This window comes from Nyctereutes procyonoides, unplaced genomic scaffold (genome assembly GCF_905146905.1).
Source record: "Nyctereutes procyonoides isolate TBG_1078 unplaced genomic scaffold, NYPRO_anot_genome, whole genome shotgun sequence".
NCBI lineage: Eukaryota > Metazoa > Chordata > Mammalia > Carnivora > Canidae > Nyctereutes > Nyctereutes procyonoides.
Genome location: NW_026575120.1, coordinates 44,936,052 through 45,080,230, shown reverse-complemented (window position 1 = coordinate 45,080,230; position 144,179 = coordinate 44,936,052).

The window sequence follows — 144,179 nt, the reverse complement described above, 5'->3', positions numbered from 1 at the left end:
TAAGATTGCTAGAAGGATTTTTAGTAACTATTATCCTTGAAAAGTTTGTTTTTTTAAAATGTGTATATAGATATAGATATAGGGTGTATCTATACATGTATCTACACATCCTATATCTATATCTATATATAGAATTCTTTGAGTTCAGAGCTTTCTTTTTGGTTAGTGCCAGGAAATCAACTTAATCCTAAAAATCACTGGGCACCAAGATATAATTATTCTCATTATTGTGAGTTAAAACTTATAAAACGTGTTCATAGCTTGATATTCCATTGACATTCAATATACAAAGGCACTTTACAAAGTTCTGTTTTATTTGTAAAGATTATATAGTTTTTCTCATGATAAATGATAAGCAGTAGATATATAAGGTTAATATATATGTACATTTTAAAGCTCCTTTTAGCAAATATTCCTAAATCACTCTATAAATATGTGGCCATTAAAATTCCAATATGTGTATGTGGAGGTTTGTTCTCTTACACTTTCATCAAAGCTATGTATTATTTTTTAAAATATCTCACTATTAACAGGTATTGTGTATGCAATCAACCTTTGTTTCTTTTGGATTTGGACATGTGATGTATTGTCCTCCTTTATATTGCTGTATTTGATATGCTGATATTGTGTTCAGGGATTTTGCATTTATATATCGTGGGAGAGATTGGTGCCTATATATTTTTAATCCTTGTGAAGGTTGGGTGTCAAGTTCATACTCTCCTCAGATAATCATTCCTCTTTTATGACATCTGGGAACATGGTCATAAAACCACTATTATTTCTTCCTTAAATGCTTGGACGAAGTCACCAGCTACCTCGTCTCTACCAGAAACAGTGTACCAGGATCGTTTTATGATGTGTCTATGTATATAGCTGTTTCTCCTTCCAGCTACCCACTAGTCGGCAGCTTTTAAATCATTTCCACCTAAATAACGAATAGCAGGACAGTCCACTTTACAGTTTTCCACATGCATTATCATTTACTAGAGGTCCATCTCTTTTATGGAAAATATTTATACAAACAAATGTATTTGAGTGCATCACCTGAGGATCAGCAAGCACAAGCACCTGCATAATCTACACATCTGGTAACATATAGAGGACCACCAGCACTCTAGAAAGGTCCCTTGTGGCTCTTCCAGGTAAATATCTGGCTCTCACTCTCCGAAGGCAAGTACGCTTTTGACTTGTTTTTCTGCCACAGATAATGTCTTTGCAGTTCTAGAATGCCAGGTAAATGAGATGATCCTACTGTGTGAGGCTCTCGGCACTAAGCCTGATGTTTTTGAGATTCATCCATGATGTTGCATGTATCACTAGGTCGTGCTGGTGTCGTCGTTGTTCTGCGTAATGTCGTTGCATGAATATTCTGGTGTGTTCATTGGTTCACATGTTGATGGACATCTGGGTTGTTCTTAGGTTTTTGCTTTTGTTTGTGTTTCTATTATGGATAAAAATGACTTTGAATACTGTCAATTCTTCTGAACATGTTTTCATTTCTCTTAGATAAGTCCCTAGGATTGGAATTGCTGGTTTATGGAGCACATCTGTGTAGATAAGAAAGTGCCAGAGCTATTTCTGAGGTGGTTGTACCATTTTACCTGTTCCCTAGTTAGTATGTAAGAGCTCCAGCTGTTGAAATCTTCAACATCCGATGCTCAGTAATAATTCTCTGTAGTGATATTTCAGTGGTTTTAATTTCCATTACATGCTGAATATAATGGGTGCGTTTCCACGTGTTTACGTCTCATTCGAATAGCTCCTTTCTAATTTTTTAATTGGTTTATCTTTTTTGAACATTACACCTCGAGCTCTTTATACATCCTGGATACTTATTATTTTTTTTTTTTGGTCAGAGGCATGATTTATGAATCTTTTCTTCAAGTCTGAGGCTTGTGTAATCATTTTTCATATACTTCTTACACATAAGTTTATCATTTTTATTGTTTTTAAAGTTTTTATTCAAATTCCAGTTAGATGATGTTCATCGTAATATTAGTTTCAGGTATAGAATTTAGCGATTCAACACTCCAGGTGCTCATCACAACTGCCCTCCTTCATCCCCATCCCCTGTTTCCCTCATGCCCCGCCCCCTCCCTCTGGTGGCCATCCTTTTGTTCTTTATAGTTTAGAGTCTGTTTCTTGACTTGCCCCCCTCTCTCTTTCTCTCTCTCTCTCTTATTTTCCTTGCACAATCCTCCATCCTCCACTGTGGTGACTTTTAGTGAGTAATGTTTTAACTTTGTTAAAGTCTCATTAATTCTTTTTCTTTAACTCTTTCTGATTTCCGTGACCTCTCTCAAGAAAGTTTGCTCATCCTCCAGTAATTAAGATATTCTCCTAAGATTCTTCTGGGGTGCCTTTATAAGTTTAGAATTATAATGAGGTTTATATTGTATTAATTTCTGTGTAGGTGTGAAGAAGTAGCAAAAAATTATTTTCTTTAATCCAGATGAAATTCTCATAACACAAAAGTATATTAACAATGGTTTAGGGATCCCTGGGTGGCGCAGCGGTTTAGCGCCTGCCTTTGGCCCAGGGCACGATCCTGGAGACCCGGAATCGAATCCCACATCGGGCTCCCGGTGCATGGAGCCTGCTTCTCCCTCTGCCTGTGTCTCTGCCTCTCTCTCTCTCTCTCTCTCTGTGTGACTATCATAAATAAATAAAAATAAAAAAAATAAAAAAAACAATGGTTTATAACCACCAACTCTATTTAGCATCCAACCATTTTTCATCACCCCAAAAGGACACTCCTATTCATTATTCAGCTGCTTTCTACTATTCTTTCCCCAGCTCCTGGCAACCACCAATCTATATGGCTTTGCTTGCTCTGGATATTTCGGTAAATGGAGTCATATAATATGTGACCTTAAATGCATGACCTCATGCACTTAGCATTACTCTGTGAGGTTTCTCCTAGGTGTAGTCTGTCCCAGTGCTTAGTCATTTTTATGGTTACATAATATTCTGTTGTATGGATAGACCACAATTTATCCATTAGTAGGATTTACCCTTCCCATCTGTTATTTAAAGTTTACCCATCATTGCTTATCAAAAAGACTTCCTTTCCCTGTTGAACTGCTTTGGTGCTTTTGGTAAAAAGCAAATGAACATATAAGTGTAGACCTATCTCTGGACTCTGAGTTTTTCATTCATCTGTATTTAAATCTTCATGCTAGTACCATATGGTCTTTTTAATCCATTTCATTGAGGTATGATCAACATACAAAAAGGCATGCATATTTATTGTATACAGTTTGATTAGTTAAGAATACACATATACCTGTGAAACCCATCACCACAACTGGGGCCATAAATTTATATCCATCACTTCCAGAGTTGACTCCACTCTTGCCATCTTTATTTTTACTACTGCTATTGTTGTTTTTGATGATATTTAATACCTTATCAGCAAAGATTTAAGTATTTAATACAGTATTGCTGGCTATGACACTCCACTGTAGAGTGGATCTCCAGGACTTACCCATCTTGTATAACTGGAACGTCATACCCCTTGACTAATGCCGCTCTGTTTCCCCTTCCAGCTCCTGGCAACCACCATCCCACTTCTGTTTCTAGGAGTGTGATTATTTTAGATTCCGCATATAAATGATAGCATGCTGTATTTGTCTTTGTGTGTCTGGCTTATCTCACTGAGTACAACATTCTCCAGGTTCATTCATGTGGTTGCAAATGTCAGGATTCCTTCTTTTGAAAGGCTGAATAGTATTTCCTTTTGTGTATATACACGCCACACTCTCTTTATCCTTTCTTCTGTTGATGGATACTTAGGTTGTTTCCATATCCTGACTATTGTGAATAATGCTGTAGTGGACATGACAGTGTAGATATCTCCTTGAGATCCTGTTTTCAGTGCCTTTGGATATATATCCAGAAGTGCAATTGCCACATTGTCTTGATTTTATGACTTTATAGTAAGTCTCGAGGTTACATTGATTTTTTTTTTTTCTCCTGTTTTTGGCTATGCGAGGTTCTTGAATTTCTGTGTAAAGTTAAGAATCATCATGCTAATTTCTGCAACAAACCTGCTGATGTTATTGGGATTATATTTAATCTATAAATCAATTTAATCTATAGATCAAATTGAATTCCATTTATGAATTTTAGGTTAACTCCATGGTGGACAGGAAACATTTATAGTATGATTTCAAATATGTTAAGCTGAGAAGTAGGGAATCCTCCAATCATACCTGCTCTGATTATTCACCTCACAGGCACTAAAATTTTGTGAGAAGTGGTTTTTTACTTTTTCTCTGGTGTCACCTTTTTGGCTTTTTGGTTTTGGTTTTGTTTTGCATTGTTGTTGTTATTAGATATTCATTAGTCTTAGTGACAAGAGAACTATGGAAAGCCATTTTTGAGTGACAGTTACCAGTTTTTAACTATTCATTTATTTCCTCAGGTATTGTCTATTTCATATAGAGCTAACAGTAAATTCCACTTATGAGACTCCTCCTTTATTGCCTTGTCTTTATGCACTCATTCATTCTTGAGGACGTGTTTGTAAGAAGAAGTACTGGACGACAGATGTAGAGATGAATCACCTGTGTTTATAAGTATGAAGCATGTGGGGCCAGAATTAGGTTTTCAGTAATTTGGACATGCTGTAGAGAAAATTTTTTTCAGGCACACAGAGTAAGAGTTCTAGAATGTCTTGTAAAAAATGTAACATATAGTATATATAGATATATAAATATTTTTATGTATGTATTAAATACATGCAAAATTTTCCTACATTTGAACAAAATGTTGGTGAAACTGGGCTTTCCATACTATATTACTGCATTCCGAGAAAATGTGTAGTAAATCAAAAGAATCTCAGAGGATTTGAAATATATAGCTAGGAAAAGGAAGACTGAGAGTGAAAGTGGGATGTGCTGTATTATCTCAGGCCACTTGGGCTGCTCTAACAAACCACAGACTGGGTGGCTTATGAAAACCCAGATATTTCTTTCTCACTGTTCTGGGGTCTGGAAGTCCAAGTGCCCCTTTCTGGTTCGTGGCACCTTCTCACTGTGCCCCACACTGTGGAAGAGGCTGGTTGTTCTCTGGGATCTCTTTTCTAAGGGCACTGATCCCATTCCTGAGGGCTCCACCTGCATGACCTGAGCACCCCTCGAAGTCGCCACCTCCTAACACCATCACACTGGGGTTAGAGTTCCAACCTATGAATTTTGGGGGATATAGCGACATAGCGGTTCGGAACCACAGCAGGTTGCTGACACTGATAAGGCCAATGAAAGTGCCTGTCCTAATCCTTCTTTGTTTTGCTAATGGGATTGCCTTCCTTAAGATTAAAAAAAAAAACTTTATTAGTTAAATTAATGGAAATATTTTCTATGCATAACTTTTTACCTTTACCTGCTGCCTGTGACACTCTTGTTTCCTTCCCCATAACTTCTACTATCTATCCCCTTCTATTCTTTTTCTAAATACATGGTTTTATTAGAGAATATCAATAACCAGAACTGACTCAAGAAATAGGAGCCTCAACAGACCAATAATTATAATAGGAATTGGAAAGGTGTTCAAAGGGCTGTGTTCCGCAAACAGCAGCTGGTCCAGGTAGTTTATCTATCTGTCTATCATCTATCTATCTATCTATCTATCTATCTATCTATCTATCTATCTATCTATCTATCTATCTTTAGGTCCAGGTAGTTTAAAAGTGAATCCCACCAAGCCTACATAGACCAGACAATCCCTAGGTGCTAAAACCATTCCAGAGGGTATAAACTTTTCCGACATATCTTACACGGTTATCATAACCCCAATAACAATTCGTGGACCCCAAAGAAAGTAAAACATAGGATTATTTCAGGAGGTGCCAAAGACTGTGGATCTCTATACTATATTTGGAAATCCTTCAACTTGGGAATCTTTGAAGAAGGAGAACCTGCCTCTTGTCACAGAAATGTGCTTCTCCAGACTGTCTGTCCTGTGGCTGGGTCATGGGCCCAAGACCAGTCAGACTCAACTCAGGCTGTGAATCAGGAGTTGGTGTCACAGAGAGGCAGGCATGGGTCCCGATTCTGTCTCTGCAGCAGGAGGCTGTGGTGTCCTTTAAATATCTTTATTCCAGTGACTTGGGCTTCCGCCTTATAGTTCTAGACCTTTTTCCATCGACTCATTCATTTTCATGCTAAAATGTCTCAAATCTTTGTCTCCACCCCAGAGCTCTCTTTCTATATTTATGTCCTATTGTCCATTTATTATATTCACTTAAAATTGACAAGCCCTCGTATTTCTAATTTCTATTACTTTTTGAAGTTTATCGATACATAGTAATATATCAGTATTAGAAAATGTATGTGTATGATTTATCATTATCTTATTCTGGTTTCCTTCAAAATGAATCATTTGGTATGAGAATGTGACCCCAGGGAGCAGAAGTGAGAACAGAGAGGGATGGAAGATGGATGGGGGTATGGGGGGCACATGCTATTTATTTGGTCATTGCCTATAGCTACTGGTTTCTTGACCCTAAAGACCTTCTCAGGAATGTCATGAAATATGTCTCTTGTGCCTTGCCTGTTTAAGGCAAGAAAATGGGCAGTATTTATCATCCGTTCTCATGCTCCATTAATCAAAGGGGTAACTCATGGTCCCAAGTCCCCTGCATTTCTAGGCTGAGCATGCATGAGTATAGATCTGTTCCTACAGGCACCCCAGTGAGAGGGAGGGTGAGGCTTACTGCCCAGGCCCCGGGCAGCCTCTGTCAGCTTCCATTTGTGCAAACCTTAGTGAAGCCTGCCTGCCGCTGGTCCTGGTGGCAGGGATGAGAGCACACGGAGAGGCCAAAGGGATTTTCTGTGCTGCGCTAGAGACATCTAATAGATCTTAGTCACTGATCTAAGGAGAAATACTGAAGGATTACCACCTCTACAGGGGTTAAAAAGGCATTTGAAAATTTTCAAGCTATGTTGTTCTTGATTAAAAAAAAAAACTCTAAAAAAAATCCCACAGTCAATAAAATAGGTAGCAATAGAAATATCTTAAACACACACATCACAGTAAAGCTTTAACATGCTGAAAGGCAAAATGTGGATTTATAATGACCGAAGCCAGAAGCTAGAAAATAGACAGGAGCATCCCCATGACCATTAATATTTTGAACTCTAATGGAAGTATTAACAGACATATTAACCAAGAAGGATAAAATATAGAGGTTGGGAAGGGAACAGGTAAGACTATTACTACTTTTTTTTTTTTAAGAGAAAGCAGGGGTGGGGGGAAGGGCAGTTGCAGAGAGAGAATCTTAAGCAGGTTCCATGCCCAAAGTGAGGCTCCATGCGGGGCTCATTCCCGCAACCCTGACCTGAGCCCAAATCAAGAGTTGGATGCTTAACCGACTATGCCACCCAAGCACCCCTGTTACTACTTTTTAATTATATGATTATATTTGCATCTTTAAGAAGCAATGCAGGTGAGCCTGGCACAGGTGTTCAGGGACACAGACTCCTGTGGAACCTGGGGGTAAGAGGGCTTGGGAGGGACAGGGTGCCAGGGAGGCCAGCCCATGAGAGGCAGACCTGGGATAAAAACAACAACAACATCATCAATCCACCATCAATCTACTATAAACAGTAAAAGAACACAAAATTCTAACAGTCGTATGGAAAACAAGCATGTACACGAGGAAAAGGAAGAGTGGAACCAGAGTCCTAATTCTTAAGATACTAAAATGTACCAGAGTCTCAGGAATTGATGGTTGAGGATGCAGACAGAACAAAGAAACCCAATATTTCCAAACCTACTGAAATAGATTAAAATAAATATAGTATTTCAGAATATGGTATAAGAAATTTCTCAACCAAGGGAGAGGGGAGGGTAACAATATATTTAAAAAGAAAACTTCTATTTTTTAAAATATGTTTATTCATTTGAGAGAGAGAGAGAGAGATCACACCAGTGAGAGCACAAGCAGTGGGAGGGGCAGAGGGAGAGGGAGCAGCAGACACGCTGCTGAGCAGGGAGCCCAACATGGGGCTCAATCCCAGGACCCCAAGATCATGACCTGAGCCAAAGGTAGACACTTAACCTACTGAGCCACCCGAGCAGCCCCCAAAACTATTTTACAATAAATTTAGTTTCACAAAAATATGGCAAAGACACTGTGAGTTTCTGGTGGCATCTCGCCCAGCTTGTCTGCATTGCCATGGAGCCTTAGTTAAATCCAATAGGTCGGGATCCGGGGTGGCTCAGTGGTTTAGCACCTGCCTTCAGCCCAGGGCATGATCCTGGAGTCCCAGGATCGAATCCCATATTGGGCTCCCTGCATGGAGCCTGCTTCTCCCTCTGCCTGTGTCTCTGCCTCTCTCTCTCTCTGTGTCTCTCATGAATAAATAAATAAAATCTTAAAAAAAAAAATCCAATAGGTCAACATTGAAGTCCTGACTCTATTTGAATTTCCCCAGTGTCCCGCTGCTGTCCTGTTCTGTCCAGGATCCCAGCAGGTCCCACACAGCATTTGGTCACCAAACCTCCATGGTCTTCTCTGGTTTGTGAAAGCCTGTGTCTTTCTTTATTCATCCGTCTTTTCTAAGAGCGTTGAGGAATGCAGGTCAGGTGTATAGGAACCCCCTCTTCAGATCTGTCTGCTGTCTTGCTCATGATTAAACTGGAGTTAGGGTTTTGGGGAGGAATACCCCAGAGGTGAGAACTTCCTTTCCCATCACATAGTATTGGGAATCATAGGTAACATTTACCAAATTTCTCACTCCACAGTTTACGTGTTTTTCCTTTCTATACTCAGTAAATTTGGAAGCAAGCCAAGTTAAAAGGAAGAAGATTGAGCACAACCCCCTGGAAGGGTTGTCTCAACAATATTATTTAGAATCCTTTTGTAAGGAAGAGTTATCTCCCCCAACCCCTAACATAAAGTTGAATCAACATGCACACTCCAATTACCTCAAAGATTTAAAAGCAAAAGTGAAAACTGATTGTAAGTTAATATGGGCTATTTTTTTTTAATGTCAAGGTGGCAAAGTTCAAGTATAAATCAAATCCTAGACGATGTTCTCAGAGATCTATATGGTTTGCAACACACAAAAAAGATGAAAAAGCTAGGATTGACAAAAAAGCCATGCATAAAGAAAAAAAATGTGTGACAAAATGGGAAAATATATGCACCATATTGTACAGGAAGATCTCATGTCCTTGATGTGCATGGATATCTTTGAGATATAAAAAGGTAAAGGACCAAAATATCATAGACCAACAGGCAATGGACATAAACAAATATGTCAAAGAGAAAATGTTCTTTAAATGTGTGAAAATGTGCTCATATTCAGTATGACAGAAATTGTAATTAAAACCACTCTGAGTCTGTATTTTCCAATTATCAGATTGATAAAAATCCAAAATTCGATAACATACATTATTAACAAGGGTATGAAGAGGTAAACACTCTCATACATCTTTGAACTGAGTGAAAAATCGTGGATCCCATAGTAAAGAAATCCATCAGTATTAATGAAGATAAAGAATGCATTTACCCTTTGGCACAATGGTCTTTCTTGTAGGGATTGTAGTCCACAGGTTTACTTTACAAACAGAAGCAGAAAAGAAACAGGTTTAGTTTTTCCTGCATTGTTCTTTCAAAAAAAATTAAAGACTGAGAACAATATAAGTTATGCTATATTTATAATTCATACAAAGAAATACAATTTCTATAATACAGATACAATGCAGATTTTATGTTAGGCTGGTTAATATTTCATTTCAGTTTCTATAATTTTACCGATTTTATGTCAACCTTATCTATTGGGAAATGAAAGAGGCAGGTTTAAATCTCTTGCTAAATTAATGGTTTCCATCTCTTGGGAATAGAGACGAAATCAATTTTTTAAATAATTCAATGACCTTGCTAAGTTATCTTATTAATCTAATTACTTTTGAGATATTTTGGAGTTTTTATGTAGTAAGATGTAAAGCTTGTATTCTTTCTTCCGTGATGATTGAATTCGTATGGCAACTTAACTAGGCTATTGATCCCAGCTGCTTGGTGGAAGGCTGGCCTAGATAGTGCTGTGAAGGAGTTTTTTGGATGTGACTAACATTTAAGATCAGTTGACTGTAGGTCAAGAAGATGACCCTTCATAACATAGGGGAACTTTTGGTTCAGGTTCTTAACAAAGGCTGAGGTTTCCTGGGTGTGCGCGGTGGGAGTGGAGAAGGAATCTTACCTTCGCACGGCAACATTGAACCCCCCCCCCCCCGAGTGCCCAGCCTTGGGACCCAGGACCATAGTATCAACGCACCTGCATTTCCAGATTTCCAGACGGCCAGCCTGTCCTGCAGACTGCGCACTTTCTAGCCCCCACAGACACATGAGCTAACGCTTAAAATGAGCTTCTGTCTCTCTTTCTCTGTAGATGCATGTGTGTGTAGGTATACAAAAGGAATATAGTAATATAATTAATACAATATATATTAATGACTGACAAGCCTGTTATAAAATCCACATCGCATGACTTATATGTCTTTGTAAAGAGATCATAATTTGTTTTCAATCCTTTGTTTTTTGATAACAGAGATAGTGCCAACACTAGACTTGCTCTTTTGTCACTTTTATATTTGTGAACGTACATCTGTAGAATAAATTCCTATATGTATGTATGCATTTCCTGCTTTTAAAAGAAATTCTTGAAACCTTTTATCCTTAAAAATTAATTTAGGGGTCGTATCCCTTTGGTCTTTTAGATTTTGGAGTTCTCAAGTATTTCCTCCCTTAGATCATATTTTGTTTCAATATCCCCTTAGGAAGAGTAAATACATAGGTTTTAGTTTTGAGAAAAATGTCAATATATTTGCTGTTATAGCTTTCTATGTGGGATTCAATGTGACAATGATAAATGTCAAAATGATATAATTTGTACTCTTTTTTTTTTCCCCCTGGTTGCTGGTATTATTTTTCTCATAATGTCGCATAAAGTTAAGGGGACTTTCCTGTATATAACAAAGTGATCTCTAGCCTCTTCTGAATGTAGTGGGATTCAGTCAGTAAAGAGATTTAACTGTATCTTTCCTTCAAGCTAAGTACATGATAAAAATGAAAATCACTTGTTTCTAGAAGTTTCCTGATTGCTCATGTTGCTGTAACTTTACAAGTATAAAATTTATTATATTTCATTCTGGCCTTTCTTTATTAAAACATGCCAGAACGTTATAGAAATATCATTAATTAATATTAATTAATTAATCATTAATATCATTAATGGCTTGTTATTTATGACGTCTATCAAAATATAAACTTAAATGATAAGTATAGTAAATTCCCATTATATAGACACCCGTTAAATATATTTAAATATGATTTTATTTGCAAATTTTATTAAATATGATTTATAGTTCCTCATAATGCCAAAGGTGATGTATAGTGAATTCTATAAAAAATACTTTCTAAATCCTTAGAATTTCCCATTTATAATGCACTGGGATTACTCTTTAATTATTCTTATTCTAAATAGTTTGACCTTATGTTATCTTTTGTATTTTGCATTCTACTGCAATAACCTGAATGTGTGGTTACTTATCTTAAAGAAAGTGTCTTCAGAACAATTTTTAAAAAGTAACTAGCATAGGGATTCTTCTTTAATTTGAAATAGTTTTGCAAATATATTTATAATTCTGGAGTGTATCAAAAATATTTTGCTAGTATAATCATTATTCTTATTGTAATCTCAGAAGAAGAAACTGAGGCCCAGAGAATAGATAATTTGTTCAACATTAGAGAGTTAGTAAGTGGTAAGAGAGATTTCAGTCCAGGATTGTGTGATTCCTCGACCTAACTCTTAGCCATTGCATTATGTACCTACCCAAATAGGTATTCCTTGTCCTTGTCCACATCCTCATTAAAACTGTTTTCTTGGTCAAAAAATTCTATAAGCATCCGCCTTGGTTTTTTGTTTGTTTGGTTGTAAACCACTTTGATTTGAAGGGTATGAACTTTATCTTTCCCAGGAACTAGAAATTGGTCATCTTAAACACTGTCAGTGATATATTGTTAAAAATAAACAAAAAACTCACCACAGCAAATGTAGAATAAAACCATGCATAAGCTGAAATGGTGGGAATGAAGCCATGACTGTCAAAGAAATATAGTCTTCAGAGCCTGGAAGAGGCATTGAGGGTAATTTGGAAGGGAGACCAGCAAGCCTGTTAGTGATGGAGGGATTTGCTACAAGTCGGTAGTGACGTGGGACTATACACAGATACACAGGCCTAACTGGTTCCTCGAATGCCCATGGTATTCCTTCAAACAGTTAAACACAGTTAATTTTAATAGTCTTATCTCTACGTTCTATGTCTAGCATATATTATTTCATCTGTATCAAGTATTTCATGATTGAAGATGTGTAGCAGTGTTTCATTGCTGGGTTCCAAAAGTGAAGAATGGGGAGCGGGAGTGACAACAACCATAGAGCAGGTTTACAGACTTGTCCATAAAATACTTACAGCAGAACTAGAAGGAGAGCTGAAGGCACACACTTATGAAGTTGTGCCACTGTCTAACTTCAAAGGTGGAAGGAGCTGTATCTCCTAGCATCCTATCATAGGCTATTCCTTCTCATCATGATAAATGTACCTTTAGTCCCCATCACCTATTTACCCCATCCCCCCAACCTCCTCTTTACTAACCATCTCTATAGACAAGAGTCTGTTTCTTAGTTTATCTCTTCCTATTTTTCTTTCCTTTGCTCATTTGTTTTGTGTCTGAAATTCCACATATGAGTGAAATCCTTATGGTATTTCTCTTTCTCTGACTGCTTTATTTTGCTTAGCATGGTACCCTCTAGCTCTATCCAGGTCATTGCAAATGGCAAGATTTCATTCTTTTTTATGACTGAAGAATATTTGATATACATATATATATGTATATCATATATATATATATATTTGAAATATATACATCACATCTTCTTTATCCATTCAAGTTGATGGACAATTGGGATGTTTCTATAGTTTGGCTATTGCAAATAATGCTGGAATAAACATGGGAGTGCACATATCTGTTTGAATTGGAATTTTTGTATTTTGGAGGTAAATGCCTAGTACAATGATTACTAGATCATAGGGTAGTTGTGCTTTGATTTTTTTAGGCACCTCCATACTGTTTTCTACAATGGCTGCACCAGTTTGCATTCCCACCAACAGTGCAAGAGGTTTCCTTTTTCTCTACACCCTCGTCAACACTTGTTGTTTCTTGTGTTTTTGATTTTAGCCATTCTGACAGGTGTGAGGTTATAGCTCATTGTAGTTTTGATTTGCATTTCCCTGATGATGAGTGATGTTGAGCATCTTTTCATGTGTCTGTTGGCCATCTGGATGTCTTCTGTGGAGAAATGTCTGTTCAGGTCTTCTACCCATTTTTTAATTGGATTACTATTTTTGGAGTATGGAGTTGCATCAGTTCTTTCTATATTTTGGAAACCACTCTTTATCAGACATGTCATTTGCAGGTATCTCCTCCCATTCTGTGGGTTGCCTTTTAGTTTTGTTGGTTACTACCTTCACGGTGCAGAAACTTTTTCTTTCGGTGTAGTCTCAATAGTTTATTTGCTTTTATTTCCCTTGCCTCACATATATAGAAAAATATTGCTGTGGCCAATGTCAGGGAGATTACTACCTGTGCTCTCTTCAAAGATTTTTATGGTTTCAGATCTCACATTTAGTTCTTTAAGCCATTTTGAGTTCAGTTTTGTGTGTGGTGAAAGAAAGTGGTCCAGTTTCATTCTTTTGCAAGTTGTATAATTTTCCCAACATCATTTGTTGAAGAGACTTTTTCCCATTGGATGTTCATTCTTCCTTTGTCAAAGGTTAATTGACCAAAAATTTGTGGGTTTCTTTCTGTTCCATAGATCTCTGTCTCTATTTTTGTGGACAGAGATAAACAGTGCCATACTGTTTTAATTACTGCAAGTAATTTAATTATTTGCCATATAACTTGAAAGCTGGGATTGAGATACCTCCAGTTTTGTTTTTCTTTTTCAAGTTTGCTTTGACTATTTGGGGTCTTTTATGGCTTCATACAAATGTTAGCATTGCTTGTTCTAGCTCTGTGAAAAATGATGTTGGTATTTTGATAAGGATTGCATTAGATGTGTCGATTGCTTTGGGTAGTATAGACGTTTTACCAATATTTGTTCTTCCAATCCATGAGCATGGGATTTCTTTCCATTTCCTTGTGTTGTCTTCATTTTCTTTCATCAGTATTTTATGGTTTTCAGTGTATACATCTTTTCCCTCTTTGTTTAAGTTTATTCCTGGATATTTTATTGCTTTTGGTGCAGCTGTAAATGGGACTGCTTTCTTAACATCACTTTTTGTTGGTTCGTTATTAGTGTATAGAAATGCAACAGATGTCTGTACATTGATTTTGAATCCAGCAACTTTACTGAATTCATTTATCGATTCTAGTAGTTTTTTGGTAGAGTCTTTAGGGTTTTCCATATATGACACAATATTGTGCTGTCCACAAATAGTGAGTTTTACTTCTTCCTAATCAATGTTAAATAGGATTTTGGCCTTGCAATTATTCCCGACCTCTACTCTAGTTCTCTAAGCCCATTTACAGAATAGCTTTTGAAACTTTTATTTGTACTCATTTCACAATTATTTCTCTTAACCTTCCATTTGTATCTTTTTCAATTGTACCTCACATTTCTTCCCAACACTGTTCTGATTTTTGCTATCATCCACAGTGATAACAAAGATAAGTATGTATTTATTATATGAAAACGTTCCACTGAGAAGTCTGAATCAAATACAAACATTCAGAGCACTTCTTTCTTGCTTTAGTAATTGATCAAATAATTTTAATTAATTTACTTTTAAATATCTTTAGGAGCTCAAAATTATTTTCATTTCCTGAGATTCAGTTCTCTCACTTTCAGTGTAAGGAATTTAGGTTATATTAGTTCATGTAAAGTCGGAGTTCTCCAATTGAATTCAGAAATGGAATTTAATATTAGTTTTTTTCAAAAAGCCACACTGATAACTGCAGGTCTGTTTCCCAATAATTGGTTCAAACTGTAACAGATATATAGATTTTGACTATTTTATTAAGGCAAATATATAATTACACATTTATATATGTTAACATAATATCTGATGAACAGCTGCAGGTATTGGATGAATATAAATTTTAAAACCTTGCAATTTATTATTACTTTTTTACTATTTTGGTAGACATATTATTTTATTTTATTTTATTTTTAATTTTTATTTATTTACGACAGTCACAGAGAGAGAGAGAGAGAGGCAGAGACATAGGCAGAGGGAGAAGCAGGCTCCATGCAGGGAGCCCGATGTGGGATTCGATCCGGGTCTCCAGGATCGCGCCCTGGGCCAAAGGCAGGCGCCAAACCGCTGCGCCACCCAGGGATCCCCAAGACATATTATTTTAAAAGCAAAGTATCAGTGTAAAGAAATTTAAAGCTATGTGATATTGAAAAGTTTAAATTAGATCCTGTTCATGGACCTTTCAAGTTATAAGTACTTGAATGGCATTATAAGTACTATAATGCCATCAGTTCTAAAATGAGTTAATGTCACAGTAGGGAATCACAGTTCAAGAAAATTAATAAAGTGCTTTTTGCTTCTCAAAGCCAAGAATAAACTTAAATTTTTCTTCATATTCATTAAAGCATTGCTTTGCTAATCAGAAGTAACATTATAGCAGACATAGATATTTAGGGGAAAACATACATGGGTGAAACTAAAATAATTAGTTATTGATTTTAGTAATATGTTGAATGTCTGATAAAAATGGAATAGGTCTGCATAACAAGAATGACTTGCAATGAAGTCCTGGAGGCATTCCCATCCACCCAGGGACCAAATGATCTATCTCAAACTTTACAGACCATGCCTACTCCAAAAAAGCCTAGAAAAAGTATTTGTTCCTTTAAGTTCACAGACACGAGTATAAGACTCCAGGGATTGTGGAATTACAGCCAACATCATACCACCAAAGGAAACTAATAATGCTCCAGTAACTGACTTCAAAGAAATAGAGATCTACAATTTATCTGTGAAAGAACATGAAATAGTCATCATAAAAAAAGTTAATGAAAGGTGAGAGAGCACAGACAACAAAGAGATCAGGAAAACAATAGATGAACAATGTAAGAACTTTTAGAAAGAAATAGAAATCATAAAGAAAGAACCAAACAAATCCTTAGAGCTGAAGAATATGATAAAAGAATTGAAAAATCCAGTAGGGAATGTCAGCAAAAAACTTGATCATGCAGAAAGACAAATCTGCAAAATCTAATGCAGACTATTTGAAATTAACCGGTGAGAGGAACAAAAAGAAGAAAAGAAGGTAAGAGTGAAGAAAGCCTATGTGAATTATAAGACACCAAGCAAATGAACATTTGCATCATGGAAGTCCCATCACAAAAAGAAAGAAAGAGGCAGAGAACTTATTTCAAGAAATAATTGCTGAAAACTATCCAAGTCTTGGGGAAAGATGGATATTCAGATATAAGAAGTTCAAAAGACCCCAAATCAGTCCAAAGAAGTTTAGTCCAAGAAACATTGAGATCAAAACGTTGAGAGATAATGAGACAGAGTTTTGAGAGCATTAAGAGAAAAACAACTCATCACATACAGGGAAATATTCCCAAGGCAAATAGCAGATTTCTTTACAGAAACCTTAAAGACTAGAATAATGGATCATTTTAAATACTGAAAGAAAATCCTAGATCTAGTAGACTGTCCTTCAGAAATGAGATATAAAGACATTCCTAGAGTAAAAAAAGGCTAAGGACCTCATCCTTACTGGTCTGCCTTAGGAGAAATACTAAAGGGAGTACTTCAGGCTGAAGTGAAAGGACACTGAGTACCAACATGAAAATGTGTAAAAGTATTAAATTCAATGGTAAAGGTAAATACATACCAAACTCAGAATACCCTAATGCTATACTGGTATATGAAAAACACTTTTATATCTACTATAAAACTTGTGAAATAATAATATTAAGAATAACTATAGCTGGGACGCCTGGGTGGTTCAGCGGTTGAGCATCTGCCTTTGGCTCAGTGTGTAATCCCAGTCCCAGGTTCGAGTCCTACATCGGGTTCCCAGCAGGGAACCTGCTTCTCCCTCTGCCTGTGTCTCTGCCTCTCTCTCTCTCTGTCTCTTATGAATAAATAAATATTTTTTTAAAAAAAGAATATAGCTACAATAATTTTTAATGCATGCACAGTATAAAAAACATGTAAGGTATGACATCAGTAACGAAAAAATTGGGGTAGTGGGGGAGAACTAAAAGTGGAGGATTTTTGTATGTGAGTGAAGATAAATTGTCATTAGCTTAAAATAGACTGTTATAAGATGTTTAAGGTAAGCCTCATGGTAACCACAAGGAAACTTAATCTGGGTACCTAAAAGAGAAATTAAATGATGCTACTACAAAATATAAATCACAAAGGAAGAGAGCAAGAGAAGGAAGGAAGGAAGGAATAAAAGAACTAAATGCATATATAGTATATGTATACATTCATACAATATATATCACTCAAACAACAAAATGGCAGTGGTAAAAACTATTGATATATCAAGTTACTTTAAACATAAATGGACTGATATCTCTAGTCAAAAGATGGAGGATGCCTGAATGTTAAACACACACACACACAACACACAGTCCAACAATGTGCTGTCTAAAAGACCCACTTAAGCTTTAAGGACACACATAGGCAGAAATTCAAGAGATGGAAAAAGACATTCCATGAAAATTCTAAGTGACAGGGAGAGGGAGTCCCTGTACCTATATCAGATAAAATAGCCTTCCAGCCAAAAGAGTCACCAGAGAAAAGGATGTCACTATGTAGTGATAAAGGGATCAGTTGACCAAGATGTATAACCCTTGTTAAATATATATGCACTCAACATTTAGGGCATGAATATTTAAAACAAATATTGATAGAATCGGAGGGAGAAGCAGACAGCAGTGCCATAATGGTAGGGCACGTCAGGACCCCACTCTCAACACTGGGTAGATCACCCAGACATAAAGGCAATGAGGCAGCAGCACACCTGATAACTCTAGAAAACACAGTGACTTAATAGACATACAGGTACTTTCCATCCAAGGCACCAGAACACATGTATACTGAAATCCCAAGTAGATTTGTGATCCTGTGGTGTGAAACTAGAAGTCAGCGACAGGAGGAAAACGGAAGAATTCATTCATGAATTTCCATGAAGAAATCCACATGGAGATAAAATTCATCTGTATGGATAGGAATCAAATAGTGTTGCTGCTAAACTGCTGTGATTGGCTGGAAACAGAGATCAGAGAACACCCCGGTGTGCCTTATGGCCCCGTGGGTGAATAGATGTCAAAATTCATTGAAATGTATCCTTGAACTCTGAACATTTTTCTGACCATAAATACATTGTGATGAAATGTTTTAAAAACAGAAATTTTAAAATGAAACCCATGCATTAGCTTCATATCCTAATCACCATCCAAATTAATACGGTCTAATATTTATATGACTTTATGAAAACCAAGAGTGTAAGAAGTCTCAGTCTATATATTTCCATTTCCTCTGTTTTCCTTATTTACTACAGCATGGTTGACCGGTAGTTTCAGGTGTACAGTGTAGTGATCCAGGCAACTCTGTTCAGTATGCTGTGCTCACAGGTGCAGTGACCACATGTCCCCATATGGTACCAATGACTCTATTCCCTATGCTGTACCTTTATTCCATGTATTTCTGTTTTCAATTTAGATTCTGTGTATTTCCATTCTCGTCTTAGTGTTTTTAGTGTGAATGTTTTCAAGCTCTTTTATGAATTAGCACTATTAATGTCTAGTATTCATGTGCAAGTGCACAGGGTAAAAAGGTAGAAAAAAATAGCAAAATTCTTTCTGTTGTTAAAAACCACAACAAATGACTATATATCAGTGGTTTTTTAAAAAAGGATTTTATTTATTTATTCATGAGAGACACAGAAAGAGGTAGAGACATAGGGAGAGGGAGACATAGGGAGAGGGTAGAGACATAGGGAGTCCTGACGGCAGGACTCGCTCCCAGGACCCCAGGGTCATGACCTGAGCCAACAGCAGACTCTCCCCCAAACCACCCGGGTACCTCAACATTTCAGCTTTTAACTGCAAAGTCTTTGCAATCTTCCATTTGCCTACAAACCAAGCAACCACTGATATACTGAACTAAGTGCATCGCCCAATGTTAGCCCTTCTTGCCCCCGACAAAAACATACGCTCTTAATAGCAATTAATGGTAGCCAATGATGATAGCAAGCACATTAGTGCTGGGTTCCTCTCAGTGGCGATAGTGAGTAATCCTCCCTGCTTAGAATACACACTGGTGCCTGCTTGTTAAACTTCTGAAGTCACCTGTCTGCTCACATATAGAGACGAAAGCCGAGCAAGTGGAGTTGATGTACACAGGGCTCTATACCAGGTAGAGGTGAAGGATGCCCGTCCATTGAAGAAAGGGTTCCTATGAGGCAGATAGAAGGTGTGCTCAGCCCGTGTTAGCTCCTCTCTCAGCATGCCTCCAGGGACCATTCAGTTCACTTCAGCAAGCACACAGTCAGCACCTGCTGAATACAGTGTGCATTTGGAACTCAATGAACTGGGAAACAAATAAGGAAGACCTAAATATTGAACTAAATAAAATGCAAATGTTGGACTACTGAAGACAGCAGGGTAACTGCTTCCTGGGGAGTCTGTGAAAGCCTCACAAAAGGAGCAGACCTGACCTGGAGAGGAATGTGGTCCTGATGTTTCCAGATGAGAATGCCCTGCTTCCTGCTCCCTGTTACTCACAAGCTCACAGAAGCTTGATAAACATCTTGTATGTTTGGAAATGCCCATTTTGTTTGCATGGCCATGGTGCATAACAGCGCAAGCTTGAGGATTATTGTAGGTGATGAGGCTGGAGAAAGTAATTTGCAAACTTGCAGACATCCTAAAAGACTGATTTTTTTTTTTTTTTTTTTTTTTTAGTTTCATCTGGTTTCATGGTTATCCTCTAAGTACTTGATCATATTCCCCCACATTAAAAATAGATTTCATATGAGGAAATAGTACTGCTGTTTTCTTTTAGAATAACCTCTTTAAAAATCCTGAGAAATCATCTCTTTTTTAAAATTTTATTTATTTATTTATGAGAAACACAGAAAGAGAGGCAGAGACACAGGCAGAGAGGAAGCAGGCTCCCTGCAGGGAGCCCCATGTGCGACTTGATCCCAGGTCTCTGGGATAACCTGGGGGACTCCAGGATCATGTGCTGGGACCTTGGGATCCCGCCCTGAGCCCAAGGCACATGCTCAACCACTGAGCCACCCAGGCGCCCCTCATTTTTCTTTCTTAGGAGATTTTTCTCCCTGTCATTCACCCCAACCTAGACCACTTAACCTAGCTTGGGCTCCCATGCTCCATATCCAGCCTGGCTTGTTCTGTGAGATCTGACATATCCCCAGATTTACAGGGTCTGTTTTTAATTTCTTTTTCTCCTCAAAACTACTGATCTGTGTCATATACTGATAATACTGTGTTCTGAAAACTAATCTTGAAATGAATTTAATTATTCGACTTGAAGACTGTCAGAAACTTTATTTGCCCTATCCTGATATTGGTATCTCCCTCCCTCGCCTCCAGGATTCCAGAGTATCTCTAGTAACCACAATTTTAATTAGTAAGTGGTAGAAACTATAGGGCTCTCTGGGTAGATGATAAAGAATATATTTTTCATCTCACCTTACATTATCACTCAACAACTATCCCTCAAACAGCTGTCTCTTGGAAATGGAGAAGGTTGCCCCAGCTATTGACCAAGAAAGGTCACTAGCAATCCTGTTGTAATTTGGAATTATTTTTAGATGGCCTGTCTATTTTTGGTCTAGTGGTAGATTTCAATAAAATTAATCTTCAGTATGAAACTTGGAATGTGTTATGTGCCATTTATTATTACAGTCAGGCACTCCAGACAGGGTGAATATGTTGATTAACGACCATGGTGGAACCCATGTCCTGGGCTTTGCTACTTACTTCATGTAGCAGAGACACACCATTCATCAGCAATGACCACATGGCCTGCTGTATTTTATTTCTTAATTACATTTCAGCTTTTGCAAGCTTAGATTGTAAGTCAAGAGAAATTTGAAATTAGAAACTTTCAGAGCATATAAAAAACTCTTTGATTTGTATACAGAATCCATCTGGCCATCTTCTTAAGCTATAAAATGCACTTTAAGATTCAAGAGACCGAAGTAGTTATCTCTCAATTTTTGTTCCTCGCAAATATTAGAATTCAGAGTGTGAAATGTTTTTACTTATAATTATGTCACTAATTTTTCTATGCTTGGGTACTGGAGTCTATTAATTTGAATGATAACCTTAAAAAGGCAGTATTAAACTCAAGCCATTGTGTTCTAAATGACCATTATTAACCTCTGAACTAATTTTCCTTGCAAACCTACAGAGTATGTGCATCACTTCAAATGCTAATTTTGGTTAACCGGTTAAGCAAGTCCTGCCTTTGGGGCTGTATCTGAAGTTGGAAAGATGGAGTTCAGTTACTTTAATTAAAAATATTCAATTAACTCAAACCCAGTTGACTGTGAGTCCAGACAACATTAAGTTTCTGATTAATAATTACTAAGTAAATAAATATTAAATGGAAAATGATTGATTTTTCCCTGGAAACTTGAAGTCAAATAAAATTACCCTTTACATTTTCTTTTGAAGTAATTAGTCAGTTAAGAAAATACCAAATTTAGAGTGTCTCATTTTAGAATTAAAACACAACTGGGAAATACCAGGAGAGGATACAGATACTGGTTTCAAATTTTGTTAAATTAGAACGGGATATTCTCTTAAAATAGATTTGTATTCTATTGCAAAAGGCAAAAACATGAGCAATTTGTGTGTGTATCAAAGAAGTAAGTACTAATGAAAAAAAAAAGAATATTAGTTGATAAAAGTGTTTTTTGCATCCATTCTTATTACTTAGTAAGAAATATGTGATCGTAGAAAAACATCCAGTGCTATGGACTGGAAAATATGGAAAGGTGAAAGGATTTAGTAATAGGAATATTTTTAAAAACTTTCAGACACTGCAGAATTTTGCACCATTTCTGCCACTTTATAATCATGTTCAACCTCCACTTTATAGAAAAATTTCCCATGACTAAGGGATCCGTAATTCCACATTTGCTTCTCCTGAATCTCAGTATTGGTTGGGAAAATTTCATACTGCTGAGATCTGAGATCCCATAACACCCATAATCAGAATGATTTATGCTTGACACATGACATTCTTCCACTTTGAGACATTATTACATTTTTGGAAAGTATGTTCTTTACCCTTAACGTAAGTTAAAATTAAAATAAATTTTCTTAATGAATTTTTTTTTTCCTGGGTATTAGGACCTGATATAAGTACTGGGAGATTTTAAGAGGATAAGAACCTCAGAGACCTGAGGAGCATATCATCATTGAACTTAATTTTGTTTTTTAAATTGAATGATTTGTAATGACAAATGTAGCTCTAATATATGAGAACAAAGAATAATTCAATTTGCAAATTCTTTTAAAGATTTTATTCATTTTTGAGAGTGAGCTAGCTAGCACTTGAGGAGTAAGGGACAGAGGGAGAAGCCATCTCCCCATGGACCAGGGAGCCCCATGCAGGGCTCTGTCCCGGGACCCTGGGATCATGACCTGAACAGAAGGCAGATGCTTAACTGACTGAGCCACCTGGGCACCCCATTGCAAATTCTTTACATATTCATTCACACATTGGCCACTAGATGTCTAGTAGTACTCCTTGTGACAATTTAAAATGCCTCTAGATATTGTTACAAGTCCTCTGCCCACAGGAGCAAGGGAAGGTGAGGGAGAGGGAGAGAGATTATCATCTAATAAATATACTCTCATTGACCAAACACTACTCAACACTCCTGAGCCCTTTTTGAATTAGACCTAACTTTTGGATTTCTGTGTTCATCTTTGCTTTGTCCAATTTTAGCAAGAAACTTGCTAGTCCGTTTAGCCATTCTTCATAGGTGATGCCCCTTGATATGCAATCCGGTTTCTCATCCTCTACCATCCCCCAGATGATGTCTGGTTACTCTGGCTGCCTTCAGCAAGAATCCTGTCAGGTACATTTAGCCAGAATCCTCCCTTACTCTGATATTTCCTTCTAATAGTTTTCCATTTAACAACTTTCACGCTACTCCTTGGCTGAAAATCCTCTCTTGTCCATGTATATTTTTGAGAGTTGAGTCCGATCTCTCTCCTCCATTGCATGATTCCATCACACTATCAGGAAAGGCTTCCCCCCCACCTTGAATGAAGTCTCTCTGATCATGATTTAACAGCTACCCTTGAATGCTTTTTTCTTTAACATTCCCATCCCATGGTTGGGAATCCCAGCTCTGGATGAAAGTACATGTAAAGACCATCTAATTGGATTTTCTGTGATTGTGGATTGCTGTATGTAACATTTCAGTTTCAATAAATCTCCTTGTTGAACATGTGTTATCCTGCCCAACTATTTGTTTTGATTAAATCTTTAGGCCTCTAAAAGTAAAGACATTATTTTACACTAAAATGCTGTTAAATGTAAGGAATAAAATGTTAGGTACTTTGAACTGATGGGAAGAAAATTAAGGGGAACTCTTTTGGTACTTCTTTTATTCTAGATGTAATGTTTCCTATAAAATATGATTACACATCCCATCTTCTTTTAGGTAGACTGTAGATTTTTTAAAACATGAAAAACTTGTCACAGAGAATGATTTGTCTTTGTGCTGACTTTAAAATTTCTTTCTTGAAATGTCCTTATATTGTTTCTACATACTTTTACTAGACCAAATTAAGTGAGACTTGTATAATAGCTTTTGAATTCAATTATTTAACTAGACTTCCCCATTTACTGTGAGAATCTAAGACTTTCTAGTCGGTATGTTTAGTCATGTAGAGCGTCAAATAAAATTTAAAAAGTGGTGCTCAGGAGAATTTTCATTTAATTTAAAACTGTATCACAAAGCCTTTGCCTTGTGTTTATGGTAGGAGTGGGCCTAGAATTAATCTCTCAACATAAACAGCTAGACAACTGCAGGAAAAATCTATGCTCAGATATCGGACCACAGACATAGCTGGGCTGTGATCCCAGAGAGAAAGGAAAGAAAAGAGACAGAGACAGAGAGAGAGAGAGAATGAGAGAGAGAGAGATGAGTAGAGCCCTCATACACACTTTCTACCTGCCTAGAGAGCAGAATAGAGAACAGAAATTTTACTGAGTTGAAGAACCTTAGATCAAACTTCACACGGTCTGAAGTGATTTCATTTGCAGACTAGAGCACCTAAGAAAGGAAGCCTTTTAGAAAAAATTCCGGAAATCTTCATAGGGAGTGGTTGGCTAATTATGAATCTTAAGATCATAAAGTGAAATCCAAAGTGTCTAGGCAAAATAATTTTGGGGAAAGAAAAATTATAAAACAGTTCCCAGAGCTCACGCAGGGCCAGGCATGATTTAAATCCTAATAAGCCTGGTTGGAGAGACTTCTTTAATACAAGAGACATTGAGGAGAGTCCTCATTGGGGATCTACCATAAGAGTGGGGCTAAATGAAGCTATTTTTTAGTAAAGACTGCTTGCTCTACCCTCTCTAAAAATAGTGTAGAACAAGATTTGATTGGATTAGACTTAGCTTCGAGGAACTCAGAGGCCTGCCAGAACAAAGTGCAGTACTCTTGAAAAATACAGCCAAACCTCCCTTGCAAAAACACATAACATTGTCTGGCATTTCTTAAACAATTAATGGAAACATGAAGTAGGAGGAAAAATAAACATATAACCTGGAAGGAAAAAAAATCAGTCCTTAAAAACAGAACCAGAAATAAAAGAGCAGATGGACCTCGTCCATCTAGTAGATAAATAATTAAAAATGTGTATTTTTATGCTCCATATACTCAAGGATGTAAAGGAAAAAATAAGCATAAAAACGAGTGAAAGAGAAGATCTGAAAAAGGACTGAATGGAATTTCAAGAGTTGAAAGCTACACTATATAAAGGAACATATCAGTGGGTGATATCAAGAGCAGATCTGACATTACAGAATAAATACAAATCAGTGATCTTGAAGATGTTAAGATAGAAACTGTTTAAAATGAAGAATGTCAAGAAAAGAGAACAAAAAGGAAAGAAAGAAGAAAGGATTTCAGAGAACTGTGGGAAATATCAAGTATTATAACATATGTGTAACTGGAGTCACAGACTGGGGAGTCAGAAAATCATTTGAAGAAATGATTACCAAACTCTCCAAACTTAATTTAACCAATAAGCCACAGATAGATTTAACAAGCTCAAGGAAACCCATCTAGAGTATATACATATACGACACACAACACACAAGCATCGTAATCTAACATCTGAGAACAGAAAACAATTAAAGAAAAATTCTTAAATGCAGCCACGGAAGAAACACACATTAGTATAAAAGAATAAACATAAGAATTGCTGTAGGCCTTTGCCATAAATTATATAAACCCACTGTGGTGAAATGGCACCTGCTGTGAGGACACACAGAGACACACATACACTCATCCCTGAACGCCTGAATCCCTTTAAAATATCCTTTACAAAGTAGGTGAAATAAATACATTCCAGACAGAAAAGTTGTGATACTATGTCATCAATGAACTAGCACTATAAGAAATGTTAGGGAAGTTCTTCAGGCAAAAGGAAAGTTCTACCTTATGGAAACTTGATGCTAAACCAATGAACAAGAGGTCTAGATATGGTGAATATGTGACATTTACCTAATTTTTAAATTTCTTTTAAAAATAACTTACTATATACAAAGAGCGAAGAGTAGTTATGGTTCCTACATAGTTCTTAGCATACGTGGAAGTAAAAATATGCCAACAATAACACAAAAACTGAGAGTGGAAAATATACGGGTACAGTTGTAGCATCATGCTATTAATAAAGAGGCATAATATTGAAAGGTGAACAGTCATAGGTTAATGTGGAATATTATGAATCCTAGAAGAACCACTAAAAAAGATTATAGTTAGCAAAACACTAGTACAAAGAGAAGGGAAGCATAAAAATTACTAAATCCAAAGAAAGTAGAAAAAAAAAAAGGGAACACAGTTCAGAAAGTATAAACTAAAACAAGTATCAACATGGCCAACTTAAATCCAACCATACCAATAGTAACATAAAATTTAGATAAAATAAACTGTCCTGTTACAAGATAGGCTAGATTAAAAGGGGGAAACAACTGCATACTTGCCAAAAGCAACCTGTTTATATTATATTTCAAATGCAGTTAGATGAATCATTATAGGATGGAAAAGAGATGTACCATGCAAATAGTCCTCATGAGAGAGTTAGGGTGCCTCTGTTAATATCAGAGGGAGGAGATTTCACAACTAAGAATCTATTCCAGTTTGGCAAAGTACGTTCCATAATGATGTAGCAGGCAATTCATCAGAAAGGCATAGCATCCATAATCAAACACCCTCCAAGGAAGTAATTATTCTGAGTGAGAGAAGCTAGACAAAATAAGTGTACATACTGTATGATGCCTTTCATACGAAAGTCTAAAAAATGCAAACTAACTTCTAGTGACAGTGGTAGATCTATGGCTGCCTGAGGGTGGGGATGACAGCAAAGACAGATTACAAAGGACACAAGGAAGCTTGGGGGATGATGGGAATGTTCTTTTAATTATGGTGATGTTTTCCCAAGTATATACATCTGTCAAAACTCATACCATTGTATACTTTAAATGTGTATAGTTTATTTAATGTGAGTTACAACTACCGTGGGACACCATCGCGAGCCCATCAGAATGGTTAAAATTAAAAATACTGAAAAGGTAAAGAATTGTGAAGATGCGAGGAACTAGGAATTTCAGACTGCTGTTGAGTATCTAGGATAGCGTGGGTACTTTGTATAGAAATTCGGCAATTTCTTATGAAAAGAAACATATATTTATTATATGATTCAACAGTTCCTCTTCTAGATATTTTGGTAGCCATGAAAATTGCCTCTCAAATTTCCTACAGTGAGAGTATGACTGACCAATGACCCCAGCTGCTGTGCTCAGAAATCCAGCTCTATGTTTACGTGGACACCATGTTTCCTGTGAGTTGCTCTTGGCCACTGTCCGAGTGTGACAGAGAGATTACGGCAGGCTCATTCCTGAGGACTGTGGAAGAGAAAACCTCTCACGGGTGAATTGGCTCAGAGATTTCCTGTCTACTTTGTCAAAATGATCTTAGACCCCATGACAGACAAGACCTTCTTTGATTCCTTCTTTCTCTCTTGCACAGAGATTTGACCTATATTGTGGTCCCGCTCCTTTCTATATCTTCCTGTATAGTTTCTTCCTTCCTATATATTCCTATATATTCCTTCCTATATATTGCCTTCCTTCCTGTATATTTTCCTTTGTGTGTATTTTCCCCAATTAATGTATTGTATGTCTTGCATCTCGTTTTGTTGCTTACCTCTTAGAGGTCCTCCATTAACACAGGTAATTTCTCAAAACTTGGTTATCAGTGTTTACAGTAGCTTTGTTCATAACAACCTCAAACTGGAAACAACTCAAAATGTCCATCACAGGTAAATGGATAAACAATTTGTGCCAGACTGAGACAATGGAAGACTATTCAGTCATGGAGTCAATGGGAATTAATTGCTGAGAGATGCGATGTCATGGATGGATATCAAAAATGTTATGCGGAGTGAAAGGAACCAGATGCAAAAGAGCAGAATGTATGGTTTCATTGATATGAAACTCTACCAAAGACAAATATTATCTATATGGACTGAAAGGAGGTTGGTGATTGCCTGGGACAATTTTTAGGCCCAGAGAATATTGCTTATACAATCAGTATTTTGATTCTGACAGTGATTACTGGGCAATGTAAATTTGTCAAATTAGTTGAAATATAGAGTCAAAACTGGTATATTTTGTCATATGCAAATTATACTAAATTGATAAAAAAAATCTACACAACAACCATTGTAGATTTTAAATCAACTTTAGGTAAGATATTGAGAAGGATTTTCTTAAATAGTATCACCATCCCCATCCAAATATCTAATGCTTAGTGTATATATATCTATGCACTTAATGCATCTACTTCCAGTATTTCTACGAATCCTACTAATAGATTAGCTATTATTTACCTGGCATCCTTTTCCCTCTCTGAAGAAATGATTCTCTTTCAAATATAACTTAACGTTTCCTGTCGGGTATATCAACTAAAGTACTTCATCTTCTTGCACGTATGGTGATCGTGTCCTTTAGACTAGGTCACTCAGCCTTTTCTCAGGATTTACAAAGTGCAGGTCTCCTGTGAGAGTTCTCCAGTGTCAAATATGAGAATCTGGAATTGCTTCCATAGATCAAGTCCTAAGGTTAAGTCTGCTCTAGAAGGAATAACCCAGGCCTCAGAGAAGAAAATCACGATGCAGAGAAACAAGAGAGGGTTGTGTGCACTCTAGAGTTCTGACGGATGCACCACTAAATCTGTGTCAAGTACTGTCCTAAGTGTATCACATGCACATTGCACTTGCATAAGTTTTGTAGGGATGAATGATCTCCGTCTCCTTTTCTGGATGATGAAAACACAGCCTAGGAGAGCCGGGCATCTTGTGTGTGTCTACAGACAGAGAGTAGGGCGATGGTTTGGACGTGGGTGATGTGCCTCAGAAGTGTGTGAGGTTAATCAGCATGAGCCACTGCCTACCACAGCAGTTGTGGATGAGAATGGGTTAATGAAAAGTGACCTGAATGTGCTTGGAGACGGGAGTGAAGAGCAGGTGTGGCACCTTAAAAAATGGGCTTGGCGTGTATCTTTTCCCTCCATCTCATTTTTCCTAAAAATCGTCTTACTCTTGGTTAATTATTCTGTTAGTTTTACTCGCCTCCTTCAAAGTGGTGTCAGTTCTACTTGTCTACTCCTCTACTTTCTCCTTCTCTATGGACTAATGAGAAAGGTGAAAACCAAAAGAAAAAAAAAAGAGTCAAATAGAAACAGAACTCACAAAATCTGTCCCGTATATTTTCCAACTTCACTTACATTGGGAGAGGAAAATTTTCTTGACACGTTAAGGTTTGTCTGGCTGGTCTAGGAATTAAATTGACATAAGACAGGAGGAAATAAAATTCAATCATGTACACAGGAGGAATTTACATAAATATGAGACATTCCAAAGATGGTCAAAATGAGGTATTTTCATCATCCTGAATTGAGGATAAGGGGGTAGGGATTTGAGACTTGGGAAGGAAGGAAAGCAATTCACAGGAAGACCAAAAAAAACAAAAAAAAAAAGAGCAAGCATTCGGTGAACATATTTGTTGGGGCACGCAGAAGCTGTGGACACAGAGGACCTTGATCAGATTTTGTTAAATGGCTCCCTGTTTGCCACCTCTAGTCCATATTATTCTGGTGGTAGCTCTCTTCCAGAGCAAGTTCTCTGTTTAGATTATTTTTGGTCATTTAGGGGAAAGATCAACGTTTCTTTCTGAGTCTTTTGGGTCTTGATTATTTTCAACTTGAAATAATCCCCATGCCAACATGGCACATCCTGGGGGGACTTGTTTCAGATTCTTACGTTACAACCGAAATGGACTAACCATGGCTTCATACATCAGGCCAGTTCCACCCTCCTGGTATCTGTAGGCTACCACACACTGCTTCTTGAGTAGTTGAGGAAAAGAGTTGCTGCCGACATCAGCCACTGCCAAGGCATGTGGTAGGAAGGGCAGATTTTGGGGTGAGATGTGCAGGGATTTAACCAGAACCAGACGCTGTAATTAGGACAGGGACATCCTATGTGCTAGTCCGTGTGCAAGAATCCTTCCAAGTATGAATTCTTCAACGGAAACACATTTTACTTGGTAATTGTAGAGAATTCACATTTGAAGAAAGTATACATATATGTTATTGGGTCGTTTTATTGTTGTAGGAAGAAAACTTACTGTTATGTCGGTTGTGTTTATAAATTCCAAAATCTGGTTCGTTCATGTAGTGTGCTCAGAAATGCCATAAATTATCAGAGCCGTTTCATAGTCTTTCTTATCATCCTCAGGTGTTTCGATATAGTAGCGGAAGATGCATATTTTATGAATGCTCCAAGCATACTCCTGCTTTTGTACCTATATTACCTCCTGCATAGGATGCTCTTACCCCAGGGCTCACTTCATCTTGGTATTCACTTGTCTGCTTTGATACCTGTCATTAAGGCAGGCATCCTTTATTCTGAAATTTAAATTCATATGCCTCAGTGTGCCTGGGTGGCTCAGTGGTTGAGCGTCTACCTTTGGCTCAGGTCGTGATTCCAGGGACCTGGGACAGAGTCCCACATGGGGCTCCCCGCAGGGAGCCTGCTTCTCCCTCTGCCTGTGTCTCTCATGAATAGATAAAACCTTTAGAAAAAATTAAAAAAATAAAAACATGCTTCCATTTTACCTTCCTTCATTTTTTATTGCCTCATTTTACTTTTTTTCCAGTAGAATTTTTAATGCACTGCATATTACATAAGTAGTATATGTCATAAAATACATTGCATAGGTCCATGTTATATTACAGAAGTGCTTGGGTATCTGCACCTTCCACCAGAATGAGCTCCAAGGGAATGAGAGCTTCCGTTTTGCTCACTGCTGTATCTTTAGTGCCTGGAAAGATGCCTGGAATGTCAAATGTACTTAAAATATTTTTTTTGCTTATTAACATAGTGAATACTTACAAACATTTTGAACATTCATTTCCTTGCATTATCCCAAACTTTTGTAATGATTAAGCTTCCCCAATTGGAGTTTCTCTATAGAGAGGTATGGTTGAAAACAGATGTTTATAATAACAAGACCAGGATTTACTGTGAATTCATTTGTACGTTATCATTGATAAAAGCAATTATGTTAACTATCATTAGTGTTACATCTTATATCAAGTTTGACGACTACCTAAAATGAATCCCATACTGAATTTCTAAAATGTCCATCTTCTCACACTAATTAGTGATATGCCACAGTTTTTGTACTTGTTGCTCATCTTTTTTGTCATCCTGTGTGTGTGTGTGTGTGTGTGACTTTAGCCTCTTAAACACCCAAATCTTTCTCTCCTGTCTAGAATTCTTTTGTGAATTCCAAATGCCCAGCACTGATCGCCTCCAGTTATAACTTCTAAAATGTACAAATACGTATATCATGATATCCTGGGATCCTTACTTCCCTCATGCCGCCATTATCTATCTCATGCCTCCAGTAGGAATCAGAAGTCACTCAAAAATCTTTTATTTCTCATTAGGTACACACATCCTTAATCTCATTAAATATTTTCTTCCTACATATTCTCATAAATCCAATTCATTTTTATTTCCATTCCCATGGTTTTAATATGTCATTATCCCCTTCAAATGTATCATTTCCTCCATTCCAAATCTCTTGAGTGAAAACCTTTTATTTTCTCTCCATCGCCTATCCAAAGTTTCTTCATGGTGAAAGGACCCTTTGGGATCTTGGCCTTTATTTTTCCAGCCTGATTTGACATCTGTGAGCTTTGCTGTAGCAGAGACTTGAGTTCATTCATCTCTGTCACCCCAGTACCTACGATAATACATGATAAATAATAGCTATTAGGAAAGAATACAATGAATGAATAATATATTATCGAATGAATGGACTTTAATGGGATAGTTTAAACACAACTGATTCTTCCTTGGCAGTCTTTATTGCCACCTGTTTAGGGAAAAATCAACAAGCCCATCAGGCAAACAAAAAATAAGCTTCACCTAATGCATGTTTAATAAGATAAATAGATTATCATGGATAATTCTGTAACCCTCTATAAACTCTACCATCACAAGATACTGGATAAAATTATTATATTTACTCTCATAGAAAAACATATCTAAGTATCTTCTGGCCATGAATTTAGGAAAGGGTATGAATTTAACTAATGTCTTTGGTGTTTTGTAAGTAGCTCACATGTAACCATGGAATGCACAGCTCTGAAATCTGGCTTCTTACTTAACTTCATGTTCTCTGCATTCCAAGAAGTGAATATTCATTTTTCTTTGGGAGAAAAGGATTCTGGCCTCAAATGGATGGTTTTCCGTGTCATCGGGCACCTGAAGTCCTCCTTATTTACTGTGAAGAATCAAAGTGTGCAACATTCAGTTATTGCATTTTATGGGCTAATCTAGGCATGTGGTCCCTTTGCTTATTCATCAGAATTAGTAAGTACTTACAGGATATTAATGACCTGATGAATTATGTGGATTAAGAGATGGGTAAGGAATTACGACTTTGTGAAACCTTTGACTTGAGAGGCAGATAAGAGTTTAGCAGTATTGCGCTGGCAGGAAGGTACTGTAGTCAAGCATGTTAGGGGAACGTTGCAAGCAACAGGCTCTTTTTAGAAACTCAAGATTCTCATCTACATAGTAAAATCCTGAGACCATCTCTCCCCGGGTGGCAGACTCCTTTTTAAAAATTCATTTGATGTTAAAGGATTTTTTTGGTCATTTAAAAAAATTTATTTTGTTTTTGGAACTTTTGATAGCCCATAGAGTTAATAGTGTAGAGTAGCCGCTTTAAAGTGCTTTTATAAATAACACAGGATAGTAAACTGTAAGTTACTCCAAAAGAGTAACAAAACTCTATCAATTTGTTCCTGGCGAGTAGGAACAATTCCTCAGTTGTTACAGGTAACTTATTTAATCTCTGAATAAACTGAAGAATCTGATCTAATTGAATCCATAAAACTATAAGTGAATAAGACCAACATATGCATTATATATTTTAGGAGAAATAAGCAAAAACTCACCGTATTTCTTATAAATGATTCCTTTAATAGCATTAATACATTAGATTTATTTCAACGTTCTAATGGATTTGATATTAGATTAGCAGAAAAGCATGAGATGTGAAGTATGGAGAGTGATGGATAACTTTAGTTCTGAAGCTAGAGCCGTGATTTACGGGCTATTTTTTGGATATTGTTAAAAAGTAAAATACTAGTTTTACTTTTTATGTTTTAAGTTTATGCCTTTCATAGCTAATATCTTTTTTTCTCCTTGTTCATTGGAGAAAGGAGCAATTGTTATGCCTATCACAAATACACATTTTCAAATGCATGTTTATGAGATGTGTAGGGTTACACTAGCATATATAATTCTGAATATTGATTTCCATTATAATACTTTATTTTTACCTGCTTATACCTTTCTGAAATATTAGTTCAAAGTAAGGACATCTGTCTTTGACTTCAATATATTCACTGTTAAAAGCAATTTAAGATGATTTTGATGTGCATAGTTCAAAGCTAGTGCACAGTTTCAACTTCAAAATCCTAGGAAGATATCAGGAGGGTGTCATCCACATTTTATTGTGTATTAAGGAAGTTGCATTTTATTCAGAGCTATATATGCGCTTAGACAGAGGTAGGATATTCTCATAGGATGATAAAGTTTAGGCACTGGGTATACTTTAGAAATTCCTCTGAAACCTTTTTTATGTACTGTGTATATTCTTAGAAATTTTTCTGAAACCTTTTTTCACATCAGTTGATAAATTTTGAACTATAGTTGAGGATACATAAACATGAGCTTTTTTTTTTCCCCCTCTTTTTAAAAATTTGGAGAGACAAAAAGTGACAAAGACCAGACAGGATCAGAGACAATCTCCAGAAACAATGATAAAACAAGTAATAAAATGGCAATCAATGCATATCTGTCAATAACCACTTTGAATGTAAAGGGACTAAATTCTCTAGTCAAATAGAGTCAATCTCTATTTAACCATGTTTTCCCCTGTGTGTTAAAAAGGCGTCATATTTTTCACAACTAGGTAATGCTTTTTTTTTTTTTTGTCTTATCTTTGTTTTAATTTCTTCCTCCCTTTCTCCTCTTCTTTCTTTCTGTACTTTTTTCCTTCGTGGTCTTAGGCATTTGACAGATTAATGAAAGAGGTTCAGTTGCAAAATGAGACATTTTCAAGTTAATTCAGTGTTCCCTATGTTAAGGGGCAGTGAAGATGTGCTGGCAAAGTAAAAAACAAACAAACAAACAAACAAACAAACATGAGGCTGACTTTTTATCTTTAGAATGGATTTATATTATTTATTCAAACTATCCATATTTTCAGTAAGCTGGGAGAAGTATAGTACTTATGTAAAAGGATATTCCAAATGGAAAAAAAAAAAAAAAGAATTTAAACCCAGGAAGAAGAGTTTGGAACTGGAGGATACTGAAGATCTGTCCCATGTCTAGAGCTTTGGTCCCTCCCTTTCTCATTGTTCCAAATACAAGGCCTTGCTCATTCGGGGAGATAGATGTTTTCCAATAAAACATAATTTTTTTTCTTTTTTTAAGCCAAGGGAGTAATTTACTTCAACCATTAGAAGCTTAAAGAAAATACCCTAGAATCTAACCAGGGAGATTTGGTAATTCTTGATCTACCTAAATTTATAGGAAAAAAATCTGTTTTAAATTTAGTGCTAGTATGTTAGGGGCGGGGGCGGGGGGGGTCAGGATTTCACACTTGTCTCAGATTCTCCCACAGTTCCAGGGCAGATAAGGGTTAGGGACCATAAAAGCTAATAGAATTTCTATCTGGCCTATTGGGAGAATCGCTTGATGCGGTTTCGGGTGGAAACAGAATGCAAGTCAACATTGACAAAATGTAAGCAAGAAGTTCCAGGCTAATTTCGAGATAACTCTGTTTATTTCCACACGTGAATTGTGTTTTGTTTGCAGTAATGCTTCATAGCAAATATTTGTTTCACAAAGCTGATTGCTTCTTGTTTTCCATGGAACCACTGTTACGGATTTAATTACTTTACAGGCTTGGCCTGCCTTATATTACTTGGAGAGTGTTCAAAGATGCTATTTCCAACTTTTACAAGATCTTCCTAAATGTTCTACCTCACAATTTCAATGTTCTGCATATACACTCCATTTTTTCAATTGAAAACTTTCTCTTCAATGGAGACTCCTAATTGTAGATATTGTGTTTTCTGACATCCTTGGAAAATATCACGCTGAAGATGTACGCCAGAAATATCAACTTAAAAATGTCAGTCCTTCATTTTATTTTATTTTATTATTATTATTTTTTCCGTTCAGTCTTTCATTTTAAACATCGAGACACGGTTTCCTGTGTTCCCTGAGTGGATGGAACTTTGATTCTGTTACCATTGTGGACATCCGGTAACATGTGGCAGTAGCTTCGGTCTAAGGGCTGTTGCCTGTGCATCAAGTGATTCTAGACAGCAGGTGTCTTAGGCCTTTCTTGGGTCATTCACCTGTCTCATGACTTCTTACTTTTTGCTGCTGACATAGCCCTCTTGGCTTTTGATCTGCTCTGTGTAAGAAATGAAGTCAGCAAGATATTTTCATTGCATAAAACAAGACCTAATAGGTACAAAGTGAGAAATTGTGGACTATTGTAAGTAAAATGCATAGAATTTATTATATAATATAATGTCAAGAAATCATAGTTTAACCTCGGCGCTATTTCAGATGTGCTTTCAAATAATGTATACAATCTGTTAATTCTTTCAGGAGACCTTGGATTCACTTATGAAACTATTTAACATTTATGTAAATATTTAGAAATTATCAAAACATTGTATTCTACATTGATAGATCATATATAAAATTATAGATAAGAAGGATACACCTTATCCTCAGGATTTTATCCATCTAAATTGATAGAAGAGAGAGGTCCTGAAGCTTATCTGTAAGATCTTATTTTTTAAAAGCAACACAAAAAAATAGAAAAGCAAACCAAAAAGTATGTAAACAAAAAAAAAAAGATAAAAAACTGTTTCTGGGAGTACATATTTCTTTGAGAACTTTTCCAAATTAATTTTATAATTTTTGCAATTTTTACTTTTCATCGAGTGTGTGTATATGTAGCAGGCAAATACTCATAAAAAGGATATAATGGAAAAAACCTATTAGTCCTAGTCCTCCTCCCCACAACCAAATTCAAAGGTAGTCCCTTTCACCTGTGACTGGGACACACACACAAACATATCCATATTACCATATCCATGTATGTGTGTATACACATCCATATTACCTAATCTGTATATTTATATAAACACATCCATATTACCATATCCGCATATACGTGCACGCTTGTATTACCGTATCTGTGTTCACACGCATACATATCTATATGTACACACACATTCCTATTACTATATTCATATACACACGTCCATATTACCATATGCACAGTTGCATATCGTCATATCCATATACAGTCACACCCGTAGATACACACACACACACACACACACACACATCCAGTTTCTAGAACATAATTATATTGTGATTTATTGGATTTTTTAGTTATATGTATTATCAACTGACTTCCAACAGTGCAAGATACAGATTTTACTTTTTAACACCCTCCCCCCATCAGCATTTTCCATAAAACAGCTACACACATTTTCTTTAGTTTCATCCTTTTCATATTTTCCATTGACTTTGCTAAAAAGTTGTTTTGTTTTTTTACTATTATGGCTATGCAAGTGTCATTCACAACTTATGTCATATACTAAAATTCATTTATTCTGACAAATACTGTTGTGTGTGTAGTACATGATTCTCTCATTCTGTCTCTGTGTGCATGCCTGTACATGTATGTGCATGTATGTGTTTTCTGTGTAGCTATCGATAATTTGTTCTTCATAACAAATCTATATGAAAAGTAGCCCTCCTTGATTTATTTCAACTGCTTGGGTGTTCTCTCAGTTTAGATATGGTTTTAAATAAGCCACTGTTCTGTGATCTTGGATAACTCCATTCTGATTTCAGTTTGGACTTAGTTGTTTTGTGGACCTGCTGGATTTTTGCCATTCTTAAATTTCTTTTCACTCATACCTTGTAGATTCCTTCTGCTGCTGTCCTGCTGTGGATCTCTCAGGTCCTAGATCCTATGACTTATGCTTTGCTGGCTTTCTATCCATTTTGGAGAGGCCAATAGTTTTCTAAAGGGGATATATGAGTGATAAATGTTGTAGGACTGAATGTGTCCTTATTCTACCTTATATTTGATTGATATTTATTTTGATATAAAACTCTGGGTTGCTGTTCAGTTTTTCTTTAGATTGTGAGTTCTGTTTTTCATCTTTTATTTGTCATTTGTTAATTTGTTTTTATATTGATCTCTTTAAAAGGGATGTCATACTTTATTTAGAAAACCCTGTATCATATTATTGATATAGCTAGTTGTAGTCAATAATAGATATTCATCTAATACAACTTCTATAAAGCCTGTTTATCCAGATCATTTGTAAATTCTGGCAAATATAGAAATATGCCATGACATTAAATACTTGGTAATGCTGGGGAAAAAAAAAAAAACCTTACTGCAACCAAACTTCTGATGAAAAAGACAAATTACATCTTTTTTATAGTCATCTCACTATACCAGTTAAGGTTCTGAAATATGTTTCTTGACATCTTTGTATGTTGATGTGCTCATGTCCTAAGTAGAGGTAATTGATAGAACCTACTTTACCAGGTGGTTATTTGGATTAAAAGAGCTAATACGAAAAAAAAAAAAGAGCTAATATGTGCATAATTCTTAGAATAATGCTTTCCATCTAAGAGTCCAAAAGTTTTAGTTATTATTGCTATTTTTATCATTGCTTTTATCAGATAGATCAAGTGAAATAATTTTAATGAAGTTAACAAAAATATCTCTTAGAATATATTAGTAAGATCTTTATTTTACACTATGCTATATATTGAAATTTTAATACTGGATGGACTTTAAAAACTTGCTGAAATAATTTTTTAAATAAATTTTCAATGACTTTATTGAGATAGAATTCACATGCTGTAAAATGCAGCCACTTAAAATGTACAGTTGAAGTTGTTTTCTATAGTCACAAATATGTGCAACCATCAGCACAATTTTAGAACGTTTTATGACCTCCAAAAGAAAACCCTGTACTCTTTATCTGTCACCCACCACCTACTCTCTCACCTCTACATAATTGGAAATCATTTTTGTCTCCCTAGATTTGTCTATTTTGGACATTTTATATAAATAGAATCATATGCTAAATGATCTTTCGTGACTTCCTTTTTTCACTTAGCATCATATTTTCAAGCTTAACGACACTGTATCATGCATAAGTATTTCATTCCTTTTTATGCCCCCGGACTATTCCAATGCATGCTTATAACACTTTTATTCCGTTATATGGATATACACTTTCTGTTTATCCATTTATCAGTTGATGGGCATTTGGGTTGTTTTGAACTTTGAGTTATTATGAATAATACTGCTATTAACACTCACATAAAAGTTGTGTGTGTGTGGTGTGTGTGTGTATTTATGTTTTTATTTATCTTGGGTGTGGATTGAGAAGTGAGATTGCCCAGTCATATGGTAACCCTGGGCTCAAGCATTTGACCCACTGCCAGACTATGCTCCTCAGTGACTACAACATTTTACATTCCTGCCAGTTTTGCATGAGAGTTCTGTTATCTTCATATCTTTGTCTGCACTTGTTATTATCTGCATTTTTTTTTTCTAGTCATGCTAGTGTTACCATTGGGAGAGTCTGTATTGTGTGAATGGGGGTCTCAGTCCTTGGATTCCCCACAAGAAAATTTGTGTGGACTCTGTGCTCTAATAAAGACAGCCAGAAGGGGGATCCTGGGTGGCTCAGCGGTTTGGCGCCTGCCTTCAGCCCAGGGCGTGATCCTGGAGACCCGGGATGGAGCCCCATGTCAGGCTCCCTGCATGGAGCCTGCTTCTCCCTCTACCTGTGTCTCTGTCTCTGCCTCTCTCTCTGTGTCTCTCATGAATAAATAAATAAAATCTTAAAAAAAAAATAAATAAAGACAGCCAGAAGGAAAGTACAAGCATGGAGCAATTTATTAAAAGGAAAAATGTACTCTCAAAGGTGGGAGAGCAGTCAGGTTCTGGGAGAGGGAACCACCCTTAGGTGGTTGTTTTGGGATTGGATATTATTGGGTCTGTCTGGGCTGGGAGGAGCTGTGACATACACTGGGTGGTTTCTGATGGATGCTAATTCCAATCATTTGGGGCATTCCTCTCACAGGTTTAGTGGGGGAGTTTTTGACCCTACAGCCTTTGTACTGGAACTGCCATGGCAGCCTTTCTTGATGGTGGTGGTGGTGGTGGGGCTACAATCTCAATGCAAATGAATTAGAATGAATCTGAGAGTTACCCTGGGGCAGTGGTAGAAGAGAAGAGCACAGTGCTCTGTGCCTATGGCTCTTGGTGATCTGTTAGGCCCAAGGTCCTGGTAGCCATAAGGTCTGGATGTTGTGCCCCCAGGGCTTTTGATATTTTGCTTATTTGTCACCATCCTTGCCTCCAGCTCAAGTCCTGTCATTGTTTCCTCAAGGACTTGGAACTTTACCTTGGGGGGGGGGGGGTATTTTCCTCTGTTTATGTCCAGCTTCTATCTAACACTAGAGCATGCCTGTGAAAGGCCAGTTCATTATGGTTTAGATTGATTTGGATTTCTCTGATGACTAATGATGTCATTCATCTTTTCATATATTTATTGGCAGTTGGCATATCTTTTGTTTGTTTGTTTTTATGATTTTATTTATTATTCATGAGAGACATAGAGAGAGTGTCAGAGACACAGGCAGAGGGAGAAGCAGGCTTCCTGCAGGGCTCCATCCTGGAACTCTGGGATCATGCCCTAAGCCAAAGGCCGACACTCCATCACTGAGCCACCCAGACATCCCTGCACATCTTTTTTTTTTTGAGAAACATGTATTCAAATTTGCCCATTTTTAAATTGGATTGTCTTTTTGAGTTGAAAGTATTCTTTATATATTCTAGATACAATTCCCTTTCAGGTAAATGCAATAAATTATGATTATTTTCTTCCATTCTCCAGGTTGTCTTTCCACTCTCCTAGTAGGTTCTCTGAGTCATAAAAGTTTTTAATTATGAATTCCAAATTATTTTTCTTTTGTGCTTGAACTTTTGTTGTTATATCTAAAAAAATATATGATTTTATTTTTTTTAAAGATTTATTGCTTTATTTGAGAGAGAGAGCACATGCACATGCGTGTGATTTGGGGGAGGGGCAGAGGGAGAGAATCTGCCAGCAGATTACCTGCTGACCACAGAGACATGGTGGGGCTCCTCATGGGACTTGAACACATGACCCCGAAATTATGATGTGAGCTGAAACCAAGAGTCAGATGCTAAACCTACGGTGCCACCCCAGCGCCCCATGCTGATTTTAATTTTAATAATGTTTCTTATGAAGTCATTTAATTAGATGAATGCATATTAACTAAAAATTTAATTTAATCTTCCATATAGAACATTTAATTAGGCTTCACTATTCTCTATGAAGTAATAATAATTGTGGGATATATAAATTAGTGTTCACATGAATAAATCATTTTCCTTGGTATTAATTCTGAAGAATTGCACAAGTTGGACAGGTAGTTTCTGTTCAGTGTAATTGTCTTTAAATCATATTTTCATGGTAATTTTACATTTGCATACTTGCTATTTAGACAGTATTACCCAACCTACAATAGTAGTGAATCATTCCTTGTTTTGTTTTCCATATGGCACATAGGCTGTCTTTGAATATCTATTTTCCTACTTTTCAAAATATTTCATCTTCTTCCTATGCTAAGTAAATATCAAAAACATATAAAAGCCTGTACTTTATATTCCATTTTAAGACTGTTCCTCCTGGAGTACCTGAGTGGCACAGTTGGTTAAGTGCACAGTTCTTGGTTTCCACTCAGGTTGTGATCTGAGGATCATGAGATCGAGCCCTGTGTTGGGCTTTGTGCTCAGTGGGGAGCCTGCTTGGGATTCTCTTTCTCCTTCTCCCTCTGCCCCTCCTCCTTAATATTCATTCTCTCTCCCTCTCCCTCAGATAAATAAATAAATATTTAAGAAAAGTGTTCCTCTTGAGTGAGAGCCTCTCAGTGATCATGTTTTTACTTTTTACTTGTTATCTATCAAATGATCTTTATCTTGATTTTCTAGGATTTGTTTCTTGAGTTTTGCCTGAGAAATACTATTTAGTTATGTTACAATAAATAACGTTTTATATGTCATTTATGGAATTATGGGACCTGATACAAGCAGCTAAAAAATAAAAGTTGGTAAGAATCAGTGATGTAGAAAGATAGAAAACATGCAGGTAAAAAACATGGCTTTGGAGGCTTTAAAAGGAAAGACAAGAAAATCTGAAAGATGACAGAGTCTGACCTCAGATTTAGGGGGATCATGGAAGCAGTCATGGTGTCCAGACAAAAGGGAGATGCTGATTCAAGACAGTTCAATCCAGACAAGAGAATAGCAAAACACAAGCAGGGAGAAGGTAGAAGAAGGAGAGGAATACTCTGTGATTTTCAGGTCATTAATGGAAAGGAAAAGTGTCATAAAAAATAAGATACTGGTGCTAATTAGATTTTTTCAGTGTCATGGTGCAATTCTATCCTGTGTACGGATGGGGAAAATGCAGAGCACATCCAAAGTAGAACCTGATGAAGAATGCAATTTTTGAATTGGAAAAAAGATGATAATATTGGAAAATGTGTGCCTTGTAACAGTGTTACCAGGCCAGATATTCTGTGATGCAGTTCAGTGAGGGTTGGGTTTGCAGCCAACATTCCATACTAGTTCTCTTGATCCCATCATACGCAAGCCATGTGACGTGGGCAGTTACTGTACTCTCTGAGACATGGTTTCCTCAGCTATCAAAGCATGGAGAAAATAACATTTTTTTTTTAAACAAGATTCTTTAGAGATTGAACAAGATGATAATGCCTCAATCTCAAGCCTTGTAGGTGAGGGCTCAATAAACATTTGCTCATTGTGAAATGCCAGCCCTGTGTGCTAAGGGTGTCAGTCACAGAGTAGATACAACTTCAGTAAAAGCTGTGGAGGTTTCTAACATTATAGTCAGATGTGGCCCTAATCATTCTAAGATGGCAAACGTAAAAATGGGAGATGGTATTGAAATTAGGAAAAATGTTCTTTGAGCACATAAAGAGTGTTCTTTTCAGGAAAGGTAATTTAGAAACCAAACTGCCATCAGTACTTGATACTGACTACGCATCTTTATTGGCACCATTTGTTTTTATACGTATTCATTAATAGAGTGACCCAATTTCTACAGAAGCTAGAATTACTGACAAGTCATAGCTATACAGTAACTCTCCCTATCCGTATATCCAAAGTTTACTTAAAGTTGCTATGCAGTGATCCAATTAGTCTGTTGCCGTCTACTTTGATATGGAAATTTAGTCTTTATTCTTCAATCAGGTATAATTTCTGTTATGAATGGAGGAGCCAGAAATCATAGTCACTGATGTCACATGTATTTGTATCTATTGTATCTGACTCTCGAAGTATTTTTCACCTGGTACTTCTCACACAGGGTCTTTTGAAGGCTTTTGGTGAAGGATTGTCTCATCTTAAATGGCTATTTAGAAATGCCAAGGTCATGAAAAGCAAGGAAAGACTTAGGCATTACCTTAGATTGTGGAGCACTAAGGAGATAAGACAACTAAATGCAATGTGATATCCCGGGTTAGATATGGAACAAAGAAAGATACAGTCTGGGAAGGCTGGTGAAATGTGGCCAAAATCTATAGGTAGTTGTATTTTACTATGCTAATTTCTTGGTAGAAATGAGCATATTATGGCTATGTGAGATGTTGATATAAGGAGAGGCTGAGTGAAGGTTATTTAAAAAATTAACAATTATCTCTTTAATAGCATGCCTGTGAGATATGACTGCTGTTGCATAGTACTTAGGACCTAGAATCACTCAATAAAATCTGATTGTTATAAAGAGGGAAAAAAAAGGCAATTCAGAAGTTTTACTCTAATGGATAGGTATTTGTTTCCCATATTAGTCACTGGCATTGATTACTTTATCATGCTTTCTGCTTGTTGAAATTCAATATCTTAGAGATTCTCCTACATCTAGTGTGAGAAATGTTCTCACATACATTATAAGGCATTTTCTTTTTATTTAGTACTCACTCTTTTGGATGCTAGTTTTAAAAATACTTTATTGAATTTTTTTAAAAAGTTACATTTTTATAGAGTAGAAATTATATTCTCCAAATTAGTGTTTTCTCACATCCCTTTTATGACATTTCTAGATCACAAGCGGATTTGTTGATGATAAAGTATATTTTTAAAAAATCCAAGTTTGTATTTATAAGCCATTAGCATTTACTTTGAGTATACTTAAGAAATGAAGTTTTGGTGACAAAAACCTATTCAAATGAACTAAACCCCTATAGTAGTTTTTGTAACCAATCATAGAAATATTGCCATTTTGAGTTGTTCTTTACCTTCTCTCAAAGATCTTATTTATTTAATTGACAGAGAGGGAAAGCGAGCATGAGCCATGGGAGGGACAGAGGGAGAGGGAGAAGCAGATTCCTTGCTGAATAGGGAGCCTGATGCAGGGCTCAACCCCAGGACCCTGGGATCATGACCTGAGCTGAATGCAAATGCTTAACTGACTGATCCACCCAGGCACCCCATGTATCAGTCTTGTGTCTCTCTTAATTTCTGTGTAGGATTCCATCATATGGGTGTACTGCATGTGTTTATCCATCCACTGCTTGATGGACATTGGAGGTGTCTCCACTTTGGGGCTATCTTGAATAGTGCTGTGATGAACACTGAGTGCAGATCTTTGCGTGGATACAAATAGTTATTTGTTTGAACAATTTCTTGCAACTCCTTTTCCTTACCTTAATAATGCCTTAACATTGATTATATAATTTTTGTAGTTATTTTTCTGCTTATTAGTTTTCAGCACTTACCTTCCTTCTCAAAAAAAAAAAAAGGTCATTAACTTCAAAACAGCAAACTGTCATTGCAAATTAAGATGAAATTATTTCCATGAATTCTACTCACATATTAGTGCTCTAAAATATTTGTTTTTCAGTTAACTTTTAAAGAGAACTTCTATTAGTAAACAAGACACTTATGAAAAGGCACATTTTCAGAAAGATGGCAGTAAATCACCTCAGGTTTGAAGTTTTTAAATAATTTAATTATCTGAACATAGCTACAAATATGTATTTTTGAAATGCCATGGGTACTCTAAGGTAATTATATTTGTTTTAGCTTTAAGGATATGGAAGGAAAGCTATCATATTTATGCAAAAATTATGACAAATTTTCCTTAATTTTAAAAAGTAATTATGGATATGCATATTTATTGAGTAATGGGGTTGCAAGGGGAAATTTCATGTAACTATTTCCCTACAATTTTTTAAGGTATTATTTATTTATTTATTTATTTATTTATTTATCTATTTATCTATCTATTTATTTATTTGAGAGAGAGAGAGAGAGAGAGAAACATGTGCACATGAGCAAGGGGAAGGGCAGAGTGAGAGGGAGAGAGAGAATCTCAAGCAGACTCCCTGCTGAGCTCAGAGCCTGATGTCAATGATGTGGAGCTCAGTCCCAGGACCCTGAGATCATGACCAAGGTTCCCTATTTCTCTAGAGACATAGAAGGTCAATACCTTCTTTCATATGTTTCTATTTTTTCAAAGTAGTGCTAATTTGTAAAAACCTCAATCATAGATAGTGACCGTAATTGCCCCCCAAAATATAGCTTATATGTCTTAAGCATATAATTTTGATTTCTCCCTTACCACCACCATTGTTTTTTCTTATTAGTTGACTCCTTCATATATTCTATTATTGTATCTACTCATTTATCTAATAATTTAGGTTTTATAATGAGAAATAATCATGTCTCAGTCCTCACATCCAAGAAGACATAACTGCCAAAAAGAAGTTGCTATTCATAGATCCTGATCTATGAAGTTCTTATGCTATTTGCAATTTTTCTGTATTTTATATTTTTTTCACAAAACGTAGAAAGGGGACCAATTTTGAATGACCACCCTCCATGTTCCATGATCATCAAAACATTACTATAAGGCAGATTTACAAATGAGAAACTCACTGTTCAGAGAATTTAAGAGCACAAGAACACAATCACATAACAGGGGCAGACAGTATTTGAGTACATTTATAACTGAATTCAGAGGCCATGGTCAGGGTATGTTCGCTTAATGATTTGTAGTGAATATTTTGTTTAACATTATGGCATTTTAAAACCAAAAAAAAATATGTTTTATGTCAGGAGAAGAAAATAATAAAATTCTACATCAAGTCAAATCATAGCACTCATTGCTATGGCAGATATTAAGTTATAATCCAGAAAAGTAATCTCAAAAGAGATTTAAAGTATAGTTATTTGCATGGTCTGGATTTTAAAAAGTCATACAAGTCCATGATGATCATAAGCCTCAACAACATGAAATAGGGTTCATTTCTTCCACATTGATTTTATGCCTATTTTATGTTTGATGCTGCTGAGTCAATATACAGGAAGATAAATTTCTGCTGTTAATATGTTTTAAAGAAAATAAATACTGTATTTTCTGACATATGGATTGGTTTTGATTCAAATAAAATGAAAATAAACAGAGATTTCTTGAAAGGTGAATTTTAAAACTATTTGATATTTTTCCTTCAACAATTTGTGTCTCTCTCTCATAAGGGAGGAAAACGGTGGGAGAAAATCATCTCCACATTATTATTATTTGTGATGTGCAGCAAACTAATAAAACCCTCAATTTTCCCCTTTGCAAAAGTGAGGATGATTATCTGTACTCGGTGGATTTTAAGGAGAATTAACTATCATGGAATAATTTCAAATATCCGGTATTTACTGTGGTTAGCTGCAAGTTTTTTCTTTTGTCTTTGTCTTTTCTGGTTTTTTATTTTGTTTTTTTCTTTTCTTTTTTTTTTTTTTTTTTTTTGCCAAGAAACAAAAGGGCTTCTGATTGTGTGTGTGTGTGTGTGTGTTTTCTTTCCTGAACCATAGAGCATAGTTTTTCAAACTATTTATTTTCTTTCATTTCCAAAGGAATCATACCATCCCCCAAATAAATCTAATTAAAATGGCAATCATCTATTAAAATAGCATTAATCTTTTCAATATACTAAACAACATGTTTAATCTTAGGTCACGGGTGAGAGTGTTGGTTGCTGAAGGAAGGCATGTGTGTTCAGGGAACACAAGGCTCCTAGCTCCCTCTGCCTTGTTAGGGATGGCGTACAAATCATGAACATTTTCTTTGTCCCCATCCTCATCCCAGTCCTTAGTTACAGGGGATGTGACAATCCATTGCATGGCCTCACAGTGCCACTCATTCTATCTTACAAAAAATCTGAGATTAAGCAGGGCAATTCTTACTGTCTTATTTCACAGATAAATAAATAGTTGCACAGAATGTTTAAAATCACTTATCCTGTAAGTATAGGGAATAAGCAACTCAATATGTCTAAAGATTTTTTACTTCAAATGCGATGCTTGATTTTAAGCCAAAGCAATCGTCAGAACCAAGATGAAATAACAGTGTGCAGATTAACAAAGGAGATATTTCATATGGACACATAATATGACATGATAGTTTTTAGGCCCTGGATGTCAAGGCATGGACAATGATCACCGACAGACCAGAAAAAAATAAGGTGATTTTCTTCTTTGAAAGAATTTCAGAGTGCAAAGCAGGTGGAAGGCACCAAATGGGGCCTAGCAGTGTCTGTATTGAGAGGATGTAACTGAGGAATAAGGCACCTATGTGGGCAGGACAGAGTAACTCAGGAAGGACAGATCTCCTGGAAATAAGTCCAGATACTAGCGGAAGGTTCCCTTGAGTATCCAGCTGAGGACCAGTCAGCTAATGCCTGTGAGGAAACTACCCAACCAGGAGAAGAGACAGAAATAACGCTGCAGGTCAGAAGACACAACACCGTTGAGATACCAGGTCCTCCCAGATCTGTAGAGTCAACACAATCAAAATCCCAGCCACCAAGTAAAATGTCTTCGGATAACTAAGACAACTTTGAAAAAGAACAAAGTTGAAAGACTGGTTTGACCTGACCTTAAGACTTATCATGAGCCAAATAAAAAATTATAAGCTAATAAAAATGTGATGTTAATGTTAGCATAAAGCCACACAAATTGATAAATGGAACCCATTAAGGACTCCAGAAATAGATCTGTACATGAATAGACAACTTATTTTTATAAAGGTACAAAGGAGAATCAGAGAAAAGATAATGTTTTTTTTAGAAAATAATGCAGGAATAATGGGATATCCACATGGAAAACAGTGAATTTTTATGAGTATTTCACACCAGAGGAAAAAAAATCCAAAATCGATCATAACCTGAAATGTAAAACTTTAACATATAGAACTTTAAAAATATCATGTTTAAAAAAATATTTGTGAACTTATATCAGGAAGATATTTTTAAATATGAGACCCAAAAGTCTACCCATGAAATAATGCATTGGCAATTTGAACTTCATGAAAATTAAATATGTGCGTTCTTTGAAAGACACTGTTGTTAAAATTTAAGCCACAAGGTATAGAGATGTTGAATCACTATGTTGTACACCTGAAACTAATGTACCATTGTGTGTCAACTATACTTTAAAAAAAAAGAGGAAATAAGAAATCGCTTCAGTATGAAATGCAAAGGCAAAAAATTCAAGCCACAAAATGGGAAAATATTTCCAAATTACACATACAATAAAAGATATATAGAGAATGCATAAAGAACTCTCAAACCTCAATGATAAGAAAAAAAGTCCCAATTTTCTAAAAGCCCAAAGATTTGATCTTCTACCAAAGAACATTTATGGATGACAACCCCATGAAAAGACTCTCAGTGTCCTTACTCATTAGAAAAATTCTGGTCTTAATACACTGAGGTGCCACTGCGTACCTATCAGAATACCTGAAATTGGAAAGAACGTTGTCAAGGATGTGAGAGAACTGAAACACACCTGCGTAGCTGATAGGACTATAAATGGTACAAATCTGGAAAATAGGTTGCCAGAAATTTCTTAAAGTCCGAGTTCCTACTACGTGGTCCAAGCAGTCCTTTCCTCATTATTTACCTAAGAGAAAACAAACCTGAACAAACCAATATTTCCACACAAAGATGTACACACCTGAATGTTCACAGCAGCTTTATCTGTAATGACCCCAAACTGGAAAGAGTTCAAGTGTCCCCATTCAACAGGAGACTGGATAAAGAAAGTGGGATGTGTTGGGGGTGGTGGAAGGGGAGGTGGGCCAGGGGTGGGGTGACTGGGTGAGGGGCACTGAGGTGGGCACTTGATGGTATGAGCACTGGGTGTTATTCTATATGTTGGCAAATTGAACACCGATAAAAAATAAATTTATAAAAAGGTGGGATGTGTATGTGTAGGATACGACTCAGCGATGGAGTGAGCTCTTGCTTTTTGGCAACAGCATGAGGGGATGTCGAGATAATTATTCTGAACGAAAGACATCAGACAAAAAAGAATGTGATCTCTGTGACTTCATCAGTATAAAAATTCTAGGAAATGTGAAATAATCCATAGGCATAGAGAGATCAGTAATTATCTAGGGATGGGTAAGAGGAGGAATTTCACTGTCATGAAGGAACTTTTGAGGTGAAGGCTACATTTATTATCTTTAGTTGAAGTCTAGTTTGAAGAGTGCATATAATATGTCAGAGCCTATTTCAAGGTACCCTTTGGATACGTGCAGGTTATTCAATTATACTTAATCGTATATTTAATATTAATGGTACTTAAGCACATAAATGTTTTAAAATATCTCTATCTGAAACCTTGTTTAAGTTCCCCAAATTTTACATCCCTAGAACCGACATTACCATTATATTAAAATGGCTTAAACTGATATTTTAAAGTGGTTTTTAATAGTTATGTGGAGGCCATTTGGTAGTATTGCATATTCATGTCTGAGATATTAAATGTGTGATGATTGTATTTTCAGAGCCCCAAATCAGGGATACATAGTTTTTGATTTTTTTTTCATTTATTTATTCATGAGAGACACAGAGAGGGAGAGACACAGGCAGAGGGAGAAGCAGGCTCCCTGCAGGGAGTCCAAGGCGGGACTCGATCCCCGGACCCCAGGATGATGACCCGAGCCAAAGGCAGACACTCAAGTGCTGAGCCAGCCAGGTACCCTAGGAATACACAGTTTTACAACTCTAAAGTTAATTCATGGCCTGTATGATGTCTCAGGCAATTAGGGCAGTTAAAGAGGAGTCACATAGAAGAAAAAAAAAAAAAAAAAAAAAAGGAAAGCTCCCAAGTGCATCGACTGGAATGGTTTTACTGTTGTAATGCATTTTTTTTCATATACTGTGATCATAGATAAAGCAAATTTAAGAAAGGCTATTGCAGGCAAGTGAGAAAAGCCATTTATTAGCCCCATGATCAGCATAATTTTGCGTGCATTGGCAGTCTGGAACAGATTAAAGCAGTAGGTTAAAAATGAAATCAGGTTTGCTCTCACGCTGAGAACAAATCAGTATGGAATGTTCTGGTCTCACGTTCAGCAACGCTAGGGCTCAGACCAGGAGAACTCTGTTAAGAACATTGAAACAACCTGCTTCAAGTGAGGGTGTGAGAACTGTTTTATCTTTTTATACATGAACAGAACCTTAAAAAATCACATTTGGTCCAGCGATTTCCCGGTTAGAAAAATTGATAAATACACACGAGTCACAGCAAACTGCCAGTTGCTTGTCATTCACCTTCCGTTACTATCCTGAACTGTGCCTTGGATCCCTCTCCCCAATTTTTTTTTTCCTAAGGCACTGATCAATTGGCATAGTAGTTTTTCCAAGAATAGTAAGAGATTTTTTTAAAGAGGTGCAGTTTATGATTCCCCAAGGCATAATAATATCATGTACTTACAGAATTACTCTTCTTAAGGGAGAGTGTAGTATTTAAACCATTCGAATACCCTTGCTACGTGAAAATCAGGGAAAATTGGTTATGTGGAGGAGAAATATATTTGCGGAAACATTTATTTTTGACATGGTTCAAAAAGTAAATTAACCAGATTAATTATTGTTATCTTAGGCACTATACAAGCCATTTTTTTGGGGGGGGATTCCAATATTTCACTGAGAGTCTGGGAAAGTGGATCCTATAGGACTACGTCATATAGGAATCTCTGTTTCTTTTGTTTGATGATACACCCTCCACACTTAAAACTGTGACTGGGACATGTCATGTCATCAAGAAACTTTGGTCGAAGGAGATTTTTTTTGCTCTGCCCTTCGTTGTTTAATTCTAACAACTCTTCTCCTAGACAATGTATTTCCAAAGCAAAGTCCATCTCATGCCTTGATGTTTACATTCGTGTTACCTATATTACATATTGATTACCAGCAAGTTGTTATTTATAAAGATGTGCTTTCAATTACGAAATCAAATCATTCACTCCGAGGCATAAGGAACAATGAAACAGAAAATGTCAGGAGAGGCCCTGGACCCACTAACGTACAAAAGGTGCAGAATAAGATATACTCACGGCCACTGAGAATCGATATGCTTGACAAAACTCGAAATATCAAGTTATTGTTTCTCTAGCGTTTTGCCACATTTGACATTTCAAATTACTTCATTCTGAATCTCCTCAAAATAAGAACATATATAATCAGCTTACCATGGTTACGTCTAAATTAACATTAATTCAATAATATTTTTGTAATTATATAGAGCTCCATATTTAAATTTACCAGTGTGCTCCAAAGATATCTATCTATCTATCTACTTATCATCTATTTATTTTTTTAAGATTTTATTTATTTATTCATGAGAGATATGTAGAGAGAGGCAGAGACACAGGCAGAGGGAGAAGCAGGCTCCCTATGGGGAGCTCGATGCAGGACTCGATCCCAGGACCCTGGGATCATGACCTGAGCTGAAGGCAGATGCTCAACTGCTGAGCCACCCAGGTGCCCCAAGATACATTTTTAAAAATAAAATTGTGCAATTCATGATGCAAGCAAATTCTGTCCATTGTACTGGATATTTGATATGTAGCTCAATCCCTTTTTAAGATTAAAAAACATATTCCTTGAGTTTCCAGAAAGACCCCCAGCAGACAGCATTAGCTTTACAATGTACTAATCTTTTCCAGTTCTTTCGGCCTTCTTCCAGCTTTGGATAATACTGATATTTTTTTCGATAGTTCAAGCTATCCATTTTACAAAATGTCCCACCTGTGGGTTTCACTTCATGAAGAGGTCCAGGGCAAGCATTCCAGACAAGTCCACTGCTGCACACTTGGGAGTGTGCATCCCAAGGTTTTGGGACAGCTGCAGGGGGCACGATGTTGTCACACTGTTGGGTGACTGGTGATACTGAGTTGGCCACTAGGTTAAGATGGGCCAGATGGTGATCTGCAGGTCTTCTCGCTTTAAAATGGGTTGTGGATTGAATGTTTGTGTTTCCCCAATTTCCTGTGGTGAAGTCCTAACTCTCCCGTATGGCTGTGTTTGCGATGGCACCTGAGGAAGGAAAGATAAGTGGGGGCCATGGGTGCCCTTGTATGATAGCTGTAGTGTCCTTATTAGAAGAAGTAACAGAACTAACTCTGTGTCTCTCTATCCCTCCTTCTCTGTCTCCTTCAATGTTGCTATGTACTCGCTGATGAATTTTGTAATTCAATTTATTATAACCACTTACCAAAATTATCATTTTGTTGCTGAAAGTGACTCATGTGTCAGTGTAGGGAACCTTCTGGAGCCATTTACAGTGGCTCTCGGTCATAAGAAGCTCTTCTTTGTAAACCTTCTACGTTGAGCCTGACACCCCGACACCTGCCATTTTTACTGTGAAATTTCATTGCAAATACATGACTTATTTGAGCGTTTTTAGTGAATATTATCTGGAGCTGGAATTCTGTTTAAGACAAAATTCCCTGATTTTATGTACTAGAGGAGTTTACCTAAATTTGAAAAATACACCAATTGAAGGCATTTGGTCTTCGAATGTGCCTTGTGGAAAGGCTTTTCTTTATAAACTTAAATTATTTAGTACTTACAAGCCATTAAGATTTTTAATTTCAAAAAAAAAAGATTTTTAATTTCTTCTTGTATAGGGCTTTGAAAGTTGTTTTTTTTTTTTTCCTGGAAAAATTTCATTTATATCCAAAATTTCAACTTTTAGTAATAATGAATTTAAATTTAAATATTAGCCCTACAATGTCCACAATAGCCAAACTGTGGAAGGAGCCTCGGTGTCCATCGAAAGATGAATGGATAAAGAAGATGTGGTTTATGTATACAATGGAATATTCCTCAGCCATTAGAAACGACAAATACCCACCATTTGCTTCAACGTGGATGGAACTGGAGGGTATTATGCTGAGTGAAGTAAGTCAATCGGAGAAGGACAAACAGTGTATGTTCTCATTCATTTGGGGAATATGAATAATAGTGAAAGGGAATAAAGGGGAAAGGAGAAACAATGAGTGGGAAATATCAGAAAGGGAGACAGAACATAAAAACTCGTAACTCTGGGAAACGAACTAGGGGTGGTGGAAGGGGAGGGCGGGGGGTGGGGGTGAATGGGTGACGGGCACTGAGGGGGGCACTTGACGGGATGAGCACTGGGTGTTATTCTGTATGTTGGCAAATTGAACACCAATAAAAATAAATTTATTATAAAAATAAATAAATATTAGCTCTATTAGCCTACTATCCTTCTACTGTTCATATTATTTACTACTTTGTATATAATATTTATGTATATGGTATTATATACTGATTATATACAGTGCTTCTGTATTATATAAAATGATGCATCATCATTTTCTGGTTTTGTTTTATTAGTTTTTTGGCAATCTTTATGCTTTATAGGTCTTTCTAGATTTGTGTCCTCTTGTCAAAAAACAGTATCTTTATCATTGTTGATAGTCTTTATTAAATATAGTTTTATCTCCTTAATATTTGTTCATATTTTCAATATTTTCTTTCTCTTTATTTTGCATGGATTTAATTTGCTATTCTTTTCTCAAGATTTTCAAATGAATATTTAGAAACAAAGCTGAAAAAAATCAGTGATCTAATACATGCCTTAAAGACTTTAAATTCCCATCTAAGCCAGGTGTTTCTGCGCCACACACAGTTTGATGTATTTTCATTAACATTTGTATCATTATTTATTTAGAAGCCTCACATTTCTATTGTGATTTCCAATTGACCCCTGTAATATTTGCAGATACATTACGTGATCTCGGAACTTTGGGGATTCCTTAGCTATCTTTTCATTACTGGATCTTTAAGTACACTGTGGTCAAAAAATAGATTGTAAATTTTTTTTTTCAAACTTTTGGAATTCGCCGAGAGTTTTTTTGTGACTGAGCATATACTACCTTCTGACACACGTTCATTGTGCTTGAAAACATTTGGATTTTCTTGAGTGTAACGATATACGTAAGACAATTAGTTCAATCTTCCTCTAATAACATTTGTATCTGCTTAGTCTTTCCAGTACTGATTAAAATCCAGTACATGATCACACCACAACGCTGATTTTTTTCTCCTTTATATCTTAATGTTTTGGCTTTAAATATTTTCATTTTATGTTACCAGTACATCCTAGGTTAAAACTGCATTTCATCTTATTGAATTGCTTGCTTCCACAATCAGCTTAAAATACTGATGATGTGTCAGTTAAAACTTCTTGCCTGACGTCCACTTTAGGTTTGAATGGGATCTTTTCCATCATTTTACTTCCAAGATCTTTGTGTCCTCAGGTTTAATGTGTTTCGGTAGCCACCGTTATTTTAAAATCTAATTTGCCCAACTTTATATTTAACTTACATTTTGAGTTTATTTACATTGAATGTAATCTTTAAGAATATATGTGTTCAGCCCTACTCCCTTTCCAGTATGTGTTCTACTTATTGCCTGTATTTGTTTATTTTTCTTTCAACAAACGCATTTAACTTCCATACTTTATTAGCTTGTAGTAATCTGTTCTTTTAGTTCTTTAATGATGACACTAGAGTCAGCACTTGGATTTATTAGTCTGAATTATTACTCATTTTACTTTCCAGAAAATGCCAGGATGCTATGATGGGTAAACTCTTTCAACTGAGTTTACCCAGCATAACCTGTTCATGTGCTACTTCAACTAATATTTTTCAATTTTAATTGAACAGCTATTGAAGTACCAAGGATATTGTCATTATTGTTCTATATTTTCATTGCTTACATAGGTTTACTCCCTGAGCTAATGTTTCCAGTGCTCATCATTTCTCTTACTTCCCCACGCTTCTGATTAGGAGCATTTATTTTTCATGGCTTTGGTACTTCACCTAGGTTCTTTCTGCTTGTGATAAATTCCCCCCCTTTTTTTTCTTTAGCCTTCATTTTCAAAGGAAATTTTCATTGTACATAGAACTCTAGGATGTCCCCCTACACTTAATTTCCCATCCCTTGTCTTCTGGTTTTCACTGTTTCTGGTGAAATGTGAGCTGTCTTTGAGGTAACATGTCTTTTTTCATTTGACTTCTTTTAAAGAAGCTTTTAAAATATGAAGAAGAAACCTGTTAGAGAATTTTCAGATGTGTGTGATGGGAGTCACAAAAGCAGCAGAGAGAGGGAATGTTTAAGAAAGCAGTCTGGGAAGAGATATTACCCAAGATTTTTCCAAACTGAGGAAAGAGAGATTCAAGATGTGATAGACCAAACACAGTAAGGAAAAAAAAATCTTAGTAAATATTATATTTCCTATGTAGCTCATGTCTTGTTTCTGCTACACAGCACGGCCATGAATGCTGTCATCAGCAAATTCTCAGTATGAGAATTAACTGCTACAGCTCAGAATAACCCTGTGAGGCTAATATTATGTCCTGTGACAGAGGCCAGATAAGGGCTGCTGCTGGTTTGGAGAGCAGAGCACCTGGTTCTGCAGCCATTCTGTGGGCCAGCCCCCCTCCGTCCAGTGTCCCAAGTTGTGGCTTTTCTCAGCATCCTGAAGTTGCTCATGTCTTCAGAGAAGTGCACTACCTTAGTCCCAAGGAATGACCATCTCTTTTCCAAGTTCACTGCATTCAGACTTGGTCCTTTCCATCTAGTCATCACACTACAGCTCAGGTGACCTTATCGAATATCTATACAGTTATTTAGGGCGACATCATATGTGTTGATATTTAATGACAAAAGGAAGGCATCAAATGTTGTAATTATTCCCGATGATTTTGTTACGTTAGGACTTCCTGAGGGAAATCACAGTTTAACCAAGGCAAAACCATCTCTGCCTTGTTACTGCTGAATTTCCAGCACCTAGCTTATCCTGTAAAGGGAAGTAGCTTAATATATATTTTGGGATTGGATAAATGAGGACCTAGGGGTAGAGACAATCACCAAGACTCTTTCAATACAGCTTTGTAATTTTTTTTTCTTGTTAATTCTTAGTTTTCAGGGCAAAACCTACATGAAAACTTTGTGCTATTTGCTACGATCTGCACTATATTAGTGTCTGCTGTGATCGGCATAATGCACCTTTCCTTCTAGCCATAGGACTACCTGGGGCAAGATACACCAGCTCTCTCAGCTTACCCCAATTGCACATTACTCATGCCTGCCTGCACCTTATTTATTATACTTTACCTTGACAAAAGCTTTATGACTTCAAACAATTGTTTAGTGGAAGTGGTGTCACAGCGGGACCAATTACTTCTTTGTAAACATTCACAGGTGAAGCAGCTGCTTTACTCACTTCTTTAATCTGAAATTTGTTCCAGTGTAAGGTTTTGCTGCCTCTAAACTTGCAGACACTTTGGACAAAGTTCAATTCAGATGATTTTAAGAATATACTCCTTTCACTGTTGGATGATCATTAATAATGATATTATTGAACTCAGAAATTTGAGGAGAATATTGTCTTATAGACTGGATTCGACTTCCTCAACCTAGGTATTTATAATTAATTCAGAAATAATTTTAATGTAAAATTGCTTGAGAAGCAATTTCATTTAGACTCGCCGTGGAAGTCAGGTTGTGGTAACATCAAAACCTTCCCAATACTAAAGTTTTATGAGTCTAAGTTATATGAATCCCATGGTAATGACAAATCCTTCTTATAAGAAAAGCAGAGCATCCTGTTTCTGTATGGGGTGAAATTTTGATGTTATAACTATCTTGAATCTATCAAAGGTTATGGAGGGACTATAACTTTGACTTTCTTGACTTCTGCAGAATGAAAATCATAGCACAAACCAACCCTAGACAGCACTTCATGATCACATGGGAAGAAAGATTGTTGTAACCCTTATCTAACATCTGATTCTTGGCTGATTATCTAGAGGCACTGCTGCCTTGTAAAAAAAAATAACCATATTTTGGATTCCTTTTTTTTAAGATTTTATTTATTTATTCATGATAGACATAGAGAGAGAGAGAGAGAGAGAGAGAGAGAGAGAGAGAGGCAAAGACACAGGCAGAGAGAGAAGCAGGCTCCATGCAGGGAGCCCAACGTGGGACTCGATCCCGGGTCTCCAGGATCAGGCCCTGGGCTGAAGGCAGGTGCTGAACCGCTGGCCACCCAGGGATCCGCATATTTTAGATTCTTTAAAGATTTTGAGAAAACTTGAGTTATTTTGTGGGAGATTATATTACACATAAATATTTTAATAAGTTACCTATTAATTCATGTACATGCTAATTGAGTATATCATAATATTTATTACTGTAGAAGTCAATTAGAGGAGTGTCAGGTTAAATCTAGGTGGGTGGGTAAGTCACAAATAAAGTACAATCTAATGCACAACCACTCTATTGTTTAAGTAGTACCTCAATTAATTTACACTAAAGCATTTGGATTGTCTTTCTACACTTATAAACCTAATTATGCGGCTCTACATAAAAGTTTAAATAGGGGCATCATAATACTATTTAGTTTCCTGCAGTGTTCCTGTCTGTGGCCTTTCCCTTTCTAGGGGTACAATTTGGGCTGCCTCAGTATATACTGGCTCCAGGTAGTTCATTTTTTTACATGTCAACTGACTTCCAAGAACAAAGTCCATTCTCACAGAATTCCTAAAGCCTGGGCTCCCAAGTCCCAGAGTATCACTTTCATTGCATTCTTTTAGTCAAACCAAGTCACGAGGCTGGGCAAATGCAACAGAACAGGAAACATACTCTGACCCTTCATCTGAGGATTGACATATGGGTCAAAGGAGAGAGAGACTATGGTTGCCATCTTTGGAAATGACCACAGGGCTAAAAACAATGAACAGTTTGAGAGTGAAAAAAATAAATACATTTACTGAATAGGAAGAGAGATTTGGGAGTAAAGAGAATTTGATAACAGAATAGAATCTACTAAGTATGATTTTTAGTTGTAGTGTGCCAACTCCTGTTTCTGGACTGAGATACCCGATGTGTGACTTGTTCAGTTTTAAAGGGCAGTCAGGGCAATCTCTGGCTGGTGGTTGTGCTCTCAGCAGAAAGCCGTCAGCTGTTAGACTTTACATATCTGCTCATCTTCTCCCTCTGCCCAATCCTGCTTCCATGGTGTTAATCCTAAAAGCAACCCTAATCCTCATCATTTGCCTGTATGCTGATCTATAATTCAGGCTATGGCTTTCTAGGAATCATAGCCTGCTACAGTTGGTACCAAAAGTGGTGCAGAAAATAGTTATGTGGATGGGATTTGGAGCCGGCTCACCCACTGATCACCCACCGCCTGGTTGGTAGAGAAGACCCCATATCAGGTGGCAGGTGGGGTACAAAGGACAGTAGTTTCATAAAAAGTCAGTATTGCTTGATGAGTTTCTAAAGAGGTTACATCCCCTGGAGGAAGAAGTATGTAAGGTAACGGCATTCCTGGGTCTTCCCAGTGGTATTCAGCACACTGTAGAAAAGAACTTCCCATATATCTGGAGGATTCTTAGACTCAGTGTCTGAGCTGGCATAGATCCCAGGATAGGGAAAGGGAATCTGGATCCCAGGTAATAGGTGGAATATGGCTCAGATCCCATGATTGGTGATGCTCCATTGGTCATTAACTCAATCTGTTCTAATTCGGATTTGGCATACTTAGTATTCAGCCCAAATATACTCTGGATTCTTAGCTTGGGTGGAGGGTCAAGTGAAAACCTCTGAAATCCTAGCTGAAATAGCAAATCAAAAACACCACTGTCTGGAGTCAATGGTAGAAATTAGTGCACCATAAAAGACCTGATGGATTTGGGGTTGTGATTTACATCCCATCTCCACTTGAATAGACTTAATCATTCCTAAAGGATGAGAGTAGATTACTGGAAACTCAGTCACCTGGTGGTTTGGATCCCAGCTACTCAGCCAGAAGCGTTGTTTTTCCAGACCAGACTAACATATGCTCCTGCTCAAGGCATATGGTCAACAATTTGGAACATTTCCTAATCCTCCATGTTAGAAAAAAGCATAGGAAACTGTTCATATTTATGTCGCATGGGCAATAAAATGCATTTACCGTGTTGCTGGGGGTCAGCCTCCTATAAGTACTGCCTTCATTAAAGAAGTTCCCTTTGTACAAGTTCATTCTGTCCCTGGGTGGCCTCCATCCAGTGACTGATTGAAGTGGGGTTCTATGGACTCAGCACTCTTGTCCCAACCTGAGACATACCTGAAAGATCATCCCAGCTTCAGAAACCTCCCACAGGGTGAATGGAAGCCTGCCCTGAGACTGCCTCTCACTCCAGCTCCTGTCTTGCATAAATCTATTTCTTTTCCTCCCCTTCCATGTCATTAGATACCTCAACTCACCCTTCACACTGATCGCCATTTCACAATATGCTCCTGGAGAAACCTGCGACAGAAATCTAGTTGAAATGTTTAATATGTGTGCTTGCGTGTGTGCCTATGCAGCAGATAGAACACTGTGCTCAGCTCTAGTTGTTACTCAGAGCCCACACATTAGCCAAAGCATTCATTTTTTGTTTATAAGAAGGCGTATGGTCCAAGATTATGTAAATATTACCTCCTGTTAAGTTTGTTGAGTGTCACAGAAGGAAAATGGGATAACCCGTATGAAGGTCTCGACACTATTTGGCACAGTGGAAGACAGAGAAGTGAATTCTTTAAGGGCAATGTTGCAAGAATTCTCCAATCACATCCTAGGCTAATAACTTGGCGAAATCACACATAGGCCAATTTGTGTCTCAAAAGATAGTGTGTGTGGCTATCATATGCTTTGCTACATACTTTTATGCATAATTTATGAACTTAATATACCACTCTTTAGTTACAGATCTTTAGACTACAGAATGCATCATGACACACACTGTGATATAGGTAATCTATTATAATTGATCAAATACGTTGTTTTATGTTTCATTTGTATACATTTAACTACCATGAATATCTTTGTTCATAAAAATTTCTCTAGAGTATGAGGAATTGAACTACTAGAGAAAAGGCATGAATTTTTATAAGACTATTGAAGTAGAATGTCAAGTGAGTTATGTATGACTGTTCCTATTACATCATACGTCATCAGTATCATGTGTTTGAACACACACATATACACGCACACTTTATCAATAGTTATTAATTTGATTTCCCTACATATGATTTAAAGTGGTTTTCATATTATTTTGCACAATTAAGGTGGCAGGCATCATCCATATTTTTAATTAAGAAAATTGCAAGACTGAACATATTTAAATAAATAAATTCTATCTTAAACTGTATTTCTGTGTTTAGTATTCAAAGCTGTATACTGACTTGACACAGTTTCTTTCCTGTTTTTTTTTTTCTTTAGGTGTTAAGATCTTCACATATTTTGCCTTTCATGACTTAGGTTTATCATTCAAGGAAATATATCCCAAAGCCTCGAGTTCAGGTCTTGAGACTGGGATGTCACAGCTTTAGTTTCTCTTCACTATTAATTTTTGGTACTGATAGGCAAGGCACTTCTTGAAATACCTGTTTAGTTCTTCACTTGAAAAATAGGTACCTATTTAATTAGTGGTTTTCCACAAAGCCAACATTTAAGATTTTAAGATTTTTTTTTTATTTGTAAAGGAGATTAAAATGCAGACTAGAATATGGTATGCTATTTAAGTTTTCAGATTCCAGGAAATTTGTACTCTCTCTATGTTCAGATCGTGATTCTTATACTGAATTGCAAATGTGCCGATGTCTGTGAACTGATGCTGGCTGTATAATAAGTAAAATTGTCTCAAGAAACCTATGCACTTCACCCCTCCCAGGGACACAGTTCTAGTCATTTGATCCTTTTATTTTCTTATTGATATAGACCAAAGCATAATGGTCATAAATCCAAACAGCCCATGGAACAACTGTAGGAGGCAGAGACTTAACTATTTTATTTCTCGTGGTACACATCCAAAAGCACACACACACACACACACTCACATGGTGTTACTCCTCTTTGCCCTATTAGAAAATAAGAGTCAAGCTCCTGCAACCAAGGAAACTGATGTAGTTTTGCTTGATGAGTTTTGTCCAAGAGTTCAGATTTCTGTGGATGATCTATGCCGTGTGAATGGGAGGACAGGCTGCTCTATCTCAGTGTGAGCTTTAGTAATGAAATTCGGGTTGGGAAAATACATTTGGGTGCTATCTGCAAACAGATGGTTATTGCAGTCGTAAAAGTGAAAAAGGACATTCGGAGTATAGCGATTGAGATGAGCATAGAGACAGTTGAGGCGGTACTTTGAGTGAGGGTAAAAGAAGGAAGAGTTCATAATCGAGATTATAAAGGAATAGATAGAGAAGAGGAAAGGAAAAATACAAATGTTGTCAGAGATGCCAAAGAGGAGTTTCGGCAAGGAGGTGAGTATCGACAAGAAGTCAATGAAGACAAGGGCTGAAAAGGATCCATTTGCTTTGACAATTAGCAGATATCATCCTTGAGGTTGATTAGTGTCAATGGGAGTTGTAGGCAGAGTCCTATGGCAGCTGACGGCGGAGTGTGGTCCACACCTGGGAGAACAGCCAGAGAAGGTGTGAGGCTGTGGCTATGAGTAAGGCTGTGATCTACTGAAGCATCGAGTTCGTGTTAGAGCTGTCTCGGTCGGGGAGTAGAGACAGAAGAATCTTACTTTAAAGTTGAGAGAAACTCAGCCATATTTGAATGTGATATCAGTGAGCCATCTCTCATTGTCTACCCTGCAACCCCCACCGCCCCACCCCCAACACTCATTGTCTACTCTTCCATATGAATACACCTGCAATTCCAGGTATAGGGAACCACCGTCTACATGTGTCTGCTTATTCTCTTCCTTTGTGTGCAGTTCCCCTTCCTCTTCTGTCTGCCTGGAGCTGGGGTTTGAGCAGTTGTCACTATGAGGAGCCATTATTAATTATTGCCACTGTGGCTCGTCTTTCAGGGCAGCATCTCTTAGCACCCAGTGGATGGCCTTAACGGGACAGACAGTGCCTGTGTGTTGTGATGATTGTTATTTTTATATCTTTAACATAAGTAAGCTTTTATTCTCAACCAGCCAGGATCCTGTCCTTTGCTTTGACGTGACACCTTATCCTTTAATTCTTGTAATGGTGTCTGGTGTATTCTAGTCACCAATGTTTTGCATCATGAGTGAATAAAAGTGTGACTGAAGTAGATGCATGGTTTTCTCTACTAGATCATAAAACTCCGCACCGGGGGGAAGGGATACCGCACCGTTCTACACCCCCATGTACCCAGCACAAAGACAGATGCTTTCTACACAGGAGATATGCCATCTTCTTCTCTTCCCCAATAAACAAATCAGTGCTAAAATGGGCCGGTCACACTTTTCCCCATGTCCTTGGCTTCTGCCGTGGTTGCTGGGGGCCCCATGCTGCTCCTGGTTTCCCACGACTCCACAGGAGTTGAAGTCCTTTTGTTGTTGTAAATAGCTTAATTTCAGCCTGTATTCAGATGACTCCATGGCTTATATCATCCGTTCTGATCTTCCTGAGCTCCAGAGGCATGTATCTGACTCAAACTCATTATATCCAAAAACATACTTACAAGTCTTCCTGGTCTACTAGATCTGGTTGTCTCCTAGTCTTCTTTCCCCAGTAAATATCAATACCATCCATTGAGTTACAATGTCGAGGCGTGATGGCTTTCTTTCTCCAGTCCTCCATATCTCATACATCATAAGAAGCCATTGGCTTGGAATTTCTCAAAATTCAATGCCATTCCCTTTCCCCCTTTTCTACCCTCTACAATTTAACCAGTTTATTATTTCTAATTTGGAGCACTGCACTATCTGGCTTAAGTGGTCAGCCTTTATCCCCTTGGCTCTCCCTCTGCTTCCACACGTTATACAAGTCAGGCCATTTACCCAGTAGGCAGACCCATCTGGCAGATCTATCTTTAGAAAATCATATATCTAACGGAACTTGCTTCCAGGCGTGTTCCTCTTGACTGATCTCCTTAGCTTTGCTTATAGACAAGGGTTTTAATGGTCAGAAAATATCACGGTGGTAACTTTTCAAGAGTATAGCATTTGAACTGAAAGGGAGCATGCTGATTTAGGAACTTGAAGATCCTTGGAGGCAAGTTCTCATAATGGTTTAAAAAAAAAAAAAAGAGCACATTTCGAAGACAGACCTCAATCCACCACTTACCAGCTATGTTATTTGAGGAATCAATGACTAGCCTACAAAAAGAGTTAATTTCTATCTCTTTGGGTTCTGGGAATTTTATGAAAGTAAAATAAATAACATGTGAAATTGCCTAATGTGGTAAATGGCTCTTAATGATTGTTTCGTAAGTGAGTGGTTGTAGGAAGGGGTGGGAATCTGGAAGGTAGGTCTTGTGACACTTTTTGGCCACTTTATAGAAACAAACCATCTCTTTTTCCATATATCTGCATTTCAATGAGTTTAGTTTTGAGGAGACTGGAAAGTGGAAAAAGTGAATTCCAATTGAAGCAAATATTAGAGAAAAGTGAAATTGTTCTAAAAGTTAAGAGGAAAAGAAAACTATCATTGTCCTCTTTTTCTCTGGAGTTTTTTTTTTTTTTTTTAACCTTTGTGGTCATAAGGGAACTCCTATTGTCCTGAAATCATGCATTACTGGACTGACAAAGACCTTGGTTTGAAGACAATTACATACTCTCTCAGGAGTCCATCACTGAGTGATAATGAGGTGTGAACACATTCCTCAGAAACCACAGACATGCCAAAAGGGCAATTTAACACCTCTTCAAAAGATAGATGAGATATGAATTATTCATAATGAGCTCGGCCAGACTCCCTCTGCACCTGCCTGGTTAGGAAGGCTGGCTGGAGTGAGAGGAGCTCTCTTACATGGAATGTGTGTAACTTCTCCCCAGGCAAAGGTCACAATCTTTGGTCTGTTTAGTATTTCTATAGCAGGGGTACTCCCTCCCTCTCCCTCCTTCTCTCTGGATTTTACCATCCCCTTCACCACTTCATCTAGGATGTTTGTGTGTGTGTCTGTGGGTGGACACCCATGTGACCTTTACTTACATGTAGGCTACACTTGAACCCAAAGTTTAGTAACCATTTTCTGTTTTGTCTTTCATACTTCAAGTCTGCCTACTGTATGCTCTCAAGTCAGCGATTTCTATATTTAAGATAATGGTACTAATTTAAAACACAGCTATTCATTCCCAGCGGCATGACTGAGTTATGTCAAAATTCATGCCCAGAACTACAGGTGAAGCAGTGATGTTTGCAAAGCACCTGGTTATTCCAGTCACTCTAAGAATGGGAAATGCGTTCATTCTATTTAGCCAGTGGATGAGGACCTACCCAAACCTACCTGCTGTAAACCAGTGTTTGTCAGACAATTTCAAGGACTCTCAATGGCACCAAATTAAGTGCCTAGAGTTGTTTTGCAAATAAAGATTGGCTTTAGATAATCATGTGAAATAATTCATTTGCTTTTTTGATGACCGCAAAAGGTCTTTATTGACGGGTTAAATTTTACTCTCATATCCCTCTAAATCAGACACTCATTGATCCAATAGTATTTTCCCTTGTGAATATACACTGGGAATATATTAGCATCACTAGGATAAACATTTGGGATATTTCTCTTACTGGGGGATTTGACTTTTATAAGGACTTCTAAAGTACACATCGAACAAAACAGTTTGTCTTCAATAATATATATAATTGAAGCCATATTGTCTTCTTTTAAGGAGGTGCTACTGCTTTTAATGCTGCAACATTATGCCAAATTTATTTTTTTGGTTAATACTCAAATTTAAGCTCTCGTTATTAAATACAGACCAAAAAAAGTATGCAAAGAACAGCTCAGGACCACAATGCAGTAGCCCTGAACTGAGAATTTAAGCATTTGCTGATGTGTCTAGAGTTGCTTTTGACCAAGGGTAGCTATTCTATGAACACCTGTGTCTCTCCTTTTTTCTCCTGTTTTCCATGTATCAGTTTCCTTTCATTAAATCATAATTCCATATGGAGCCTGAGTGAACTCCTTTCTTGAAATTAATCTACTAACCAAACCTTATAATTGTTTCTGTTTTTCTCAGGTTTTGTTTGTATATGCTTTTTCCCCCTTAAATATGGTGACATTTTCATTTAAAGACACCATCAATTTTAAGAACACCATCTTTTAAATAGTAAATTAGAGAGGAGAAAATAAAACATCATCAATAAATAAACATCAATTGCATGGAACCCCAGATTTTTGAAAAAAGAAGTCTTTAGTGAGAACATAAGCTTCTTAGAATTTAGAATATAGAGATCTTGTACTAGAGGTTTGAACATTTTACAGATTTTCAGTTTTAAAACGAATACATTTTTGTGATAACTTTTATATTTTTTATTTTCTAAATAATTTTAAATAAAGTATTTTCCTTTTCAGCTTTCCTAGGCTTGGTTCATTTTTCTTTCTTTCTTTTTCTTTCTTTTTTTTTTTATCTACTTATGTGGACTCTTTAGTAGATTAATTTGCATTAATTGTTATTTCATTATGAAACAGCTAAGGATAAGTGCTTATTTCTGAGTAAACTATTTCCTAGACTTCAAAAGTTGTGTCATGAAATGTCACTATTATTGTTTTTTTTTTAATTTTTATTTATTTATGATAGTCACAGAGAGAGAGAGAGAGAGAGAGAGGCAGAGACACAGGCAGAGGGAGAAGCAGGCTCCATGCACCAGGAGCCTGACGTGGGATTCGATCCTGGGTCTCCAGGATCGCGCCCTGGGCCAAAGGCAGGCGCCAAACCGCTGCGCCACCCAGGGATCCCGTCACTATTATTGTTAAGGTAAATTTATTCACGCTATTATTTAAGAAAAGTGGTCTGCATATTCCACATGGGAGATCGTATACTAGATGCTTAGAATAAAGTGAGGAATGAAAATAAAATTTGACACTCGTATTCTAGTCAGACACACAGCTGTTAAACAAATTGTCACACAAAGATGTAAAACTAAAATACGGCAAGTGTTACAAAGATGAAATACATGGTTCTTGGTACTATTGGTTATTAAAATGTGCACATGGGATTTTAATTTAAAGAAGTGACTGAGGGCTGACAGGGAGCAGCAAAGACCACTGAAGACTAATTTATGACTTCCATTTCCCACGGGGCAAGGAGGGCAGGCAGTTCCTTGTGGGGGACACATAGGCAGCCCCAGTTTTGGTCAGGAGGCAGCAGGAGCCAGGGAAAGCATGCCCCAGACACACAGTGTCCTCTGTCCTCCCTGGGACAGGCAAGGCAGGGAAGAGGGAAGAGTTGAGATTTTGATAATTTGAATGATGTCAGCAGACTTTAGGCTGCAAGAGGTCCATAAATGAATGAATGAATGAATTAATGAATAAATAAATAAATAAAAATAGTGTAAATCTTTAAAAGTTCTTCCACTCCCAATGTGTGAGAATGATTACCATCACTTGTATAGATGCTATTAGAAACCATCTCAATGAATCAATACAGATGGAGGATTAGAAATCATTTCAGATTATACATTTCATTTTAATTAAACTGCAAAGTTTACTTCTGACTCATATTTAAAAGGACAGAAAATGAAACTAAGATAAAACTAAGTTGTTATAGTGAAATATTTTACCTTTTTCTGTCCTTTAGGTCGGTCATTTGGAGTGACTTGTGTGATTGGTAAGTTTGAGAAGAATAACTTGGCGTATTATTCTCAGGTCACGTTTTAATTCTATCCCTTGAATGAGCTGAGGTGTGGATATACGTGTCTTTAATTCTTTCGAGTATATATCCAGGAGTGCAAAGTTTTGGATCATGTGATATGTGAATGGATATTTTTTTTGAGGGAGCTGCACCGTCCCATCTGACATTACAATAAATGAACAAGGATTCCCATTCTCGTATGTTTGTGAACAGATATTAACTGTGTTTTGTTGCTGTTGCCACAATTTTTTTAAAGATTTAATTTTTTTAGAGAAGATATAGGTTTATGAAGAATAAAAAGGAAGGTACAGAGATACCCAGACGTCATAGCCTCCCCATTATAAATCTGTCATTAAAATAGTACTGTTTTTGTTGTTTTTGTTGTTGTTGTTGTTTTGTTTTGTTTTGTTTTTTTGCCAGAGGTGAACCTACATTGACACATCATAATCATTCAAAGTCTACCTTGGAGTTCCTTGTACATCTTATGGGTTTGAACAAAGGTTTAATACATGTATCCGCCACTATTTTATTATATGAGTAGTTTCACTGCTCTCAGAAATCCTTGGTGTTTGGCCTATTGATCTCTGACTTTCCCACCTGGGGCAACCATCTTACTGTCTCCATTGTTTTGCCTTTTCCAGAATAACATATAGTCGGAACCATACAGTATGTGACCTTTTCAGATTGGCTTCTTTCACTTAGAAACACGCACCTGTTAAGGTTCTTTCATGTCTTTTCATGGCTTGACAGTGTATTTCTTTTTGGTGCTGGGTAATATGCCATAGTCTGGATGTGCCACAGCTTATTTATCCATCTGCCAGCTGAAGGTTATCTTGATTTCTTCCAGGTTTAGGCAGTTATAAATAAAGCTTCTATAAATCCCTGTGCAAATTTTTCTGTGGACATAAATATTCAAGTATTCAGTTGCTGGAGCATGTGCTAAGGGGACACTTCTATCTGTAAGAAACTGCCAAAGTGTCTTCAGGAGTGCCAACACCATTTTGCATCCCCATTAGTGGTGTATGAGACCTGTTGCTCCATGTCCTCTTCAGCATCTGCTGTTGTCAACGGTTTGGATTTTGGCTCTTTTAATAGGTATGTCATGGTATCTCATTATTTTAATTTGCATTTCCCTGATGACATGTGATATACTCCATCTTCTCGTATGCTTATTTGCTGCGTATATATATCTTCTTCAGTAAGTGGTGTATCTTCTTTTTGGCCATTTTTTAGTTAGGTTGTTTGTTCTCCTATTGCTGTTTTAAAAGCTCTTTGTATGTTGTGGATAGCAGTCTTTTATCAGATGCATTTTTTGAAAATATCTTCTCCCACTCTGTGTCTTGGCTTCTCATTCTTGTGACATTATCTTTTGCAGATCTGAAGTTTAAAATTTTACTAAGAGCCAAGCTTACCAACTGTTTTCATTTCATGTTTCATTCAAAAGTCATGTCTTTGGGTCATCTCTGAGAAGGCATCACCAGTCCTGAGCTCATCTGGGTTTTCTCCTTTGTTTTTTCTAGGAATTTTATAGGTTTGCATTTTACACTTTGGTCTAAGATCCATATTGAGTTAATTTTTGTGTAGGTTGGAAGCTCAGTGTCTAGATTTCACTGTGCATGTGGATGTCCAGTTGTTCCAGCACCATTTGTTGAGGAGACTTTCTTTGTTTCGTTGTGCTATTTTTGCTTCTTTGGCGAAAATCAATGGATTGTATTCACAAGGGTCTATATCTGATTCTCTATTCTGCTTCACTATTTTTTTTGTCTATATTTTGCCAATATCACACTGACTTGATGTGTAAGGCTTAAGTCTTATAGTAAGTCTTTAATTTCCTCCAATATTTTGTCGTCTGTTCTGTTGTTTTTTTTTTTTCTTTTTACTCTTTATATGAACTTTCGAATCAGTTTGTGAGTATCTGCAAAATAACTTGTTGGGATTTTGACTGAGATTACATTGAATCTGTCAACCATGTTGGTAAGAACTGACATCTTGAAAATATTAACTTTCTTATCAATGAGCAAGTATCTCTTCACTTACTTTGTTCTTAGATTTCATTTACCAGCATTTTGTAGCTTTCCTTATTACATAGATCTTATACTTATTTGGTTAGATTTATGCCTAGGAGTTTCATTTTTGAGGTCTAATCTAAATGATACTGTATATTTAATTTCAAATTCTACCTGTTGATTTTTGGTATATAGAAAAAAATCACTTGATTTTGCATATTGACCTTACATTTTGCCAGTTCTTTATATTACTTATTAGTTCCAGGACTTTGTTGTTGCTGATTCTTTCAGATTTCCTACCTATACGATCATGATATCCTATGTCCAAAAACAGTGTTATATCTTCCTTCCCAAACTTTATACCTTTTCTTGACTTATTGGATCAACTAATACTTCCAGGATAATGTTGAAAAATAGTGAGAGGCGACATCCTCACCTGGTCCCTTATCTTAGTGGGAAAGTTTCAAATTTCTCACAATCAACTATGATGTTAGGTGTAGGTTTTTAGTAGGTATTTTTTACAAGTTAAGAAAGTCATTTGTATTCCTATTTTACTGAGAGTTCTTATTATGAATAGGTTTTGGATTTTGTTCAAATGCTTTTTCTGCACCAGTTGGTATGATCATGTGATTTTTCCTTTTTTGGGCTTTTTTGTGATCGTTTACATAATTAATTTTTGAATGTTGAGCCAGTGTTGCATACCAGAAATAAATCCCACTTAGGTATGTAGTGTAATGTTTTTTATCCTTATTTGGATTTAATTTGCTAATATTTTGTTGATGAATTAAATATCTACATTATTTATTTTCATACTTTGACATGTGACTATCCAGTTGTCCCAGCAATTTTTGTCAGAATAACTATTCTTTACTCATTGAGTTATCTTGATTGGCATCCTTGTTGAAAATCAATAGGTGGACCATTTTGGAGACCACTGTTCTCTTAACACAATCAAGAATTCCAACCGATGAACGTGAAATTTCTTTTTATTTAATTCTTAAGTTTCTATCAAAAATATTGTATAGATTTCAGAGTATAAATTTCATAATTCATTTGTTAAATTTATTACTAATTATTTTACCATTTTGATGCAATTATAGTTAGAATTATTTCTGTAATCTTATTTGAATTGTTCATTGTTGAAATATAGAAATTAAGTTTTATGTAATTTTGTGTATTGATCTTGTATTCTGTATCTCATTGAATTTGTTAGTACCAATCATTTTTAGTGGATTTTTAAAGATTTTCGACAAATCATGTTTTCTGTGAACAGAGATAAGTTTATTTATTTTCCAAACCAGGTGCCTTTTATTTATTTTTCATGGCTAATTGCCCTAGTTAGAACTTCTCATATAATTTTGAATAAGAGTTGTGAGAGCAGATATCCTTTTACTGTTTTTAAGGGAAAATATTCAGTCTTTCGCCATTATGTGTATGATATTTGCTGTTTTTGTTTGCCAGTTTATAGATGCCAGTTTTAAAGTTGAGGAAGTTACTTTTATTTCCAGTCTATTAAGTGTTTTTGGTTAGTTTTCTCTGTTTTTGGTTAAGATGTGTTCAATTTTGTCAGTTTTTTTTTCTTTGTTTATTGAAATAATGTTGGCTTTTTAACCCTTTATTTTGTTGATACAGTATATTGCATTATTTGACTTTTGGATCTTAAGCCAACTGCTATGTGTTGAACCAATTGGCACTTATTGGAAGCTAACAGTTGACTATGACAGCACACCAGCCAAAAGGTAAATGAGGAGATCAGGACAGACAGTTAAAGGTGGAAGTTTCCATTAATATATCATAGCAACACTGGACACGGACCAGGGCTGGTTTTGTTGTTGCTCTTATGTCACTTTTCAGAGGAGAAAGTCTGGGTATAGCCCCATCATCCAGGGGTTACTGTGGTTTCAGCTGCTTTTCTTTAATGGCTCTATTGTTTTAAATAATAGCCTTTATTTTTATTTGTTTGTTTGTTTGTTTATTTATTTATTTATTTATTTATTTATTGTTTTTTATTTATTTATTTGTTTTTGCAGTGTTATACCATCACCAAGTACTGTGGCAGCAGGGACAGCAGTTCACTTCTCTTCCCAGATGTTTTGTCCTCCTTTAAATCCATTTCTTCAAGTCTTTTATTACTCTATGTTATCACTTTTGAACATAATGATGTCCCCTACATCACTGCTTCTTTCCTTTATTTTTATTACATTGTTGCTTCTTCTTTGGGTAAATTATCTAGTTCCTATTTCAGTTTTTGTGTTCATGGTTTGCACACTTTTTTTTTAAATTCATTTTTCTGACAAATATACTTAAAATTATAAATTTCTGGGGCACATGGGTAGCTCAGTGAGTTAAGTGTCAGAGTTTTGATTTCTGTTCAGGTCATGATCTCAGGGCCCTGAGATGGAGCCGTCCTTAGGACTTCACACTGGACAGGGAGTCTGCTTGAGGGTCTCTCTTTCCGTCTCGCCCTGCCCCTCTCCACACCCGCCACCACTGCCAGCTTGCGCTCTCTCTCTCTCTCTCTCTCAAATACATACATACATGCATACATACATACATAAATACATAAAATAAAGTCATAGATTTCCCTTTAAACGCTGTTTTAGTACCACATTTTATGCTCACTTGTAATGTATTCCAGTTTTAAATGTTTTATGAGCTTTTTGAAAAATGACTTTTTTAATCCAAGGGTTAGAAGGCAGTATATAATTTACTTTTAGGCATACACTTTTCAAAGCTCTGCTTTATTTCAATTTATTGAATTTATTTAAATTTAAATTTGTGGGATCCCTGGGTGGCGCAGCGGTTTGGCGCCTGCCTTTGGCCCAGGGCGCGATCCTGGAGACCCGGGATCGAGTCCCACATCGGGCTCCCGGTGCATGGAGCCTGCTTCTCCCTCTGCCTGTGTCTCTGCCTCTCTCTCTCTCTCTCTCTCTGTGTGTGTGTGTGACTATCATAAATTAAAAAAAAAATTTAAAAAAATGTTAAATTTAAATTTGTTAAATTTATTGAAATGCACAATTTCAATTTATTATTGACATTTTTATATGATTTTTAAAAATCTGGGTGACTGCACAGTTTCCAAGAGAATATTTTATAAATCTTGAGCTCTCATTGACGATGGATCTGTGGTTCCCCATCCTGGAAACGAAGCGCCCCTCCTGCTCCGGCCTTTGTCCCGAATCCTGCTGAGTCTGATGGACCCAGGGAGCTCCGTGGCTGCTACAGAGAAGCGAAAGAGGCATCCAGCTGCTTGTACTTATTTACCATCTTTCTGGGAAACAAAAACTAAGTATTCAAATGGCATTTAAAAACAATCTTCCAGACTTCTTATGCTTTCCTGATTTCAGTATTACTGCCAGCCATTTTATAAAACAAAACATTTTAGCGTTTTGATCTTCTACTTTTATTTTTGATGGACTGAAAGGTCTCCATAAGTACTATTTGTAGATGAATGTTGTGTGAGTTGTCTGCGTGTTTGCCTATCTAGCAGTACATTTACCTTGTCTTGACACCAAGGCTTACACACAGAGAGTGAGTTGGAACTCCTTTCCCTTTTTCCTCCATCAATCAAAGGACTTCTCTAAGACTGCTTTTTTTGTTTTCGTTATTGTTCCAGAGACATCTGAAACCATAGGATTTTGTGTTTTTTGTAGGTAGCATTTTGGCTTTTGACTTCATGTTTTGGGTCACTTCTATTTTAAGTCAAATATCATTTGGGTGTCTGATCCATGAACCACTTCCCCCCTGTGTATTATCCCTTAAATGATTTGAAATCATTCCAGGACTGACTTTTCTTTTTCTTCACAATAATAGGGCTGTGAGTTGTCCCCGGTATCCGTGGCAGTGTATACTCTTGCTTGAAATTCCTCAGGACTGCAACTAGCCAGTGGCTTGGTGCACATCAGTTCTTTGGCATGTTTCTTCTGGCAGTGGTGTCCTCATTCCCAGCGTGAGGCTTTACTGATTCCCACTGAGAATCCCTGCTGTTGTACGTCTGCCACAAGCTGTTGGATTTGAGACTTTTGCCATTGCAGTGTATTTACACACATGGGGAAAACAGCCACGAAGATGCTTTACCCCCTTCAAAACCCAGCAGATAGGCAAAGGCAGGTGATCACTGAGCCTTTAGCAGAGTATGGCACCTTGGCTGGATGCCTGCAGTAAGGATCACAGAGCATTGAAAGGTGGAGGTGGAATGTTTTCATCTTGATTTCTCTGAGTATGGCTCCTCTTTTTTGAGTTAACCTCACAGGTTACTTCCTTCTGTGTTTAAATCCTGCAGCTTTGAGAGAAAATAGTCCTGGTGTGGTCTTGAAACAGTTTGTTACTCTGTGTTCAGCCTACTTCCATTCTGTTCTGAATCACACAGACATTTTAATGGACAAGGGAGGGACCACTGGCATTTTGACCCTGAGATATGACAATATTATTTAAATCATCAAACTTTATATGCTATTCGAGGGAAAATAATCCCCAATTTCACATCTCTCTTCTAAACAGGGGTTTTTGGACTATGTTTTAGAGTAGTATTTCTAGAAGTAACTGAATTTGAACAAAAGTCACAATTTTGAATCTTAGTTTTAATGGTAGGCATTGTCAGTATTAGGGCACACTAGAAAACCACCTCGCTGGTGTTATTGCTGAAATATGCGTGTTCTAAATGAGGAGTCTGTCAGTACACTTTGCGGAGGCCACCCTCTTAAGATGTTGTGTCAGTAATTAGCAGCACAGCACTAGTTGACTCCGTACTTTCTGCTTCCTCCTGAAGGATGTAAGACACAGCAAGCACACTTGGAACTTTTTACCCCACCCTTCCATGCTCTCTGGATTTCCTCTCAGGTCCCCAGTGTCTTGTCTTCAAGCCAATGCTTTGTTCCTAAGCATAGGATAAAATATTTATATGAGGAGACTCAGCCTGGAACATGAGTCAATGCAAGAAATCTCAATGGAAGGATCAGCTTTCCTTTGCTTGAAATAGTAGTTTTGCTCCGAACATTACATTCTATTACTGATTTTTTTTTTAACCATAAGGAGAGAATGATACATTCCACTGCATTGCTGCCAGTTCTTCTCTCTCAGCAGACATTCCAAGTCCTCAGGAATAGCCAGGTTGCAATTTAAAGTCCTAATATTAAGAAGTTTGTAATGGGAGGGAATACTCTTTATTTCAGTATTCAAGGCAGGGATGGCCTTAACCTGGTGGAAGAACACATCTGATTCCAGAGTCAATTTTAGTAAATGCTTTAAAAACCTGGTTGCAGACAACTGGGAATCATGTTCAACTCCATTAGAAAACCCCAGAGAAACCTTGTGTATTTGGATTTATGCTGTTTGTGGAGTCACTGTTATTCTCCAAAGCATTTTGGATGTAAACCAAATTGAGAAGATAGTGAGGAAGAAGGCAGAGTGATATTTGGCTTTTTACCATCTAGAAAAATTTACCATGCCTATGCTTTTTAGTCAATCTTTAAGAATCAACTTAGAGTCTACTTTTTAATTTTTCCTTGGGTAACACTTCACAAAAGCCTCATCTAAAATCCAAATCTCTGCTGAGATTAATTTTTGACAAATATCTAACTTTTGGGCAGCCTCAGTAGCTTAGCGGTTTAGCGCCGCCTTCAGCCTGGGGTGTGATCCTGGAGACCAGGGATTGAGTCCCATGTCAGGCTCCCTGCATGGAGCCTGCTTCTCCCTCTGCCTGTGTCTCTGCCTCTCTCTCTCTTTCTCTCTCTCTCCCTCATGAATAAATAAATTTTAAAAAACCCTCAAATATCTAACTTTTTGAAACAAGGATTCACAATTGTTTTTCATTGCAGCTCCTGTACACTCAAGACTGATTATTCTAAATAAAAATGAACTAGTAATGAGTGAATGAATATTACTGTAGGTTCTTGGGGATGACACAGTGCATAGCAAGAAAAGAAGTAAGAGAAATAGAATTTTTCCCCTTCAATTTTTTTTAATTTCAAATATTGCCAAAAAGCTTAATATTATATTATCTAAGGTTATTTTTCTTTTTAGAAATGACATTGGCAAGACTCCAGTTGACTGAAAATGTGAACTCTATCTCATGGCTACCAGAAGGCATGGGGATTAAAATTGCTTTCTGTGTATATGCATTTAAAGAAACCTTTCATGTGGAGTTCTGCTGGAGAATTGAGAGTGTCTTTTAACTAGATGAGTATTGCTTCATTTTTTTTTTACTGTTCTTTCTCTCCAGCAGTTTCAATGTTCCTACCCATCATTTTAGCTCCTACTTAAGTTCTGTAAGAAAGCACACCACCTGTGTTTTATAAAGGAGCCCACTGAGAAAAAGAGTTAATTTGAGTTGATGATCTGTAACATTATTTCTAGTTTTAATATTCTACGAATCTAGTAAACTTCTCAATTTTAAAAGAAAACATGTCATTATATATGCATGTGTCTTTTCAGTACAGATTTTTAAACATTTCATATATATATATTTCATATATATATATATATATATATATATATATATAAGCATATGACGAGTGAATAGATGTCATGCTCATAAAATATGAATAAAGTGACAAACATAATGAGAGGAGCTCCTGTTCTGTGTCCACCGAAGGCACTGGTAGTGCGTTATATCCAGGGACCATTAGCAGTCTTTTGTGGATGAATGGCTCAGCTAACATCACTGAGGGATGTGTTCTACATGTAAAAGTGGAGAACAAAGTGGAAACAGGAAGTGGCACTGGCGAGTCATCAGCAGCCATGTCCTTAAAGCAGATCCAGCTCTAAATAGCTTTTTGAAGTCATCATTCCAGGATTTGATTCCCTCCCATGCAAGATGAGGGAGTTGAATTAGGTCTCTTCTCACTCTGTATTTCTGAGATTCTATTTAATATTCATCAATTCCAAAGTTACTCAACTACAGAGAATGAACAGCTACCTAGCAATGGCTTCAAAGTTCTACTCATGGCACTAAGTGCAATAGAAATTTACCTTAACCTTGATACAAGTTAGAGCAAATGAAATGGAAAACATTAGCCTAAATGCCAAAGCCAGATGAAAATAAAATGGAAACCTAGATTTTACTCGATTAGATGTATTAATTTGACTTTCCTTCTTTACTGCATTCGTTGAAATGATACTTGACATCAGTATCTGGAAGTCATCTTAAAACATCATTAGTTCAAAAAAAAAACATCGTTAGTTCAGCAAAGTGTCAGATTCTTGTTGAAGTCTGAAGAGCTCATGTGACAAGAAAGCGGTGGCTATCATTTCTAGAAGAGCTCTATTTTCAGAATGTGCATTTATGTAAGTAGAGTGTGGCTCGAACAAAAGAGTAATTACCAACTAAATAGTTATTGTGACGCAGTGGAAGGGAGTCTCAGGAAACATGCACAGATTCAGGATTTTGTTAATTTCACAAGCTGTGACAAAGGGTAATGACTCCAGTTAGGAGACTATTACAGTAGTCCACGGCAGCGAGAGATGATAGGACCCTGGACTAAAATTTTGCCGATAATGATAATAAAAGCTAACATTTATGGAGTGTTGATTGTGTGCTAGGCACTATTCTGCGTGTTGTACAACTATTTATTGAATTCTCGCAATGACTTGTGATCATAATGTCAGATGTAAAATGAGGATGCTCTGTAGGACTCCAGAGCCCATGCCTTTAATCATTATTTCACTCTGCCTCTTCAAGTTCAGAAAGGTCAATAAGGAACATATTTGATGAAAGATCTGATTCTGAAAACAAAAAGCAGTGGGGGGGCACTTTGGTGTAACTTGTCATGCAAAGCCACAGGGAGCAAAGTATGAAGTCTTTCTTCCAAAATTCTTCTGACTAGTAAATATATATATATATATATATAGCGTACTTCTGCTTCTAGTAAATACATACATATATATATATATAGTATGCTATAAATATATAAATATATATAAATAATAAATATATAAAATATAAAATATATATATGTATATATATTTCTGCTGTCTGTGTAATTTTACCTCACTGGTAAAATTAAAAATTCTTGTGAAGTGTTTATTAACACTGTGTTTTCAGAAGTTGAGTGTCTGAGATCTGAGGTCAATCATCTGAATTCAAACAGGTTCAAATCTCTCTTTTCCAGTTACAAATCCAGGTTTGTGTTTTTTCCATGATATTACAGATTCATGAGGGTTCAGGAAGAAGAGAAGTGAGGTAGCACCAGCCCTCTTCACTTATTTATTTTGGAAATAACAATCTAGCAGAAAGATTTTCTTGGATTTCCTGTTTGTGAGATTATAGTTCTCAGCCAGGGAAATGCTGGTCTGACTCAGGCTATGATACGAATGGCTCAATTGATATTCATGAGCTTTGATTTTTATTAGCTAATTATTGGAATTCAAAGATGGACTTTTAAAATCCATCCCAGAGTGCCTTAGAAAGGTGCACAGTATTACTTTTTATGTGGCTATTGTGCAAATAGACTTATTTCTCTTGCTATTGAAAGTGGGTCATACTCCCCAGAGTTTTCATACAAATAGGGAATTCAGGATTAGAGATTTGATTGATTCTCCTTGTTTGCCTCTAGAAAGAATAAGATGAAACAGAATCAATCAATCCATTAGACTTCAATAACTGGCTTAAAATGTCCTGTCATGTAGTTAAGTGGGGAAAAAAAAATCTGAAAAAAAAAGAAAAAAGAAATGCATTAAAATTGTTTTATGTATGAGAAAGAACAATTTGAGTCAGTCATCATAGATAAGTGTGCTTTTAGCACTTAAAATGAATTCCAAAGTCCTGGAAGAGCTGAATAATTTAAGCAGACTTTGTTTTTATTTGGCCATGTCTCTTCTAATAATGCAAAAATAGGGTAACTCTTTGGGTCTATACTAATTAGTTAGAAATAAAAAGAAAGACCTACATCCTTCATTTATTTTGATTATTCTCCTTAAAAATAGAGTGTCCCGAATGTCTTCGGATCTCAGCTAGATTGGAGAAATGAAGCACATATATTCAAACCTGAAAGGTGTGCAAGGGACAGCAGTGTGGGGCACTGATGACATCTTAGGTAGGTTTTATTAGCTCACATACGTATGCAGGACACAGCCAGAAAAGTAACAGCAGGGGAAATTAATCTTTAGATTTAAGAATGATTCGAACAGTTTAGTGTGGCACAAATACTCAGCAATTTGACACAGTTTTCATTAAGCAAATTAAGGCAGCTTTGGAAGGAAGTCTCAGTGGGTAGTCGAAGTAATATAGTAAGGAGAACCAGATTAGGGCACAGAGGTGTAAATAAGACTTGGCAATTTGAAGTGGAGAAGAGTATGTCTTGTGTTTTCCCATCTTAATAGTTTTTCCATGAGAGTTTAACTGACTTCATGATTTGCTGTTCACACTTATGGTAGGGGTGCTTATGCAGGTGGGTTGGGAGGAGGGATTTTGTTTCCATCTTTATTAGTCTCTGCCTAAATCGCTTCATAGAATTTACATGGTTGGCTCAAGTATTCATGTTTATATTTTACCTGATTTGCTAAAGTCAAGAATATGAACCATGATGGGGAAGTTGGGGTTCATGCCAACATGTACCTGATTTTGACAATGTTCAGCCCTTTCTTTATGTTGGGTGCTTTTTGGGTTAGGAATGTAGAGTCAGCACTCATATTTTATTTTTGATAGGTAGATCACTAACATGGCAAAGGAATATTTTAGGTTTATATTCAATATCAAGAAAATAATGAATCTTTTCATATTCCTCCAAAAACCTTCTCACTCTTTGTGTGTGTGTGTGTGTGTTGTTGACAAATTAGAAAGAAGTTAAAATCAGGAAATGTATCACTAACGTTTCTAAGTCTTATTTCTTCATTTGTTCAAATCACTTATATTTCCCATGATTATATTGATGGGAATCAGAATTTTACTATGTGTATAAAATATATTGTCTTTAACACTTAAAGCACTTTCTTTAACATAGCTATAAGCATAATACAGTAGGTGATCAACAAACTTATGGTGAATGAAGCCATAGTTAAAGGAATCAATAAACACAAGATGACTCCTTTATTCTTTCAAAACTAATTGGAAAAACCAAGAATGAGAAAGTCAGGCCATTTGCAAAACCATGTTCTTGGAAGCTACTTAAACACTTTGCAGCATTACTTTTTTTCATTTTTTTAAGAGATGCTGGAACTTGGCATTCTAGTGTTTCTGAGCTGTCAGCTTCTGCCATCCACCCATGCATTTCAGTACCACTTGGATCACTTCACCTGATAGCATAATAGGAGGTGGATGTTGGAGTGAATTTCAGACACAGTCTCTCTTCTGATTTCTCTCTCTTTCTCCTCTCTTCCAGACATTCAGAAGTCTGTAAACTTCTTCTACATGTAGGTGAGTAGAAGATTTATTTTCTATGGTTTCTTGGTTGCCAAGCAATAGTATTCATCAATGCCACAGGCCTTTTCCTAATATCCAGCATTTTCCCATGGAACATTCATCAATTGGCATTGGAATTTGGGGAGACTAACATTATTATTGCATCATCCATAATAAGATTTTATGGAATTCATAATTGTTCAGTTAAATGATAGCCAAATTTTTCAGACATTTCATAAAGTTTTGAATGTCTCATTGTGATTTCAGATGTGAAATGCGTGCAGAGCAGACTTACAATCTGAGGGATTATAAATGCTCCATATTTTATCTTATTATTCATTCCCACTATATTGATATAGGGAGGTGATTTTCCAGATGCATAAATGGATGCTTGTAGATTTCTAAGTAGACTTGTTTCAAAGGGAAAGAACATGAGCTGAGACTTCAGAGGTGATGTCAAGACTAAACACATAAATATGAAGACTTTGATGTATACAGGACTAATGTGTTTACCTTCTAAGTGTGTAAAATAAGAGAAAATAAGTCCCAGGAATGAGACTTGAACACTACAATGCATAAGAGTTAGTAAAGAGTCCTCAAAAATAGCCTGAGAAGGAGGGGGAAGTAAGGAGGGAAGAAAATTGAGTACTGTATTGAACAGTGCAGTGTATTCTATAGGCTAAAGAGAATGTGTTTTAAACGGAAGGGAATAATCCACCATGTGAGGGATGTTGAGGCTTACCAAAAAGAGGTCTGAGGAATGTTCATTAGCTTCGCAGTGTGGAGATTGTCAAAGACCCAGGGAGGAGCAAATAAGGGACAAAAGCCTAGTAAGTATAAATTCAAGAGAGGACGAAGGGTGGGGAGAAGTGGAAGTTGACTTCATGGTCATGGACCAAGAGACCTGACACATGGAGTGGTGGGTGAAGCAAGAGGTCTTATTAATAGGCAGTTTTTGAGTCTTTTTACAATTGGGTTTCATATTTGTTGAGATTGGCCTTGCTACATGCTGATTTGCTGATGTCAGTGATCTACTAATGGGGGGAGATGATGCAAGAGATAAGAAGAGAAAATTACTGAAGCACATTGTTCTAGTATGCAAGGAGGAATCTGATCCAGTACACAAAGTGAGGTATTGCTATTAGGTACAATTCCTAGAGTAGTATCCTTGGCATGGAGGGTTGAAATGCTATGCATGAGTGAATTTCCCCAAGAAGTGAAGCTTGCCTATTATTTATAGTGCTTATTTATAAGATTTTGTGGATGAATCCTCTGGAAGTGATTACATACCCGATGTTAAAAAATATTTTAGCTTTAAATCATTCTGGGTCTCTAATATGAACTTAATATGCCATACATTATGCAACAGTTGACTTGTGGACTTTTTCTCTTCAAGTTGTCATTATAAGAATCTTAGCCATTGTTTTAATGTCATATATACCAGAGATTTTCCCACTGTAGGAAATACATCACTTAGAGTAGTCAGGAATTGAAGCACACATTGACTGAAACAGGGAAGTTTACATAAAGGGAAGTTAATATAAAGAATTATTAATATTTATAGGATATTAGGTAGTAAGATGAGATAGGCGGAACACTAAAGAATGTCCTGGGACTGAGAGAGAATGCCTAGGGACAGGACAGGCTTGGAGGGGTCAGCCTCCAGTGCTGGGATTCAAACCTCAATGGGGAAGGTATGCTTGTAGCCCAGTGGACGGAGGAAATTCACTGGGTTGCCTTAAGCCATTGCACACACATTGGTCTGAGCAGGCAGGAAGGACTGGCAAGCTGGAAGTCTTCCACTGCCACACAGGTGGGCTGAAACTGTTGGGTTGCCAATGGGCTCGGCAGGTTGGAGGCTCTAGCAGCACACTAGCAGGCCACATCTGGTGGGAAAGAAATTATGGGACAGATCCGACGAGTGGGAAGGAAACCCTCTCTTAGGACACAGGAAGGCTGAAGGTGCCAGGCAAGCAACCAAAGATACGAAAACTCATATTGTCCTAAGAAATCCAAAATCCAGGACTGGCAGCCTGGAAGAAGAATGCCACGAGGTGTCTCTTAGATGGCAGAAGCAACACAGCAAGCACAGGGGATGCCTTCCTGCTGCGGTGTTCCTCTAGAGGCAAAGGGAGGGATGGGTGTTTATTTCATCCAGTTTTCTCTTCTCTATTTATCTCGATTTTTCCTTATTGTTGTTAAACCTTTCTTAATATCCCAGATGTGGGTTATAGATGATCATATTGCTCTTGAATTTCTTTTTGGTCAAAGACATAAGTTTTTAGAAAGTTTTTACCACATCTTTAAGCAATGGGGAATGGTAACATTTACCATTCTAGAGGCACAGACAGATAATTTAAATCACAGCCTACCACATTAAGCTACCTTAAATTATGAAATGAAGTTTTAATAACTAGGGCATCCTACTATATTTCTCTAGTAAATGAATTTTTCTATGAGGATTTTATTACATGCAAAGTTTTTAAACCAGATCCTGTGTGTAAACAAATAATATAAACCACCTCTTTGGGAAGAGAATATATGGCATGGGTGTTATCTGTTCCATCATGGGCTGATCATTGTGGTGATTAAGAGATCACACAAAATGTTATGTCATCTGCTATACTTCCTATCAGAACATCTTCTGTCTGTCAACTCTGATGATACAGCATCCAACTTGTACATTTAGTTGTAATTTCTAGATGATGTTTCTGAGACACGATCAGCATTACAGAACGTATCAGTATCTCTTCACTAAGCCTCTTAGAAGATACTTTCCTATGAAACCAGATCATGTAAGTGGAGGCCACTCAAATCTGCCAGTAGTAGTACTTCCTACTATGTTGGGAAAGGACATTAGCAGCAGGCCAAAGTCTTTCTTCTCCCTTTACTTGGATAAGTGAAAGGAAAGAAAGAAGATAATGTCATCAGATCTCCTTGAAAATATACAAATAACATAACTAATAGTAAATACACAAATGGTGTTTATCAGCAGGGAAATCTTTATCTATAGAATGCTTTCTGTGATAGATACTTGGGCTTTCTAAGTTTTCTTAGGGGAAGGAAACTGAAATTCATGAATTTGTGGGCCTTGGTTCCATGAAAATGTCATGTAGCCACGAGAATATAAAAAAGGGAGGATATAAGAAAGTATTTCAAGATTGAAATGGCTTCCTCTTGTTTATTAATATAGACCACACTCATCACTTAGAGATCTCACATGTTAAATCTGGACAAGAGCATATTTCATATGGAATATATGATGTGCAATAAGTGATTCGCTGATTTTAGAGAGAAAGAGAGACACTTATGATTGATTGGTGTTTAACTAAGTGCCAATAATTTTGAAATAATAGTAAAAATTGTAGTAGCTTTAGAAGATAGCCTAATCCTAAAGCAAGGACCAGATGGATTTCACAGGTTTTTCTTGGCTCTCTGTAATTACAAAATGGTGAATGAGAAGCACTCAAGCAAAATTATGAACTATCTTATTTGAAAGTAGAAAGAATGACTCTAGATTCATCTAGTAACAATGGATGTGTTTTAAATATATATTTTTAAAAATTGAGGTATCATTGACATACAGAGTTACCTTGGTTTCAGTTCGGGTGCACAATGTAATGATGGGACAACTGTATTTGTTATGCTATATTCACCACAAGTGTGCTATCATCTGTCAATGTAGCTTATTATTTTGTTAGTCTTATTTTTCTTTTTGGTATTTCTTATGGAAAATTGGAATGTTTTGGAGCTCTTCAATGTATATAAGGCATCTCTATCTCAAGATTTTTGTTTTGTTTTTTTATGAAAGACATACTAGAATGAGGGATAGAATGGGTACACCAACACATTTGCCTCAGCTCCTAGGGCCCCAGTGGACAACACAATACCAATTGGCTGAACAAGACCACCATTCAACATAATGACTTGTGGTCAGGACCTAAAACTTTAAATGCCTGGAAATTTTGTTGACTTTTAGTTTATAGAAAACAGCAAAGCGCTTTCAAAGGTATTTCTTTGCTCTAGTCCTCCTTTCCAATTTCTACTTTGTTGTAACTATTCACTTTCCCCTCTAATTTCTAAAGCAAGTGCTTTTGCAAAAAAATAACAATATTGTTTTACAACACTGAAATCTAGAAATAAGAGCATCATTGATCCTCTTTACCAAACCTTGGGACATTTCACAATTATGTAATTAAACATTTGCAATAGAGTTTATGAACCAAAACATCAGCTATTCTCTATCATATCTTGACTGAAGATCTCTGTTAATTTGACCTTCTGTTTTTTTTTTTTTAAAGAAAGCAGTTCTTTTTTTTAATTTTTATTTATTTATGATAGTCACAGAGAGAGAGAGAGAGGCAGAGACACAGGCAGAGGGAGAAGCAGGCTCCATGCACCGGGAGCCCGATGTGGGATTCGATCCCGGGTCTCCAGGATCGCGCCCTGGGCCAAAGGCAGGCGCCAAACCGCTGCACCACCCAGGGATCCCAACCTTCTATGTTTTAAATTAAGATCTTAGTTTTAGTAAAGGTATTGAAACTTTTAAATTCTTTTATTCACCATTTATATTAATTTATTTCAATTTTTGATTTTTAAAAAGATTTTATTTATTCATGAGAGACACACACAGAGACGCAGAAATATAGGCAGAGGGAGAAGCAGGCTCCCTCTAGGGAGCCTGATGTGGAGGTCGATCCCAGGACCCTGGGATCATGCCCTGAGCCAAAGGCAGATGCTCAACTTCTGAGCTGCTCAGGTGCCCCTAAAATTTTGATTTTTTTAAGTAAATAAATTGCATCAAGATCACAATTAAGCTTATGTGTATTTGAAAAGTCTTGAGATTGAACTATGTGTGAAATGCTCTAGAGTGACTTTGAAGGACAAATGCTATTAACATGGGAAATAAGACCATATCTTTCCTTCCCAGAAACATTCAAATTAGGTAAATTTATAGCTAGGTACAGCATCTTAAATAAAACATCTTAAAGATAGTATGACTGAGTTAAGATTTGTACTAGGGAGAGGAAACTACTCATTCAAATGCTGTAAAACAGAAGAGAGTGGGACCCGTTTTAAGTACTGAAACCAGGCAACATAGCTTGGCCAGATATCATGAAGGAGAGTCTGGTATAAGGGGACGATGGACAGAATAAAATAGAAACATCTTGTAGGCTAGGGCATAAATCGATTTAGGGATATGGATTAGGGGACTATTGAACATTATAAGAAAAGAAATTATGGTGTTTCCGATAACATCTCTGTGGCAGAGATGGGCATGTGCTATAAATTTTGAAAGGCTTTATTGGTAAAATGTGAGACACGTTGAGATATCTACAAAGAGATAAAGAAGGCAAACAGGTATATGGGTCAGAAGCTTGGAAGAAAAGTTGGAGATTCTGTGTGAGGGCTGGGAGCTCATGTAATTTGCTTTCTGACAGAGCAGTGTTTAGGGCATAATAAGCGCTTGATATGTAATTCATGGATTAACAAGTGATCAGTTAGTGAGGATTTTGCATCCAGGTGATAATTCTAGCCATGGTACTAATGAGTCTGTTAGGAGAGAGAATATGGTCTGGAGTGGGGAGGTAGGCTAGGACAGAGTCATAGCTGGCAACATTATTGGATCACTGAGATTGAGAATAAGAAACTAGACAGTGAGGCATTGGATGATGATGGTTACTGCTAAAAAGTCCCATGGAATAAAACTTGATGTCGTCCTCAGAATCTGTCTCGATGGTGGAAATGTATAATGATAAGAGAACAAATGTAGGAACCAATTGGGAAAGGCTGGGAATTGTGTTAGTGTGGAAATGGGGAAAGTGAACCACATGGGAAATGTTACTGTGAAGGAGAAGTAGCTGTAGGATGGTAGCCAAGTCACCTGAGATCAGGAGAGAGTTGAGTTAAGGCAAAAAAAATTAGAAATACTTGGGCAGATTAAAAATCTCATGGCAAAACAAAAAACAAACAAACAAACAAACAAACAACTCATGGCAAAAAAAAAAATCTCATGGCAAGAATGGAACTGATACTAAGTTGAGTATTCAAGAAAAAAAACGGGAAATTGATAGTGTAATACTCCAAACTGATAGTATAAATAAGGTAGAAACCTTCCATTATTACTTGGAGATGTGTTCCTTCATAATAATTGCAAGAATCTGGCAAGCCGATGAGATTTATGAATCTACATTTGCTGTTTCACTGTTTTAAATTTCATTCTGTGTGTGTGTGTGTGTAAGAGAGAGAGAGAGAGAGACACAGAGAGACAGAGACAGTGACAGAGACAGAGAGATAGAGAGTATGCCCAGATCATAAGTGCTCATGGGGATGCTCTGAGATCATCATCACATTCCCTGCTGATGAGAGGGTTCTAGTCCTTGCTATTTTCCCTCTGCTGTTTTCTTCCATATCTGCTGTGTTTCTTAAAATTCCTTGAGAAGTCTATTATCTCTTTCTAAACATTAGCATCAAGATATAAAATTTCTGCATTTTCAATTCTGAAAAATCTGCTTAAGTTTGCCAAGCACTGAAGCATTGTATAAACAGCTATTGGCTTACTCAGTTCTCAGATGTTCCCTGGAGGCTTCTTGGAACTTTTCTGTAATTACTTTTGGCTATCAAGAGACCCATAAAAACCACTGAGATTGTTGCTTGTTTCAGGCATTGTCTGGGTGCATTGACATTCTTAGTGGTGTTGAAAATATCCTCCATACTTTTTGCGAAGAAGAATAGCTTGGCTCATATAAGAATTAGACATATGATTTTCCAGAGAATCTAGAATGCCAGAATTAAGCCAATGTTTGCATATGACTAACTGGAAGAAACAGGATGCAGAGTTACCCTGTAGCCCACCTCCACCAATCCTGCATTCTATCCTCCACTCAGTGTCATAATTAGATTAAGGGGTTCATTATGTTGAATTTATAGTGAGATGGATATACGGATTTTTCATGATGAGAAAGAAGATGTCAATAATTAGAGTGTGAATTGGTTGTGAGTTGAAAATTCCATCTAATTGGCAGAGTGAGAAGACAGTATTTGTAAACTTCTTCTTTTGGGTTGCAGTACTGTTTTATAAAAAAAACTATTTTGATTCTGATGCTTCTTCAAAAAATGTAGAATAAGTAACAATTATCAGAATAAAAATCAATTATCTGAGGCCAAAAATAAAAGTTGCCAACTATTTTTTAATGGAACGATGTCTGCCAGACAAAAAGTAAACTGCTTGGTATACATCATACATTTCTGTGATTGACTTTTTTTTGTGATTAACTCTTAAACAACTTTTATCTTGAAATAATTTTAAGCATATAGAAAATTCTGAAAAATAATACAAAGTTTGCATATATCCCTTGTCTAGATTTTTGTTGATGTTAAACATTCCTTCATAACCAGTGATCACAACCAGAACAGTGATCAAAAATCAAAAATTTAAATTGGGACAATTCAGAGTTGTCAGATTTCCTCTAATGTCCTGTTTCTGTTCTGGGATTCAAGTGGGATGTCACATTATCTTTGGTTGTCTAATATCATAGTCTTCAGTTCTTGACAGCCCTTCCTTTTGTGTGTGTGTGTGTGTGTGTGTGTGTGTGTGTGTGTGTGTAGTGATGGTGGTGGTAGGGGAGTCTTTTGTGCCTTTGATATTTTGAAGGTTATTGGTTATCCTATATTAAGTCATTCTATAGATAGTCCCTTAATTTGTATTTTCTGATTCAATTGAGGTTATATATATTTTGACAAGAATATTACAACAGTGATGTACTTGGTGTATCAACTCATGGTACATAATATAAATGTTTTATTACTTATAATAAAGTTATTTCCTCAGTTAAAGTGACGTTACTAAGTGTCTACTGTCAAGTTACTATGTTTTACCTTTTTTAATTTAAATAACTTAGGAGAGATCTTTAGATTTTATAATTATATTCTTTCTCTTTGAACTTTCACCTAATAATTTTGGCATCCATTAGTGGGTCTTGCTTACAGAAACTATTACTATGCAATGCCTATGGTGTTTTCTATTATTCTAACTCTTGAAAAATTTATTCTTTGGAATTATGAATTTATTGACTCCTGTCTGTAAGGATGCATGACTATTTCTTTTGCTTGGTATATTATGATCTGATACTTTTTAAATTTAATATGTTTCTCAAATCGTTCCAGTTCTGGCCATTGAATCTCTTTTACAGTTGTTTCCTTGATTCCATTTCAACATGCATTCACCCTTTCTTGAGCAATTCCTTATTTTATGACATTACATTGTGACACTATTATTATTCCAGACTCATCTGGAGTTATGATTGATTCTTGAGAAACTCATGCTGTTCTTCCATGTTTGCATTAATATCCTGAATACATATTTTAATAGAGTTTGAGAAATGAAAGTTACATTGTTTTCAAATGTTTCCCTCTTCAAACTTAATAATAACTAGACTTTTAGAAACTTACTTTGTCTTGATAATAACTATGGGACTATTATTCCAAGAGTATGGATGTATCTAGGCAGACGGGCCAGGTAGTGATGCTTCTCTATTACACTTAATGAGGAGTAAACAATATAAAGCTGCTAATTGTCCCAGATTTTAGAATGCCTAAAAATCCTTGTGCAGTGAAAGATCAAATAAATCATTCACCCATTCATTCACGCAACTGATTGGCACATTAAAGAGAGGAGGTCAGAGAAAGAAAACAGGTCCCTGATCTCAGCAAGATTGAAGTCTAAAGGCAGAACACATCAATCGAATTTTCATAAAATATAATTACAAGCTCCAAGGGCTAGAAATTAAAATCAGAGATGGAAATTTAAAAGCAATATCATTTATTATAGCATCAAAACATAAAATACTTTGAGATAAATTATTAGGAATTAAAATATTTCAAGGACTCGTAATATGAAAACAACTAAACATTGCTTAAAGAAATCAAAGAAAACCTAAATAAATGGAAAGATATACAGCGTTCATGTGTCAGAAGACTAAATCTAATTAAGAAATCAATTTTTCCCAACTTGACGTATAAATTCAATGTGATCCCAAGCAATTTTATATCAGGTTTTTGTAAAAATTAAAATGATTCTAAAATTTGTATGGAAATTCAGAGGACCCAGAATAGCCTGTAGTTTGAAAAGAAGGAGAAGATGAACATTACTAGATTTTTTAAAAATATTATAAGGCTAATTAATCAAGTAAGTGTGGTGTTCATGAAAGATAATGAAAATAGATCAGTGAAGCAGAAGAATAAGTCCATAAGTAAACTGAAACATAAACGGATGGTTTTTGAAAAAGATTCAATGGCAGCTTCATGGAGGAAATAGCGTCTTTTCTACAAATGATTCTGGGTCTCCATCCATATGCAAAATATGAACTCTGGTCCTTCATACCATATAAAAAATGTTAGCTCAAGTGGATCATAAATCTCAGCACAAAACTTAATACTATAAAACTTCTAGAAGAAAACATAAGAGAATACATTTGTCACCTTAATTTAGTCAAGTATGAAATATAACACCAAAAGCAAGATCCATAAATCCACAATTTGATAAATTGGATTTCATAAGCATTAAGAACTCATGTTCTTCCAAAAACATTGTTTAAAAACATTGTTTAGATAATGGAAGGAAAAGACTCTTATTTGGACAAGCTATTTAAAAATCATTCATTTAACAATACACTTATGTTAAGAAATTATAATGAATTATCAAAGTTTAACAATACAAAAATAACTCATTAAAAATAAACAAATAACTTGAATAGGTATTTCACTACAACGTATATTTGAATGACATGATTTTGAGGGAAACTAATAGCAATTTAATTTCAAATTTCACTTAAAAGTACATTAATAATGGCACCTTTGTGACGGAGTTTGTTAAGCTTCTGACTCTTAATTTCTGCTCAGGTCATAATCTCAGGGTGGTGAAATGAGCCCCACATCCAGCTCTATGCTGAGCATTGAGCCTGCTTGAGATTCTTCTTCTCCCTCTGACCCTCCCAAACTCACTTGTGTGCACCCTCATGTGTGCACTCGCTCTCTCTCTTAAAAAAGTAAAAGCACATTAATACATTTGCAGTTCCTGACCCAACATGTAGAATGTGAAAGTTGTCACTCCTGTCCTCACAACAAGAAAAAAGCCAAACATCAACACCTTTTCTTAGATCCATTAGAGAATTGGGGTCAATTTTTACCTCCCTAAAAATTGACCAAAGAGACAGGTGAGCATGGAGAATCAAAACTTGCTCCAGCAGAATCCACTGTGAGACACAGCATCCAGTAGGGACACTTATAGAATAGTTAACCAAGTGCTGAGAACTGAGTCATGGACCTCTGTGAGAGATAACAACTCCTGGGACCCACCCTTACTGGGGACCCATATTTTCTTGAGTTTTGCCTCTGGGAGCCTCACCAAATACTCAGGGTCAAGATTGGAGAAAACTCCCCTCATACTCATGCCAGGGGGAGGAGAAAACTAGCCATTATGAGATACTATTTTGACTTGTTTTTCCCAGAGCCTAACTGATGGGGAGAAGAAATATCTAATTCTAGTCTGCCTGTAGCCTTTGACATGGAGGAAGGGACATGACCACCACAGCCGCCTTTAACCTGCATGGCTCTCTAAGGGGAGATTGAAGGTGCTGGAAGGAATGGGAAGAACCTGAGGGCATTGCAAAGATCATGCTTCAGGGCGTATTTCACTAAAATACTGATCTCTGATCATAGGATTATGAAACACTTCTCCACCTTTCATCCTTAATGTATTACCACTACATTAACAGGGCTCTTGTGTGATAACAAGAAAATACTAAAAATACAACTAAAAGAACTGCAAAGCTCAGTTAAGTTATTAACTAAGAAAGAACACCTAGGAAAACCCATGTGTAAAAAAAGGAAGGGAGAGAAAGACATAATAGGAAATGTTATTTTCTGAAACTCACAACTATAACAAACAGTAAAATTAGCCTAACTCCTGGTTAGAGAAACAAAACCACACACTAAATGCCTATTTACCTCAGTTTATGAATAAATTATGTCTAGCTTTAAACCAGAACTACGAGGGACTCTGAAAGGCAAAAGAAATGTAGTGTAATAAGACAATAAGACACAACAAATATGAGAACCAAATTCAGAGATGACAGAGATTTTGGAATTATCTGACTTTGGATTTAAAATAACTATGATTAATATGCTAAGAGCTGTAATGGAAAAAGTAGACAATGTGCAAGAACACATGACTAATGTAAGAGTAAGGATACCTTAGGATCTAAAGAAAATGCTAGAATTCAAAAACAATGTAGCAAAGGTGAATGATGTCTATGATAGATTTATCAGCAGGTTATACACATCTCTGGAAAAATCAATGGCCATGAAAATAAACCCAGAGAAATGTCCCACACTTAAAACAACAAACAAGAGAGAATGGAAAACAGTCACACATATGGTAGGTATAAATCCAATTATATCAATAATAACTTTAAATGTAAAGAGTTTAAATATATTAACTAAAAGACAGAGATTGTCAGAATAGATAAGCTGACAACCATATATATAGTCTACAACAAACCCACTTTATATATGAAGGCACAGATACATGAAATTAAAGGTATGGAGAAAAATATAAAATTAATACATAATATTAATAAGATATTTAATAATACATAAAAGTAATATTAATATGATGTTAATAACACATTATATATTAAATAATATACTTTAATCAAAAGACACGGGATTATCTATATTAATTTTAGTCAAAGCAATCTTTAGGGTAAGGAACATTTTTTAAGGATAATGGGAAGATTACATAATGATAAAGGGGTCAATCCTTCAAGAAGGCATACAAACCTTAATGTGTGAGATCCTAACAACAGAACATCACAATACATAAGGCAGAAAACTTGTAAAGCTACACAGAGAAATTGGCAAATCCATTACACATCTTTGAGTTGCGGTGGGGTTACATCCCAATAAACACATGGTGAATTGAAAATATTGTAAGTCAAAAATGTATTTAGTGCACTTCATTTGTTGAACATCGTAGCTTAGTCTAGCCTATCTTGAATATGCTCAGAACATATACAGTAGCCTACAGTTGAGCAAAATCATCTAACACACAGCCTATTTTATAATGAAGTGTTGAATGTCTTCTGTAATTTATTGAATCCTATACTGAAAGTGGCAAACAAAATGGTTGTTTGGGTAGAGAATGGTTGTACATGTATTGTTTGTTTCCTCTTATGGTCATACGACTGACTGGGAGTGATGGTTGCCACAAGAGAGGACTTTCCAGCATATCACTAGCCCAAAAATCCCAATTCAAAATTTGAAGTGCAGTTTCTATTGAATAAGTAGGATGTAGGTGAAGTAAACAACACTATCATTCTAGTTGACATTTATAGAATATTCCATCTAAGAACAACATAATGCACATTCTTCTCAAGATCACATGGAACATTCCCCAAGATAGACTACATTATAGATTATAAAACACACCTTAAAAAATAGCAATCATACAAAATATGCTCTCAGACAAAACTAAATTAAACCAGGCAACAATTTAAACAATTAAATCAATAAGAGCTGAAAAATTCAAGTATATTTAGAGGTTAAGCAATATTCTTCTATATAACACATGAATCAGTAATGAAGTTCCAAGAGAAAATTTAAAAAATACTTTGAACTAAATGGAAACCAAAATATAACTCATTAAAATTTGTGAGATGTAGCAAAACCAGTATTTAGAGGGAAACTCATAGCATTGAAAGAATATATTACAAAAAAGGAAGCTCTACAACCCATTATCTAAGCTCTCATCTAGGAAACTAGAAAAACAAGAGCAAATTAAATTTAAATTAAAAGCAGAAGAAAAAATAACTAAAATTAGAGCCAAGGAACCACTATCTCTCATGAATACCAGTGTAAAATTTCTCAAAAAATACTAGGGAGTCAAGTACAATTACACATAAGAATAATAACACACCACAGCCAAACAAGATGTATTCCAGACATGCTAGTGTGGGTTCAACATTTAGAATTCAATTACTGTAATCCATTATAACAACAAGCTAAGAAAATATCATATGATCATATCAATAAATGCAGAAACAGCATTTGACAAAGTCCAACACCCACTCATGATGAAAATTCCCAGAAGACCAGCAATAGAGAGGAACTTCCTCAACTTGGTAAAGATCATCTACTTCCAGTTCTGCCCTCAGAAGCAGAAACTTTTCTCTTTTAATAGGATTTGTGTGACTAGTTGATCTCCCCTTTTCAATATTAAGGGGTATCCTGACAGGAGTAACAGCAGGATGAAGACTATGGGGCCACCTTAAAATCCTCTCTACTCCAGATACACAGAAAGAGACTTGCCCTTATGTAGGCATGGGGAGGGGGAGAGAAAGTGGCTATTTCACATGAAATTGAAATATTAATAATTATTAATGCTTAATGTGTAAAGTAACAGAGATAAGCATATGGATGACTTTTGTGAATGATTTTCTAAAGTTTAAAATGTTCCCATTGCTAGAAAAAAATCATCACTGTTGCTAAGAACCAAAGATACAAGGGCAACCATGACCCTGTATTGGCCTATAAGTCACCAGGGGAGGCAAGCATGTGAATAGGCACTGTTATGTCTACGCCATGTGAGATCTGCTGCAATAAGGCATAAGCTTAGGAGTTTATAGGGCAGTTTAGAAAGGGGAGGAGGTGCTGAAGAATCTTTCTTCAGGATGTGACATCAAAGCTAATGTAAGTGATATTAATGACTTTCCTTAGAGAGCATTTTAGAGAGCAATATGTGTGCATATAATAATATGTAAATGTGTATTTATAACTTTCTATCCATATATCTACACACACACACACACACACACACACACACACACACAAAAGACCTGGAGGCAAAAGATGTTGGCACATAATTCAAGAAACTCAAGGTAGAACATTTGACTCCACCAGGTGGGTCAATGTTGGGTTCACAGCTGAGGTAAGGGATAAGAGCAGTTTGGAGTGACATGTTCAATTCAGGGATCTGTTAGAGACCTACAGTGAAGGCGCCTGGCAGGTAGTTAGGTGTGCATGTGCAGAGGTCTGCAGTAAGGGATGGGCTGGGAGGACAGATATGAGCTTCGTTGGCACAGGTATGACAGTGGTGATGTTGACCAATCTGTAGGGAGCAGAAAGAGAAGAGGAAGGCAGCGTTCTTGCTGATAGCCAGGAAACGGGGTAGCTCTTCATTTCCTAGTGTACTAAATCCATGAGGCGATATATCTTTGTAAGGCCTGGTCTCCCATGAGGGAAGAAAAAGTTCTGGAGGAAAATTGAACAGAATACCTTTAGGAAGATTTCAATTAAAAGTATATATTATATCCAGAAAATAAAATAAGAGGTTTCTCTGTTGCCACATCAAAGAACACTGCTAGACAGTTTTTCCAGTTTTAAGGATCTAATTTAAAATGCATGCTATATGATGCATCCCAAATCACATCTGGGCCACCCTGGGAAGCTTGATTGGAAAGGATGTGCCTGGCAGCTGTCACTGAGGAACCGTGGAGACCAGTCAACTGGTGAGAGAGGAATGCATGCCATGGGTATGAAGTGGCTCTGAGCAAGGAAATGATCCTCTTATAATATATATATTTTTTTCACATCAGAAGTCACAAATATGAACCATGGAAGTGTGCAGGTACATGGCCTAAGAAGCATCCAGGTGCCAGCAGTGCTTCTCACTTTGGTAAAAACTATGCTCCAGCAAGCAGTAACAGAAATTAGCTGAAGGTTGGCTATCCATCCGAGTGATGCTGGATGAGCCAGCTAGGATTTCTACGGCACAGGAATTCTGCCTAAGTTTCCAGCCTCTGGACTCAAGATTGCCATATTAATTCTTCCCGGTTGGCTTGCCCTACAGATTTCTGCCTCCCATTCTGGAGGTATAATTCTGTACCCCCTCAGGTTAGTAGAGTATAAATGTAGAAACTGGTAGGTTATAAATGTTCATCACATCCACAGATACCTTCACAGCAACATCTAGACTAATATTTGACCAAACAACTGGGTGCCATAGTGTAGCCAAGTTCACAAATACATTTTACCAGGACAAATATCACATACCAACTAGAATTTATAATATTTTCCTGAGCTAGTAAACTCTTAGTTAAAAATATAGCGTGTGGGCAGCCCGGGTGGCTCAGTGGTGTAGTGCCACTTTTGGCCCAAGGCGTGATCTTGGAGACCCAGGATCAAGTCCCACATCGGGCTCCCTGCATGGAACCTGCTTCTCCCTCTGCCTGTGTCTCTGCCTCTCTCTCTCTCTCTCTCTCTCATGAATAAATAAATAAAAATCTTTTTAAAAATGTAGGGTGGGAATGTGAATATAAGTGGCTAGCTTTGTTGAGAACTTTTTTTTTTGAGAACTTTCATACCACTGCCCAACCAGAAACAAGTCTTGCCCATTCCAAAGGAGTTATAGAGATTTCAAAATTATAATAATTATCATAATATTAGTACAATTAAAATAATACTCATCCATCATCCATGGGTATTTTGTGGTTATTTACCCTGTTTTTATATGTAACTTACTGTCATCGAATATAATACAGTATTTGCCTAATATGCAGTTATTTTTAAAAAAAAATTTATTTATTTTTTCATGAGAGACACACACACAGAGAGAGAGAGGCAGAGACACAGGCAGAGGGAGAAGCAGGCTCCCTGCAGGGAGCCCCACGTGGGACTTGATCCCGGGTCTCCAGGATCACACCCTGGGCTGAAGGCGGCGCTAAACTGCTGAGCCACCCAGGCTGCCCTATGCATAGTTATTTAATCGGAATTTCAGAAATGAATAAGATAGACATATAACAACGCTTTTCAGGCCAATCGATATATTTCTGATGATACTTAATATATATGAATTTCAGTCCAGCATGAACTATGGCAGGTGTGTTTTTATACTCAAAGTCTTTATTAGAAACCATGTAGCTTCTCTTTCATGTTAGAAAATTGAACCCTATTTTCATTCTAAGGAGTAGAAGATGGTAGTGGGTATTATAGTTACTGTTATTTTAAGTAATCCGCATGTTTATGAATTTTATGCATTTGCATTATACAATTTTATGTTTGACTCTTTAGTAAAGGCAGTCTGAATAATTTAATTATAAAATAAAAAGAGAAAACATCAGCCTGGTCCAAACATATATGGACACAGTACTGCTTTCCTTCATTCCTTAGTCTAATTAAGGATCTTAGAAAAATTTTGCAGGTAAAAACCTCATTTCAAATGCTGCTTAGTGTGTCATGTAGACACTTCTTTTAAGTCCATGTTATGAGTTGCTATGTGTCCCCCCAAATTCACACATTGCAGGTTAACCACAGAGCCCCAGAATGTGACTATATTTGGAATTAGGACCTTTTAAGAGGTGATTTTGGTAAAATGAGGTTCTTAAGTCAATCCCTAAAATTCAATAGGTCTGGTGTCCTTATAAGAAGAGTAGACAGGGATACAGATACAGAGGGAAGACCATGTGAAGACACAGAAGGGGCCTATCCACTAGCGGCCAGAGAGAGAGACCTCACAAGGGACCAACCCATCTGATGCCTTGACCTTGGACTTCTCGACTTCAGAATTTTATATTGTTTATTTTGTTCTTTCTGTTGTGGTACCTTGTTATGAGAGAATCCAGTACAATCTAATATCTGTGAGTTAGCATGGATTTGTCAACTGATGTCAACTGTTAACTTTCTGAAATTCAACATCTCTGTAATATGATCCTATACTATTTAGATATTAAGTTTTCATCTATATGTTGAAGACAGATCTAGGCAAAACCATAGAAGAAGTATTTGTCATCTATACATACAGAGTGCACTGTTTCTGCAAGAACACTGACATAGGACACTTACTCTTTACTAGCAGGTGGCCCCAGACCATCATTGCTCAATGGAAGCACATGGAATCTTTTTCTTCTTTGCCTTTTCTTTTCTTTCAGGTTTTTTTTTTAAATTTTTATTTATTTATGATAGTCACACACACACACACACAGAGAGAGAGAGAGAGAGAGAGAGAGAGAGAGAGAGAGGCAGAGACACAGACAGAGGGAGAAGCAGGCTCCATGCACCGGGAGCCCGTCGTGGGACTCGATCCCGGGTCTCCAGGATCGCGCCCTGGGCTAAAGGCAGGCGCTAAACCGCTGCGCCACCCAGGGATCCCTTCTTTCACGTTTTTATCTGCATTCTAGTTAGTTAACATACTGTGTAATATTGGTTTCAGGAATAGACTTTAGGAATCCCTGGGTGGCTCAGTGGTTTAGCACCTGCCATTGGCCTAGGGCGCGATCCTGGAGTCCCAGGATTGAGTCCCACGTCGGGCTCCCGGCATGGAGCCTGCTTCTCCCTCCTCCTGTGTCTCTGCCTCTCTCTCTCTCTCTCTATGTCTATCATAAATAAATAAATAAATAAATAAATAAATAAATAAATAAATAAATCTTAAAAAAAAGGAATAGAATTTAGCGATTCATTGCTTACATATAACACCCAGTGCTCATCACAACAAGTGCCCTCCTTAAAGCCCACCCCATGTAGCTCATTCCCCAGTCACTTCCCCCCATCATCCCTCAGTTGGTTTTCTGTCATTAAGAATCTCTTATGGTTTGCTTCCCTCTCTCTTTTTGTTCCCTCTCCCTATGTTCATCTGTTTTATTTCTTAAATTCCACATATGAGTGAAATCACATAGCATTTTTCTTTCTTTGAGTGACTTATTTCACTTAGGATAATACCCTCTGGCTCAATCCACATCATTGCAGATGGCAAGATTTCATTCCTTTTGATGACTGAGTAGTAGTCCATTGTGTATATATACCACATCTTCTTTATCTGCTCATCTGTCAATAGACATTGAAATCTTGCAGACATTTCATTTTTTTTCTTGTTTTTTTTTCTTGTAGACATTTCAATCAATAATGCTGTGTTATAAGGGAAATGACAATATTTTTGACTTTTACAGGCACATCCATTTAAGTAAAAATGACAATAATTCATATCATTTTAGAATTTTATTTTTATTATTTTTATAAATGTATTTATTTTTATTTTTTAAAAAAATATTTTATTTGTTTATTAATGAGACATGCAGGGAGAGAGGCAGAGGGAGAAGCAGGCTCCTCGTGGGGAGTCCAATGTGGGACTCAATCCCCTGAGCCGAAAGGCAGATGCTCCACCACTGAGTCACTAGGCGTCCCTCATTTTAGAATTTTAGAATTATAAGGAAAATCCAGAATACTAAATATCATATATAAGTGCAGAGAAGAGGCCATGATGCTTCTCCATGGATATTCAACTAGCTGGTGACATAAGAGCAGAAAACAGATCTGGAATGGCAACCTAATACTCTAATGCTCTTGGGTCATGACTTAGATCCCCTGCAGGTGGATCTCATTATGCCAGTGACTCTCAAACATCAGTATACACCATAATCACTTGCAGGGCTTATTAAAGATTCAGATTTAGGGGATGTACCCCCAGAGTTTTTGATTAGTATACCTGAGTTGCAACCTGATAAGTTGTGTTCTTCCCAAATCCCAGGGTCTGAGTTCTTCCACAGACCCCACTTGAGGACCACTGTCCTGCGCTATTTTCATTCTATGATACACACCCTTGCTTCCTATTGCTTATTCACCAAGGTCCTCCAACTTACATATTCTCCTCTACCACCCTCACATCCATTCACATTTGCAACTGCAAGTGGACAGGTCTGGTTTGAAGCAGCAGCAGACGTCCATCATAAGACAAACACCGTCAGTAGTGGATACAGTATTTCAATTTTACTCCTGCTGTTCAGTGTGAAATATGCTGAGCTGTTCATCTGTCTGCTGCACAACAATCCATCTGATTCATATTTTACTGTATGTTGGGAGGGACATAGATGCAAAAAAAATAATACAGATACTACAGGATGGTAATTCGGTGTTCTTGTAGGTGATTTAATGGTCACTTGGTCAGGATTCTTGTAGAGCATTGTAGAAGAGGAACTAACTTGCCCTCAGAAAATCAGGAATTCTTATGTGAGCACTAAGTTAGGAAAGAAGAGAGATTATATATCCTAGTTGTCAAATTATTGATTATATTTACAATCAGAGAATGGTAACTAAGGGGGACTAAATTTTTGCAAAAACTAAACAAGGCAAAACAAAACCAACTAACCAAACAAACAAACAAAAAACACAAAGATCCACACAGTTATAGGGGCTTAAACACAAGCTCACATCTATCCTCAGTAGACAATTGGCTCTCTGCATAAGGGGCCAGGCTCCCTCAGTGCTGTAGTTCTGACACCCTCTAGGGTCTTGAAAACACTCACATTCAGTTGGCAGAATGAGAAATAACCCGACATGGCTGTGATTAGGTTCGCACGAGCCTGTCCAGAAATGGCACCAGCCCTTTTACTCCCATTGCATTATCTAGAAATCAGCCCCCCGGCTACATCTGTCAGGAAGAGCAAGAGCTCTGGCCTAGCTGGTCCAGGAAGAAGAACAAATGGAATTTGCTGAGCAGTTAACTGTTTCAGCCACAACAAATTTAAAGGACTTTAAATTTGCCTAGTGAAGTGTGGGTATGAGGGTGGAAGGAGAGGAAAGAATCCATGGTATAATAGTATGTACAGATGCATGGAATCGGAAAGGAGAATCCAAAACAACAATTTTCTTAATTACAAGGCATCAGTTCATTGGGCAAGATGTACAACAATTAAATCACCCAGAATTAGAACTGCAGATAAGTGGAGTGATTTAGGTTATATGTTTCTGATGGATTCTGAACATAAAGAACAATTAGTCAACGCATTGTAGGCTAATGAGTTATTGCTGGCCTTCGTAGAAATCTCAGGAATAAAGTTCTACTTTATAACCAATTACAGGATGGTTGCCATCATCTTCTAGAGCGGAAACCCAGACTCATAAAGTTCAAGTCATTCAGTCTTACGCACTTCATTGCTTTCGTAGGCAAACTGAAAGCAGACACGATCAGTGATGTCCCTAAAGCCACATAGTTAAGTAGTGGCAGATGTGGGATTTGAACTCACAGTCCTTGAGCTCTGATATTTTTCCTCCTAGAATATTAGAAGTTGCAAGATAATAGGCTTTACAGAACCTAAGAAAACTAGACACGTAAATGGGTACTAGCTCTTCATTTTCCACAAAAATTAGCCCAGTTGGTGCTTAGTTTCACTCAAGATCCAGGAGTATCTGATGCTTGAGCAACTTCCCTTAGATAAAGACATAAAAACGATCAGGGGAAGTGACAAAGTAACCCGGTGTATAAAAGACTCTGGGGTAGAAATAGGTTTTTTCCAGATCCACTGAGACTCTATCACCAACTGCAACCATTTGGGTCTGGGGCGATCCAAGCATGGCCACGGGCTGCACGAGCTCTCATCCAGAGATAGTTGAATATTCTTATTCACTTTTGATTTTTTTGACCAATTAGCCTAGATTCAACCTTGTTTGTGGCACATGGAATCTTTATCACAACATATAGCCCATTAGAAATGCTTTACATGCATAGCATACGTAGCTGTTTATTTTTTTTTCAATATTTTCTCTGTGGCTAACGACCCTGGATAAGCAGTGGTAGATAGTACTAATTGTCAATCAACATTTACTTCCATCTTGAATAACAGAACCTACGGTTTACTCACAGAGGGGATGTGGTTATCTTAGAAACACGATTTTGGGATCACATTTTATGTAGATGATTATTTTTTAAAGATTTGATGTATTTATTCATGAGAGACACAGAGAGTGGCAGAGACCCAGGCAGAGGGAGAAGCAGGCTCCATGCAGGGAGCCTGAAGTGGGACTCGATCCCGGGACCCCAGGATAACGCCTTGAGCTGAAAGCAGACCCTCAACCACTGAGCTACCTAGGTGTCCCAATATAGATGGTTTTTAAAAAAAAATTATTTTAATTCCAGTTAGTTAACATACAGTGTTATATCAGGTTCTTTATACAGATTTTTGAGGCACACGGTTACACAGGTCATTGCAAAAAAGATCTTTTCATTGGGATGGATGGTAGGCCTACTGCGTGGGTCTTTAAGGAAAGCAACTGTTCACCTGAACATCAACAATCTGCTCATCTGACATGTGCTTCCTGCCTTTTCCTTTCATCTCTATTCTGTTTTGGACTCTAGGTGGGACTGTAGGAAGCAATTTAATCTTGCGACCGTGAGGATATGAACCTCAGGACGAGGATGTTAGGATGATTTATAATTTATTGATAATAACATTGAACCATTGTGCGGTTCATTACCACTCCCCTGGTGACATCATGTTACTTGGCAAGAGTAAACTCCTATTTGGTGAAATAATACTAGTAGAATCTCTGTCAAAGTCATCACTTGGACAGCGTGATATTTTCTTTTGTCTTCTTATAAAGAAAAAAAAATTGTCTTCTATAAATATAATTAATTAAGGAACACTGGCGATTTGCTTCCTAGACAATTATACTTTGTCATAAATAACATTTATTTTATTTTAGAACAGTTATAGATTTATAGAAAATCTTTAAGGTACGTTGAAGAGTTCCCCTATTTTCTGCACCCAGTTTCTTTTAATGTAACAGCCCTCCTATAACACTTTATATTAGTATCATGCATTTGTGACAATTAATAAACTAATATTAGCACATTATTTTTAGTTAAAGTGCATGATATATTCAGGTTCCTTTTTTAAGATTTTTTATTTATTTATTCATGAGAAAAAGAGAGAGAGAGAGAGAGAGAGAGAGAGAGAGAGAGAGGGAGAGAGGGAGAGAGGCAGAGACACAGGCAGAGGGAGAAGCAGGCTCCATGCAGGGAGCCCGACTCAGGACTCGATCCCGGGTCTCCAGGATCATGCCCCGGGCTGAAGGTGGTGCTAAACCGCAGATTCACCCAGGCTGCCCTATTCAGGTTCCTTTTTATTTTTCCTTTTACCTAATATCAATGATCTGTTCCAGGATCTCGTATTCCACACCACATTACATACGTGGTCATCACGCCTCCCTAGTCTGTTGGCTCTTGACAGTTTGTGAGACGTTCTTGCTTTTCACTGACCTTGCCAGATTTGAGGAATGGAGCTCCTGTGTTTTGTAGAATGTCTCGTGCAGGAGATGTGCCTGCCATTTTTCTCATGATTGGACTGGGGGTTCTGGGTCCTCTGAGAAGATTGCACAGGTGCGATGACCTTCTTAATCACATTATGTCAGGGGTACGTACAGTGAACATGACTTATGACTGGTGATATTTATCTTGATCGCCTGTAGAGTCTGTCGATTTCTCCAACATAAAGCCATTATTTCCACACACCCACCCCCTACATTTCCGTGCTGTTCACTTTAAAAAAAAAGTCACTGTGCACAGTCCACTCTGAAGGGGTGAAGAGTTATGTTCCATTTCTTTGGTGGTGAACTCTCTACATACACTATGCAGTTCTTCCGCATGGGAGATTTTTTCTATTCCCTTCTATTTAAGAAAATACTCAATAAGTTATTTATATCACTGTGGTTTATGGATACTTATTTTATAATTTGGATTATAATCCCATACTTTATTAATTTTGTGGCTGAAATTATTCCAGTTTTGGCCACTGGGAGTGTATTCAGTTGGCTGCAGCGTCTCTTTGACATGCCCTCATCTGTTTGTGTGTGTGTGTGTGTGTGTGTGTGTGTGTCTATGAGAGACAATTTTGAGTCCTTCCCCACTTTCTAGCCCCATAAGATGCTCTAGGCTCACCTGTATATTTTCTGAGTCCCAGGATCAGTCATCTCTCCCAGGATGCCTGGTTCTTGGTCAGAGAATGGTATTAGCAAACACGATCTGTGAGGTAGGTGTGCTTGTTGCTGCTAGGATTTTACTATTTCTAGTCCTTCTCATCTAACAGAGCAAGGGAATGGAAGGCTCTGTAGTAAGCCCGGCATTTGCTCATATCAAGACACATTTCTATGATGTTTCCTCTCTCTGTCTATGTTAATCTCTATAGGAGCCTGCAGCTCTATCCCATTCCCATATGCATTGTGGCAACTTTTTCTCATTGATTTTCTTTTTTTTTAAATTTTTAAATTTATTTATGATAGCTACAGAGAGAGAGAGAGAGAGAGGCAGAGACACAGGCAGAGGGAGAAGCAGGCTCCATGCACCGGGAGCCCGACGTGGGATTCGATCCCGGGTCTCCAGGATCGCGCCCTGGGCCAAACCGCTGCGCCACCCAGGGATCCCTCTCATTGATTTTCTATAAACTCTTACTCCAACAAAAGGATCTAGCCTCCCACCATCTACCACCAGTTAATTGTTCAATCTATATGTCAAATAGATATATAGAATTAACCCACACCCCAGGGGGGAAAACAACGGATTTTTAAAATTTGCACACTTTAAGTTTGACTGTTTATGCTGTTAAGTTCTTTGACTTTTGACAAATGCATAATGCCATGCATTCACTATCAGAGCATCACGTAGAATATTCTACACACACACACACACACAAAAAAAGAACCTTGGTAACTTCCGATATGTTTATCATGGTGATAGTTTGACTTTTCTAGAACGCTATTTTCACAGACTAAATGTTTGTGTCTCTCAGGTTGCATATGCTGAACTCCTACCCTCAAGGATGAAGGTGTTTGTGTTTTTCCCAAATTCCCAGGTTCTGAGTTCTTCCACAGGCAAAAGGCATTTCCTTTTGGAAATGATTAAGTCATGAGGGTGGAGCCTTCATGATGGGATTAATGCCTTCATTAGAAGAGACACAAGAGTTCACTTGCTCTCTATGCTCAGCCACGGGAGGACACAGTGAGAAAATATCCATCTGCACACCAGGAAGTGAGTTCTCCCTAGACCCCAGGTCTGACCAGGACCTTCATCTTGGACCTACATACAGTCTCTAGATCACTGAGGGATAAATACCTATTGCTTAAGGCATCCATTCTATGGTACTTTTGTTGTTGGAACACAAATGAAAATACAGTACTTCAGACTACCTTAGTGATATGTATGTGAGATTCGTCCATGACTTGTCATGCCAGACAGCCCGTTCTTTTTCAATATTCCATTTTTCAATACTTTAATTGTTCAATAGTATTCCATTGTATGGAGGTACATCACTTTGCTTATTCTTTTATCTATCAAAGGGCATGTTGGTTGCTTTCTGTTCTGTCAATTAAGATAAAACTACTAGAAATAGTCATTCTTTTTCAGGATTTTATTCATTTATTTCTTTATTTTTAAAGATTTTATTTATCTGACAGAGAGAGACAGAAGAGAGCATGAGTGGGAGGAGAGGCACAGTCAGAGAGAGAAGCAGACTCCCCACTGAGCAAGGAGCCCAATGTGGGGCTCAATCCCAGGGCCCTGAGATTATGACCTGAGCCAAAAGCAAGAGTCATACACTTAACTGACTGAGCCACCCAGGCACCTCTAGAAACATTCATTTTTATGTGGAGTTAAGTTTGAAAATCAGTTGAAAAGTACCACAAAGTGTACCTGTTGAATGGTAAGACTGTTGGTTTGTAAGACATCATCAAATGGTCTTCCAACATGACCGTGCCATTTTGCATCCCTACCAGCAGTGAATGAGTTCTGCTGCTGTGTATTCTCATCAGCGCTGGGTGCTGTCAGGAACTTTTCATCCTGACATTCTAAGGGGTGTGCTATAGAACCTCGTTTCATGGATTTGCATTTCCCCAGTGACAAATGATGTCAAGCTCCTTATCATATGTTCGCGTGCTATCTCTGTATATTCTTCGGTGACTTACAGTTTATATAACTTGTATACTTTTTAGTTGAGTTTGTTGTCTTGTTGAATTTTAAGAGTAATTTGAGTATTTTACATCCAAGTCCTTTATCAGATATGCATTTTGTAGATGTTTATCTGAGTTTGCAGCTCCTCTTTTAATTCTTTGACAGCGTCCTTTGCAGAGCAGAACTTTTTATTTTAGTAAAGTCCAACTTGGAGCACCTGGCTGGCTCAGTCACTAGAGCATGTGACTCTTGATCTGAGGGTTGTGAGTTGAAGTCTCACATTGAGTGTGAAATCTACTTAAAGAAATTGTAAAAAAGAATAATAAGTTCAATGCATCAGATTTTCCTTCCATTGATTGGGTTTTAGTTGTCATATCTAAAAACTCACTACCAAATCCAAGGATAGTTATATTTTCTCCTATAATTTTCTACTGTAAGTTTGATAATATTGCATTTTATATTTATGTCTATGAGAGATTTGGGTTAATTTTTGTGAAAGCTCTCAGTTTTCTGTATGAGTTCACTTTTTTTTTCCACAGACATCTAATTTTTCCAGTGCTATTTGTTGAAAAGTTTTTCCTTTCTTCATTGGATTGCTTTTGTGGTTTTTTTTCCAAAGATCAGTTGACTGTATTGTTATGGGACTATTTTTGGACTGCCTTTTGTGTTCAATTGATCTGTGTGTCTATTCCTTCACCAATACCATATTGTCTTGATTACTGTAGTTTTAGAGTAAGTCTTGAAATTTAATAGTGTCAGTTCTCCAGCTTTGTTCTTCTTCGGTGTCGTGTCTGTAATTCTAGAGTGCTGTCTCTCCATATCAACTTTAGTGTCAGTTTGTCAATATCTACAAAATAGCCTTCTGGGGTTTTGATCAAGGTTGTGTTGAAACTATAGATTAATTTAGGGGAAAAGTGACATTTTAACAATATTGAATCTTCCAATTTATGACTATGGAATATCTCTTCATTTTTTATTCTTTTATCGATGTGTGGTGTCATTTGCTTTTTGAAATTACAATTTTTAGTAAATCAAACTTTAATTTAAGAGCGTTTTTTTTTTTTTTTTTTTCCATGTGCTTTCCTAAAATAGATGAAGCAACATGCTGGGTAATATTAAAATAAACATCCTAATCTGGTGACTGCTTAGTGCCTCGGTTAGAAGTCTTCAAATGTTACCCACATTTTCTGTGTTAGCCTACCTCCTCTGGAAGGCAGAGCCCAAAGCAGAAGTTCAAGTGCTAACACTTCTCTGGGGAGGTGCCAACCCAGAATAGTGACACAAAGGGGAAAAATAAATAAATATGCAGATGAATTTGATCTGTTTCTAGACTGGATGTTTTTTCAAAGCAAGCCTCAAAGAGTGACAGTAGGTCTGGGCTTTGGACTTCTACCCAAAGGCTATAAGGACAGGCCAACCCTTGGGTGGCTCAGGGAGGAGAGAGAATGAGGAGTTTATCTGCATTCAGTATGGAAAACAAGCTCTGCTGCACTTCACGTCTGGGTCACCGAGTCTCAGCAGCTGCTCAGGGATGCAAAAGCCACTCCTCAGGTCAAAGTCTCTTCTTAACACCTAACATAGCAAGGCTGCTCTTGACAAAGGGATAAAGAGGGCGATTGAGAGAATGTGAGCCAGCACATATGGGTTGTATCCCAGGGGGTCACCTCTGGGACAGACGTGCGTGCCTGAGGCATACTTCAGAGATTAAAGACAACTCCATCCAAGTCCTGGGAAATGGAGTTTCTCATTCACCAGTATCTTCCCTCTGCCTACCCGGTAGACGGCTGTTTCCCCCGCCCGTTGAGCTCACCAGCCCTCTTTGTACTCTTGTCCCTCCAGTGTGTTGCCTCTATGACTGTGGACAGTGCTGCCTTGTACTGTCCTTTACAAATAAACAAAAAAGTAATTTTTCATTGGACTCTTAGAGGTAAACCTTTTCTAAACAGGTTTTAGGTTAAATAGAGTGGATTTTATTCCTTCGAAGAGGCTAATAGTTAAAACCTAATTTTAATTGTCACAGCATACTATCCTTTGCAAAAATAGGTTCATTATTTTAGAAGGAACGTGGAATGGTTTTTCCAATCTCATAAGTTGTTACGATGCTATTTTTCCATTCATTATATAAGTAAAACTGCATCGTGAGGGAGGAAAAGTAAATTTAGAAGCTTAGAAAAGTAGATGTCAGTGACGTGAGATCGTGGGGTGGAAAGAAACTGCAGATAATGTTGAGCAAAACATGACGTATCTGATGGGGCCACTTTTTTTTTTTTCTTTAAGTTCTGGATCTTTCATTTCATTTCACCTGGAAATGTAAAAATTATTTTGTGTGGAATAAGAGTATAAGAACAAAGATCTCTCAGGAATTTAAATGATTACAAATGGTTCCTTGTGTGCTTAGCAGAATTAATATTCTTGCTAGATACTGGAATTCACAAAGGATCATTATTATAGACATGTACCAATGTAATTTGTGCAGAAAAGTTGTTTGTAAGGTTAACTCAGATCAATACACATACATTTCTATTATCTCTTTCCAAAAGTCCCGACTGGAGGCATCTTTTTGTTTTGCTTAAAAATCACATACAGCCTATGGACTGTATTATGCCTTTTATACAAACCATACGATCGCATGACGAATAATCCTATCTTTAAAGTGGATAACATTTTTACCATTTTCAGAGTATTACTAATTGAAGAACTTCACTTGTGTCTCATACAAAATGCCCTGTGAATTTAGTAAGGAAATTATAGAATTTGATTTTCCTGATGAAGAAATTCATATTTAGTGGTGATTATTAAACCATCATATTTATATTTAGTGGTGTTTATTAAACCATCATACTGGTGTTAAAATACTGATTTCAAAACTTTACATAAGCATCCTATTTTTTTTGTTCCCTGTAACAATGAGATAACTTAAAATCATTGCCTTTATGTTTATTTTATCATTATTTAAATTAAATCTACTACTCTAATTTGTTTTTATAATTAGAGTGGTAAAATATATAAGACAAAAATTTCCATCTTAACCATTTTAAGGGTATAATTCGATGACACTAATTGAATTCCAAATATTGTGCAACTCTTACCACTGTTTCCAAAGGTTGTATTACCCCAAAGAGAAACTCTGCATCCATTAAAGAATAACTTCCCATTCTGCCCTGGCCCCAGGCCCTAGTAACATTTAGTTTCTAAATACCTGCATTTGCCTAGAAATTTTGTATGAATGTAATCAGGCAATATTTGTTCTTTTTTGTCTGGCTTATTAAATTTAGCATAATGTTTCAAGGAGCATTCTCATTGTAGCAAGAACCAGAATGTCAGTCCTTTTGTGGCTGAATAATATTCCCTGTATGTATACACTGCATTTTGTTTATCCATTCCTCTGTTGGTGGACTTTTAGGTTGTTTCCACCTTTTGGCCGCTGTGAATAATGCTGCAATAAATGCTGGTGTACACAAATCTGTTGGGGTCCCTGATTCCTGTTATTTTTGGCACAAACATAGGAGTGGAATTTTGGGGTCTGATTTTTGACGTTTTGAGGAAGTGCCCAGCTGCTTTCCACAGTGGCTGCGCCATTTACATTCTCACCGGCAATAAGTGAGGGTTCCAGTTGCCTCACATTCTTAACAAACTGATTATTTCCTTTTAATTTTCTTTTTAAAAATTATATCCATCCTTTTGGATGTGACGTAGTATCTCATTATGGTTTTCATTTGCATTTCCCTAATGACTAACAATGTTGAGCATCCTCTGGGTGCTTCTTGGTCCCTTTGCATAGCTTCAGGAAGAAAAAAAAAAGGTCTATATAAATCCTTTGCCCATTTTAAAAATCCGGTTTCTGGTGTTTGTTCTTGAGCTGCAGCAATTCTTTATATAAAGTATAATTAGATATATGATTCGCAAACATTTTCCTCACTTTATAGGTTACCATTTCACTCTTACCCTGTTTGGTGTGCAGAGGTTTTAATTTTTTTTTAAGATTTTATTTATTTATTCATGATAGACACAGAGACAGGCAGAGATACAGGCAGAGGGAGAAGCAGGCTCCACGCAGGGAGCCCGACGCAGGATGTGGGACTCGATCCCGGGACTCCAGGATCACACCCTGGGACAAAGGCAGGCACTAAACTGCTGAGCCACCCGGGGATCCCTGAGGTTTTAAATTTTAATGGTGTCCTTTGTTTGTTTGTTTGTTTGTTTATTTATTTATTTTTACTTTGTTGCTCATGCTTTTGCATCATATCTTAAAATGTATTGCCAAATTTGAGGTCATGAAGATTTGTCATTATATTTTCTCCTAAGAGCTTTATGGTTTTAGCTCTTATATTTAAGCTGCTGACCCATTTTGGCTTAATTTCTGTATATGGTGTGAAGTAGAAGTCTGGCTTCGTTCTTATGCACATGGAAATCTGGCTGCCCAAGTATCATCTGTTGAAGAGTCAAATTTTTCCTGGTTGAGTGGCCTAGGCACTCTTGTCAAAATCAAATGGCCATTGATACATGGCTTTGTTGGTTACTCTCAATTCTATTGCATCACTCTACCTATCATATCAATACATCGTTGTTCTAATTATTGTAGTTTTGTATTAAGTTTTGAAATCAGGAAATGGGAATGTGCATCTTCTAGCTGTTCTTTTTTTTTTTTTTTTAAGATTTATTTTGATTATTTTGGGTCCTTGCAATTTCGTATGAGTTTAGGGATCAGTTTTTCCATTTTTTGGGGGGGGAAGCTTTTGAATTTTTCATAGGGATTGTGTTCAACCTGTGGATTATTTTTCATGGTATTGCTATCTAACAATATGAAGTCTTCCAAATCCATGAACATGGGATCCTGTCATTTATTTAGGTCTTAATAAGTTTCTATCAGTTATGTTTTATAGTTTCCATGGGGATGAAGATTCAGTCTCCTGAATTTATAGCAATCTAGTTTAGACTGTTAGCAATTTACCTCTAGTAGCATATGAAAATTCTACTACCATTCAACTTTGTCTTTCCCATTAATGGTGTCATTGGAAATAACATTTTTATACACTGAATGCACAATACATATGCATTTGTAATTTTTATAATGTTTTACGTATGTCTTTTTATTTGAAAGAAACAAAAATTGGAGTTACAGACCACAACTCCAAGTAAACCAGCTTGGGCACCCCAGGTGGCCCAGCAGTTTAGAGCTGCCTTCAGCCCAGAGCATGACCCCCGGGGTCCTGGGATCAAGTCCCATATCGGGCTCCCTGCGTGGAGCCTGCTTCTCCCTCTGCATGTGTCTCTGCCTCTCTCTCTCTCTCATGAATAAATAAATAAAATCTTAAAAAGAAAAAAACAGCTTTACCTGGGACCATTTTTCTTTATATTTTCTGTTTTCCATCAGCTCTTGGAAGACATAAGACAGGATAAGTTTTTATCTAGTAAACCCAACATCTTTACTTCTCAGGGGTGTTGTTCATCAACCAGTTTTGTCCTTTACATCAGGCATACCTTACTAGTTCTTTTTATGCCACATAATTTATTTGTTGTTGAAAACTCAGTGTTTGGACATTATAATGTGGCAGTTGTGGAAATCGGATCATTTCCATTCCCCATAGTTTTCTCTTTTGTTTTGTGTTTTGAAGGTTTACTATTCTGTTTGTGTAGCGACTTGATGTTTTCACAGGTATTTTTGCAGAGATTGCCTTCCTCTTCACGTGTGATTAGTGAGGCTCTGCTTCATAGCTTGCATTCTACTAGCACTGTGACAGAACTTTTCCTGAAAGCCAGGAGAGAAACAAAACCAAACAAACCTCTCCCAGTCTTTGCAGCTTGGCTCTGTGCTGGGGCCGCCTTCACCACTCAGCCAGATTTGCACGGAGTCTAAGGTCAGCCCCGGGTAAAAGCATGAGGCCTTCTCAGATGCCTTTGGAGTGTGCATCTCACACTGGAACACACGTGTGGCTTTTCAAATCCCTTCTTAGTAGTAGTGCTTCTGACGCTCTGACCAAAGCACCTGTCTCCAGGCTCTTCCTCCTGGGACTTAGTCTGTTGTGTCTCACCTGCGATCGCTGGTCCAGGTGTATGTCGCTTGTTCATTAGTTTACGAGATATCCAGCTAGTGCCCCATGCTTTCCCAGCCCGCTGAGTGACGAGGAGACCCCGGGCCTTAGGCCTCTGGTTGCCCCCAGACACGTGGCAGTGGATGGACCCGCACAGTAATCTGTGCCTGGGTTCTGCTCTGCTGCCTTTGCATTCGGGGACCAGGGCCCCCTCTGGGGACAGGCCTGTGGCCTCTTGGACTGCAGCCGAGCCACGAGGGGCTGGGGCTTGGTCACCATTACCTTTCTTTTGAACTTTTTTTTAAATTTTTTATTTATTTATGATATTTTATTTATTTATGATAGAGAGAGAGAGAGAGAGAGAGAGGCAGAGACACAGGCAGAGGGAGAAGCAGGCTTCATGCACCGGGAGCCCGATGTGGGATTCGATCCCGGGTCTTCAGGATCGCGCACTGGGCCAAAGGCAGGCGTCAAACCGCTGCGCCACCCAGGGATCCCTATTACCTTTCTTTTGGTTCAGAGTCTGCTTGGTTGCTGCATACCTCCGACGTTGTTCTGAGCCCTTCTGCTTGTGGGGAGGTGGTTTGTGAGCAGCAGGAGCCTGGAGCTGCTTGTGCTCCCACGGAGCCTCCATTGCTCACTTGTTTGCTCTCAACTCCTGCAACCCTCATGGCAGCCAAAGTCCTCCTGTTGTACAGTTTTTATTAGATCTCACACAGGATTATTAACCAAAAATTTGATTTTTCCGTGAACTGAAGTCAAAATTGACATATCAGAAATTCATCCAAAAATTCATCAACAATATACTCATTTCCATACTGGGTTTTGAACCATTTTGACAAATTTCCTTCTAGCTTATGTGATATTATTATTTTTAATTTTTTTTCTAAAAATTTTGTTTACATTCCACTTAGCTGATTCCCTGTTAGTTATTTAGCACACATTATAATATTAGTTAACCTACAGTATGATATGATATTTTAATGTCATTTCAATATTATCATAATTTTATGATTTTAAATTTATAACTATTCGATTTTATGTATTGTATAATTAAATTATATTAATATTTTCTTACAACTTAAAATTTGTGTTTTTTTCAAAAGGTTTTAAATACACCAGCTTTAGTGGTCTTTTTTTATATATATAAACTTTCTTTTTTTAAGATTTTATTTATTTATTCATGAGAGACACAGAATGAGAGAGAGAGAGAGAGAGAGAGGCAGAGACACAGGCAGAGGGAGAAGCAGACTCCATGCAGGGAGCATGACATGGGACTCGATCCTGAGACTCCGGGGTCATGCCTTGGGCTGAAGGCAGGCACTAAACCACTGAGCTTCCCAGGGATCCTGCTTTAGTTGTCTTCACTGATGAAAAACTACTTATACATACAAACTATTAGGCATGTGGGAAATATCTCAAAGAAAATATCTTAAAGATGTTGGTATATAAAAGATATGATCAAAAAAAAAAAAACATTGGAAAGTTGTGCCCCTTATGTCCACCTTCCAACCCCAGACTATTTATTATACTTTTCTTATTAGAAGCTAATGGTATGTTTTATATAAAACTTTGTAAAACATGAAAAAATACAAAGAAAAAAAAAACTTCCTGTTTTATAATGAAGAATAAAAAGAAAAAGCACTCATTTCCATCTAAAAAAATAATCAAAAACAATTAGAAAGAGAAGCCATCCTACTCAGGGCAGGCTGAGTTTGTGTTTCTCAGATATATTGCAGGAAGGATGCTAAAAGGACATCGGCGTACCAGGAGCAGATAACCATGGCCCCTGGTGACAGCCCAGAGAATTCCAGCAATGCATGTTTCTTCAAAGATGTGGTGAACCCAAAGGTGTAGCCCTCCTTCACAATGGACTGGCGCATGACATTTCCTTACACTTTGTTGATCATTCATTCTAGAACACCTGGAACATCTCCACATTTTCAAGGAAGGCAGGGGAAAGGGGCTTCTGCATTGTGAGCAAGGCAGCAACCCTAAGGAAGATTAAATGTTAAAACATCTCACATATACCCAAATCTGAGGTGAAATAAGATTTCTATAGCTTGTCACACAGCCCTGCCCTGTTCCCTAACCCATATCTGTTGTTTTTTAAAAAATTATTTATTTATTACTATTATTATTTTTGTAAGCAACCCATTCAAGAAATAGTAGGAAAGAAATGAAAGAAAAGAGCTATCCTCGGATTACAGTACACAAAGAACCATGCTAAAGGAAGTAGGAAAAATACGTGGCAACAAAGAATACTCAGTTGGCAGTTTCTGCCAGAGAGCACATGACAATCAGACCCAAATATATTGCTGTGAATTAAGAGAATGAAATTTTAATGAAGCAATTGCGTTTATAAAATAAGGGAAAGATCCCCAATGCAAAAGCTTAGGGAAGACGTGGTGCCAAACAGAAGTGAAACATGAAGCAGAGCTCAGCAAGAAGTAGAAGGAATAAAACTGTAATTGAAATGGGAGTCGCCACAAAAGCTAAAAACACAAATGAAACACCACCACCTAGAGCACAGTACGTGAGAAAGAGGAAAAGGCTCAGAAACATGAGTAGAACAAATTGAAAATAAATATATAGTTAATAAATATTGTGAATAAGTTACACAGGGAGAAGACAGGCCAGGGGTGGTTATCATATACCTACGATTTGGTGTCCACTGAATAGAGGATTAAAACCATAGCAAAAAAAAAAAACAAAAAACATGACAATTATAATTTAAAGATGATTTTAAAGAAATATGAGAATCTTCACAGCCTACATTGAAAAAAATACAGTGCACAGATATTCTGGTAAAGTTGCTGCTTGACAGAGTTGAAGAAAGAAGTTCTTTGGGCATCAAGTCAATGAGTATTCAACTTAGAAGGAAAATACCAAGCTGGCGGTCACCTTCAATGCTTGAAGAGTCATGGTGCCAACGATGACATCAAGTGTCACCCGGTGGTCTTCCAGCCAACCCGTCAGTCCTTCATGTACAAAGAACGACTCAAAAATATTAAAGAATTCTGGGAGTTGAAAGAAGCTTTTCTAATGGAAAATACCAGGCAGAAAATCTTGCTGACAAAGAACTGAAAAAAATTGGAGGGTGTTGAAAATATTTGACTACAGGGTCAAGACTAGTTGAAATGGACATTCATGTTACATGTGCAATACAAATGTTGCAAAAGCTGAAAACATAAAATAAGGTGTAAATAACAACAGTTGAAACGTTGAAAAGAAGTTGAGAGATAGCCAGGGTCATATAAATCTATACGTCTTTAAAAGGAAAACACTAAGAAAGAAGTTTTACACAACTGACAATAGAGGGCGGAAAAAAAACTCGGAAACGTATGAAAGTCCTTATTACTCAGCAAAGTGGATGAATAGGTATTACATGAGAAAATAAAGAGTTAATATGATTATAGAAAATTAATATTGTGGAAATAATATTATTATAACGAAAATAAAATTTCTGTAACTAACAGAACAGAAAACAAAACAATATGAAAGCAAAATGAATAAAAACGTAGATCATGTAGTAAAAACTCTTAAAGGGAAAAATAGAAACAAAAATATAAGAAAGTATAAAATCAACCAGCTATATGTGTCCTTTCTATAAAAATAAACTACCTAGATTTACTCATTAGGAGTAAATTTGGAATTTCATAATTCCAAGATTATATACCTTGGAATATAATATATATATATATTATATATTATATTATATATAATTCCAAGATTATATACCTTAAAATCCATCTGTTCTCACTGAAAAGTGATTTATGAGTATTGAATGTAAATGGAAAGAAAATAGAGAACCACAGTGTTAATCCCACAAGACGTATAACTTTGGTACTTAGCTCTCCAAAAATATTACTTTTTTAAATATTTTATTTATTTATTCATGAGACAGAGAGAGAGAGAGAGAGGCAGAGACCCAGGCAGAGGCAGAAGCAGGCTCCAGGCAGGGGGTCCCAATGTGGGACTCCATCCTAGGACCCTGGGGTCACGACCTGAGCCCAAGGCAGGTGTTCAACCCCTGAGCCCCCCAGGCATCCCTCTGATTGACTTATCTCACTCATAACATCCTCTAGTTCTATCCACATCCTTGCAAACGGTAAGATTTCTTTTTTTTTTTTTTTTTTTTTTTTGACGACTGAATAATCTTCCTCCAGTGGCGTATTTTGAGTCTGGAAGTCGGGGGCTTGCTGGAACAGATGAGCCGTTTGCGGGACTTGGGTTCCCGGTCAGTGTGGAAGAGGTCTAGCCCGTGTGGGCCCTCGGGATGCTTTGCTCAGCATCCTCCGCATCTGGAGAGATGATCAGGTGTCCCCGGAGATCCTGAAAGAGGGGGAGCTGTCATTGGGCGCAGAGCACGAAGGAGTCCTCAGGTCGCTGTGGGGCCCGTGTGCAGCCGGGGGGTGTCCGGAGCAGATCGACGCCTCAGGTGAGGTCTGACCACTGCCGTTCACCCCCAGCTGGATGCCTCTGCTGACTCTGCAGCATCTTTGCTTCTTCGGACACCTTCCAAGCCCTCTCTCCCACGATGCCTGTTAGTCGTGGGAGCCACTGCGAGCGACCCCGGCAGTCCCATCAGTGACAAGACAGCTACAGTCCTTACCTGCTACCAGTTGCATCCAGGCGCCCCGAGGATGCCCTGCTCCCCAGGACTCCCAGTCATTTGTGTTTTGTCCAGATTTAGGAGAGAACAGAAATGAAAGTACCTGGCTTGCCCTGGACTGCCTGGGGTTGTCAGGGAGCAGGCGACGCACGGGGTGGTCTTTGAGGAGGTGATACTGGGGTGACTGTTGAAATAGGAACAGAGGTGTGTTAGGTAGAAAAGCAAAAGGAAGGCGGTGGAGGGAACCTGGGAAAGAATCTTCTCATATGCTGTTCATCATCAGAAGCATCTTGAGGACCAATGACGTAGCTAACGTGGATTCGTCTCCTGCAGACAGCACGGGGCATATAGGGGTTCTCTCCCAGGAAAGTGAAGAACCAGGATGCTTAGCACAAATGAAAGCTGGTATTAGGGGTATATTAATTTTACACTTCCATATATATATATGGTTATAAGTTTGTGCCTATATATATGACTATGACTATCTATATATTGTATAGATATTGTGCCTCCTTATCATATATACGTATGCGTATCTCTATCTGTATCTCTATCTATATCTTGTATAGGTGGATACTTTTATGTTTTTCTGACAGTAGTTTAACCCGCTAGTTCCCATTCCTACCCTCGCGCTGAAATTAGTGCAAGAGCTTCCACAGGTTTTCGGGACCCACACTTGATGTATAAAATCACAATCTCAGAGCCGAGGTACCCAGGCTTCTACATTTTTAAAAAGGAGGCTTTCCTGGGATCCTGCTACGTGGATGTTTTGTGATCCACTGGAAACTACAACCAGTTAGAGCTACAAGTTTGGCGTTATAACGTGATGCCAGGTGTAGAGGTACTGGTCGTCTTGGGCAAAGTTAAGGCGATCATCCCTAGTAACTTTGTTGTCTCCAGATAGTAGCAAAAATGCAATCTTGACTGATGTGTTTTCCTTTAGTTAGGATATTTGAAAAGTCTTTTGTGTTCTAATGTGGTGCTTTAATGATTTTTCCTGAAATACTTGCGATGGCATGACAAAGCTTCTACATACTCCAGAATTCCTGGACGTGTTTCCTAGCACTTGCAGTGAAGTCTGTTGGCGATGAACGTGTGATTTTTGCATTTGTTCTCATTGAACTCTCCATCATTGTGTTAAAACTCCTGCAAACACTTTGGAGCTACGTATGCACACCCTACGCACACACCTATGCACACGCATACGTGCTCACCTAGAACCGTAGAGCTATCGCATGCATGAGTATCAATATACACCTGCAGTGTGTATCTCCAAGCATCTGGGGACTTGATTTATTTCCAGATTTTGTGGATGTCAAAATTTATCAAATATTTGCTACTTCCTGTACTAGATACCAGCTCAGGCCTACAGACCTAGTTAAAAGAACATGAATCAACAGCTAAATATAAAGCATTCAAATAACTGCCTGCATTTTGTGTTCAGATAATAACTAGTTTTAAAAGAGGAATAAAGTATCTATAAGTGCTAAATCTGAGTGGTTTATTATTCATATTGTGGTTGTAGGGAAAAAAAATGAATCTTGAATTAAAGAACACCATAATGCTGTTAAATGTTAATGAGGTCTAATACTTTCTCCAAGCTGGCATTAAACATTTATAAAGCACTTTCTATCTACACAAGGCCTTCCTCACAATGGTAGGTCCACACACACGGCATCATACCTTCTGGAAGTAACTACTCGATGAAATTTTCAAATGAATGAATGGCGAAGGACTGACCACACTCATGTTTCGAGTTTCCTAATTGTGCGATCTAATTTAGATCCCTTGACACCTAGGGGACATGTGCCATTTCTGGCACCTACTTTCACAACAGGAGAAGAGCCAGCAAGATCTGTTGAGTTGCCTACGTGATTTCAGGCTGTGGGTCTTGAGAACAGCGTTAAACCAAGCTTGTAAAGCTTTTGAGATTGGAGTTGGATAAGAGATATGTGATTTTCTAATGGGAACTAAAATGTCCCCAGGCCCTAAATGATATGAAGAAAAGTCATCTATTGGTTGACAAGGTCCCCAGAGAGCCTTGCTGATACCGGAGGCGATACCAGTTTTTGTTTTCAATCATTTAAAAACTTATTGTCTTCATTTATTTTCCTAACACATTTTGAAGAAAGTAAGGCTTTATGTCCTTCATTATTTTAAGTTTGTGAACAAGAAAACTTGCCTAATTTAAACCACTCACCCAGTCTCATCCAGGATATTAGAAAACTTTAGAATCCAAGATTCCTCAAAATTAAATGAAGTGCTTTTCCAAATGAGTTTATTTTCTCCTTTAGGAGAAGATCAGGAGACAGAAACCAAGGTGGGCAACACGGGGCATATCTTTCTCAGGCTTTAAACTGCTTGGGTTGGGATCCCTGGGTGGCGCAGCGGTTTGGCGCCTGCCTTTGGCCCAGGGCGCGATCCTGGAGACCCGGATCGAATCCCACGTCGGGCTCCCGGTGCATGGAGCCTGCTTCTCCCTCTGCCTGTGTCTCTGCCTCTCTCTCTCTCTGTGTGTGTGTGTGTGTGTGTGTGTGTGTGTGTGTGTGTGTGTATCATAAATAAATAAAATTTAAACTGCTTGGGCTTCTCGGAGATGCAGGTGTCTGAAAAGGGTCAGCCACAAGCTGGGATTGCCACAGGCAGAAGCTTGGGACTGTGAAGAACCTTACATACTCTGGACTGTGTGAAAAACAAATGATTGGGCCAAAGGCAGGAAGGAAATTCTCAAAATGGGCAACAGTGGTCGGTGAGGCTCTTAGGCCTTTCCTACCCCAACCTATTATTTTTTTAGATTTTAAAAATAATTAATTCTATTTAGGGGCACCTGGGTATCACAGTCAGTGAAGTGGCGGATTCTTGGTTTCAGCTCAGGTCATGACCCTGGGGTCCTAGGATCGAGCCCCGTGTCGGGCTCCCTGCTCAGTGGGGAATCTGCTTTCCCCCTCCCTCTGCTCCTGCCCTGCTTGTGCATTCTCTCTCTCCTACCCCCCCCTTCTCAAATAAAATCTTTAAAAAGATAAAAATAACTGTACATTTACATTTTTAAGTCATCTAGGGAAAGAGTTCAGAAAGATGGACTCGGAATCTTCTTTCAGCCTCTTTCTCCTGACCCTAAATACGTCTCTTCTTTCCCACTTAGGGAATCATTGATCCTGGTGTTCTCTCTCTTCTCTGTTTTCCTTCTGCTATTTGGTTTCTGTGCTTACCTCATATAGCACAAGGTAGCACCTATAAAGTTAGTTTAGGAAATATGAACGCAATGCATCAGGAAGTATGTTCAAGGCTGAACACATTCTGTACCTGTCTGCGTGGGCCAAATAATTGAGACTTTTAAAACCAAGTAGATTCTTTATAGAGAGAATAAGAAGGAAAAAAAAAAAAAAGAAAGAAAAGCAAACTGTTTTCTCCCTCAGTGAATGCAATTGCTGAATTCATAGTTTTATCCTTTGCACATGAACCGGGTGACAGAAAGCTGGTCCCACGAAATGACCCGTCTCTTACACTCATTATAGTTGACGACTGAGAAATTCATTTTCTTAAGAATTCTCTTTACATATGCTCTGTGTCTCTTTGTCCTCGTCATACCTGATTCCCCATCCTCAGCTCTCTTTTCTTTTTGCTTTAGTAACTCTGTTAAAATCAGGTCATTATGTACAATACTTGATAGTCATTGCTTTCGGGTTCTTCAGACTTGCAGGCTAGAGTCCCCAGTTGCCCAAAGGATAGATTCATATGGATTCATGCAATATCTAAATCGAACTCAGTTTCTCTCTCCTAAATCTGCTACTCATCCTAATCAACCTCAGGAAATGGCACCATATTCTTCTTCACATTACTTAAGACACCAGAAACCCCGCTAATCCTTTCTCCTTCTCCCCATAACTCATAGGTTAACTCCATGTATCCACTTTTATGACAATAATAGAAGGGTTTAAAATCAAAATGGAAGTGTTTAGTGGGGGTGCCAGTAGCAGAAGTGACCGCAACGTGGTGGGGCGCCTGGGTGGTACAGTCAAATAAGCATCTGACTCTTGACTTTGGCTCAGGTCATGATCACAGGGTCCTGAGACCAAGCCCTGCCTTGGGTTCCGTGCTGGGTGTGGAGCCTACTTGGGATTCTCTCCCTCACCCTGTGCATCTGCCCCTCCTGCTGATTGAGGTCTTTCTCTCTCTTAAAAAAAAAAAAAAAAAAAAAAAAAAAAAAAAAAACATGACCGGAAAGTGGTGACTGACATACTACCACATTTCTCATGAACAAGAGGGAGGGGTGAGGGCTCTGGCAAACAGTACGCTTCTGATTTTTTTCCCATGAGGAAATGAAAGTTTACTTTCCTTTATTCACACATCTCTGCAATCCCTTCCTGTCACCACCTTTAAAATAATGAATGTGGAAATCCAAATTTTTAAGCAGACTATCTTAATATTAAAGTAATGACAATTAAGAGAACACCTTTCCGTGAACCAAGGAACGTCCGAGGCTGACAGATCGATATTTGCTTGGGAGTCACACTTTGCTGCCTGCTGCTTCCTCTTCTGTGGCTCTGATTTCACACTTTGATGACTGCTTTAGGAAGACCTTCTTTCATTCCTTCTTTTCAATCCCTTCCTCATTTTGCTTGCAATTATCTTCTTAACAGGATTTCTCATCTTTGTCTTTGGTCAGATATCTGTGTGGCTCCTAATTGCCTATAAATGAATTCCAACTGCTTTTCTCCTGTTAAAATCTGGAACTGAGGCTCATCTTTGCAGGCCAGGACCATCCGTCTCATCATCTCTTTGTTGACAACCCCATGTAGTCCTGCCCGTCTTGGTTCATGTCATTCTCTCAGTATGAAATGCTCTTCTCTCCTTCACAACCAAATCTCATTCATTTCTGTGTGCTTCCTCCTCCTCAAGGTCCTCTATGATAACCCACACCTAGGCAGACTTTAAAAAAAAATTAGTTAGGAGCCCATGTACTTGTCTCTACAATAATAATGTGTACCGATATATCATTCTACATGTAGTTACTCCATTAATTACATTTTCTAATTTTATCGTGGCTTGTAATTTGGAGCGCACACTTTCATGTGTGAAGACTATCGGTCCTCATCCCCGCCCCGTGAAGGTAGCAGACCCACCATGATGAGTAGAGCCCACTAAATTGCCTTGTCCATTGTGCTCAGGGTGAGAATGAGGATTATAACCCAATCTGCCAACTGCCACAGGCAAATAAGAAATGAGATCCGGAAACGGGGTCTGCGCTCTGGGAGTGTTGCTACCATCGAATTGGACATATGAAAATTCAATTTGTAGCAGGAAATTCAGAAAATAAGCATGACCATGATGGGAGACACAGTGTTGCCCAGTGCTGGGGATGGGAGAGAGGCAGAGATGTCCCAGGCAGTGAGGTAGGGGATTGATTCCGGGGAAGTTCTTGGAAGAGTTTAATTTGAAATGCAGTCACCTTGTAATGATTCGTCCCTGCATTTAACAAATATCTGTGAAAGCCCTGCCATACTCCAGTCTCCGGGCTAGGCACTGTGTGAAGCACCTGCTTGAGTAATTCAAACTGGCATTTCATCAAAACATCAGTTAGAACCAAAAAGAAAATCTGTGAATTGAAGATTTACTCATGCATTAGGTCACACTTGAGAAGACCACCCTATGGTGAAGAGTTGAGTCCAGGATTCCTAAAGCTTTCTGGGGCTCACATCTATCCTGTTGCCTCTTCCTGTGGGTGTGCAGAGGGCTCATGTGCGTGAACACCGTCTCTCATGTCTCTCATCTAGGAAGAAATAACGCGTTGAGACAAGAGACTCAAGTGAACCCACATTTTCAAACACAACCATTAAAAAGTGTGAGCAAGCCAAGTCTTTGAATACCATGTGGGTAACGCAGTTCTGAGGCCCTCAGTCTTTTCCTCACCATCCTGAGTTCACTCGTGGGGTTCAGTTTGTGCTGGTGAACCTGCATCCGTCCTGCCCTCTTACCCAGGCTTCAGGGTCCCGCCTGAGTTTCCCCTCTCCCCAGGAGACCTTACCAGGTGAGTGGGTGCACACTGATGTCTCCACCGCAGGCTTTCCCGATTCTTGCCCTGCTGGGGATATTGCTATCAGAGGAGGTTCATTACTGTGCTAATTGTGCACCGCGCACAGCACGCCATTGGTTCACGAATTACAATTGTATTAGGAAGCATTATAAACTTTTGCCAAATCATTCAATCTAATAAAAAATAATTGTGACTATTTCAATAGATATTTCACGTATATATGACTTATTCCTTGATGGAAAGCTGGAAATTTTCTGTAGTTCTGTCTCATAGCACCTGGGCTGTGAGGAAGGAGAATATTCCAGAGCAGACACTCAGTGTTTGGGAGAGATCAACTCCACCGTATCTATAAGACGACAAGATAAGGTATGAGCATTAGACAGGCTCAGTGATCTGAACAAAATACCTTAGGTATTATGTAACAAAGCTGGGATTTAGCCTGTATTTATCCAACTATCCCCTTAATAAATATCTGAGTTGAACCTATTAGTACCACATTTGCTATGGCTACGTAATAACCATTTTCATAATTATTATTAATTTAGGGTGTCCTGTATGTCCACTATTTCACTTATGTTTTAATAATCGACATTTTTCAAAGCTTTTATGAATCCTACCAGAAAAATAAAGTAAAAATATCTCATTCCAAAAATTGTGTATGTGCTATTCTTGAATCCACCGATCTGTCTCATTTTATGAACAATAAGGGATTAATCTTTGGGAAGACCCAATTGAGGAAAATGTATCCTCAAACATAATGATATCTTAGTGGAGTACAGTAGAAAAGAGCTCAAGGAAAGGAAATTAGACTTAAAATATAAAACGGTCATAACCATTCACAGGATGCCTGAGAAAATGGAGTGCCTTACCAATTATGCTCACTACTGCATTTTCGTAGCATAAAGGCTATGCAAATGTTTGATTAATCATGCCACCGATTGCTACTGCTGTTGCTAATGATTTGCTCAAGTCATATCAATTTCAGAGGATAGTTTTTGTAAACACACCTAAGGTATTTGATTTATTTATTACCATATTCCAGTTACAATGGAAACAAAATCAAAATAATAATTAGAATGCTGTGTGTCTCCCACTTCAACGTTTCTTCCCTGTTGCATTGTCTTTCATATTTCCTTTAACTGCTGTGGGTTTTGTCACCAGTGCCTGATTTTATCTTTATCAAATTATAAACTCAATAGTTATTTCCCTCATGTCTCATGTGCTGAACAGTTTTTTAAATTGAACTTTAATACTTCTTTCATTTCAAGTAGATCAGTGTACAAGTGACTTATTCTCTCCTATTATGGTCTCTACATTTTAATCACTTTGTATTCCCAGCGATAAGGAATAAGAGTTGAGTGATAGATAATAAGTATCATTATGGCATAATAATGTGAAAATCGAAGGAACAACTTTACTTCCAAATGTGACCATTAATGCAGATTATGAATGAAATTCACGTACTTCAATTTTGAGTGGATAACATAAACTATCGCAGATAGATTTTTAGATATATGGAACACATTTATTGCTTTTTTTAAAATCTCATTTGATGCTTACAACTGCCTCCTAACGTAATGGAAAAATTTTCATTATATCATTATTTCGAGTAAAAAGCTGAGACATCTAGTCTAAAAATGCTGTCCAGGTAATTTTTATGCAATTAATTTATAGAGTGCATTTGGAATGAGATACTCTGGTCCTTAGTTATAGGTCATTTGGTGAGTTGTTTACTCCCCTCTCTTTCTAATAGGATTTTGTCAACATCATTAGAAACTCATGGGAAAATATTTATCCTCTCTGGCCGGGCTTAAGTTTTAACATCTGTGAAAAGGGATAATCTTAGCATCTCTGTGACAGATTATTGTAAGGATTTATTATGGAACACATCTAGAACAACAGATGAACGCTTCTCATACAGTAAACACTCCATGAATGTAAGGTGCTTTTAGTAATGGCACTAACTTTCTGAAAAAAATGGAAGCAGCTCTGCAAATAGGAAACAAAGTTATTGATACAATTATTATTTTAAGATTTTATTTATTGATTTGACAGTGAGAGAGAGAGAGAACGCAAGAAGTGGGAGAGGCAGAGGGAGGGGGAGAGGCAGACTCCCCACAGAGCAGGGAGCCTGACTTGGAGCTCGATCCCCAGACCCTGGGACCAACACCTGAGCCAAAGGTAGACATGTAACCCACCAAGCCACCCAAGTGCTCCTGATACAATTGTTTTTGTGACAACACATGGTACACATTTCATCCCAATTTATTTTCCAAAAAGAACATCAACTTGGGATAAGGTTGGTTTTCAGGTTAGAACAAAAAAAATTGTACTTATTGGTGTAAATTGCCTTAGCTAATTTTAGGAACACGTGAAGATATCTATGACCTCATTAAACTTACCTCAAACTCTAGGAAGTAAGAAAGGTTCCCCCTGTGTAAGAAACCAATAAAATTGCTTTCTCTCTGAAATGCAGAGAGATCAAATAACTTTCCAAGGGTCACAAAACTATAAAGACCCACACAGAATGGGAACAACACTCCGTTTTTTTCATCACTCAAAACTGCTAAGAAGGAGCCCTCTGATTCTTCATTGTGAGTAGATGTAGTTGTATTGAGTGATCGTACATTCCCTTGGGGGTATGTACAGTGTGGCTGAACACAGGGAAGGCTGGATATGAAGTCACTCCTTGGGCCGTGAGTCTACGGTATGCAAAATCACCTCTCTGCTTTGTGCCTGGCAGTGTTTCTAGGTCAGGGCCTGAAATTCTTCCGGGTGTTCATGGACACGAAATGATGCCATCACATCTTGTTTATATCAGCTGTCAACTCAGCTCCCACAGAGAGCTGTGAGTTACTCATCCACACAAATGTTGCAGAGGATGAGAGGTAGGAAGATCCAGATGAACACTTACAGAAAAAAAAAAAACATATTTGAAGCCTTTTGTGGACTATATTAATTTTGCCAAGTGGAGAAGGAAAGGAGAAAAGACCAAGCATTCAGAGCAGAGAGAGAACCCTTGATGATGACAAGAGCAGGGCTTCAGTCTCGGGAGAAGCTTATTCTGAATACCAGAGGACAACAAGGACCAGAACAGACATTACTTCCCACACATTTGGAGTGTGTTTCAGACTGATTCTGGGTACACCCTACTCTGGCCCTCCTGAGCACTCATACACCCTTAAAACCCAGGCTGGGGATTGAGCATTGTAGAGACAGCATCAAAAATGTGAAAGAATTATTCTGGAGTGAACAGAGACACAATGGGACCACTTTGGGTTGTCCGTTGGGACCAGATAAGGATGAAATGTGTGGCTTCAAATATGTGGTATTTTGGTTTTCAGTTATTACTAAGTAAGCCTGTTTTTTATTTCCCTTGACTTCTGCTCTGGGTCATTTTCTGCCTCTGGGTCCTTCCTCAGAAGAATCTTTTCCTGGTATTTCACAAAGGCCTCTCACTGTCTTTTTCAAGGTTTCACTCTTTGTCCTGTTTCATTAATCTGACCCCCTGTACTGGATTTTTGTTAGCCTCCAAATAAGACAATCACAACCAAATAAAAAATATTCCTACAGATCTAACCTACAAATACCTTCCCAGCCAATCAATCATTCCTTTATCTTCTCCATTTCACCATGAACTTCTCAGTTCCTTAATTATCTTATTTTTATTCACTCACAGCTCATTGTGGTCTTTTATTTTCTTTCTTGAAAACATCCCTGAAAATGTACTTGAGAAAGTAAAAACAAAACAAAACAAAAAAAAAACCCACTATGTTGCCGGCTCTGATGGAACCAGAGTCACTTGCCCGTTTGCTCTTTTTTAAAAATCTATTTTGTCTTGGCTCATTCATTGTCTCAGCTGTATCTTTATTCACTTAGACTATTGGATATTTCTTATCCATAACTTTTTCTATAGTTTGCTTTCAAATGACTCGCTTCCAAATGGTTAAAAGCCTCGGGTGTGAATCCTCATTTCTTTCTTTTGTTTCTAGCTTTCCCTCCTTTAAACATATTCTGTTTATTCCATAGTTTTTGGTTGTGCCCATTTTCTAATAATTATTTTCAAATACTCATGCCAGTGTCACTTCAGGCCTAGATTTCTAGCACTTCAACATGTACACATCTACCCCTCCGTTGTCTACATTTCATTGGTTTATATCACTGGAAGGCATCTCAGGTAATGGTAGAGGCAAGTCATGAAGTGAATGGTTCTGTTTTCTTTCTTTTTTTTTTTTAAATTTTATTTATTTATGATAGGCACACAGTGAGAGAGAGAGAGAGAGGCAGAGATACAGGCAGAGGGAGAAGCAGGCTCCATGCACCGGGAGCCCGATGTGGGATTCGATCCCGGGTCTCCAGGATCGCGCCCTGGGCCAAAGGCAGGCGCCAAACCGCTGCGCCACCCAGGGGTCCCGGTTCTGTTTTCTAGATGGAATAAAATCCCATTTCAGCCTGTTCTTTAGTTTAAAAACTGGATGCCTGTAACTGGCATACCTTTTGAATGGACTAGGACATCCCAATCTTCTAGAATACAGAGACAAGGTATTTTAGCATCCTGATGATATGCAAGATAATAAGGGAAAAATGCAGTTATCAAGGAGAGAGGTAGATCAACTTGGAGAATCACCAAACATTAAATGGAATGACTTCTATCCACCAACTATGATCCAATTATTCCTAAAAAAGGAGAAAGAAATAATGCTACCATAAAAAAAAAAAAGATCAGTTTCTTTTTTTACATGCCTGATTAGGTATTCTGTATTGGAATTCTTCCCACTATTCCATGAAATTCATTTATATATTTTCCCTTTAGATTACAGCTGAGTCTATATGCATGTCCATACCATAGTATGGATTAATGGGAGCAAATATCCACATATCATATGTCTATAATCAGGACTTGTATCTAGAATATATAAAGAACTCTACCAATCTTAAGAGTAAAAGAAAATAACCCAGTTAAAAATGGCCAAAGGATACGAATAGACATTTTTCCACAGCAGATATATAAATGGCCAGTAAGTACATGAAAAGATGTTCAACATCATTAATCATTATGGAACGAACACCAAAAGCACAGTAAGATATTGCTTTATATTCACAAGGATGCCCAGATTAAAAAACATCCTACAATAACAAGTAGTGATGAGGACATGGAAAATCAAAACTCTCATACACAACTGGCAGGAATTTAATCTCCATTTGGAAAACAGTCTTAGGATTTGTTCAGTATATAGTTGCCATATGACCCAGAAACTCCACTGCTAGATTAAATAAAATCATATGTTCATGTGAAAACTTGTATACAGTTCATAATAACCAAGAATTGATCAACATGAATGGATCTTGAAAACTAGGCTAAGTGAAGGTAGCCAGACACAAAAGGTCACATATCATGATTTCATTGATATGAAATGTCCAGAATTGACAGTAGAGAAAGTATTACCACCACCACTCAGAAAATTGTCACTTCAGAAATATATATAGTTAATTTCATGAAGCTCTCCAAAAATGCTAAGGGTGTCTTCATTGGTATATCACTGCTTTTTGAATGTGGAATAATTCATCAAAGTGTTTATTTTTTTATTTTTTTATTTTTTAAGATTTTGTTTATTCATGAGAGACACAGAGAGAGGGAGAGAGGCAGAGACACAGGCAGAGGGAGAAGCAGGCTCCATGCAGGGAGCCGGATGTGGGACTCGATCCCGGGACTCCAGGATCATGCCCTGGGCTGAAGGTAGGCGCTAAACCACTGAGCCACCGAGGGATCCCCATCATCAAAGTGTTTAACATCTGACTTCTGTGATCAAAAAGGTCTATAATCTCAGTGGTTTCCTGGGACAGAGGGATTACAGGATAATCCCTAGGATACAAATTTTCTTGTAGGGATGATGGAAGTACTTTGAAATGGATGGTGGTGTTGGTTGCACAATACTGTGGATATATTAAAACCATTATAAAGTGAGCAGAGAAATATTAAGTCAGGTCCAGATCCTCCTTCTATAGGAGTAAATATAAAACACCAATCCGTCTTCTACAACAAGGGTTATCCCCACTACTCCGCCACGCACCGCCATGGCCTCATCCTTTCTGCATCCTCATCCCATTTATCTGCATCATCACTACTATTTCTCCAGTCACTATTTCTACCAACTGTTTGTCTGGTAGCTTCATCTCTTCAGAGCTATTGATACTGCCCTGGAAGCTGCAACCCCTGCCCTCGGTGACTAGTATCAAGACGTCTGCAGCATAATTGTGTGCCAAACAGTATATGCTGTATAATATATACATATTCTCAAAAACACGCATACACCCATTGAAGGCTCAGCAAAATTCACTGGAAGGGGGATTTAGCCCTAGAAGTCAAATCCTACTGTAGCAAGGTCTTAGGCTTTGTTACTTTTTTTTATTTTGGTTATGATTCTGTCAAACTTCAGTGCATCCTGATGCTGTATCCGGTTTTCTCTGATTCTCTCGTCCATGATTGGTCTTGTGTTCTTCACAAACATAAAGCACAAATCAGCAATTTATTAGAAATTCAGGAGTCAGAGTGACTATTCATAGGGAAACTTCACCTCTCAGAAAAATATTGCCATTTCATAAATGAGCATAAGATCCTAAATTAGTAAGGGGTATCTTCATTGGTATGTCACTGCTTTTTGAATGTGGAATAATCCATCAAAGTGCCTAAAATCTGGTTTCAGGAATATTGATTTTCACTGTGAGAAGAAAGCTGTATATTCTCAGGTAAAGAAAGGCTGGACTCAGTTTTCTGACAATAGAAGAAAGAGTTTACGTGAGCCCATTGCCCAGTGGGAGACCGAAGGCCCTGAGACCCCCGACCCAGCCCACCCTGAAGGTATCACCAAAGGGTCTTGGTCTCATCACAAGAAAGAATTCAAGGGCAGACACACAACACAGCTGACAAGCGACCCAAGTGCTAAAGTTTATTGAAGCAGAAGTATAGTCTGAAGATGTGAGAGCTGGACAGAGGTGTGTGCTCTGGGGGTTGGGTTTCTATCTTTACCCATAGTTGCTAACAAGGGGGTAGAATATTTATTTTTTGGGGGGTGGGGTTTCTTAAAAGTCAGATTTCCTATCTTTTCTCTTATTTGGTCACAGATTTCCTGTCATAGTACCCTCACTTACCGCCACGTGTGTGCCAGGATCACTTTGATTGAGTGCGCTGTTCCCTCTGCTTGGTGCATTCTTTTGTTCTTCCCCTTTTCATAGACAATTCCTACATATTCTGTAGATCTCAGATCACATATTCCTTCCTCTGCCTTTGGAACATCGATTTTCCCCACTGTTGGTCCCGATGATGCCCAATTTGCAAAATCCTTCTGTAAACTGTAATTAAAATATACAAGGTTCTCAACTCTAAGTGTGGAAAATACAGGATGTGACAGTATGCCTACATCCCCATTTTATAAGGAGAAAGTGAAGTAATGCACGATAATAACAAATCAGATGCTATAGAAATGAAAGCATTTAAGTTTAAAAAAGGCGTGGCCAGTCATGAAGTGATCTCACACCACAACAACCATATTGTTTGTTAGAAGAAATCTATTGCCATTCAACAGACACAGAAAATGGAACGCGATGACTCACACATTCACAAAGAAACAAATTCTGCTGGATGTAATTATCAACGTGAAAGTGAACCATTCACAAGTACACGGCCTCCTAAGACAGAGCAGAGATACAGTCACACTGTTAATAGTAGCTCAGTCATGTGTGAAGAAGAAAATAAGCAATTTTCTAGCATTTCTGGAGAGCTTCATGAGATTAACTGTTCAATTTCCTCTTCCTGACTATTAAAAACAAAAAACCCACATATTCTGCAGGTCATCTTCTAAGAGAAGAGGCCTTTATTAAACAGAATTATTTAAATGAGTCTCAATATCTGGTCGACATATTTGGGAGAGTGATATCTTTTCTACGACACAGGTTAATGTAATGAACTAAACTGGCATGGATGGTCACTCCCTCCCCCCAACCTCGTAGACATTCTAGAGAAAATATAAAATAGCTGAGTTCAAAAGAAACAATTTTTGCAAGTGTATTTTTCAAGTGTGTATTCAAGACAAAGGATTTGCAGGAAGATGTTTAGGTCTCATGTAGGAACTAGGGAAAGTGGGGTTAATACTGAGGTGGGTACAGAGAATGAGATGTCAAGGGAGGCAGGGAGTGAATGGAAACAGATGCCTGGTACGAAGCTTCCCACCTCTAAGATCTGCATTGTCCATGCAGGTAGGGCTGCATGAAAAACATGCTCACTGTCCTTAGGAAGGTGAAATAAGATTCCAAGCAAATGACAGCCACAGCTAGACATAGAGTAAGTAGTGAGAAATAAAAAAATCCTTGATTGCTGTTAGCTCATAAAGGGTCAGAATTTAGACCATCTGCATGGTGCAATTACCTCTTTAAAAAAAGCATAAAAATATATCTAGAACTGGAGAAATCCTTACTGCTTTAGCAGAAGCAAACTAAAAATATACCTGTAGAGTATTTTTCACAGTAAAACTTGAGAGAAAGTAACCTTTCTGGATGATGAAGGAGATAATAATGAGGGAACAAGAAATTGAGATCCAGAGTCCAGGAAATAGCACCTTTTCATGTGTCTGTTGGCCATCTGTGTGCTCTCTTTGGAAAAATGTCTATTCCGGTTCTCTACCCATTTTTTTAAAAAATCAGGTTGTGGGGTTTTTTGTTTTTGTTTCTGTCTTTGCAATTGAGTGTTATAAGTTCTTCATATATTTTGGATATTAACCCCTTATCAGATATATCATTTACAAATATTTTATTCAATTTAGGCTGTCTCTTTGTTTTGTTGATGGTTTCCTTTGCTATGTAGAAGCTCTTAATGGCGGGAAACCTGAATAAACATTTTCCCAAAGAAGACATACAATTGGCCAACAGACACATGAAAAAAAGTGCTCTTCATCACTAATTGTCAGGGAAACGAAAGCCAAAGCCACAACGAGATATCACCTTATACTTGTTAGAATGGCTAAAATCAAAAAGACAAAAAAATAACAAGTAGTTAGCAAGGATGTGGAGAGAAGGGCACCTTTGTGCAGTGTTGGGAATGTCAGTTGGTGCAGCCATCGTGGAAACAGTATGGGAGTTCCTCAAAAAATTAAGAGAGAAATATCATATGACTCAGTAAAGCCATATGACTCAGTAATTCTACTACTACTATATGACTATTTCCCCAAAGAAAATGAAAACACTAACTTGAAAAGATACATGCACCCCTAGGCTTATTGCAGCATAATTTAAAATAGCCAAGATATGGAAGTGATTGAAGTAAGTGTCTATCAATAGACAAACAGATAAGGGAGAGGTGGTGTGTGTGTGCGTGTGTGTATAAGTGTCTGTATTGGCATATTATGCAGCCATAAAAAGGATGATATCATGCCGTTTATGACAACGTGGGTGGACCTAGAGGGTATTATGCTAAGCGAAATAAGTCAGGCTGAGAAAGACAAATACTGTATCCTTTCACTCGTAAGTAGGATTTAATGTAAGTAGCCAAAAGCAGAATCAGACAGAAAGAGAGCACAAGCTGATGGTTGCCAGATGGGAAGGGTATTTGGGGGTTGGGAGAAATAGGTGAAGCAGAGAGGAGGATATGGGCTTCCAGTTATGCAATGAGCAAGTCTCATCAGAAATAATAGGAGCCTACAAAATACAGGGACTCGGAGGCTCAGTTTAGAACCATGTATCTAACAGAAATATTGTTCGTAAGTAAGAGAAAATAAAGAATTAATATTTTCCAAACTAATAAAGTGGCTAGGTGGGATGATAATTTGTAAGTGTAGAAGGTGTCTGGAGCATGAAATGTTGAAGAACCACAGCATTAGGACATTAGTCCTGCATGATATTGCTCCAAGGAACAGGAGCTGGAACTTTTTAGTGTGACTTAATGTCTGCTGCTGTGACTGCTTCCTCCCCCCACCCCCCACCGTCTACACCTCATCATTGTATCCTGCTGAGCCAACCCCCATCCAAGCCTACCTGTTCTTATCACAGCTGTTTGTTTGTTCCCTCTAGAAGTTTGCCATTGAGACCAGATAAAAACTGATAATCTAATTTGGGGTAGAATATTGAAGTAGAGGCAAGAGATATGATTGAAATCTAAACCCTGCTTTTAATTCAAGACACTCTAAGCATCTCTTAAACACTGCCCTTTATCACATTTAAGGTAAAATCCTAGCTACCAAAAATATTTTTTTTAAAGAAATGGGGAAGTTTGGGGAAGGAGTAAAAATGAATAATCCAGTAACTGTGGCATAGAGTGATGCTTCTCAAACTTGCTGTGGCCTATTGACCAGTGGCTTTGTTTTGCTTTGTTTTGTTTTGTTTTTTAGCTTTGATGCATTTCAACTGATATTTTTTTAATTTAATTTTATTTTTTAAAAATTTCTTTTCAACTGATATTTTATAAAGTATAATTATGATTATAATTATATTATATAATTTTATATATATATATAATATTAACATATTATATAATTTTAACTGGAAAGTTAAAAGCAAAAAATATAAACCCAAATTTCATCTTAAGTTTCACTAGCCATAAAACTTTCTTTTTTTTTTTGTTTTTTTTTTTATTTTTTAAAAGATTTTATTTATTTATTTGAGAGAGGGAGAGAGAGAGAGAGCAAGCATGAGGAGGTGGAAGGGTAGAGGGAAGAGCTGACTCCTCGCTGAGCAAGGAGCCTAACACCCTGGGGCTTGATCCCAGGACTCTGAGATCATTGATGACTGAGCTAAAGGCAGACACTTAACCAACTGAGCCACCCAGGCAGTCCTAAAACTACCTTTTAATGAATTTAATAAAAACATATAGAATATAGAAAAATAATTACAAGACACATACACCATTCGTTGAAAATGTACACATTACCGAGTAGGCCATGATTAAACAGAACACCAACTTAGAATGTAAAGAACTAAGTTAGTTTACCTCAACTTCTTATCAATGGAAGCTTTGGCTGGGCCTCCCATCTAGGACTGCCCGACCCCTCAGTGCATGCTACACGTAAAACACAGGCCCCAGACAGACCACACTTATAAAGAGACGCTCAAAGCAAAGCAGAACTTGGGGACCACATCATCTCAACTAGCAGTGACTTCTGTGACAAGCAAATAGCACACACGATTTTGCTGCCTGAATCGAAGAACATTATTTGAGGCAAATAACCCCTACCAAGCAACCCAATTTATGAACACTCTTGGTGCGATTTTTCAAAAATATTTGTTAGAAAAAAAATCAATAAGAACTGAGTGAAAATATAATTAAAGGCCTCAATAAATTAAGTGACCAACCTGAAACAGGCGGTACGGGACACAGTGTAATCACTCAGAAAACGATCAGCCACATTTGGCGAGTCAAAGAAAAATCTCAGGTAGACAATATCAAGACTCATTCCACTGCTCATCCAACGCAGAGCTCTGCGTTTCAAGAGTCCTAGTGAGGAGAAAGTACGTTCACATCAGAACTCGATGGCAGGACGGTGATGAGTGTTACGTGATCATGGAGAGGAGAGCTCTATGGTTGGTGGTGCATTTCAGTGGAAGAGGTCAGGCGTTTCCATAGAACCTCTCCTGACCCCCACACTTTTAAGTTACCACCCTCTCTGCCTAAACCAGGTAGTTCGTTTTAGATAGAGACTCATTGGAAGCAGAAATCTCCCAAGACTGAGTTGTCCAGAATGGACATACTAGATAGGATTTATCTTCCGCCTACTGGTGCTTCACCACAGTGGATGGTCACCATCGCCGACCACCACGGCGCTTCATTCCAATTCCAGCACATCTACGCTACTAGAGGTGTGGATGCTCTGACTTGTATGTGTTCATACCATTCACCCTAAGGCTACCGAATAGCCATCTGTGTCTCTACAACTCTAGAAAAAAAAGGAATTATGATAATAGGGAAAGATGATTAATTCTCCATATCCATGGTTAATTGAGTGAAAGCCTTAGTACCCCTTTAGTTTAGAGATACTCTTCAGTTTCGAACACAGACTAGCTCAGCACTGTCTTTTCAGCCTTACGAGTGACTTTTTTGGGAGTAATTGGTCTCCTAAATGTATGATTAATTAATCTGTTCTTCAAATACAAAGACAGTTTTCTCTGCAGAACGTGGCGGTCAGAATGACTATGGTAATGGCCAAAACAGGGCAATGGAAAGTACATTTGTTCTCATGCAAACACTCATGCCTAGGTAATTTTTATGCTTTAAATTATACGCCTGTCTATGCATTCGTTTTTAGAGGCAGGTAGATGATAGATAGGTAGATGATAGGTCACTAAATAGATACAGACAGATAAGGAAAGAGAGAAGTTGGTAAATTTATTTTTCCAATGGAAAACTTCTTTTAAAGACATTCACTTTCAAAAACATGTTTTTCCTCGTTATAACAGTTGTCATCTTTATTATAAGATGTTTGGGAAATATGGGAGTTCAACGCAAAGAATAAAATCACCAACCATCTAAACACTCTGAGATATTCACCCTATTTTTATGTATTTCTTTCAGTTTTTTCTTTTCTTTTTTTTAAAGATTTTATTTATTTGAGAGAGAGAGAGAGAGCAAGAGAGAGCAGGGGCAGGGGCAGCTGGAGAGGGAGAAGCAGACTCCCCGCTGAGCAGGGAGCCTAACATGATCTCGGGGTCCAGAGCTCCATCCCAGGACCCTGAGAACATGACCAGAACTGAAGGCAGATGCTTCACCAACTGGGTCACCCAGGGGCTCCTCACTTTTTTCTTTTCAAATTCATTTTTAAACATTAAATTATTTCAAGTATTCTGAGAAAAAAATATAGACTATAAGAAGCACTTTTATATAAAAAAATATAAAAAATCACTTTTTCCCCATCTCCCCACAACTCACTGCCATTTTCTCTATGTGCTTGAAATGGTGATTTACCTAATAAAATGTCAAATACATTTTGAAATGTCCTTTGCCACCTTCCTAAATTCCATCCTAGTGCTGTCTCGGGTCAGTGTGTATCCTTCCCTACCATGTCTTTATATGCTTACCACACATGTGCTTCTTTTCCAATAATGGGTTATTACTCTTTTGGGATGCAACTCATTGGACCTACCTTTTCTGATATTTTGCTTTTTGTTTAACATAAAAACACATAAGATAGTTACATCTGTTTTTCTACTAATTCTTTATTCACTTACACTAATACATTGTTAACTTATACATTTCAGATAGCTTCTAATGTATTTATTTTGCCAAAAATGTTTAAATTTCAACGTATAAAAACATGTTTTTCATTTTTCTTTCTGCTTTTTCTATTATGCTCAAGAAATTCTTCTATATTCTGAGTGTATTCATTATGATATTCTACACTGTTTTCTGTATTTCTTTTAAAGCTCCATATTGATCATCTTAATCTTTAATACGTTAGAAGTGCATTTTCTGAGTCAAGGGATGTAGGAGTCTACTTTTATATTTGCCAATTAGCAAGCCAATTAGCCCACCCATAGTAATTCAGCTCATCCCTACTGGTAATACTGTGTCCATTCCTACAAGCTCCCCTTTATGGAAGGATCTATGAGGATTAGTCCAGTCTATTTCAGTGGTCTGTGTACCTGGTCTTAAACAACAGTCTTTTAATTACCAGGGCTTTAAGCAGTGTTGATATCTGATGATGCATATTCTCTTTTCTTACTCTTCTTCTAGATAAATTTATTTAGGAAGGGACTTAAGAGGAGGAGGCAGAGCCGTGCAGGAAAGCCACAGCAGAAGGCAACAGGTGTCAGTGAGCATACAGAGCTGAGGCAAGGATTCAGTTACAACCAGCAGGTGTACAAGTACCTTACAGAACAGACACATGACTGCTTCAAGTTGCTGGCGACTGCTGCTGAATTTTATCATTATAGCATGTCACAAGCAGGCAGGGATAAGACCAACATTTCATTATAGGGCAAACCACGGAACAGCTAAATTCCCATGCAGTGAGGACCAGGAATAGGGTTCTTATTGGTCCTTGAAGGCCAACATTAGGTCAACTGTCCAAAATACCATTCTCCAAGCAAGGCTGGTAGGAAATCCTGGGGAATCCTGCATTTGTGTAGGTGGTCTCAGCATTTAGAGAAGTGGTTCTCAGTACTGGTGGCACATAGGAATCACTTAAAGAGCTTTTGAAAATTACTACTGCCCAAGCCACACCCTTGTCCAATTAAGTCAGAAACTCTTAGGATAGGATTTCAGAGTGAGTACATCTTTTTAAATATTATATTTATTTATTCATGAGAGACACACAGAGAGAGGCAGAGACAAAGGGAGAGGGAGAAGCAGGCTCCATGCAGGGAGCCGATGTGGGACTCGATCCCAGGACACCAGGGTCACACCCTGGGCTGAAGGCAGATGAACTTAACTACTGAGCCACCCAGGCATCCCTGAGTATGTATATATTTTTAAAGCCTCTGATGATTCTAATGTTCTGGCAGTTTTGACAACAGTTTTAGTGTCAAGTCAACTATGGGTCTCAGTCTGATTTGGAATAATTGACTAGACAGAAAGGAGACATTTCTAGGAGGCATTCAGAAGCCTAAACACATCCATGGCAAAAGTTGGGGGCAGTGATACTAGGGGTAGGACTACAAATGGTGGCTTGAAGGTAATTGTGTAGGTCATGCCACTAGATAAGGCTACTCTTAATGTAGCCTCGAAGTGCCATGAACCCAGGGAAGTAGTTAATGGTTGTGCATCAGATGCTTTTACCTAGAAAAGAGTTCCAAAAACACAGGGCAAGTTTGGCAATATTGTGTAGTCAGGTGCCAGTGCTATGTCTACTTTGTTGCCCTGTCCATGCCAGGATTCCAGATAATCCAATGTAGTTCTCCATCTCTTCTACAACCTGGCCAGAAGGAGTAAGACAGGGAAGTGGAGGCAAATACCTTCCCTATAATTAATAAACAGATCCCTTCTGCTCTTACCCTCTTGGCCAAAAATCAGTCACATGGTCATACCCACGTATTAGAGTCTGAAAAATATATTCAGGGCGGTCATGAGTGTAGCTAAAAGGAAGAGTACACAGCAGATATCAGAAGCCAACGATCAACTTTTCATAACAGAAGTGATTGGGAAAATAATATGTTTCAAATATGGATTTGAATGCTTGATACAGTGGTTGCCACCATCGCAAACTTCTAATTGTAGAGGGAACAATAGATGAGGACACGTGGAGGGCACAATGTCGTAAATGCCACTCTGAGAAGAGGCAGTATTATTAGGTCAGTTTTTCCCTTGAACTTGGTAAATTCATAATTACCAAAATGTATCTGTGGTTGAGTAGGTCTCTCATTTGATTTTCTCCTTTGAGAAGTGCCTGATTCTATGGTTTGAGCATCTTGTAGTGCCTGAAAGTGAGAGCTAACACGCACGCATACACACACGCACTCATGCATACATACTGATGATGAGAATATGTCAAAGGGACAGTAGAGCCAACTGAAAGAGTTGGGTAATGGTCAAACCCAGACAGTTTGAAGAACAAAATAAATAATATAATAGTCTGTAACGATAAATATCCATGATTCCACACTGATACAACTAAGTGACTGAATAAGCCACCTAATGGGGGAAGACAGGTAGATCTCTCATGCAGAAGAATTCAGAATAATTTAAGCGGCTACTTTACCCGAAGGGAGGTGGACTGTAACTCTCCTTTTCTTAAGTTTGGGACACACACAAAGTGACTTATTTCCAAAGAGCCCAGTGTGGAAGAGGAGGGAATGATAAGTTTAGAGTGGAGATAACTGAACACGGGATCTCAGCCAGTTGTCAAAGTTTACATCAGTTGATAGTGATAAACCATGCTGGTCCTTTTTCAACAGGACCAGCTTTTTCAACATTTGAAAACATTTCAACATTTTCAACATTTCAACATTTCACCTTTTTCAACATTGATCAGCTACTTTGTGTTCACATGATTCTCATTAGCCAATTCAATTTACATGAATTTTTGTTTATTATTCATTTGAGCGAGAGAGAAGGAGTATGTGTGCATGAGCAGGGGGAGGGGCAGAGGCAGAGAGAGAAGCAGACTCCTTGCTGAGCAGGGAGCCTGATGTGGGGGCTCCATCCCAGGATCCCAGGATCATGACCTGAGCCCAAGGCAGATGCTTAACTGACTGAGCCAGTAGGCATCCCTCAATTAAATGAATCTTAACAATTCTACTGGATCGAGGTCTTGATAGGATGTGGTGAAAATAGTACACTACCTCTGTGGTCTTCCTCTTGAAAAGCCTTAACTCCCATCGAATCAAGGGAAAAATAGCATCAGACAAATCCAGAACTCTTCAATTCGCCTGGCCACTTCTCTTCGAACCAGCCAAGGTCAATTAAACTGAAGAGCTGCCAACTGCCAGGAGAGGCTGGGCTAGTGACCCCCATCTGTGATGTGGTTTCTTGGATGAGACTACACAACAGAAAAAGAACACTAGTTGAAAACTAAGAGAATATGAATAAATTATTGGCTTTCGCCAATAATGATAAAAATGATGACAAACAACTGGCTAGAAACATCATGCATGCTAGAATAATAGAGAATTTAGAGGGAAGGAAAGGAGTATTTCACTTTACTGTATGTAAATCACCTATGAGATAAGGTGATTTTGCAATAACGCTTGTTTTTCTTTTGGAAGGTAAAGAACTTAGAAATGTGTATTTTTGAAAATGTTTTTATTTATTCATCTGAGAGAGAGAGAGAGAGAACACAAGCAGGGGGAGAGGAAGAGGGAGAAGCTGACTCCTCGCTGAGCCGGGAGCCGGGTGTGCAGCCCTGAGATCATGACTCAGGCCAGAGGCAGACACCCAACCATCTGAGCCACCCGGGTGCCCCAGACTTTGAAGTGTTTAGTTTATCTTCTCATCATCCCAGTGGAGTAGATGATCTCCTATGTGACATGTGTCTAAATTGCTTGGATAGTGAAAAGGGCTCCACGGAAGATAACAGGAACGAGTAAGAGTATTTGTAGATTCCACGTAACTTTTGGCGACTTTCAGTTCTTTTGCCTTATCCCTAAAACACCACTGTAGTGTGTCTATGGAAGTAAGCATCTTTTCCATGATTTGAAGCATATTGATGGTTATTATCATAACTGGTAAGATAAATACAGTTCCAAATGAAAAAAAAAAAAAAAGCAAGCAATGGTGGTCCAGCAGGCAGTCCCCTTATCATTCTGTCAAGAGGCAGATTTAACTTCCGCCACTTTACCAAGCAGTGAGTTCTTTCTCCACAGCCTGGGCTTAACGATGGCATTGATCAAAATGTAAATTTATGTTGATTTATCAAGACATGATGATTGTAGTGATAAGCCTTCATGATTGGTACTTCCAAAGTAAATGTACTGAAATGATAAATGTGTGTTTCCCTGGCCACAGAAATGGATTTTGCTCCGCCGTTAATGTTTCATATAACCCAAGTTCATTAAGCAGAACTCAGCTAATGACATCATGAATTTGTTTCATTTTATCAAATTGCATTAATTAGGGAAATGTGCTGAATGTTGATTGTAAAGAAATGTACTCTTTTTCCTTGGAATAGGAAAGAAAAAACAAGGTAATTGGATTAATTTGTCCTTTTTTTTTTTTAAACCTCCATTAGCCAGGATTGTGAAGATCCTTTCTCAACACGAAAGCATGAGCAATTTTGTGTTAACATGATTCTCATTAGCCAATTTAATTGTAGGAATTTTAAGTGAGAATTTTGCTGGACCAGTGCCAGATTCTGAAAACCATATTAAACACTGTATCTCCAGGGGATTACGCATTTAATAGTGAAAGCCTGAGTTTTCCTATAATGGTGAAAAAGAAAAAGAAAAAAAAAGGAAAGAAGAAAAAGAAAGAAAGAGAAGGAAAGGAAAAAAGAAAAAAAGAACTGAGTTCTTTCTTCCTGGTTCTATAAATTATATATGTTTGGTCTATTGTATCATCCTTCAGCCCCTAAAGCTTAGAACAATATTGTGTCCTTGGAGTTTTGGTTTTGATCACAGTGCGCTACAGGGTCCATATGATTCATGGTGATTTGTGAGAGCTGTTTAAAATATTGTTGTATTGTGCTTAATTATGAGAATAGATTATCCCAGAAGTTTAAAATCATATCATTTGCATGTAATTGTGTGTGTTTTCTAGGTTGGAAGGAGGGAGTTTTCTTTAATGAGAAAACATGAATCTTTTGTTGCCTTTATTCCCCCAAGAACTTAGTTCCCGTTTGTGCTGGAAAACACACTTTATGAATTCTGCAACACGCAGCCTAACAGTTGTTCTGTATTTCAAACCCGGAGAGTGCCTCCCCAGCGGGGCGTCAAATAGACCACACCTGTTAGAAGCAAGTGCCTTCTGGGGTCAACGCTGAAGTCACGTTCATGCTTCAGCTCTGAGTACCAAGAAGGAGGTGGTGATTGTTTCATGCACATGAGTGACACAATCAGAAATCAGATAAGTAAATAAAACGGCTGTTTTCATAGAAAACTATTAAATATTATATAGGTTCATGTATGGACACGTATGTGTGTATATGCATGTATAGAGTTAACTGTAAAAGGATCTCTCATTAGTCTTTTTGCTATTTTAGGGGGAAGGATTTAATAAGCATATGATGAAGTATTTTTAAAAATGCATGGATAATTTTCAATTTAAAATTCGATGGATGCATTGGATGCCTAAAGATTTATGCCATGAACTAAAGACATTGGCAATCTCCTCTCTTTGTAGAACGCAGTCAACTTATCTATAAAATAGCTCATTCCCACCTTGATAACCTATGACTGTGATTTAAAGATTAATCACATCCCACCAATTTGGTCATCTTGAATCAGCTGCATCAACAACCTTTTATTATTCTATCAATAATGTCAATTCATCAGTCTTTTTTTTCCATCAGTCTTTATGAGAAATAAAAGAGAAGTGCATCATTCAGTGGACGGATATTTATTATTTATCCAAATGGAAGTAGTACTCTTCTAGCAATTTTAGAGAATGAAGTTAGAAGCTGTAGCTGCCAGCGATAGAAGGATCTAAACACTTCATCACTTCATCTTCACGAGGTAGAAAATGAGGAGATAGGGATTTGCATGTAATGACACAGGTGAAGAGTGATAGGGGTAGAATTTAAACCTCCTGAACATGGAGCTTTTGCTCTCTCTCTCCCTGAAACTTTAAGGTATTTAAAGAAGTGTGAGTTCATCTAACATTAGACACAAATAAAGATAATAAGCATATTTAAATCATTTACTTGCTTTAAAAATTATTTTGGAATAGTTTTATATTTATGGAGATTTGAGGAGATAGGACAGAGAGAGTTTTAATGTACCCCACACCCAATTTTTCCCATTATCAACATCTCCTATTAGGACACTACATTTTTTTTTTTATGGCCAGTATTGATGTGTAGGTATTAATTACAGTCCAGACTTCATTCTGATAGCTCTCAGTTTTAAATATTTCTGTTCCAGGATCCCAACCAGGAAACTATGCTGCATTTAGTCAAAATGTCTCCTTAGGTGATTGTATGGCAGTTTCTCAGACTTTCCTTGCTCTTGACAACGTAGAGTTTTTGAGGCATATGGATTAGTATTTTGCAGACTGGCCCTCGGTTGGATTTGTCTGATGTTTTTCTCATGATTAGGCAGGTGTGGTGGGTTTTGGGGAGCAGGACCGTCGTAGCTAAAGGGCCATGTTTATCTCTTTGATGTTGACCTTCACCACCGGGCTGAGGGAGTTTTTGTCACGTTTCCCCACAATAACGTTATTCCCCCAACCTGCATTTCCCATGTTGTTTACTTTGGAAGGAAGTCCGCCTGTGTGGCCCCATTTAAGGGATGGTATGATATGCTCTACCTCCTTGAATATATTTTTATGACATTTGGAATTTTGCAGAGGAGCCCTGTAGGTTCTCTGCTATTTATTTGGTTTTACTTATTCGGTCATTTATTTATATCAGTGTTAACTCATAGTTATTTATTTTATAATTTGGGGTATAGCTCAGTACTGCACTATATCATTTTTTTTTAAATTTTGACAGTTTGTTGCTCTAATTATCTCATGATTGGCCATCAGGATTTTGTGCAGGTGGTTTCCGTGTCCCTTTGACTCACCCTCAACAATTTAGAATTTCTTTTGGGTACGTTCTTACTCTCTGCTCTATAAAATGTTCCAGGCTCATCTCATGTAAGTCCTGCCTCAGCCCTAGAATCACCTATTTGTCCCAGAACCCTGGTTCCTTTTATGGGATGATGCATTATAAACCAGTGTCCGGGCACTAGTGGTCCTCATTGCTAGTGGGGTCACATTGCTTCTCTCTGTTCATTCTTTCACTAATACCATGCTGTCTTGCATAAAGCTGTCTGGAATAATGTCACGTTAGGGTAGGTCTTGAATTTAGGTAGGATCTTTCAACTGTTGTGCTTTCATAATATGTTGGCTGTTCTGGGGGCTTTGCTTTTCCATGTAAACTTTAGAATAAGTTTGCCAATATCTGCAGATTAGCTTGCTGAGATTTTGAGTGAGATTGGATTGGATCTATAAATAAAAATGGGGATAACTGACATCTTAAAAATAATGACTCTTCTGGGACCTCTGGGTGGCTCAGTCGGGTGAGCATCTGCCCCTTGATTTTGGCTCGAGTTATGATCTTGTGGTTCTGAGTTCGGGCTCTGCTCTTGGTGGCAAGTGTGCTTGCGATTCTCTTCCTCTGCCTTCTCCCACCTTCTCTCTCTCTCTCTCTTTCTCTCTCCCTATTTGTCTCTCTGTCTCTCTCTCTCTTTATATGATTAAATAAATCTTAAAAAAATATTGACTCTTAATACATGAGCATGGAAACATGGAGTATCTCCCCATTTATTTAGATTGTCTTTGATTTCTTTAATGAGAAATTTGTAGCTTTTTATAGATAGAGCTTATCTATATTTTGTTATATTTATACCTGAATATTTCATTTTACTTGGTGTGATTGCAAATGTTTTATTTTTTAATATTAAATTCTAGTAGTTCATTGTTGGCATGTAGGGAAGCGATTAACTTTTGTATATAAACTTTTTGTCTTGTAAAAGATAACAAGATATCTTGTACCTCATATCCTTACCTTGCTTTCCTCGCTTATTAGTTCCAGAAGTTATTTTGCCAATTTGGATTTTCTACATAAACAAACATGTCATTTACTGTTTTACGTCTCCATTTATTTATTTCCTTTAATTTTCTATTGCACTAGGTAGGACTTCCAGTAGATGTTGGATTAAAGTATAAGAGGGGGCATCCTTACAATGTTTCTCAAAATGGGCACGTGTCCAGCTTCTTGCTGGTGTCAGCTTAAAATGCATCATGGTATGGTGCGAGCTGAAGGTATATTAAGGATGTTCTTAAACAAGTTGGAGAAGTTCCTCATTATTTTTAGTTTGCTGAGAGTTTTTATTAGGAATGGCTATTGAATTTTGTGAGATACTTTTTTTCTGAAGCAATTGATGTGATCATATAATTTTTGTTCTCCTGTCAAATCCTGTTGTTGTAGTAAAACACCATTTTTGATTAATGAACCACTATTGGATACCTTGTCATAGTGTAAAATTAGTTTTGTACATTTTTTGGATTTTATTTCCTGGTATTTTGTTGAGCATTTTGCATAAGTGTTCATGAGAGATATTAGTCTGTTCTTTTCCTGTCTTAGAAACTGAGCTTGATACAGTGTGAATGTCTCTCAAAATTAGAATGTGTTACTTTTGCTTCTAATTTCTGAAAGATACTGTGGAGAATTGATCATCATCCTTTCTTTTTTAAAATATTTGGTGAAATTCACCAATGAAATGTTCTGGCCCTCATGCTTTTTATTGTTGTTGTGGTTGAAAGGTTTAATTAGCGAGTTTGATTGCTTTAGCTGACATAGATCTGTCCAGATTATTCATTTCTCTTTGAGTGAGTTATGATAGTTTGTGCCTTTCAAAGAATTGTCCTCATCTAAGTCATCAAAGCTGTGGGAATGGTTTTGTTCATAATATCCTTTAGGATGCTTTCAAGGTACATGGTATCAGTAGAGATCAGTAGAAATATCTCTTTCATTTCTGACACGGTAACTTTTATCTTCTCTTTTTTTCTTGCTTAGCATGGCTAAGAGGTTTGTCAATTTTACTGCTCTTTTCAAGGAACAACTTTTATTACACACTGATATTCTCTGTTGCTCCCTTGTTTTCAATTTTATTTATATCTGCTTTGATTTTAATTATTTTTCCTGCTTTCCTGTAAGCATAAGTTGATCTTCTTTCTCTAGTTTCCAAAAAAAGGAAGTTTATGTTATTAATTTTAGATATTTTCATTTTACTTATTTATTAATCTATTTGAGAAAGAGAGAGAGTAGGAGTGGGAGCAGAGGAGCAGAGGGAAAGGGAGAGAGGGCATCTTAAGCAGGTTCCACACCCAGCATGAAGCCTGACATGGAACTTGATTTCTGGACCCTGAAATGATGACCTGAGCAGAAATCAAGTCAGACAACTGACTGAGCCACCCAGGAGACCCTAGATATTTTTATTTTTTAATATGCATATTTATACTACAAATCTCCCTGTGCACACTGTATTCAACATACGTATTTTGATCATTTTTTATTTTCAGTTACTGCAAAATATTTTAATTGACCTTGGGACTTTGACCAATGTCATTTAGGAGTGTGTTGTTTAATGGGGTGCATTCAGTTGGTTAAGCATCCAACTCTTGATCTCAGCCGGGGTCTTGATCTCCGGGTTGTGAGTTCAAGCCCTGTGGTGGGCTCCATGCCAGACACAGAGCCTACTAAAAAAAAAAGAAAGAAAGAAGAAAGAAAGAAGAAAGAAAGAAAGAAAGAAAGAAAGAAAGAAAGAAAGAAAGAAAGAAAGAAAGAAAGAGAAAGACAAAGAACTGTACTTTTTAATATCCAGATATTTCAAGATTTTCCAGTTATCTTTACACTATTATATTTTTTAGATTAGTTCCACTGTGGTGTGAGAAGATACTTTGTATGATTTCTACTCTTTTAAATTTAAGATGTGCTTTACAACCCTTACTTCTACGTATTTTGGTGAATGCTCCATATGATCTTAAGAGACATGTATTTTCTTGTTGGAGGATAGAGTGTTCTGTAAACACCATTTAGATGAAGTTGAATGACACTGATCTTCAGGTCATCTATTTCTTTATTGATCTTTTTGGCTTTTGGATCTGCCATTTCTTAAAAGGAGGCTGTTGATATCTCCTACTGTAATAGTGTCTATTTCTCCTTTTAATTCCGTAAAGCTTTGCCTCATCTACTAGGCACTCTGTTATTAGATGTACATTTGTTTAGGATTGTTACATATTCTTGGATGAGTGATCCTCTATGTCATATATAATGTCTTTCTTTATCACACAAGTCATGTCATTTTTGATTAATGTTAGCATGATATATCCTTTTACTGTTTACCTATCTTTTAGTATTCGCCTAATGATTATTTATATTTGAAGTGAATTTCTTGTATACAACTTTAATTGGGCTTAATTTTTTGTTTGTTTTTTAGTTTTTTCTTCTGTTTTGTTTTTCTTCTTTAAATCCTTTAGGACAATCTCTATTTTTTCATTGCTATATTTAGAACATTCACATTTAAAGTAATTATTCTTCTGTTTGGGTTAATAACCACTATGTTTGGAACTGTTTTCTGTCCACTGCATTTTTTTCTTGGTTTCTTTTCCCCTTCGTTTTCTCTCTTCTCTGAGTTTAATTGGACATTTTATATGATTTTACTTTTTTTCTCTTAGCATATCAAGTATGCTAAGTCATTTTTAAAGTCAGTTTATTGGTTTGCAACATACATTTGTAACTAATTTAAGTCCAGCTACAAATAACATTATATTACTTCATGTTAAGTTAGGTATCTTTAAAAAAAAATTGAATTGATTTATTCAGGAGAGTTGGAGAGAGGCAAGAAGAGGCAGAGATGGAAGAAGCAGGCTCTCCATGGAGCAGAGAGCTTGAGTGAGACCCAATGCCAGGACCTGGAATCACTGCCAGGGCCAAAGGTAGATGCTTAACCCACTGAGCCACCAGGCACCTTGTAAGGCAGCTATCTTACAACATATTATTAATAGCCAATCCCTCCCTCTGGTCTTTAATGGCATTGTTTCATTCATTTCACTCATTGATATACTATAATTACTATTATTATTATTCTAAATAATTATCTTTTAGAAAAAATAATAATATTGTATATAACTTTCATTGATTTCCTCTCTATTGGGCTTCCTTGATTTATGTAGATTCAAGTTTCTTGCTTACATCATTTTTCCTCTC